General features: G+C 46.9%; 1 long non-coding RNA gene across 2 annotated transcripts; it reads left to right on the top strand.

Moving 5' to 3' along the window:
• Positions 1 to 28012: 28012 nt before the first annotated feature.
• LOC135904300 (uncharacterized) lies at positions 28013 to 101255 on the top strand. Of its 2 annotated transcripts, none has more exons than XR_010565081.2 (8): positions 28013 to 28066; positions 33638 to 33697; positions 35510 to 35607; positions 53071 to 53184; positions 88445 to 88582; positions 94504 to 94586; positions 100085 to 100165; positions 101116 to 101255. It is a non-coding gene; the product is annotated as an uncharacterized lncRNA (long non-coding RNA). The 2 variants fall into 2 exon arrangements; XR_011511735.1 differs by having other exon boundaries at positions 53071 to 53193.
• The last annotated feature ends 11150 nt before the right edge of the window (positions 101256 to 112405 follow it).

Raw genomic sequence — 112405 nt, 5'->3', positions numbered from 1 at the left:
GCCATTGCTTGGGATAGACCATCGTTTTATTTTTTTGCATTCAGCCTAATTACATAAGTAGACTAAATTAATGAGTCAACTTCTCAAATATTTTAATTAGATTGAAAGGGTCAAGGAGAAAATTCTAAAGCAACAAGGAAAACTCCCGCTACAGCTTTCTGTTGCTCAATACGCGCTACATAAAACAACTTTTTCGAGACGGAAAGAAGCTCACGAACACAGGCAAAGTGCCTGGAGCGGCCAGTCACGCGGCAATATTGCGTGTATTCGCGGGCTTCTCTCGCGCTCGGAAAAACGCTTTTATGTAGCACAGATTGAGCAACAGAAAGCTATGTCGGGAGTTTTTCATGACGCTCTAGAATTTCCCCATTGACACTTTTAATCTAATTAAAATATTTGAGAAGTTCACTATTAAATTAACGCTAATGTAATTAGGCGGCATGCAAAAAAAAAATAATCTGAGTTATCTCCGAGCCACGGCAAAGAACATTATTCGTTCTGTCCAGCTGCATGGCGTTTACATATTTTTAAATCTTGGAGTGATAGTTAAGAGTATATATATACTCACCAGCTGCAATAAATCAATTGTTGAATTAGCGCTCGTCCTGTGTTCTGCTTGTCCCTGTGTAATTTTTTGCGCTATGTATCCCAGTCTGAATGCATCCCACCAACACGCCCAAACTTTTTCCCTGCTAAAACACCCGGTATAGTTTCAGGTCATACCGACATGGCCTCTGCTCAAGTAAAAATGCCTCGAAATTTTAGAGCGCAGCTCCAAGGCGCCTCTTGCTGCGGCAAGCGTGGCCGTCGACGTCGGCGTAACCGAGCGAACGAGCACAGCGAAAGATAAAAGCGAGTGCGAAGCACAGCGGGCAGATGAAAAACACGAGGAGGAAAGCGGAGGAGGGTATGGCGAAAAGGCTGAGCAGGAAAGCGGAGTTCCGGCATGATCAGGTATGCGGCAAGCGCGTAAACAAAGCGCTGGCGTAGGATTCGGACCCGCTGCGCATGCGCTACTTCGCCTGCGGCGCCGCCACCACTATAGAAAATGCACTGCCCACGAGCCACGCGTTCCCGTCTTAACGCTTTCTTTCTGAACAATGAGCAACGCAACCGGAGGAAATGCTTCCTCTGCAGTTGCTTCTAAACGCGCTGCGCGAACAGAGGCTCAGCGCCACGCCCCGAGAGCACCTTGTCCTCCAGATCAGGTTCTTTCCCATAATATATCGCGAATTGAAAATAAGTGCTGCGCTCAAAATTCGCATTAGGCTATATTGTAAACGTCGGTGATTTTTTTTTTATTTTTTAGAATTGCTTAATATTAACCCCGAAATGATAGCTCCTCGTACCGTGAGTGGGCGTGTAGTGTAACCTTCGCAGCCATCTTCAACGATATGCACGTTTGCGGCAGCATGGCAAGAGGTTTAGAACCTCGTTTTGTTTTTAAATACACAAGCATTTTTATGCCTGGCCAACGAGTATTCCCATCTGTCCGTCCGTCACGTAAGGCGAACGTCTTCAAGATAGGGCCCGCAGCGGCGAACGAATTCTTGCTGCCTCTTGCTTCAACGTGAACTAAGCGGCCAGAACCCAGGGGTGAATCTCGGCATGGCTGCCATTGGCTGTTTTTAAGCAAACCTCTTTCGACGTTCGCGTCAAATTACGGCTCTAGCAGGAGGGCGATACCTTGGAAAAATGGCGGCGCACACGATTGTTTACCTTGTCATTGCAGCAGAACAGCAGCCGCGCTGCACCGCCTCACTCTAGCTAAAGCCTTGACTCCAGCGATCTTTGTTTTTTCTTTTTGTTTTTATTATGACCACCCTCTCCGCTCCCTCTACATCCTTCCGCTTCCCTTGCGCACCTTTACTTTTGCTTTTTTTTGTCTGTCCGCGGCTCGTCCTTTTTTTTTTTTTTGCACGCGCGCGCTACCCCAGGCATTGTTTGTGAATGGCGGGTGGTGCGCCATGGATACTTTATGCGTTAGGACGCATGCCGTCTTGTCCATACTTTGAGTATTCCAGCATATGCCAGAGCATTTATAATTTCCACTGCCAACACAACATATCTTTGGCCTCGTTTTATGGACTTCCGTTCCGAAAACAAATATTTTCGCATAACTTGGTATAATACACGCTCAGAAGATGAACAGAAGTGAGAAATGCATCATGACATTTACATAACTACTAAACTACACAAAACATCACAAGCAGTGAAATAACAAAAAAAAACAACTTAAGAAAACGCGAAAGCTGTTTCATGTGCAATCGCGGACAAAATATTACGGACCATGAAATCTAAGAAAAAGCTGAGTATCTCTGCAACCTCACAACGCAATCTGGTATTTGTATTTTGGACCTCGACTAGAATATGCTAACAACGTTGTCGTGGGCAGTTTTACTGGTTACTGCTACAGGCTGCTCGGGAATTGAACGTTTTCGGAGATCCCGTGGTCCATTTCATTCTGTCCGCGACTGTACACACATATAAAAGATTTTTATTAAATGTCCTAGAGATGAAAGTGTAGAAGAGCTTGTGGTATGCGCACTGAGATATTGCACAAACCTGGACGACGTGTATGACAGTCATGACAACTAAAGAAAAGGAAAATTCACTGGTAATGGTAAAAACAATGACATGCGAAATAACTAAGAAGATAGAATAAAATGCCAAGATTTCTTTTCTTGACAGCTATGCAAAAAAAAAGAGCTTGCTTATAAACCTGCACATAAGTAGATGAAATACGTGACACGTTCATTACTATTGAACAAAACGAAAAAGACATGGGAGAACAAGAATAACATTGTACTAAAAACGGAAATACAGATTATCACATTATTTTGCACTTGGCCACAACATGAGTAACGGTGGCAAGGGGACCTGAAAGTAGTCAGCTTTTGCAGCAGCACATAGAAAACATTCGCAGAAATACCCATTCGTCAATCAAAGACCTGGTGAAATAAGCCAACAACACGACTCTTCTTTCACCATGAATGCAATGCGCTTAGCAGTAAAATTACGCAACTTAAGGCACTAAGTCATACCTACTGGGCACTCCTTTGTGTAATAAACACGAACTGCATAAATCTGCATATAGGACACTTGCAATGCTGATGCTTTCCAGAAAACAAAAAGCGTATCATGCCTACACATGAAGGTTGTTCGCGCGGTTTTCCCGTCGGCAGTTGCTGAGATAATACATAAACACGAACATAAATTTTTCACCTGTCAGTGTGCTTGTAGAGCGGTGACACACAGAAAAAGCACTGAGGGCGGAATGGAAAGCTGGGCGAGTTACTGAACTTGCAGAATGACACTAGGCACAGAAAAACACAATTCACAGACCGGGTGACAATCAGGAGGAACATCTGTTTGTCAGCTTTCTCTACTGGTGAGAAAGAAGTGTAGCACAATCAAGGTGCAAGGACGTCCGGAGACTCATCGAGCACACACATGCACAGGGCCGTTTTCGTGTACAGTACATGCGCCTTCTGATGTCCTTGGGTCTGCGAGCTCACCTGTTGTCTTTAGGCACCAGGAACAACCTTGCAGGGCTCGTTTTCGAGGTATTCGTGCACCGTTGTACGATGCCCGAGCGGTGCGAGTCGTGAAACGGGTGAAACATGGCAGAGCACAAGCACGCTGCTATCGAGGACCACGAATCTGACGAAACTGCCTACGCCGATCAACGAACAGCAGCGCACGCTTACCGATAACAGCAGACAACCAAGCATGAAACTTCATGCAGCGGGCTAAGCTGGCGCCGGGCCGGCGGGCGCACGCGGAGACAGTCGAAGGTGAGGGAGTTGTGAGGGAGGAAAAAGGGAGAGCAGCTGAGAGAAGGGAACACAGCCTCCATCCCAGCCACGGCGGCCGCATTTCGACGGGCGCTAAATGCGAAAACAGCCGTGTACTTAGGTTTGGGTGCGCGTTGAAGAACCCCAGGTGGTCCAAATTTTCGGAGTTCCCCATTACGGCGTGCCTCATAATCAGATAGTGATTTTCGCAGCTAAAACCCCATAATTTATACCCCAGAAATTTCACGACAGCCGCGTCAGCAGAAAGAAATAAGTGGGCTGCCAGCCAGTCGGCTAGCCCAAGAGCGTGCTTCTAAGAACAGAAAGAGAAGTCGCAGTTTTGCCCTCAATGCGGAACAACAATTTTGATAGCAAATTAGCAGACAGCCATACGAAGTAACGATAGTACTATTATCGGCCGTATCAATCTTTAAACATTCGCTTGCTAACTAAATTAACAAGCATGGTGTCAGCGCGCACAGCAAACATAGCACATCACACTCGATGACCGCGCACACTCCTGTCAAAACGCTCGCGTGAGGAAACGCGGCAACAGCAGGGAGCGAAGTGACCTTCGTCCCGTCTATCACTCCAACGCGAACTAGATTTGCGGGCGAGAATCGACTCACGCGTGTGGCGCGGCGTTCTCGGGAGCATTCATGCGCTACATGTAAACGGCGTCGCATCGCCTTTCTGAAATGCGCTTCGAAATTTGATGCGCCAGTGTCCCATTCATGTGAACGCGGCTATTGGCTAGGAATGACATTACACGTGCCGCGTTACAGGGGTATAACAACAGGCTTCCGAGAGCGATTGTGACTTGGCCTCACGGTGATACCCTCTCCCCTCACGCACCACCTGGCGCGACAGCATTGCAGCAGGCGTTCCCTATCGCCCACTCTGCCTGATCTAGGCACGCAGGTGGTGTGGCGTCGCAGCCAATCACAATATAAATGCCGTTTCGCTGCTACAGACGCCGTCTTTATAGACCAATGGGCCATTTGATGCTCTTACATCAATAGAATTCGACGATGGAGATCGCGGGAAGCACAAGAAGAAAATTCATCGCATGTGCCGAAGGTACTGTGTATCGGATACCGCTATCGTGTGGCAGAACGAACGCAGACCTGACGAACGGAGCGATACCGAAACGAGCGGTCAAAGGAGCACAGCAGGAACGTGATGAAGGGTGGACAGGGACACTGCCGTGACTCTGGCTCTGCTGCGTATCTTGACATTGCAGTCTTGTTGAGACACAAAGATTGCTGCACCCCCGACCCTTAATAAGCTGCTGTAATGAATGGTGATGCTTGTTAGTGCGTCAGCTTGCCATCTCTTTCATTTTCTGGCAAAGAAATAAGTTTTCTGGAGGGAAGCTGGTAACAAGTGCTTAGTAACGCGAACGTGTTTGAACAATTAGGTGATTAGTCATGTTCCTTCTTTTCCTTTATCTGTTTTGCTGTTTATGTTCAGAACATCTGACACTGAAGGTTATTCGGAAGTTAGCGCCTGTTCTGTTCGTACCTGCGTGTGTTATTTCTGTACATTCTGTGATAAAGCACTAATAACTTTAAAAATTTTGTTTCTGGAACTTTCACTAAATTTATGTTCTTTATGTGAGAACGGCAACTAGTTCGCATTTCCGCTATCTTCAGTTAGAAACTGCTGGCAGGTTTCGTTGCCTATTGCTCTACGTAAATGCGAAGTAGATGAAGATATCATTTACTTAATGTAAATGTCATAAGGTGCTGGAACATTCTCTATCGTGAACTTCGACTCATGGTCACTTAAAAGATTTAATTGCTGTTTCGAAGAACCACACTTACTCATGTTGAAATTGCTCTTTTATAGCTACACAATGTCGACTAGGCACAGGCGTCCAATTTATGTCGCCGAAATTGCCTTCACGGTATGCCTTTTACGTGTTTTTCCATCAATGAGGTCGTTTAAAGGAGAGAAGCCACACTTTGTATTGCCTAAAATACCACAGAGATGAAATTATAAAATATAATTAAACAATTCACTCGGATGATCGAAGTGCCGACCTTTCGACGCTATACAGTATATTGAGGAAACGCGCCATACGCTCCTTTTTGAAATCAATTACAATAGCATTACATTTTGCTGAATTAGCATTAGGCATGCGTAGCCCAACTCATTTGTCACGCTGGACTGTCAGCTTCCTGATCAAAGTAAGCGGATGATGGGCCCCGTATGATGAAATGCCACGTGCATAAAGAAATGTGCGTAAAACGAACAAGCCTGGATATTGTTAGCAGTAAAGCAGCAGCAACACCAGTAGGACTGCGGGAGTCCTATATAATCGTAACCTTTAATCCGAAGTTGAAGCCCACTGCGACAACGGTAAGTACCGAGGCACTGACCTTTCGAATGAAGACGCCGTTAAAGCAATCCCGCAAGGTGAACTTAATGGTAGCTGAGTAAAGATGAGGAGCTAGCTTCAGCCTGATGCACCCGTTCTCCTATTTTAACACGAATCGCCTTTCGCCGGGCTCTACCAAAAATCTCGCTCATACAGGCGTGTCGAGCTGTGATCACGCAAATCATCAATGTGGCAATACTTGGCCAGCGTATGCCTAGCAAATGATTAGGAAAGTAGGCATAGAAAGGATAGGAAGGTCTGTTTTAATATCGGACTTGTGCTCTTGATGACATGTATTTGTTGCAGTTAGGTTGTATCTTTGATTCGGTGTATAGCGAACAGGCCCAGCTGCCTGCGCAGATATAAGGTTAGTAAACAGGACATGGTTTGGAAGTGTCTTGAGGTACAACTCAGTCGGCTCAACCGGTGACCGCTTCACAAGCACTTTTATTGCGAAAGCAATCGGACACTGGGTGAAGTTTCGGCGGCGTCGTCACCATGACGTTCCTTATATTTCGATGTATAAGTATGCTATATTTTATTATGTGTCGTATATGCGAAGTAGATGCTATATCACGCAGCCACAAAGTTACTGCGACCAGGTCTATGTTATGATTGAAATATTGCTTACAATTTTTTCAAATTGCCACACGCAAACCAAAGTTGCGAAAGCATTCATTCATACCGTATGCCTTTTATTCTAAATCTGACTATTAAAAAGCGAAAAAGAAATCAATTGCACTCGTACTCTGAAAATTATTTTATTTCATTGGCACTGCCCTTTATGGACAGCGCAGTGGCAACTGTGCGATGAGATTGCAGGCCATACATGGCGTGTTGAAGTATTTATAGATTTGAAGCTAGGTATCAAATTACAAATAAAAGATTCCAAGCGCAACGACAGACCTTGCTGTTGCTGTCAGTGTTTCGCCCTTCGGGAGAATCAGGCAATTATTTTTTCTCCGGTGATCCGTGTTATAATTATAATAATAATAATAATAATAATAATAATAATAATAATAATAATAACAAACTTGCTCGCATCACGCGTGTACATGATGATGGAGGGCTGCAGAAAAAGCTGCCGTATAGGCAGCTTGACAAGGCCGCAGGCCCCCGCACTGCAACTTCACGTAGCTATCAGCAAATCATGCAAAATGTAACATATAAATGCACAAGCATTGAAATTTCTGCATACGAAAGAAAAATGATAATTCGAACATTTATGGCATCTTGTTTCAACGCCCAGAAGTACAAACCGCATAAATTCAATTTTCACGACAACACACATCTAAAAAAGTTTTGAAATTCACAATCAACAAAGAGAAGTTACTGCATACACCTAACAAAGTCTAAAATAAAAATAAAAAAACAGAAGTTACTACATTAACAAAAATAAATCCACACAGACGCTTGGCTAAAAACAGAGAGCGTAACTCACATAATAGATTACAGCGGGAATTATGCACCAAAACATTGTAAAGAATGTAAAACAAGTAGAACAATAGCGATGTGATTTCGTGCTTTGTTTTTTGTTGTTTTTAACGTAGTCGCGAAGTTTCTTGCAAGTAATCTTCTCATCTGTCACCGCTCGGAGAGGCCGCGGCAGCCTACGTGGTGGGGTGACTGCGGAGCCACACGATACGCAGCCACATGAACGTGCTCAAGACAGCGATTCATAGGGCGCAGCACATTGTTCCAGATCACTTTCGGAAGAGGCGTTGGTGATTAGGATTGAGGAACGATTATTCTCAACTTGCGCAAAAAGAGTCAATCAGCGATCGAAAAATCTGATCCCGATCAGGTTCGATCGCCATTAAGTGACAGCCATATAAAACTTTGATCACGTCCATGTTATGGCAGCGTTGGGTATCAAATTTTTCGCCACATCAGCCATCAAGCACCTCGTCCCGAGTTTATTCTTATGGTGCTTCAGGTTTGCTGATCAAAGTGCAGGCCGAGGCTCAGGCAGGCCACCAGAGTTGCATTATTGATAGGCTTTATCGCTTCTTTGCGACACGGAACCGGAAGGGACTCTCGGCGTCATTATCGCTGCGGCGTGGCTCATAATGAAATTGTGGTTTCGGCACATAAAACCTCAGAATTCAATTCAACTCGCGCCATCTCAGCACAATTCCGAATTGACTCGCACCGGAAGTTTACAGCCGGCCACGTGGCGATGGCACAGAGGTGCCACTTCGGTTGCGCACGCTCAAAGTGGCGCTCAAAATGAACCACGGCCTGACAGGCGCGCTGCCTGCGCTTCTCCCCTCTCTAGCTAGATGCGTACGACAACTGCGCACGCCCTCGCAGACGCGTGACGCGTAGCCAACCGCATACGATTAGCCACGTGTGGTTTGACCTTTAGGCATCCTCCTTGCCACAGGTGCCTCAAGGACACGTCTCGTAAGAAGTATCTACGTAGAAACAAACGCATTGGGACTCTATCTGCAGAGGTGTTACTTCAGCGTCGCATACCTTCTTAAAGCAAATGCCGAACTCTAAAGATGTTTGCTATTTAACAATAAACGATATGACCAGTGCCACATTATTTTATAATCGACTTCACTATGTGTTTGTGAAGAAACTCGGCGAGGAAATACGTTTCTTACTTTTTGAACCTCGTGTAACGGCTCTGGAGAACTCTTGCCACCGTGGCAATGTGAGCTCGTTGAAAGTGAGTCATCAGTTGTGGAAATAATTAAATACGCTGCAGAGTTAGGTGTCCGAATGTGCTTCCTAGATATGCAGTTAAGTTATTCTTGTCGCGAATTTTATATCGATGCATGAAAGTCACATGCCGGCATATATTATGCAGCTGTCAGTCCAATGTTTTGGAAATCAGTCGTCGTGTATCCGGAAACAAGTATAGTCACTCAGTGTGTGGAATATAACCAACCCTTATATATAGCTTTCATTTATTACGATAAAGCGTTTGATTCTGTCGAAACCTCAGCAGTCGTGGAGGCATTACGGAATCAGGGTGCACACGAGTGGTATGTAAAAATACTGAAAGATATCTATAGCGGCTCCACAGCCACCGTAGTCCTCCATAAAGAAAGCAACAAAATCCAAATCAAGAGGCAGGGAGATACGATCGCTCCAATGTTATTCACAGTGTGTTTAAAGGAAGTATTCAGAGACCTGAATTGGGCAGAATTGTGGATAAAAGTTAATGGAGAATAACTTAGTAACTTGTGATTCGCTAATGATATTGCCTGGGTCTAAAAAGAGTGGGTCTAAAAATTAATCTGCAGAAAACTAAAGTAATGTTTAACAGTCTCGGAAGAGAACAGCAGTTTATAATAGGTAGCGAGGCACTCGAAGTGGTAAGGGAATACATGCACATAGGGCAGGTAGTGACGGCGGATCCGGATCATGAGACGCAAATAACCAGAAGAATAATAATGGGCTGGGGTGCGTTTGGCAGGCATTCTCAGATCATGAACAGCAGGTTTCTATTAAACCTCAAGAGAAAAGTGTATAATAGCGGTGTCTTACCAGTACTCACCTATGGGGCAGAAACCTGGAGGCTTACGAAAAGGGTTCTACTTACATTGAGGACGACGCAACGAGCTATGGAAAGAAGAATGATGGGTGTAACGTTAAGGGATAAGAAAAGAACAGATTGGGTGAGGGAACAAACGCGAGTTAATGACATCTTAGTTGAAATCAAGAAAAAAAATGGGTATGGGCAGGACATGTAATGAGGAGGGAAGATAACCGATGGTCATTAAGGGTTACGGACTGGATTCCAGGGAAGGGAAGCGTAGGAGGGGGCGGCAGAAAGTTAGGTGGGCGGATGAGATTAAGAAGTTTGCAGGGACGAGATGGCCACAATTAGTACGTGGCCGGGATTGTTGGAGTAGTATAAGAGAGGCCTTTCCCTGCAGTGGGCGTAACCAGGCTAATGATGATGATGATCATGATGATGATGATGATGATGAAGAAGTGTCCTCTAAGGAGACGGCGCGTGTCCACCGTAGTTAGAGGATACACGCGTTCCCCAAACGTATTCTCAGTGTTTACGAGCTAGCTAATTCTCACTAATCTGCATCCACATCATTTCAGGAAATGAAGTGTGTTTACGGCGTCGGCGAGGTATATTTTTTTAACAGATCCTATGGCGTCCCATTGTGTTTAAATAGTAATTTATTGCACTAAGTTTACTCCTGTCTAGGCTTTCTAAAACAAGGCCACTTTTGCTGCCCGCAATTTTGATGCTTTAGGTTTTCAATAAATGGAACATAATTTAAGGGGTATTGCTCAATTATGTTTTCATTTCGCCTATAAGACAGCGATGCCTATTTGAACTGCAGTGAGTCCTGTAGGAAAAGGAATGCACAAGACTAATTTGTCATTTCGAGCCGTTGCTCTCTTCGGCTCCACTGCCGCTTTCCCCTCAGAAAGGTGTGCAGGAACTCCTCTGGAGTTGTCTAAGTATGCACAAACACACCCCCAAATTTCAGTTGGCCCAACCCTAAAGTGCAAGTTGGTGTACCCAAAATTTAAAGTTTGCGCACCCCCAAACTTTATTTGGCGCAGACACATTTAATGTTGGCTTATCCTCAGTGTTCAAGTTCAAGTTGGCCCACCCCCAAATTTGAGTTGGCCGATCCATAATTTCCATATTGGTGCTCCCCCAAATTTAGATTGGCCCACCCTTGAATTTCATTTTTTTCCAATAGTTCCTTATCCCTTATAAAGCTACCAATCATGCGTGTTTACAATATTTTAACGAGTAAATGTCCTAACCTCCCAAATTACGAAGTTTTGTGCAGATGACAGTGACAGTGACAAGAACTTTATTGGAGTGTCCAGAGGAACTTGATTAGGGGGCAACCGAAGGCTCCCCGATCAAGTTGGTGGCTCCACCCACGACGGGACAGGGAGATGGTGACTCTCCGCGACGTCGCGGGCCCTCTGGACGGCCTGTAGTTGGCTTGTGAAATCCGAGCTCTTCAGCAAGGCGTCCCACTTGGACTCGTTATGAAAGTCGGAGCCCGCGTTGTACGGGCACAGCCAGAGCATGTGGTCGAAGGAGCAGCACGTGTGACCGCATTTGGAGCACGATTGCGGAAAGTTCGGGTCTATCCAACTAAGCGCTCTCGGGGTGAGGTACGATCTCGTCTGTAAAAGCCTGAAAGTAACAGCCTGAGCCCTGTTCAGTTTCGGACTGGGGGGAGGGAATTTTCTCCTGCTGTGTCTGTAATGTGACGTAATTTCGTGAAAGGTTGTAAGTTTATCTTTGAAGGGGCAATCCTGCGGGAGAGCCGGACTGCTAGCTCTGGCGCGGTTCGTGAATTCACGCGCCAGGCAGTTGGCCCGCTCGTTAGGGTTGCAACCCGATCGGTTAGTTGCATCGTCCATGTGTGCTGGGAACCATGCTATGTTGATATGACCTGCAGTTTCTTCTCGCGTATTAATACGAAAGCATCTGTTAACGATGTTGGCTGCGTGTTTACAAACTAGAGCGGACGAGAAAGCCCTGACCGCCGTGCGCGAGTCAGAGAAAATGGACGCCGGGCCTTTTGCGGCTTGAAGAGCCAAGGCTATCGCGGTTTCCTCCGCCTCGTTCGCGTGTTTGGCGTAGATTGATGCGGCACTGATAAGCGTTCCATGCGCGTCAACGACCGTGATTGCAAACTTGTCTTCGCTGCCATATTTGGCGGCGTCAACGAAGAATGCATCTGCCCCGTAAGGATCTATTCGTAGAAGGATGGCTCTAGCCCGCGCTCTTCTGCGACCTTCGTTATATATTGGGTGGATGTTCCTCGGCACGGGCTCGACCTTTATACCTTCACGGGCTAATTTAGACAGGGGGTGTCGGTTGAGCGGTGCCTGTATAGGGAGTTGACCAGCTTCATCAAGAATTTTGATACCCGGCTTAGTTGACGAAAGCCTGGAGATCTGTGCAATAAACTGTGCTTCAATTAAATCGTCTGTGGTATTGTGAATTCCGAGTTCAAGTAGTTTTAGTGTGCTAGCGGATTGTGGAATACCGAGTATTCTTTTGACGCCGGACCTGATGAGTGTGTCGAGTTTGTTCTTTTCAGTTTTGCTCCACTTGAGGTACGGTGCCGTGTAAGTAATGTGGCTGATAAAGAAAGCTTGGAAGACCCTGAGTAGGTTGTCCTCCTTGAGTCCCCCCCTTTTGCTTGCGATTCTAGTTATGAGTCTTAGTATGTTTTTCGCCTGCGCGCTCAGCTTGTTTAGAGCTTCTGCATTACAGCCTTTGGCGTTGATTAGAAGTCCTAAAATTTTGATGGAGTTCACCCTCGGAATGGGGTGCCCTTCTCGTGTTGTAATTTCGACTGGCAGCGTTTCCAGAGGCTCGAGGTTCCTAACGCCCTGCCTCGACTGTCTGTAGAGGAGGAGTTCGGATTTGGTCGGTGACAGCTTGAGACCCGTGCATGTAAGAAATTCTTCCGTTACATCTAAGGCCGCCTGGAGAGATTGCTCTAGATCGGCCAAAGATCCCCCCGGGGACCAGATTGTGATATCGTCTGCATAGATTACGTGGCCTATTTTTGGAAGTGCGGCCAGCCTTTCAGAGAGTTTATGCATGGCGATATTAAATAGTAGCGGGGATAGGACCGAGCCCTGAGGGGTTCCGCAGTTGCCCAGTTCATACGGACCGCCCGAGATCGTGCCCAGTCGAAGGAACGCTTTCCTTTCCGATAGGAACGAGAGAGTGAAATTAAAGAATTTCCGCCCTAGGTTGAGATGGGAAATTTCGTTCAAGATGTGTTCGTGAGCCACCTTGTCAAAGGCCTTAGCGAGGTCGAGTGCAATGATACCTCGTACGTCCCGCGTCTCGTTATCGAATATAGATCTTTTCAGGAGGAGCATTGCGTCCTGTGTGGAGAGTCCCTTTCTAAAACCTATTAGATTATGCCTAAACAGTTCGTGGTTTTCGACGTGTTCGACGATTCGATTGTGTACTGCATGTTCTGCCACTTTGCAAATGCACGATGTTAGAGAGATGGGACGCAGGTTATTTATGTGCGGAGGTTTCCCTGGTTTGGGGATGAGCACCACTTTGGCGGTGCGCCATTCCGACGGGACCTGCCCCGAGCTCCACACCTCGTTTATCTCTGCCGTTAGGATTTCGATGGCCTTGTCATCCAGGTTCCGGAGGAGCTTGTTGGTGACCCCATCTGGCCCTGGGGCCGATCTTCCATTTAGGTTGAAGAGTACGTCTCTGATTTCTGGAACCGTAAAAGGTTCGTCTAATTCTGGCCTGTCTAGCCCCGTGTAAGCCGCTCTCACGCTTATGCCTTGCGAATCTCCTTCCTTGACGCGTAGGTAAGTTCGCGCCAGGTCATTGACAATTACATCGTTTGTGAGGCCCGAGGTGACCTGCTTATGTATGAGCCTATCGACGGCGAGATTTAGCGTATTCCGGGACTGTTTATCGTTTAGGAGGCTTTTAGGCAGATTCCACTTACTACCTCTTCTCATGCGACCGTCCGTGTCGTTGTACGTTTCGTCCCACTGTTGCAGGGCCAGTTGCTTGGAATAGCACTCTATTTCCTTGTTTATTGACGTTAGTTTTGCTCGTAGTCGGCGATTTAATTTCTGTATTTTCCACCTCTCTCCAAGAGCGTGTTTAGCCTCCAGGAGATGCGCTAACCGAGAGTCCATTTTGGGGACTTCAAGCTTTGTGCTGATTTCTTTGGTCACGCTTTTGACGGCCTGTTTAAGATTGGTAATTAGTTCTTTGAAGGATTCACTAGAGGGGGCGGATTCGGCTCGAATTTTTCGGAAAAGATCCCAATCGACGTATTCGTATTTGACCGGAGGTTTGGGTTTGACCTGCACCGCGATTTCGAGAACGTAGTGGTCACTACCCAAGTCCTCCTGAAGATTATTCCACGTGCCCTCGATATTTCGGAAGAATGTGAGGTCAGGCGTTGTGTCTCGACTGACCGAATTACCCCTTCTAGTGGGAAACCTAGGATCTGTAACAAGCGTGAGGTTGAAATCGGATGCACATCCGGCTAAGTTTGTGCCCTTCTTGCTGTTAAAGCCGTATCCCCATTCCGTGTTCGGAGCGTTGAAGTCCCCCGCAATTAAGAGGGGCGCGTTTCTGGCTGCCCTGATTGCGGAACTGAATAGTGCATTAAAGTCTCTGTTCCTATCTGCAGGCGAACTGTAGACGTTAAGAATAAAGACATTCGAGTTGCTCGATCTACTGGGCACGAGCTCGATCAGTTGTGCTTCTAGTCCGCTACGATGTTTTGGAACGGTGTGCTCCACAAAAGAGACACTCTTTTTAACTAAGACGGCGATGCCTCTCCCCGCTTCGCCTTTGTACGCTACTGCGCGATACCCCGACAGAGTAATTTCCTTCTCCGAGAGCGTTTCCTGCAGTAATATCACTTGTGGCTTGTCTGTCACCGATCTGACGAGCTGACCTAACGGAGCCTTGCGCCTCTGGAAGCTAGCGCAGTTCCACTGCCAAATTTTAACGGTATTGTTATTTGTGTTAGCCATCTTGTTTACTGTGAAATTTTAGAGACCTGTGGCGCCCCCGTCGGGATTTGATCCTGTCGGGAGCGGTTCAGTACGTGTTGTTTGTCTACTTTTGGACTGAGCCTTAGGTCTTTCTAATAGCGTTAGTCTCAACTCTATGGCGGAGAGCATTTCCATAATCCTACTCAGGGTCTTTTCCAGTTTACCCTCGTTTTTGACGGGGGAAGCCGAGGCGGGGGACGGGGTCTCGTTGGCCTCGGTTATGTCACCCTCTTCTTCCTCCTCTGTGTCACTAAAAGGTTCCGGGTTGAGCGCCTTGCGTTTCGACTGCCCGGCTAACGGGCCTGGTTTACTGTTGCTAACCTCATGCCGGTTTATGAGTTTTCCTTTCATGTTGTTAAAGGATTCCTTAAGCTCTGCGAGCTCGCGTCTAAGTTCTCTATTTTCCGCTTCGAGCGCTTGGATACGGGGATCGATCCTATGCTCTGGCTGTGCCTCACCTGTCGTTTCTTTGCTTGATGTGTTCATCTTTCCAGACGTCTGTGTCGCTCCCTTGACCTTGTCGGCCCACGTGGCCCGCTTGACGGACTGGGAGCGAGACCGGGATCTCGATCTGGAGGAGCCTTCTCCTTGCCTCGGTTTGGATTCTCTCCTTCTCGAGCGTGAGCGCCCTCCGGATAGAGGTCGGGTACCCAGGATGGAACCGCTCCGCGCAGCAATCAACCAAGCAATCTGTTTCTTATTTGTTAAGTCAGGGCTATTATAATAACAGTTTATTCCTTCGACAACATAACTACAGGCATGGGTACGTCTGTGTTACGTAAAAAAAAGAACTCTCGTGCCTTTTAGCATTAAATGCACCTAAAATACAAACAGGTCCCTTAAATTATAAAGGCCTCTAGAATTGTGGCAGAGAAAGGAGATAACAAATCTAGGTTTTTAATGAGCAAGCATTTTATGGCGAGTACCCCAGCAAAATCAATTTTGTGCAGATAAAATTGATTTTGCTGGGGTACTCGCCATAAAATGCTTGCTCATTAAAAACCTAGATTTGTTATCTCCTTTCTCTGCCACAATTCTAGAGGCCTTTATAATTTAAGGGACCTGTTTGTATTTTAGGTGCATTTCATGCTAAAAGGCACGAGAGTTCTTTTTTTTTACGTAACACAGACGTACCCATGCCTGTAGTTATGTTGTCGAAGGAATAAACTGTGATTATAATAGCCCTGACTTAACAAATAAGAAACAGATTGCTTGGTTCTAGGAAGTAAAAATAGAAAATATAATATCTGAAGAGCACTTCTTGAAAAACGAAAGCCAAATCTTGAGTTTTGTTGTTTCGGCCATCTCTGAAACTCTGGAACTAAGTCCTCCGTGGCGCAAAAAAACATGATTCCACAGAGCACACTACCGAACCACTACCAGCATGACGCGAAACGACAGGCGGAAGCGAATAAACCGATGTCATTATTAAGCAGAGCAAGCTGAGTATAGCAGGAAACACTTTTTGGAGACCGTGTTGATTTTTATTAGAAAATTTCGAACATACTATAAATTTACGTACGTGAGAATATTGAACCTGTTCCGTTATTTTAGAGCAGACACATGCGATACATGTAGTTCGGTAATTTTTGGACGAGGTTGCCGTACGCTTCGTTGGGATTGGAATGGGACAGGGTCAAAGCTCTTATGGTTTCAGTACTCTTCAATACTTTGGCATTGATACCAGCATTGTTAGCAGTTTTGGTATTGGTGCCGAGCTTGATTTTACGCATTATTAGGTTGATTCACATGAAACGCAAGAGGTAGTTCCTTATCGGGTTCTACAGCAAAAAGTGAACAAAAAAAGTCTTGTTTAGTCTTTGCTCGACACAACATGGCGGGATTAAAGCATAGTCTTCGTCTAGCAGCACAATGTTCGATGAAGGTGTGTAGGATTAGGGGTTGATAGTTTTCCAGAATTGTTTGGGGTTATTGCATAACATGCCGGGTAAAATAATTGAGTAGACAGAGCGCTTGGCTACAGCAGCAATCTAATAGAATAAACGTTGATTGTTGGGGTCTGCATCCCAAGCGCATTTAGTATTAATTGACGGAATTCACCCTTCTTTATGTTTTTAAGTCGTTTCAGCGCAGCGTTCAACTACGGGGAGGCTGATTGAATGCAGATTGCGATGGTGGGGACATAGCTTCGAATTTGTTGCTGCAGCTTAGTTTTGTAGCGGCGACAGTTCCTAAAGGGCGGAGGGCAAAATAGGTGAGAAACCATTCATGACAAACTGATCGTTAAATACTTACGGCAGCGCAGTTACCTCTATCATATAGTGTTGCTGTTTTCTTTACATTTTTAAGTGCTAGGTAGGTAGCTCTTGAATGCAACGTGAAGAGCGTTTTGATCGCTTATATCAGATAAACTTATAATATCAGAGAAGCTATCCCGATGAGTTGTCAGTAAAAGTTTGAGAATGTTAGAAGAATGATCTGTTTGTTGCGTCGGCTCAGAAGTTAGCTGCAACAAACCAAATGGTAGGTAAGGATTGTGGATGTCACTGAGTATCATGTTTTGATGTTGTTTTTGCTAGATCAGACCATGTTGTGGTTGGAAAATTAAAGTGACCAGGTAAGAGTGCCGGAGTGTTTTGACATGCTGTCGTAACGGAATGAAGGGCGTCACCGAAATGGCTAATAAAATTCGCATCGGCGTCCGGCGGGCGGTATGGTATGGTATGAAGAGAGAGAGAGAGAGAAATAACGTTTATTTGCACCCGCAAAAAGAGCCCCGAGGAGGCAAGAGTCTTCCTGTCTCCTCGGCTTACTCCTCCCCGTTCAGCTGGCTGATGCTCCTTGGAGCTCAGCGGTGTCTAGGGCCATGCGGATGACTTCTCTTTGGTCATCTTCCTTTGAGCTGGTCATTAAAGTCTCCCAGGATTGTCTATCCCTGTCTGGTTTATTGTATCGAGGACATGTCCATAGTATGTGGATCATGTCCGCCTTTGCCCCGCAGTGTTTGCAACTCATGGCCTCAATGCTATCGTGCCATCTCTTCAGAATGTAGGGGTTGCAGATCACCCCCGCTTGGAGTTGCCTCCATGTTATCTCTTCTTGCTTACTTAGTTTCTTATGCGCCTCTGGCAGTGTTTTCCTTCCCATTCTATAATAATCGAGAATTTCGCTGTAAGTGTTTACACCTTCCTCTTTTTGTAGGGGCTCCCTGGCTGTAGAGGCTGCATTGGTGGACCGGTAAATAAGCTCTCGGGCCAATGCATGCGCTTTCTCATTGCCGGGCAAGCCTTCGTGGGCAGGAGTCCATATAAGGTTCACTAATTCTTCATGGTATGAAGAACTTTATTTTGGTCCTGAGGGATCAGTATAGGACTGATGCGGGCCGTTCCCACGTCGGTACAGAGAGTCCGAGCCCCTCTGCCATCACATGGGCCCTCTGGGCAGCACTGAGTTGGTCCGCCAGCACTTCACTGTGCAGCATCCGCTGCGACCACTGTTCACCTCGAGAACCATCGCCGCCCAACGCCAAGCAGCGCGACAGCATGTGTTGTAAATCGAGCAAACCCCCACACTTACTACAATAGACTGAATCCCCACAGTCCGGATTAATTTTATTCATGATGACCGGGTTAGGGTACGTTCGTGTCTGCAGAAGCCTTAATGTAACCGCCTGCGGCCTATTTAATTTAGGATGTGGCAGCGGGAATGCCCTGCGCCCTAAATAATAGTGCTTGGTGATTTTATTGTAAGTTAACAGTTGGTCGCTGTACTCAGGAGCGGGAGATCCAGCCCCTTCAGGGAGTACACGGCACACTAATCCTGGTGCCTCCCTGTGCGCCACCTCCTTGAGGTTACGCGGGGCTCCCTCCACTGTCCCCATGTGCGCCGGGAACCAAGTAACTGTATGCGAAGTGATATCCCTACGCTGTAGCAGTCTGTTAGCCCGTTTCGCAACAAGTCCTCTCGAGAAGGCTGTAATCGCAGATCGCGAGTCGCTGAACACCAAAACTCTTCTTGAATCAATTAGTGCTAGAGCAATAGCCACCTATTCAGCAACCCCCGGATCTTTGGTATAAATGGAAGCAGCATTTCTAACGCTCCCTTTGCCATCTACCACCACCACCACAGAATAAGCATTTTTACCATTATTCCATGCGGTGTCAACAAGCGAAGACTGCTCCTCCTGATCTTTTGTATCTCGCAACAAAGCCCTAGCTCTCGCGACCCGCCTCCCTACATTGTGCACGGGGTGCACATTACGCGGCAACGGACGAACCATGATATTTGCCCTAAGGTTCCCGTTCAACTCGTGTAGGGACGCCCTATCGTGCGACACAGCCACCGATTCTTCATTTGACTCTAAAATATACCTACCCGCTGGTGTACCTAGCAACCGCTCCCTCTGTGCGGTAGGTTGAGCCTCAGCAATTTCATCTAAAGTATTATGCAAACCCAGTCGCAACAACATATCGTTTAACGTAGTCATAGGCAGACCAAGCGCAGCCTTGATGGCTTTTCTGAGTAATGCTTCCAATTTATTTTTCTCCCCCCTATTCCAATTTAGCATAGCTGCCCCATACGTGAAATGACACATAATAAATGCGTGAACTAAGCGCATCGCACCTTCTTCTCCTAAACCCCTATGCCTATTAGAGATCCTTCTTATAAGTCTTATGGCCTCCTCCGTTTTCTTGGTAACACGCTGAATGGTTCTAATGTTCGATCTGTTTGCTTCAAGTACAAAACCCAGGAGCCTGATTGCTTCAACTTTGGGTATCACCGACCCTTCCCTAGTATGAATTCTAATGCATGGCTCAACTTCCGGTACCCAATCCCTCCCCCTACGACCTAGCTTCTTAGATGTGAAGATCAACAACTCCGACTTTTTAGTGGAGCATTTGAGCCCCATGAGACCCAGATACTCCTCCGTAAGCGTTACCACCTGCTGCAGCCTAGCCTCAAGCTCTCCATCACAACTACCGACACTCCATATAGTAATGTCCTCCGCGTAGATAGAATAGCCAATATCCTGGACAGTGTCCACTCTATTAGCCAACTTCGACATCGCCAGATTGAATAACATAGGCGAGACGGATCTTTGCGGAGTACCACCGCAACCCAATTTAACGACTTCCGACTTTATCTCCCCAAACCTGAGACATGTCCTTCTATCCGTAAGGAAAGCCTTGACAAAATGGAAAAGCCGCTGCCCCATATTCATGTCCGATAGCACCCGTAGAATGAAAGAATGTCAGATTTTATCGAAAGCTTTTTCCACATCAAGTCCAATTAGTGCGTTAGTATCCCTTGTTTGCCGGTCAACGATCTGATGCTTAATCCTGATCATAGCATCCTGAGTCGAGAGGCCGGGACGAAATGCTATCATCGAGTGCGGAAAGACCCCATTGCCCTCAACATAACGCGTTAGCCTATTTAAAATGGCATGCTCAGCGACTTTCCGCAAACACGACGTCAGGGAAATGGGTCTGAGATTTTCAAGCCCTATGGCCTTCCCCGGTTTGGGTATCAGAACAGTAGTTCCAAGGTTCCACTCTTCCGGGAAAGAGCCTTCCTTCCATAGGCAATTGATCTGCCGCGTAAGGAACTCAATTTACCCATCATCTAAATTCCGTAGCATTTTATTCGTAATGCCATCCGGCCCTGATGTCGATCGACCATTAAGGTTCTGCAGCGCCATCCTTATATCACTTTCAGTAAATTCCGCGTCCATAGCTGCATTTTCGTCCCCACTATATTCCAAAACCACATCAGGTGTATCGTGCCAGGTCTCCAACGGAAGGTATCTCTCAGCCAAATCCTTCAGCAACTCCTGCTCCGTGGAGTCCCGACACGCCCGATGGACCAGCTTACCTATCACAGTCCTCTGATTAGACTTGGTGTTTTTCTCATCTAGTAAATGTCTGAGCAAACTCCAGGCGCCTCCCCTCTTAATGCGACCATCAATAGAATTGCACACTTCATCCCATTGCTGCTTGCACAGAACCCGACAATGGTCTTCAATTTCCTCATTAACCACTCTTATACGCTTTCTAAGCCTTCTATTCAATCTCTGACCCTTCCATCTCGCTAACATCGACTGCTTTGCTTCCAACAAATGTGCCAGGCGACTATCCATGTGTTCCGTGTCAATATCGGTCTGAACCTCTTTACTGGACACCTCAACGTCACTTTTAAGCTGACTAGTCCACTGTTCCAAGGTCAACTCATTTCCCTCATCTTCGATTCTCTGCGCTCTTCGTTTCCTAAATGCATCCAAGTCAACCATCCTGAATGTGCGCTACTTTTTATTAGCCACTACCAAAGTAATCATAACTATGTAATGATCACTACCAAAATCTATATTAGAATTGGACCAGGACGAATCCACCACCCCCCGAACAAAAGTGAGATCAGGTGTCGAATCTCTACATGTCGACGTGCCACATCTGGTGGGACACGAGGGGTCTGTAATCAGAGTTAAATTCAAGTCTAGTGCCTGCTGCCATAGTCTCTCCCCCTTAATGGTGCTATAAACATACTTCCACACATGATATGGTGAATTGAAGTCCTCACCAATAAGCAACGGTGCATCCTTAGCCAGATTGGTTGCCTTGGTCAAGAGAGATTTGAAACTTTGCTTCGTGTCCCGGGGGCTACTGTACAGGTTAAGCAGGTAAACGCTCGTCTGACATGACTTTTGCCGACATAAGATTACTTCCACCATAATATATTCAATCTTGTAATCTGCCATGTGAAGATCTTGTCTAATATACGCCAACCTCCTATTAATGAGAGTAGCGAGTCTGCCCTGTTCATTATCCATAACTTCCGCTGTGAAATTCGTTAAGGTCACGTTAGACCCCAGTGTTTCCTGTAACATGACAACTTGAGGCTTGACACCATGCGTTCTAACAAACTGCTACAGAGACGCCTTCTTATGATTGAACCCCCTACAATTCCACTGCCAAATACTAAATGAACTATTTAATAGAGCCATCTTGACCACGGAAATTTGGTGAACTAGTTTTGAGCTCAAGTCCACTCGGCGACTTGCTCTGCTGGGCTAGCGGCCGAGTGCACTCCCGCTCCATAACAGGGACCACTGTCTCGTTTAGATATATTTCAATTTTGCCTAATCTCTTATCCGTGATATTTTCCCGTTCTTCTATCCGCTCCAGTCTACTAATGATCTGATTTACACTTTCTTGCAATGTCGCCATCATTGCTTTGAGCTCGGAACCGACTTTGCCCTGAATCCGTACGGTCGAGGATAAGGCCCTCTTTTCGGAGCAGGCGTCGCTTCATCCGCCATGTTCTGTTCTGCGACCTCCACAGACCTTGGTACCTCAGCCGAGTCATCATGTTTCCTAGCCTGTCTTAAGCTATCGCTGTTACCGGAAGGTAAGCCGTTCCTAAGTTCAGCTATCTCTTTGATAAGCCCGTCAATGGCTGCTTTTAAGCTACGATTCTCGCTCTCCAATTGCGCAATCCTACCCCTATCCTTATTACCATCCACATGCTCCTGGCGGTGCTCGCGCGCTCGGCCGGCGCTGATGCCACCCTTGACTTGGTTAGCCCAGGTGGTCTGGCTCCCAGCTGGGCAGCCACCGCCACCAGCTGCAGGAAAGCGCACCCGCACCTCCATAGAAACGGATCGGCTCCTGGTCGTAGGAGTCCCAGAAGATGGCCGCTGCCTCGACCTGGAGCGGCTCCTAGAGCGCGAGCCTCCCATAGAGCGTTGGCGGGCGCTCACCAGCTGCACCATCTCGGCTGCCTCCTGTTCCACCGTTAGGTCCACCCTGGCTTTCTCCTGTCGTCGAACACGCACGACGTAGGGAAGCTGGTATCGTTGTTTGCATTGTTTATCCGCGGTCAGGTGTCGTCCGCCAAAAAGCTTGCAACAAGGCACACAGTTGTGATCCTCTTCAGGGTTCCGAGCCCCACATCCTCGGCATTCAAAACAATCGGGCGCTGGGCAGACATCCGCTCGATGTCCAAGCTTGCCACACACATAACATACATCCAACTGATTTCGATACAGGAAGCACCGTACCAGAGTTTGCCCATATCTGACGAAATTGGGCACTTTTAACCCGTCGAAAACAATGATGACTGATCCTGTGTTTTTGATTCGTTTGGCCGCCATAGCCAGCGGATTGCGATCGTTAACAATGTTCCGCTCAAGTGTCGCGGGGCCATCCATAATGTCTACATTGCGAATGACCCCCTTCCACGTAGTGTGTGGGGCCGTCTCGTACGCATTGACTTCAAAATCCTTGTCTGCCACTCTGATTGACCTGAGTCTCACATATCGTTCAGCGTTGCTCCTTTCTGGCGTACTAGCCACCAAGATATTTTGCATAAAGTTCGGGCAAATAACATCTTCCCGAATCTGTTCAATACCGAGGCCTGCCGCCTCTACGACTGCCTTGCCCACCGCTGTAGAGCTAACTTTCTCCAAATTCAGTCCACCCCGTGGGCGAATGACTATTTTGATGTGTTCATGTGGCATCGGTGGCATGCGCGACGCCTTCACAATGCGATTCTTGATTGCCGAGCCTCCGCGCCGTTCACCTGCGCCCCGTCGTTGAGGCATCTCACTTGGCGAACCGCCATCACCCGATCCATGCCTCGCCGTAGTTCTAGATTTTCGGCTGGACACTGTCCGCCAACCCAGGTCTTCTGTAAAGTCCTCCGCCGGGAGCACTTCCCCTTCAACGTGCATTGCTGCCATGCCGCGCTAGGTCTACCAGACGCTAGCTCTCGGCCAGCGTGGCGTGAGCACAGAAGTTCCGATGGAGTCCAAAAAAGGGGTGGCCCACCTCAAAATCAGGTATCCGCTGAATCTTCTCTGCTTCACGGATCCGATGATATCACATTTGCACCACTAAGTGACCAAAAAAGGCTCGGAAGCTTCCAAAAAGACGGACCCATAAAAGCCCACAAGCCTCCTTCCCCGGCGGGCGGTAACCCAGGCCAAATAAAATTGGTGGCGTAGGCGCGGGACAGCATAAGAATAACATTTCTAAGCGGGAGGCAACCTTGGCAGTAGGACTCAGATGGGTTGTGAGCGGCTTTCACCACACGACCGCCACGTTCGTTTTGCTGGTCACGACCGAGAACATTAAAATCAGGAAACCAAGCCAAATAAGTATCGCGTATTGACGAATGCCGTCAAGCTTCGGTGTAAACGTTAAGGCTACAATCGGTTATTTTGGCTATACGTGAAAGTGTATTGTGCTTTGGAAAGATACATCCGATGTCTGTACACATCAGCGATAATGCAGTATAAGTAACGTTTCTTTGAGTAAAAGCGTCAGGCGATAGATACGGTGGCTGTACAACAATTTTCTGTTTAATTGGATCCAAAAAGTAAGTTACATTTCTAATTGTTTCTTTGTTATAACGAAGCTTGAATGGTTCTTGCTGTTATTTCCTGAATTGGACGTGTTTTTTGCATTCAAGGCTGCTCTTTGGCGAGAAATGTGCTGTGATACTTTGGTCAGAGCCCTTCAGTTGCGCATTTATGAGAAGATGTTCGCTTTTTGTTCCAAATGGTCAAACCGCATGTTGATTGGTCCATTTTTCTTTGTTTGGAAGCGGGGAGTGCTTTGGGCTCACTCCATGTCGCTTGGCTCCAACGAAGTGCTAAGCTTTGGACTGTAAACAACGAGGAGTAGTTTTTTTCACATTATTGCCATGTTTTACGTGCACTGATCCTCAAATCGAAAAAGGCAAGATTTGAGCATCTAGGTCTATTTTCGGAGTCATCCATTCTCGTGGCCAAATCTGTGATTTGCTTAGTGCTCTGCTGAGGTACAGCTTCTACTTCGCCTACTTGGTTCCACTTGGAATGTACTGCACCAGACAGGGTGCCCTTGCCAGTCAATATATTGCGAAATGAAAGCATGTATTGAGTTGCCCTGAGCTATCGCTTTAGGGAGTATTGTAACTGTCGGTGATTTTTTTTTTACCTGCACCAAATTTTGCGAAATTGCCTTTGGGTAGGTAGGTAGGTAGGTAGGTAGAACTTTACACGGCAAACCTTGAGATAAATTACTCATTTAGGCGGCGATTACGCCTGCGACAAATCAAGATGCTCCATTCAATAAACACCATAAGCAATCTAATTATTTCCTAAATAAATATCTTGCTGCATACATTCCAATTTCGCACTTGTAGCAGTAAGAAGAAGTAGTTTAATGATTAGAAAATGTAGAGAGGTCGGCCGTAAAATGGAGCATCTGGCCTGCTACTCTCGGTAAGGGAAAGCGAAGAGGGGAAGAAAGAGGGTCAGAATAGGGGATGATAATGGGAGGAACAAGGTGAAGGACGCATTGTATAAATGTTATCACAAGCGTGAGTCTAGGCCCGCGTCGCCTAAGAAACGTGAAAGAGCACGCATTGTCTCTGTCGTCTGCCAACTATGTGGCCTTGCGCCTAGCAAGAGGTCCTCCGACAATGGTCGCAGCATATCCACTTGGATCATATGGCCAGGATTGGGCTATTTCGAGATAGTATTTTTCAAAGTGTCCGACGAAATGCATTGCCGTTCCAGTTAATTTATTGCTTCAATGGATGAAAGGGCGTCTTTTTTAAAATCTGGAACCACAGTCAATTATGCTGCAAGGTTGAAGGCGCACAGATGGAAACCAGTGCCATCCTCAAAATTATTTCCAAGTCAATATGCCTTGCAAAGCCACAAGCTACAAACTCGTAAGTTGAGCATATGCCGTAAAGAATTTATCTATGAAGACAAGTAGTGCAATTAAATTACTCATTTATTTAAATATGTTGATTTTTTGTAAAAGAAATGTTTCTTTCATTGAGTGATATACCTCAAGAGATAGAATTGTCACATTTGCCACAGCTATTTCTAATAAAATTTGGTGCAGCAAAAAAAAGAAGCCTTTATTTCGGAGAGGCTCGGCATATGCTGTAAGGGCGACAGCGTCATCGGAAGTAATACGATTGGGCAATACACTGTGGTAACAAGTATAACAGCACTCGAGGCGCGTTCACGCTATTGACGCCGCCGCCACCGTCGCCGTCATGCCTCTGTATCGCAAGCACGTGCCTGCCGTAACCGGTGGTCACACATTCTCTGCTTTCTTACGTGTTCTTCTGAACAATGTTTTTTTTGGGGGTGCATAAATTGTAGAAATGCTCTACTAAATATTTCGGCCAATTCTATAGGAGCACACAATCGTTAATAGTTTTTTTTTTCTGGCAATGAGGTTGTGTTTTTCATGCGATGATATGTGTTTGGTAATATGCACCCGTAGTCCTGCAGGCAAAGTGCTGTCCATCAACAACGCCAGTAGTTCAAGCAAACTGTATTATCAGGCCATTACAACCACTCAATATATTTTCTACGCTACGCACAATCGATCAGCAAATAAGTGCAAGCAGCCGGGACGAGTAACACTACTTTCATCGTGTTTACGACGGCTGAGGCCAGTCTATTTAGCAGCACTTCTGATTGAATGGTCCCGTATGTTTGTGTTTAGTGTAATAAGTGATACTTGCGCATTTTGTCACTGCTTCTCTAACTGCAAAATACTGCCAAGAATTAACTGCGCACGGCTTATCCTTGGCAGCAGACTTTTCACTGATACCATTGTTTCTCAGATATTGTAACATGAACAACACTGACACCACTGTCTTGTCTTTTGACCTTTGATTTGCCATAATTTCTCCAGTGCCACGTCTCGTGCATTGTTACCTGCCACTAAATGTTTATAAAATGCACTAGGAGCCTCAGCGTTCTTTCAAGAAATCAATAAATGTAGAAAATGAACTATAGGGTCTTATGTGCCACAAGCACCATTAGACTATGAGGCACGCCGTAGTTGGGAATGCCGGAATAATTTTGACAGCTTCGGATTGTTTAACGTTGACAGATTGCACGATACACTGGTGTTACTACATTCCGCCTCCAACACAACATCAAAGCCACTGCGCCCCCATGGCGGGTGAAGTAAATGTAGAAAACAATAATTTATTACCTCAATTTCGGTCTAGCTCATTTTTGAGCCATTATTATAGGTTATTGCAGCCAGCTTTTGTCTTTTTTTGCAATAGCTAAAGACAGCTAAGGGTTGCTTTCCTTAGCATTTCACTGCAGCCCCAAAGCAGGCAACCATTATTTTATAATACAGTAGAATCTCGATAAACGGAAATCGGTTAAAAGGAATCAACGCTTGAACGGAACAAACGCCTCGCAGTTGGTTGATTTTGCATTAAGGCAATGTAAAAAAAAATCCTGTTAATCCGAAGTCGATTTTTCAGACCACCGTATAAACGGAACCGAAAATAGACTCGAAACCGCAACTTGACGTTCAGGCAGGGTCCGATCGCGGTACGCATCACTGTCTCCCCTTCTTTCTCGCACACTGTAACCGCATCGCTGGCTTTCTGTCATGGTGCGCTTGCTGTTGTTAGGCTTAAGCCTTACATCCGCTGTTTAGCGTCCTCTGCGACATTTCGTCGCGAAGTCAGCACCTGATGGCAGCGCAGAAGTGACCTCACAATGCCCTTACGTTGGAAAGGAAGATGGAGATAATCAACGACTTCGAGAGTGGTCGCTTCACAAAAATAGCGCTTGCGACGAAGCACGCCGTCCCCAAGAGCAGCCTCACGAGGATACTTCAGGCCAAGGATAAGCTGCGGCAGGCTTTCGAGACGTCACGCTTTGGCCCTGAAAGAAAATGACTGCGGGTGGCCAACCACGAAGATCTGGAGAAGTGCCTGGTGGTTTGTCTGCGGAGAGCCCGCAGCGAAAACATTCCGATCAGTGCTCCGCTAGTTCGCGCGAAAGCAGAAGAACTTGTTTTGCAGCTCGGCATCGACGGTTTCTCGTGCAGCGAAGGATGGTTGACGAGATTTAAAGATCGCAGACAATCTGCTGTCGCAAAAGGTCGCAGAAAGTCTTTAAATCTTTAAAGAGATTTAAAGATTTTAGTAGTGCTCTGAAAAAAAGTTCATTGCTTACCGCTTTTGTGCAATAAAGTGTGTGCCCATAGCGTACCGTCCTCTTTAATGCCTAGATTTTGCATCTGAGATCCGCTTCAGCGGAGACTGCCAATTGCGCGCACGCCTGCCTCGCCGGGACCAAGCAGTCTGGAACGGATTGCGAAATCCTGAACCTTCTCTCTCTAAACGAAACTCCTGATAAACGGAACATATTTTCCCGGTCCCTTGAGGTTCCGTTTAACGAGAGTCCACTGTAATTATAAATTACAACCGCGTTGTTTGGACTAGAAATTAGAAAGGTTTCTTTTGCGTATTTGTTTTCCTGTACTCACAAATTGCAGTGTTTAGACCTGAGGCTGACCTGCTCTGAGCTCTACGCCAAGATAAGGAGCATCTGCCGTTTCCGTCCACCTACTCTAAAGTTGCAAAGGTAGGTTAAGTAGTCAAAAGAGATCTTACCACCGTCAAAATGCTGTATTCACAACATTGTCGTCTTCCCTTGACCGCTGTCATCATTACATCGTCACTGCTCACAACTAGTTCTCGTAAACATGTACGCTCGCATCAGACCAAATTAGACATCGAAGCAATTTTCACCACAGAGCTTTCGTTTGATTGCGATAAACATTTATGGGTGAGGTATCGAGATATCCCTGTGGCATTACTGCTCCCTATGTTAAGCGGTCTGTTTTTTAAGAGTACCGAAAGGCCAACTCGGTGGTCAAGAACCCAACAACGAGTTCGAGCACGACCGGAAATATCGTGTCTAACGTTGGACTGATTGTGCTTCGCCAGCGTTCGTCGTATTCGCTGCGATTACCCTCGGGAACGAAAAGAAGGTTATGCTGCTGACCTAACAGCTTGCGATAATGAGTGTTTCGTTGAATGTCTTGAGGCCCTAGGTGTTGGCAATGTTTCCCAAGACGGCGCAGTGGGATCGATGGCGAAGCTTACGGGAGACGTTCGCAGTAAAGCGGGGTAGGGTCTTTGATACATAAGCTAGGAGATACATAAGCTAGGAGATACAGAAGCTAGGAGCATTGGAAAGGAATGACAGCCACACAAGCGCGCCAGGAAGGAAAGGGCCACTCAGGTGTTGACACTGATGCTCCTCTGGCACTGACGGTTAGTGGGACCCCAAAGAGCCTTGCGTGTAACAACGAGAATAAGAGACCTCTCTAGACCATACGAAGCGGTAATCTCAAGACGGCGAAGCATGTCGCTGATTTGCTCTTTCATATTAAGACGCTCTGTCGCAGATATGCGATTTGGGTGTTGTCACAGTGGCAGGTGTTAGGCAATGTTTACGTTAAGGGTGACTGTTGATGAGCGGCCCAGAAAAAGTGGTCGGACATCAAAAAAACTCAATTCTTCTGAGATGCATAGAAGCTGGGAACGCTTAACCGGTGTAACATCTTTGGTGATGGAGGGAGCGAACTCAACTGAGGACAACGTGTCAGCTGCAGATGGAACACTCAGCGCAGGGTAGCTGGCGCAAGAATTTCCATTCGGCTACTACATGATTTGCATGTGGTCTCTGGCGTTCACATCACCAGGGCAACACATTCGAAGTAGCGTAACAATTACGTAAAGAGGTTAGAAAGACTGTGGTGTTGGATGAAGACGGTGGTGAGGCTCAAAAGTTATCAGAATAGCCTTCACGATGAGGAACAGGTCGAGATTGTGAGAACGGTGCATTTGCGTTGGAGAAACTGCTCAAGCACAAGGGCACAAACGGTAAGCCGTTGGGAGGAATGTTGATATCTTATTTACCGAGAATTTTACAGAAAATGCGGGTGACAATGGCGAATATCACGCTTGACATTGGCAAATTTTGCATCAGTACGTGCATAGTAGATGACGGAATTATTGTACCAGAAGAAACCCCAATCCTGTAGAATGTCATCACAGCCATGAAGAAATCACACAGGCACGATGGTCTACAGGGGGTCCTCAATGACAACGCGCACCGGATACACCATTAAAGGGCAAGATGCTGAGCGTTGGCTGTGTGGAAGAACAACAACGAAATTTGCCTCCTGTCTTTCCCGCGCAGGCGAGAGTTTCGCTTCAATTACAACGTTGGCCCCTCCAATATGCGCTAGAGCGAAGGCGTGCAGCCCTTCAACAAGAGCTTCAATGACATAGAATGGGCGACGATGCTGACTTTTATTTCAGCAGTGCCGCAGCCCTTGCCTCGTGGATGGCGAAAAACACTGCTCAATTTGTGGAACTACAGCGCGAAGTCACATAGATGATGATGAGCGGCAACGTCGGTAACGTGAACAACGGTTAATGGACATTGGGCTCATGGAACCGAAGGCGTGTCTTAAGAGAGGGGAAGCGAACGTAGCGCAACTGCAAGACTTGTCGCGGGTGATGCTGCGACAAAAGGTTGAGCGTGTCGATAATAGCTGGCGGTAAGGAAGACGTAGTCACCCCCGAAGCATATAGGCACGTTGTCGGACGCATCAGCTTAAACAATGGGACAGCGTCTTGTGGTCGGTACCATCTTAAGAGTTGGCGATAACGGAGACCTAGTGCTGGATGGAACGGTCCGAGCCTGTGATTGCATCGACGTACCTCAGTGACGCTGCTGCGGGGAGCTGCTCGTGATGTTCAGGCATTACCACGCCTCTTTATTACTCAATTCGATGACAGAGTACGAAATGCAGTGCAGGCAACTGGGGCTGCTGCGGCTGAGCAAATGGCACTTAGGAGAGCTGGCGGGCACCTTCGTCGCACACAAATGCCTCCATATACGCGAGCAGCGTTGACTGATTGGAAGGGGCTGCCAATCCACCCAATTGTTTATCTTGTAGAAGGGTCACATGTCAAGGGTGACTGCTTGTTCCATTATTTGTAGTTTTCTCGTGATGTAGTGTTTTTGACAACACTGTGCGGGATCTTCACAAGCTGCCTATAAAAACGTTGTCTTGTATTCTCTTCAGAAAAGTCTTGCTTTTGTACAATTCGACATAGGCATGTTGACTGTCTTGCGCTGGTCGAGAATGTACTCGATGTGGTTCGTGAATCATTCGCCCGGTGGCTGTACTTGTTTGCGCAAATACTGATCTGCGCGCTGCTTGCGAAGAGCCAGTCGGCGAAATGCTCCTAGAACCAGGTTTTGAATGGTGGCAACGTCGTAATACAAGTCCCTTAATTCTTCAGTATTCTGGATCCTCCGACCGTTTGTGCGCGATTATCCTCTCGTTCGTCACTAAGACTAGTCCTCCACGCTATTTTAATCCATGCCGCTGAAGTCGGCATCGTCGATTTGGATAAGGGTACGGCAGCAGACGAAGAATGGGGAAGGAAGAATTTGCCGGGATGCGTTCTCGGCATGATTGATGGCAGTAGAGCTAATAGTGTTTTCATGGTACCCTGCACCTGCCCCAATTCTTCAGCTATTTAATAAAGGAAGTGTTAAACGGCTTCAAAGGAACAACGCAACAAGCCCAATCATTAGTGGTAATCTCCTGCATCGCGCTGGATAATGATCCTTCGTCAGCGTTTACTGTCTTCGCTACACTTGTAACTCCACAGTTAGTTGTATAGCACCGGCCCCTGAGAAATTGCAGCTCGAAGACGCGGAAGCTACGGTAAAGTGTTTTGATGAATTTGTTTTATAGAGACAGAAGTGCAATAGAAAGGGGGTTAACCAAGGGGTCCAATTTTATTAGTGATATCATAAGAAGCCAACAAACATTGACACCAAAGAGAACATAGGGGACATTGCTTGTGGTCAATAAATGAAATAAGGAGACGATAAATTATTGGAAATGAAAGTGGATGATAAAACAACTTAACGCAGGTGTGGAACTTACTCACAACGTTCCCATTACGTGTGTGTTGCTCTGCCAATTGAGTTACGCGGCGAAGTTTGCACATCGACTTTCTTGGGTATTTGCTTCCTAGTTTCCTCGGAATGTTAGCCAGCGCCACCGTTCAGAAACCTTGGCGGTGGATGTGGAACATCCTTTCTGCGGCAGGCGTCACGGGAACGTGATCGTTTTGGGGGAAGGTAACCAAGCCAATAAACCCACACATGCTACCTGAAGGCATCAATGGTGCCAGATCCAAACCCTTGCTACTTTATAAACGAGAAGAAAGGCGGTTAACCGAGGGGCCCAATTTTTCACCCTTGAAGAATTGGTGGGACTTTTGTTGCCAGGACGGGGTATTTTCAAGCCCAGGAAGCGTTTATTTTCTAGAGAAGTAAATACGTGACCATAAAAAAGACAAAAAGAACGCAGGCAACCACTTACGCGGACGCATCCCCTTCATGGGACGAACCATGTATCTATTCGTCGCAGTATCTCGGGATATGTGTTCCAATAAACTCGTCTGTCGTTGGGGTGCTTTCTCAACATTTGCTCGGTTTCGCACTTTTCTCATTAGTGCGCGCTTTTCAAGAATAAAACGCAGGCACAATATTGTGTCTATCCATACGAAGCCAGAGCTATTTCCAGCATCTGCGCAAATGTTTCTTCCTAAGAAGGACTTAGTTATTTCACCCACTTTCTCCTTCGGTTTTAAGAACGCACATGTTCACCTGACAAGTTAGATCCAAAACGTTTTCCGCCATGTACTTTTGGCAACGACGACGCCATTACGCCACTCAATACTGACGACTTCACCTAGGCAAGCCTTTTCTGACGATGTTTGCGACACGGCGCACAGGGCTGTCTCCTTGCTTGCACATTTCTCTTTCCACTCAAACCCCTTACTATATTTAACGTGTTTGGCGACACGCTATCGCAGCAGTGCCACATTGTTCCACCGAATGATTTCCCGCATTATCGCTTCGTCTGGTAGGGCACCATTTTCACGCTTGCGCATGACATTGGTCTTAATACAAACGAGAAATAAAGCGACATTACGGTGCTTATTTGCCATTGTATGATGGAAATGCACGGTGTCTCCGGTATCACTCCTCGAGTTAAATAAAACGCATCATTGTATGCGAATATAAGACCTATACTGCCTCATTGTGCTGATAACAGTGTGCACGGGGGCGCAGGCGACATAGCCTTATCGTGAACTGCACAAACAGGTCTTTCTTCGCCTGGAAGGCAGAAGAGCGCCACATAACGCAGCAATGAAATACTCGGCGGGAAAAATACGTGACCGTGCTAAGCAAATCTCGTCACATTTCTCTAGCTCACTTATCTGAGCGAGATTCCATGAGAGCGGCGGCACAAAACTGTCCATAAAATATAAACCCGTCGAGCCCTACGAGTTTCTTCCGCGTCCGAAGCTATAGCTCCGCCCCACCTGTGCATCACTCAGGCTAACGGTGTATCCGGGTTCCATGTAGCAATGGCACGCCGATCAGAAATCCCGTGGGCATCACTGCTTCACTTATTATGGAAGAAGACGGCTAGCTGGCCACCCCGCAGGTGCCATCAACGCCAGCACTATTCCCGAGTGTGTCTTTCGTATACGAGACTTTGCCTTCCATCATGTGGCTATCACGTGTTCTTCATGTTTGATCTTGTCAAGGTCTAATCGCAAATGCCTTACAACTGGGACAACGTCCCAAATAATGGGATCATGTACTTCGCTTTGTTCGAGTAGGAAAAGGGCACAAAAACCTTGGAATACCTTGTCGATTAGGTCATCCGTGTCCTGAACTTGTGCTTTGTCTATCTCTGCAATACACTGGTTTTCTCTCAGGTAGCTGAAGTCCGCAAATAACTTCGCGTATTATTCGAGCTCCTCGATCGCCCAATCTCGTTCATGAACATAATGAGCACACCTGAGGCACCATCTGTCACTTTCCAAAGCTACTATGTCTCAGCAGAAGGAATACTAAATCTTTGTTTCAGCGCATCTCGGCCGTAGGAGATTACCCTGAGGTAATCATAAAGGATTTCCGTCGTTTCCTCGACCTTTGAACATGTAGGTTCACATGTAAGTAATCTGGCTCCAAAAGTGCAGAGTGACATATTGTATGTAGATCGCGTTATTTGATCAGTGTACATGCATTGCTTTTCAGCTCTACAACGGAGAAATATTGCTCATCTGCCGAACCAAACCATACGCTCGGATCCAGCAGGTATGCTCCTAAGTCATCGTTTTAAGTTGCTTAGTGGTTATGGTGTTGGGCTGACAAGCACAAGGTCGAAGGATCTAATCCCGGCCAGAGCGGCCGCATTTCGATGGGGACGAAATGCGGAAACACATTTTCAACTAGTTTTAGGTGCACGTTCAGGAAACTCTGCTGGTCAAAATTATGCTGGAGTCCCTCACCTAGGCGTGCCTCATAACTAGATCGTGGTTCTGGCCCGCAAAACGACATACAATTATATTATTTTGGATTTTACATTATGTACTCTCATATACATGTAGACCACTTAATATGATCCCTCAATGTACGTCGGTCGATTTTTACAATGTTCATTGGGAGTAACGCGCGTAGGGGAAGAGGACACCTATGAAGAGAAATAATGACAGGGGTGCAGCATTAGTCATTATGGTTTCATTCCAACTTGCCCAACTTGCAATAATTCTACATTACAACCGATTGTGCTTTCTACCATACCTTGACTTGTGGTTTCACTGGTGAATTCACCGCGTAGGGCGGAGGAAGCCCGTTGTGCTTCATATTTGACGCCAATGCGTACTTGTGGAAGAACCTATACATGTGCTATGCCTAGTATCCCAGAGGGGATGTGTCAAGCGCTAAGCGATTCCACATTGTTTATTGGGTGCTCTACAGGAGCTCTACGCCCTAAGTGGGATCGAAGTTGGTATCGAAAATGGTCTGAACTCCGCAGGAAAAAAAACGGTCTGCATTCGTGCAAAATGCTTTCCGCTAAAAAAACCTGATGATACGCTAGGGCTAAAAGCACTCCAAAGAGCAAACAAAGTGTCAACCATGAGTCCTGTCGACTGCCGCCGATTACCTACGCCCAGCTCAGGCTTACGAAAAGCGTTGACGTGGCCTTTTGGCGTGAGCGTCTTTTAAAATTCGCTGTGGGTGGCTACTAGATTTTAAAAAATGGCATTAAATCATGTCATGCCGCTTTTTTGCCCCGCAGGTTACGAGCGGAGTAGAATGGTATGTTGCTCTATTGGTGCCCCACAGCGAAGCACCTATTAAGGACTGGAGAACTTCATATGCCTTATCGCCTTTTACAAACCAGCGTATAATCTAATTGTTTCTTACACTGCATAGTATTGCACTTGGCTCACTCACTGAACGCAGCACACTACTACATGCACGCTTTGTCCGTTGTTTTGGTACTGTTCGTGTCCTGGTGAAGCAGATAGGACAAAATTTCAGCTGTATCTCATCCATAACATGTATAGAGAGACTCTCTGCGTCAGCGATAGTGAGGCAGCATGGCGGCGACGGCTCCAAGAGCGTGAATGCAACCGGAACGCCCGCACAATTGACATCGCATTAATAAATGTTTTGCCGTCACTTACACTTTGAAAACACTGTATTATAAACAGTATATTATCCGAAGTGACATACTGTTTTGCATGTGATCCAGCTTATGTGCGACATAACTGTGCGCTTATGAAACTTATAGCCTAGAAGATTCATAACTATGCGCTTATGAGCCTTTGGGCAATTCTTTCTTGGCATTTCACCTTCACCTTTCACATGTTACGATGCTCAAATCAACTTTGTTTTCTCCGCAAGCCCATGAAAAGTCCGGCGCGACTCCCGAAAAGCAGTCTACGCGGAATTCCGCGGATTGTGCAGAATTTCAGGCATCGCGGAAGTCTAACATAGATATCCGCAATAGGTGAAAGCTCTGTACTTTTTCCTTTTGAAGAAATTCATGTTTTTATATCTACGTGAATGTGCTTTCTGTTTTGGCATTAGTCTTGTGATTTTTCTTTATCTCTTTTCTAGAAATTCACACACCTGGTTCTGACACTACAGAATGAAGGTCCCGCTTTACAGAGCATTTTTTTTCATCGCGTGGGCGCACTTCGCCTCTTGCAAAACACGTAAGTGGCCATTTTTGAAACATCTCACTCCGCTCATCAAGCTACCATTTCGCGTCATATATACTTTTACAGCAAAAGCTGTATATGACTAACCTTCCATAGTTTTTTCGGCGTCCGTCAAGAGAAAAATTATCATTGGGCCGATGTTGGTGATAGTGCAGAATGGCTCCAAGCTCAATGGCACACACCCCTGTGGGCTGGGTAACACGCCCTGCGAAATCTTCGGCATGGGCCACGTTTGAGGAGTGTTTAATGCCTGCTTCACTTTTGCCGAGTGTCGGCCCGGCATTGCACCACCTTCGGGATCGGCCCACGTACGCAGGGTGCTCAACGCCTGCTTTACCTCCGCCGCGGGTCGGCCTGATATTGCACTATCTAACACTAACACTAACACTAACACGACGGAGGGGAGGCACATTTCTTTTCATTCGAGAGCTTTGAATGCCGTCCGCCTTCGCTGCCATTTTATCTTCACAGAGTGGAATGGTTGTCAGTTTTTCTATGTGGTGTATAATTCTGTTCATGATTTGTCTTGAGCACGCTTCCTGCAATACAGTAGATTTGAATGTAAGCCTAACTAATGAATCTTTGTTCGCACTTTACCAATGTTCCCGAACACCGTCAGCGGATGAAGAGGAGCACGTTAAACGTTATATTTGATGTAGGTTAGCTTGTAATCTCTGTCAAACAGGATGCGCACCGATGACACCTAAGCACCGGATAAATCTGATTGATTAAATAATTTGACGATAACACGAGCAGAAGAACAACCGCGAATTAGCTCAAGCCAGAAACCAGAGCAGCTTTCATCTTCTGACACACTACTACTCTGTAAGCAATTTTGGGACGAAGTTCAAATTTTAAGTGACATAGTTCGGATGAAGTGCCCTTTACCGTGGATATTTCGACCGTATTATTATTGCTGCTTTGACCCAAGAGTAATTTTGTTCACCGTTCCATGTTATTAGCTCATTGGTGTGATTTTATGTCAACTCGTTTCCGGTGCTGCCATTAAACTAAGGCGCATGATAGTCTTTTTTTGTATGCTTCAGTGAATTATCCCACTGAAAATCCTACTGGCACGGGAGCTCCTGTTTTTAGGTGCTGTGTTGACGCCCATTATGGCCAATGCTTTCTTTAGATAGTGGGACGTTCAAAGGTCAATTCAGCTTCCTAGTACCACCCCACTTCCGCCCATGCGGGACGAAACGCCGCGATAGATGTTTACCACCCTAAGTATTGCAGCCATCTCATCACTGAGTACTTATCGCATTATCGTGATAGCTGTGCGTCCTTAACGTTCAAAAGCTTCAAGTGTCTTGATTGAATTGGCAATGTGTTTGCACATTACATGAGGTCAATACTGACGCGCGACAACTTAATGGCAGACACGGGAGAGGGTGTCGACACGTTGGGTGGCAGGCTGGGTGTAGGTGTTAGACTGGCCGATGAACGACAACTGGTTTTGACCCCTCATTACGCCGACTGGAATCTGCACGGCAAGAATTACCGTTCATGACCGGACTTACCCTGCCACCTTCGACATCCTCCAACAGTGTTCATGAGACATCATTCTCGGCATGGACTTCCTGAACCAACATGGCGCAATCATCGACCTGAAGTTGAAATCGAAAACGCTGTGGGAAAATCAAGTGATACCTCCGGAGAGCTCTCGTAGTCACCACACCTTGAGAGCGCTCGAGGATCAAGTGAGCATCCTGCCGCACTCCAGCATTGTTATTTCCGTCGGCACCGGAACACGCGCTAACGCAGAGGGAGTCATCGAGGGCGACCAACATCTACTGCTCGACAGTGAAATTCGCGTCGCCAGAGGGATCGCTCGACTTCTCGGAGGGACAGCGGAAGTGATGCTAATCCACTTCAGCCAAGAGTTCAAGCACATCAGCAAGGACATAACAATCGCGTACATCGAGGAAATTGTGGAAACGAGTAATGCCTTCGTCTTCAAAGATTCTGCCGCCTCTACCCCGCGGACCATAGTCCCCGAACCAGACTTCGACGTAAATCCAAGTCTCCAAATGAGGAAGCAGCAACAGCTCAGAAGTCTTCTCTGACGATACAAGGACTGCTTTTCGCAGTCATCGAGGATTTGACAAACACCAGCTGCAAAGCATCCCACAATAACCGAAGAGTGGGCTCAACCACTCCGCCGGAGCCCTTACCGAGTTTCGACGCGAGTACGTGAAGCTATTAGGCAACAACTCGACGAACTGCTCCGCGACATCATCCAGCCGTCGAATAGCCCGTAGGCATCTCCTGTTGCCATGGTGAAGAAAAAGGAGGGAACCCTACGTTTCTGCGTCCATTATCGTCGACTGAACAAGATCACGAAGCAAGACGTATACCCCCTTCCACGGATAGACGACGAATTGGATCGGCTCTGCAACGCTAAATACTTCTCGTCGATGGACCTCAAGTCTCATCATCATCATCATCATCATCATCATCATCATCATCATCAGCCTAATTACGCCCACTGCAGGGCAAAGGCCTCTCCCATATTTCCCCAACAACCCCGGTCATGTACTAATTGTGGCCATGCCGTCCCTGCAAACTTCTTAATCTCATCCGCCCACCTAACTTTCTGCCGCCCCCTGCTGCGCTTCCCTTCCCTTGGAATCCAGTCCGTAACCCTTATTGACCATCGGTTATCTTCCCTCCTCATTACATGTCCTGCCCATGCCCATTTCTTCTTCTTGATTTCAACTAAGATATCATTAACTCGCGTTTGTTCCCTCACCCAATCTGCTCTTTTCTTATCCCTTAACGTTACACCTATCATTCTTCTCACCTATCATTCTTCTCTCACCTATCATTCTTCTCACTACCCAGACCTCAAGTCTGGGTAGTGGCAAATAGAAGTCGACGAGAAAGATTGCGAAAAGGCCGCCTTCATTACGCCATACGGCCTCTACGAGTTCAAGGTCATGCCATTCGGACTGTGCTCGGCGACTGCAACGTTCCAGCGCGTCATGGACACGGTGTTAGCAGAATTGAAGTGGCAAACGTGTCTTGTTTATTTGCACGACGTCATCGTCTTCACAGGAAATTTCGACGACCACCTTAGGCGGCTTGCGACGGTACTCGAGGCCATCAAATCATCAAGGCTCCATCTGAAGCCGGAAAAGTCCCTCTTTGCTCACGGTGAGCTTCTGTTCCTAGGCTACGTCATCAGCAAATCTGGAGTCCACCCCGACCAGCAGAAGACAGCTGCCATTGCGAAGTTCCCGCAGCCCATCGACAAGAAGGCAGTGCGTAGATTCCTTGGCATGTGGGCCTACTACAGGCGTTTTGTCAAGGACTTTTCACGCATCGCTGAGCCGCTAACGCATCTAATCGAATCTGATGTCGAATTCAAGTGGCAAACGCCGCAGGCCGACGCATTTCAAGAACAAAAATGACGCATGCAATCGCCACCGGTATTTGCACATTTCGACGAAGACGCCGATACCGAAATCCACGCTGATGCCAGTAGCCTAGGCCTCGGTGCCCTCCTAGTCCAGAAAAAGACGGCCATGAATGGGTGATATCTTATGCTAGCCGGCCGCTGTCAAAAGCGGAAGGCAATTATTATATGACTGAAAAGCAATGCCTCGCAATCATTTGGGCTACAGCAATATTCCGCCCTTACCTATAAGACCAGCCATTCAAAGTCGTCAGTGACCATCACGCGTTGCGTTGGCTAGCTAACTTAAACGACCCTTCAGGACGGCTGGCGAGGTGGAGCCTCACACTGCAAGAATATGACGTCACAGTAATCTAAAAGTCCGGACGAAAACACTCCGACGCCGTCTGCATATCCCGCGCCCCCATCGATCCCCCGCCGCAAGACGACGAAGACGACGACGCCTTCTTCGGAATAATAAGCGCGGAAGACTTCACTAAACAGCAACGGGCAGACGCGGAGCTAAAAGGCCTCGTCGAATATTTGGAAGGGCACACCGACGTTGTCCCCAGGGCATTTAAGCGCGGATTATCTTCATTCACGCTTCAAAACAATCTACTCGTGAAGAAGAACTTTTCAGCAGTCCGCGCCAACTACCTTCTTGTTGTCCCGTCAGGACTTCGTCCAGAAGTATTGCACGCCCTCCATGACGATCCGACCGCTGGACACCTAGGATTTTCCCGGACACTATCGAGGATACAAGAAAAATATTATTGGCCCCACCTGACCGCCGACGTCGCCCGTTATGTCAGAACATGCCAAGACTCTCAGCGACGCAAGACACCGCCGACAAGGCCAGCCGGATTACTACAGCCAATCGAGCCTCCTTGCCGACCATTCCAGCAGATCGGGATGGACTTGCTGGAACCCTTTCCGACGTCAACAACCGGAAATAAGTGGATCGTCGTGGCGACGGACTACCTCACCCGCTTCGCTGAAACTAAAGCACAGCTGAATGGTAGCGCAGCCGAAGTGGCGAAATTCTTTGTCGAAAACATCCTGCTGCGACATGGCGCCCCAGAAGTCCTCATCACCCACTGAGGAACGGCCTTTACAGCGGAGCTCACTCAAGCTATTCTGAACTACAGTCAGACAAGGCACAAGAGGACAACGGCCTACCACCCGCAGACGAATGGTCTTACGGAACGGCTGAATAAGACCCTCGCCGACATGCTAGCGATGTACGTCGACGTCGAACACAAGACGTGGGATGCCGTCCTGCCGAACGTAACATTCGCTTACAACACGGCGGTGCAAGAAACAACACAGATCATGCCGTTCAAGTTGGTTTACGGCAGGAACCCGACGACGACGCTTGACGCCATGCTGCCGCGCATCACTGACGAAGAGAATCTTGACGTCGCTACCTATCTCCAGTGCGCCGAAGAAGCCCGACAGCGCGCTCGACTACGGATCAAGAACCAGCAGCGTACCGACAGCCAACACTACAAGCTCCGACGACACTTCGTCGAGTACAAGCCCGGCGACCGTGTTTGGGGTTGGACCCCGATACGCCTGCGAGGATTGAGTGAGAAACTATTGCAATGCTATTTCGGACCCTACAAGGTGATCCGACGCATTGGCGCACTGGACTATGAAGTCATGCCAGACAGTATTTCGCATTCACAGCGGCGCCGCGCGCGACCTGAAGTGGTCCACGACGTGCGCCTTGAACCATTTTACGGACGCTGACAAACTTCCTTATTTTGTTGTAATCTTTGCTACGAGTGTTTTTCTTTATTACTTTCGTTTGCAGCATCGGGTGGGTGTTATTTAAGAGGAGGGTATTGACACGTGTACTTGTCTTTATCGGGCGACACGTTTCACCGCCTAACAAATGTTATCGCTCAGCGCAGGACGCGTCTACATGTATCGGAAGTTTCTAGAATGTTATCGATGCTTCTATCCGCTGTCTGCTGTCGCCGAACCTTGTCTAATTTAATTTCATGTATGCGCGACGCGAATGGTGTAGAATTTGTGGAAGGCACGCGGATCCGAGCGATTACTGTTGAACATTCGACGACGGATCTTTAAAAGCCGATGCGGTTGACCCGCTGATCAGATTTTCGACAATCGCCGACTGTATTCGCCCCTATCGTTGCGCTATAAGTGTAGCCTGTTTTTTTGAGCACAGGTTCACCCAAGAAAATTTAGTTTTTTCTTTCACAGTATTGCTACTGTGTTCTTCAACGTCAGCACCACGGGGCAGTATGCTGGCCTGGTGAAATATATTTATTTGTTGCGTCCATGACAAGGCTATGGCGACTGCTCCTCTGTGCACACCAAATAGCGGAGCAATGAAGCAGTATTGGTGTTATATTCGCGTAGAATGGTCCATGTACATTTGTTAACTCGAGGCATCATGTCTGAGGCTCCCTGTAAGTGCATCATACAGCTTCGAAGCACGGGAAAGTTCCTTTAGTGGCCGTTATTGAGACCATTGTGGTGCGCAGCTGTGCAAGCGATGCCTCACCGGACGCAGTGGTAACGCGGCGAATCGTTCGGGAGAATTATCTGGCACTCATGGGAATAGCTTATCGCCCGACTCCTTGAAGAACTGTAAGCGGTCTGCGTGGAAAGAGAATTGTGAAAGTAAGGAGAGAGCTCTGTGCCGGTTGTCGCAAGGATAATGGGAACAGAATTGCATACGGGAAGTCATGAGCATTGAGTCGCAGTGATCGCGTAGATGGCGTCGACTTTGTGAAGAGTATATAACGGAAGAATTGTCGGATCGAGCCTCTCAGGAGATCTGCGTTTTTGGTAGCAAACGGCAAAGCGGGCCAAATCGCCAAGTCCTTGTGACGAAGAAGCATTAGTAGCATTAGTGCGAGTGCTTGAAAATGCTTCAGCTTCGTAGGGCTCGATAAAATATTTTACTTGCGCTCTGTTCTCGAGAATTATGCACCAAGGAGAGTAGCGCGAAACCCAGCACGATTTGAGAAGAGACCCCAGCGAGAAACGAGATTTCCAAGCAAATAAACATAGGTGCTACGACCAATAGGTACACGGTCCATCCCTTGAAAGCGGCGAGTAAGTGCGAGTGGTTGCTAGCGTATTTATTTAGCAGTCACGCCGTACACTCCCCTACAAAATGAACGCCTCCAGGGCTTGAGAATACCGTATAATGGCAGCGATGTTCGCACCTATTATTTAAGCTTGAATGTAATGCGCTGGCAGTTGAAGACGAAATTGACGGTGGGCTGACGTAATATACGTACGGAAAAGAAAGCTACAGTACTCATTTAACACAACTTAGCAAGTCCCGAAGCACGAAGAAAGAGAACCAAGGCGACACGGCAAGTTAAAATTCTCACACTGAGGTCATTCCTGTGCATTACAAGCATCATTCCAAGCATTTTTCTGCTCTGATGTTGCATGAAAATCGGGCGACTGACCTGAAATTGTTACATTGTAGGGAAAATAAAAAGTGATATACGAGTACACATTGATAAGTTGGGATCGTTTATATAGTGCCGGTGTAGGCATCGTCAAGACCCTACCCCGCTGCCAAACACTTTTTCTAACAACATGCTCAAGAATTCTTTCTGTCAGCGTATTCTTCAGTCAAATAATCTACCTTCTGAGGCATCTCATGCAGATGATTTTCAGCAAGCTTTGCTCTGTAATCATATCACCAGATCGTACACCAATTTGTGTTTGTTTATCACTTTCTTACCTTCTTAGTTTTTACAGCGCAGCTTTTAGGCGCGCACTCCAGGGTTGAGCGTCGGCGTCCGATGGCGTAACCGCGAGAACGCGCTCGTGCCACTGCTCACGCGTTCGTCGTCGTCTTCTTCAACAGCTGGTTCCAATGACGTTAATCATGCTAGCGTTCCCATACTGCACTTCCCTATGCAAAGGCGCCGACGGCACTTGCGTGAAGCATTTTAGTGAAGCAGTTGGCTACTCTACAAGTAATTCCTGTGCGTGCACAAGTTTCACTTGCATCGTTTCGAGCGTGTAAACGAATTTATTATGCATATTTATCCATCCCACAGTCGACAACTTTATTTTCATGCACTTTATTACGTTTGTGCATTTCGTAAGGTATGCCTATAATCCAGCGCTATACTAGGCGGATGTGCAGTGCGACACACATACGTAGCGATGCCACAAGGAGAAGCGCGACGTATGAAGCATGTCGAGCGAGGAGTGGTGATGACGAAGGAACGTGTCCAGGAACAACAATTAAGCATTTTCTACCTGATGTGTTTTAGAAATATTCATTAAGGAAAATTGGCCGAGAACGGGTACACCACCGTGGCATATACGCACTGCCTAAACCAAACAAAATAAAGTTAATCAAAGAGGCCATCAAATACAATTCGATATTATTTTATTTAGAGGTATTCGTGAGCCGACATTATACATGTGGGTTTTATGGGCGAATCATAGTGGACATGCATACTCACGATGATTCGCCAAGAATGCACACGTACATAGTGGCATATATTGAGTGCCCAAATCAAAGAAAGTAAAGTACATCCAAGAATATGGGAAATATATTTCACCACTCCGTACACATACTGGTCTACTGAAGAGATACCTTCCAGCCGACATTACACGTGTATTCTTTATGAATGAACATGAAAATTTTCACTTGAACATGTTCACTTGAATGAACATGTTAATTCCTTATGAATGCAGGTAGTTCTTTGCTTTTACGGGCCACAGAAGTGCGCATGCATGAGACCTCATAACGTAGAACTATTCAAAACTGCTTTTATTCGAATTTTGCAATCGGCTGTCGCCAATTGGTGAGACACTTTTCAGGACACTTCCACTACATCGTTCTTTCATGCGACATCACGAAAATCGGGAGAACTGCCCTTCGCAACCTATAATATGACGCATACAGACTGATTATGCATGATTAGACCGTACAAAAAAGAACTATGTATTTATGATTCGACACCTTTTTCCCATCAGCCCTCTGGAGTTGGTCAAAAGTGTGGCGCTGTAGTGACTGTACTTATCTGGGACGCAACGTCACAAAAACACGAAGGGTGACCGCGTCAAAGTGACCTGTACGCAATAAAGATGCAATAACATGCCGAATATAAGTTCATATTTTCTTCAGTAGGTGGAGACGCTCCGTTCCGAGAGGAATAGAAGATGACTCCCGCCAATCACTTTTGTAGTGGCTACAAGGAGCTTCAGGGCAGCATAGATTTTTTTGCGTGGAATAACATTTTCGTGTGTCAGTATAAAGTTATGAAGTCCTTTCTCGCCGAATAGGCCATTGCTCCGCCAACGCTTCCTCCTGATTATCCGTTTTAGCAGCACTTTGAACTTTCTTTGTAGGCGACCGCCATTTTCAACCAGTGACTGGCAGCTAAAAAGGAGGAAATGGATCAATTGAAGACGCCAGAACCTCCCCCCCCCCCCCCCCCTCCGCATCCGGTTATCCACCCGCACTGAGGTGACTCAGGCCCACCAAAACCTTCTCCACGAAAGCGTTGTCGTAGCCTTTTGTTAGCCTATTTGATAAGAAAAACCACTCAATATAGACAATGCTCTTCGCTTTCTAACAAAGGTCCCTCCTAAAAATGAGCAAAGCGTTTCATTGGCTTCTTCACCAATGATGCGGGTTAACGCGTATTGCTTCCGTCTCTGGTTACGTACTTTTTCGTCAACAGATTGGAATAATAACAGTTTGTAATAGTTTTACATTATAGGACCCTTGCTGAGCATACGCGCACCATATAAGCGTGTTCTCTGTCACTATCCTAACCTTTCTGTATATTACCAAAATATATATTCGTTAATTCACCAACCGACCCAACAGCAACCAAGGAGTCATGAAAAATCCGGAACTCTAGGCGAAGAAAGCTTCGCCTTGAAATCCTCGTTATTGCAGACCAGTAGGAAAAGTATGCATGGCCTTAGCTGATCTGGCGAACTTGCCCACATTCCAGTGAATGCACTATCTTTCAATGAACCCCGATATATCAGTTCAACTGCTGCCTGTGTGATGATTTGTCACACGGTATATCAGTATATTTCTAAAGCAGGATTTCAACATTACTTCTACAGCAAAGCTATGAGGTCTAGTTAATGGAGGATTGTGACCATGTGTACACACAAAACTATCATCCTCAGGATTGTCTCCAGCGTGCTGTTCTTCTTCCATAGCTACGCCGTTGGTACCCCTTGGTGCTACCGCGCGAACGCGCCCCTGCCACTGCTGCTGCGTTCGTCATCGTCATTAACAAATAAATTATTTATTAAGTATGTAATTAAGAAACACAAAGACGTAACCAATTTTACAGCGACACAGTCAATGGCTAGTTTCCCCAGGATCATGTCTATGAGTAGACACAAAACATGGGCCGATCAAGAAGATCGCACAATGCCGGGCCGACCCATGGCGCAGGTGAAGCAGGCGTTAAGTACTCCCCAAACGTGGGCCTATCCCGAAGATAGTGCAATTTTGGGCCGACCCACTGCGGATATTGTCACGTGGTAGTGACGGTGAAGAAAGAAGCAGTACGGTGGAATACAAAACTAGTTTTTATTGGGCGAACCTGTGCCCACAAAACAGGCTACACTTATAGCACAACGAAAGCGGCGAACACGCTCGGCGATCGTCGAAAATCTGATCAGCGGGTCAAGCGCGTCGGCTTTTATAGAGCAGTCGTCGAATGTTCCAGACTAATCGTTGGGACCCGCATGCCTTCTACAATGTTCTACACCATTCGCGTCAAGCGATGAAATCAGATAACACAAGGTTCGGCGACAACAGACAGCGGATAGAAGCATCGACAACTTTCCAGAAACTTCGGATAAATGCAGGCGCGTCCCGCGCTGTGCGATAACATTTGCTAGGCGGCAAAACGTGTGGCTCGATAAAGATAAGTACACGCGTCATTACCCCCCTCTTAAAAGCATCGACCCGATGCTGCAAACCAACAAAAGTAATAAACAAAAGCACTCGCAGCAAAGAAAAGAACAAAAATGACGAAGTTCGTCAGCGTCCGTAAAACGGTTTAAGGCGCACCACGTGGACCACTTCAGATCGTGCGCGGCGCCGCTGTGAATGCGAAATGCCGTCTGGCACGACCTCATAGTCCAGAGCGCCAATACGTCGGATGACCTTGTAGGGTCCGAAATAGCGTCGGAGTAGTTTCTCACTGAGTCCTCGTCGGCGTATCGGGGTCCATACCCAAACACGGTCGCCAGGCTGGTACTCGACGAAGCGTCGTCGGAGGTTGTAGTGTCGGCTGTCGGTCCTCTGCTGGCTCTTGATCCGCAGGCGGGCGAGCTGTCGGGCTTCTTCGGCGCGCTGGAGATAGCTAGCGACGTCAGCGTTCTCTTCGTCAGTTACGTGCGGCAGCATGGCGTCAAGCGTCGTCGTCGGGTTCCTGCCATAAACCAGCTTAAACGGCGTGATCTGTGTTGTTTCTTGCACCGCCGTGTTGTACGCGAAGGTGACATACGGCAGGACCGCGTCCCACGTCTTGTGTTCGACGTCGACGTACATCGCTAGCATGTCGGCGAGGGTCTTATTCAGCCGCTCCGTAAGACCATTCGTCTGCGGGTGGTAAGCCGTTGTCCTCCTGTGCCTTGTCTGACTGTATTTCAGAATGGCTTGGGTGAGCTCCGCTGTAAAGGCCGTTCCTCGGTCGGTGATGAGGACCTCTGGGGCGCCATGTCGCAGCAGGATGTTTTCGACAAAGAATTTCGCGACTTCGGCTGCGCTACATTTCAGCAGTGCTTTTGTTTCAGCGAAGCGGGTGAGGTAGTCCGTCGCCACGACGATCCACTTATTTCCGGTTATTGACGTCGGAAAGGGTCCCAGCAAGTCCATCCCTATCTGCTGGAATGGTCGGCGAGGAGGCTCGATTGGCTGTAGTAATCCGGCTGGCCTTGTCGGTGGTGTCTTGCGTCGCTGACAGTCTCGGCATGTTCTGACATAACGGGTGACGTCGGCGGTCAGGCGCGGCCAATAATACTTTTCTTGTATCCTCGATAGTGTCCGGGAAAATCCGAGGTGTCCAGCGGTCGGATCGTCATGTAGGGCGTGCTATACTTCTGGACGAAGTCCTGACGGGACAACAAGAAGGTAATTGGCGCGGACTGGTGAGAAGTTCTTCTTCACGAGTAGACTGTCTTGAAGCGCGAAGGAAGATAATCCGCGCTTAAATGCCCTGGGGACAACGTCGGTGTGCCCTTCCAAATAATCGACGAGGCCTTTAAGTTCCGGGTCCGCTCGTTGTTGTTCGGCGAAGTCTTCCGCGCTTATTATACCAAGGAAGGCGTCGTCATCCTCGTCATCTTGCGGCGGCGGGTCAATGGGGGCGCGTGATAGGCAATCGGCGTCTGAGTGTTTTCGTCCGGACTTGTATGTTACAGTGATGTCGTATTCTTGTAGTATGAGGCTCCACCGTGCTAGCCGTCCTGAGGGATCCTTTAAATTCGCTAGCCAACACAAGGCGTGATGGTCGCTGACGACTTTGAATGGCCTGCCATATAGGTAAGGGCGAAATTTCGCTGTAGCCCAAACGATGGCGAGGCATTCCTTTTCGGTTGTAGAATAATTGCCTTCCGCTTTTGACAACGACCGGCTAGCGTAAGCTATCACGTGTTCATGTCCATCTTTTCTCTGGACCAGGACGGCGCCGAGGCCTAGGCTACTGGCGTCAGTGTGGATTTCGGTATCGGCGTTCTCGTCGAAGTGCGCAAGTACGGGCGGCGACTGCATGCGTCGTTTGAGTTCTTGAAATGCCTCGGCCTGCGGCGTTTCCCACTTGAACTCGACGTCACATTTAGTTAGCTGCGTCAGCGGCTCAGCGATGCGTGAAAAGTTCTTGACAAATCGCCTGTAGTAGGCGCACATGCCAAGAAATCTACGCACTGCCTTCTTGTCGATGGGCTCTGGGAACTTTGCTATGGCAGCTGGCTTCTACGGGTCGGGGCGGACTCCAGATTTGCTGATGACGTGGCCTAAAAATAGAAGCTCCTCGTAAGCGAAGCGGCACTTTTCCGGCTTCAGAGTAAGTCCTGATGTCCTGATGGCCTCTAGTACTGTTGCCAGCCGCCTAAGGTGAACGTCGAAATTTTCGGCGAAGACGACGACGTCATCCAAGTATACGAGACAGGTCTGCCACTTCAATCCTGCTAAAACCGTGTCCATTACGCGCTGGAACGTTGCAGGCGCCGAGCACAGTCCGAATGGCATAACCTTGAACTCGTAGAGGCCGTCTGGGGTGATGAAGGCGGTCTTTTCGCGATCTCTTTCGTCGACTTCTATTTGCCAATAGCCAGACTTGAGATCCATGGACGAGAAGTATTTAGCGTTGCAGAGCCGATCCAATGCGTCCTCTATCCGTGGGAGGGGGTATACGTCCTTCTTCGTGATCTTGTTCAGACGCCGATAATCGACGCAGAAACGTAGGGTTCCGTCCTTTTTCTTTACCAGAACAACAGGGGATGCCCACGGGCTTTTCGATGGCTGGATGATGTCGTCGCGCAGCATTTCGTCGACTTGTTCTCTTATAGCTTCACGTTCTCGCGCCGAAACTCGGTAAGGGCTCTGACGGAGTGGTCGAGCGCATTCCTCGGTGATTATGCGATGCTTGGCGACTGGTGTTTGTCGAATCCTCGATGACGTCGAAAAGCAGCCTTTGTATCGTCGGAGCAGACTTCTGAGCTGCTGTTGTTTAATCATAGGGAGATTTGGATTAATGTCGTAGTCTGGTTCGGGAACCATGGTCGTCGGGGTAGATGCGGCGGAATCCGAGAGGACAAACGCATTACTTGTTTCCAGAATTTCCTCGATGTACGCGATCGTCGTGCCCTTGTTGATGTGCTTGAACTCCTGGCTGAAGTTTGTCAGCAACACTTCAGTTTTCCCTCCATGCAGTCGAGCGATCCCTCTTGCGACGCAAATTTCACGGTCTAGCAGTAGACGTTGGTCGCCTTCGATGACACCTTCTACGTCAGCGGGTGTTTCGGTGCTGACCGAAATAACAATGCTGCTGTGAGGCGGGATGCTCACTTGATCTTCAAGCACACTCAAGGCGTGGTGACTACGAGGGCTTTCCGGCGGCATTGCTTTATCTTCCGACAGCGGTACTGACTTCGACTTGAGGTTGATGATTGCGCCGTGTTGGTCGAGGAAGTCCATACCGACAATGACGTCTCGTGAACACTGTTGGAGGATAACGAAGGTGGCAGGGTAAGTCCGGTCATGAATTGTTATTCTTGCCGTGCAGATCCCAGTCGGCGTGATGAGGTGTCCTCCAGCGGTGCGAATCTGAGGGCCTTCCCATGCGGTCTTCACTTTCTTCAACTGGGCGGCGATGTGTCCACTCATTACGGAGTAATCGGCCCCTGTGTCGACTAAGGCAGTGACTGCGTGGCCGTCGAGAAGCACGTCGAGGTCGGTTGTTCTTTGTCTGGCATTGCAGTTAGGTCTTGGCGTTGGATCACGGCTGCGTCGTGTTGAAATGAAGTTGGAACGTCGCGTCGTCAAGTCGTCTTTCGTCGGTGTAGTTTTGGCTTCCAGACTTCGTCGGGATGGCGGCGTGTCGTCATTAGGTCGTCGAGATGGTTTCTTCGTCGTCTTCGTCGGCGGCGGAGGATCTTCGTCAGTTCGACGAACAGCAACCGCACCTCCATCGGTTGCTGCTTTCAGTTTTCCGGGTATGGGCTCGCTGACCGGCCCCGGGCTGGGCCAGTATATGGTCGGCGCTGCGGCGACAGGTAGCGGCCTGGTGATGGCGAACGGGACGGCCGTCGAGGGCTCCACTGAGTAGCGGCGAGGTAATCGGCGATGTCACGTGGGCGCTCGCGAAGCTGTGGACGCGGCGCGTTGACGGCGAAACCTCGCAGTCCCATCTCCCGGTACGGACATCGTCGGTAGACGTGACCCGCTTCTCCGCAGTGGTAGCAGAGCGGGCGGTGGTCAGGAGCACGCCAGATGTCCGTCTTCCTCGCGTAGGTGCGCTGGGCGACGGGTGGTCGTGCTGGCGGCGGCGGCGGCGGACGACGAAACTGTGGCGTGAGAGGGCCCTGGCGCGGTCGCGGAGGGGGTCCTTGACGGCGTGCGACGGCGGCGTAGGTCATCGCTTGCGGCTCACGCTGCGGCGATTCAGGGGCTACTCCAAGTTGTTGTTGGAGCTCCTCACGCACGGCGTCGGCAATCGAAGCCACTTGAGGCTGTGATGATGGGAACAGCTTTTGTAGCTCCTCCCGCACGACAGCTCGGATAGTCTCGCGTAGGTCGTCGGCGGCGAGTGACTGAACTCCGGCGTAGTGGGTAGAGCTTGTACGGCGGTTGAATTGCCGGTTCCGCATTTCGAGTGTCTTCTCGATGCTGGTGGCCTCGCGAAGGAACTCTTCTACGGTCTTCGGTGGGCTTCGTATCATTGCGCCGAAAAGTTCTTCCTTCACACCACGCATGAGAAGGCGGACTTTCTTCTCCTCAGGCATATCCGGGTCGGCATGGCGGAACAGACGTTTCATTTCTTCCGTGAAGATGGCGACGTTCTCGTTAGGTAGCTGCACTCGGGCGTCCAGCATGGCTTCAGCCCTTTCCTTGCGCACGATGCTCGTAAAGGTGCGCAGGAAGCCGGTACGGAAGAGGTCCCATGTCGTCAAGGTCGACTCCCGGTTCTCAAACCACGTTCTGGCGGCATCTTCTAAGGCAAAGTATACATGCCGCAGCTTGTCGTCGGAGTCCCAGTTGTTAAAAGTCGCGATTCGTTCGTAGGTCTCCAACCAGGATTCTGGGTCTTCAGTCGCTGCTCCATGGAAGGTCGGTGGGTCCCGAGGTTGTTGTAGGATAACGGGGGACGCTGGGGCAGCCATTGGGGTTGTTTTGACCACGATCTTCTTTGTAGACTCAGGTAGAAGTCCGTGCTCTGGGGGCAGTCCTTGCAGTCTGCGGCTAGCACGCTGGTCTTCGGCGATGTTAGTTTTGTCCTCGGGCTTTGGGCTTGGATCGCGGCTTTGCGGGGGCGTTCGGTACATGAACGCACCAGCACCTCCACCAGATGTCACGTGGTAGTGACGGTGAAGAAAGAAGCAGTACGGTGGAATACAAAACTAGTTTTTATTGGGCGAACCTGTGCCCACAAAACAGGCTACACTTATAGCACAACGAAAGCGGCAAACACGCTCGGCGATCGTCGAAAATCTGATCAGCGGGTCAAGCGCGTCGGCTTTTATAGAGCAGTCGTCGAATGTTCCAGACTAATCGTTGGGACCCGCATGCCTTCTACAATGTTCTACACCATTCGCGTCAAGCGATGAAATCAGATAACACAAGGTTCGGCGACAACAGACAGCGGATAGAAGCATCGACAACTTTCCAGAAACTTCGGATAAATGCAGGCGCGTCCCGCGCTGTGCGATAACATTTGCTAGGCGGCAAAACGTGTCGCTTGATAAAGATAAGTACACGCGTCAATAGAGAGTTTTAGCAGAGCGTTTACGGTCCGCACCGCTCAGACCGGCCTATCACAACAATTGGCACGCAGGCGCTCAACAAAACGCTACCGGGAACCCTGATGCGCGTGCGCACAGCACACATAGCTGCAGCGGAACGTGGGACGCTGACCACGTTCCGCTAGGAACCTGATTTAGCGGTGCGTCAGGGGGCGTGTAGATGCTTTCGTAATCGTTTTACCGCCAAGCTGAGAGCACGTCAGTGGGGTCCCTGGGAGACGCGCTTGTTAGATAAGCGAAATCAATGCATTCTATGCAGCCACCGGTGCGCGTGAAACGTGTGCGGAGCAGAGCGCAAGCAAACGCTCTGCTAAAACTGTCTAATATGATGCAGGCGTTAAGCACTCCCCATACGATGGCCCATCCGCAATATAGTGCAATACCGGGCCGACCCGCGGAAGAAGTGCAGCAGCCGTTAAGCACTCCCCACATATGCGCGAATCCCGAAGACGGTGCAATGCTGGGCTAACCCGCGGCGGTTAAGCAGTTAGCCATTAAGGGGCCAACATCCGCAGTTTAGCTGGTCATCGTTCGTCACAAAGTGGAAAGGCACTGAGCTTTTATGCGAAGCATACTAGCCGCACAACCACGCTCTTCCTTGCTGCGCCACGCGCGGCCGCGTAGCTACCATATATATGACGCCATAACAGCTGCAAAAGCGGAGGCTCAACTCGGGCGCTCGCTTGCGGCCGCGTAGCTACATAGCCGGGTCTCAGCTCGTGCGCTCGCCTGCGGTCGCACAGATGGTACTGCGGCCTAACTCCCGCTCCTCCCGCTAGGGCACTGACGTCACAACAGCTGCAAGCCGGGCTCAACTCTTGCGCTCGCCTGCGGTCGCACAGCCGGTGCTGCGGCCTAACTCCCATTCCTCCCGCTAGGGCACTGGCGTCATAACAGTTGTATAAAAGAGCGGCGCGCTCTCGTCGAGGCCAGCATATTTATTGGTTTGAAAATAAAGGAATAAGCAGAGTAGCGCATGAGTTGTTTCTTCGTCTAGCCGAACCAAATATAGCCAAGCAACAGCAGTTCACCGGGCTAAACAGTGGTTCAACAGCTAAAACAAAGGCTAGTATGCTTCGCATCCTGGGCTTAACCTTAGCTAAGCCACAGCCATTTTTTTATCCCTACGTGCCTATACCACGTAACAAGCTTCTTGGCGCTAGGCCGGACTACGGTTAAGAAAGCCAAATAATATGGAAGGATCAAAGTTTTAGGAGGGTATTTGCATACCCATAAAATAGGTCAGAACCCTTGTTGCAGGAGCTCCCAAATAATGAGAAACTATGCATTGCATAGTTCTCTTAATCTGTAGTGTCTTGAAGCATAAAATTGGTTACAGGGAAAGCGAAATGCAGTCATGGGCGACTCGTGTGATGGGTCCTGGGAATTCATAGGTAAATAAACGAGTCATCTAAACCCAGACACACAATTATTGCATGGAAGAAGCCTTCATCTTGCAACGGTCATCATAACAGTTACCATACAATTAAGAGAGAGGCTAGGCAAAGAAGACGCAGCAATTTATTTGTTATTGTTTCTTGCAGCGTGCAAGAATTCCTGCCTACGGGAGTGGTGCCCAGCGCTTAGGGATACAGCAACCAACGAAGCAATTAGTGCTGCCGCTGTTGATCCGGAGATTCTGGCGGTTTTTGAGGAGAGTAAGAAAAGCAAGTAATACCTATGTTCATATTAACGACATGCATTATGACGCTCGGTAGCAGACGGCTGACAGAAATCTTTCGTTTATGAGTAAAATCTGGAAACAGGTATGCTCGATAGCTGTGGACGCCTGTCCGGCTTCTAACTGTTGCATAGGACTTCAACCACTCGAGGCCGCCACCTGTCAGTCTAAAAGCGAGGTACAGGCTTAGGAGATTATTGCAATATGCCCCTTCGCATGACATGCCAGTCACATAACAAAAGTAATATTTACACAAAAAAAGCTCAAGATTGGCCTTTACTTGAATGCCGCCATGCACTGTTATAACTGTTGTGCCTCTGGAAAAGAAGTTCATGAAAACATTTTGCCATGGTGTCCGAGTCCTTGAACGGAACTTTAATACTAGCGGGTGTTTTACAATTAACCGTGAAGTTACAAGTTTAGCGAAGACAGCAAACGCTGACCAAGGATGATTGTCCAGCGCTAGGCTGGAGATTAGCGCTAGTACTTGGACTTGGTGTCCTGCGGGTAGCTTTAGCATTTTGGAACTTGCTTTTAATAAACCGCTTAGAAATTGCTTGAGGTGCAGGGTGGCTTAAAAACACCCTCACCTGTACTACCGTCAACTATAACCAAGGACGTATCCCAGCAGTTGCTCTCTTCCCCATCATTCGTCTGCTCTGGTATGCTCATCCAGATGACCATTCTGGCTTCAGCGGCGTGGAAGAAAATGATACCAAGCACTGGCTTGCGCCTAACCAGGGTGTAGGCGTAGACTGACGGTGCGATGATGTAACGACACTGCAGAACCTTAGCATCTATCTCGCATGTATAGTGAAAGAATGAAAAGATTTTCATGCCGATGTTGTCAGCACTCAAGACGTGCTTCGTAGGAGTATTTCGCCGAATTGCTTTTCGCAAGCTGCGCGCAGAGCAGCATTCGGTGGAGCAAGCGCCGCCACTGGGTGAATGATTCGCGAGCTTCATCAAAGACATTGACAACCAGTTCAAAACAGTCCACATGTGCATGTGGCAGTGCACAAAATAAAGAATGTTGTGAAAACAATACTAGACAGCGTGTTTTACATGCTGCTTACAAAGAGCCCCCACATTGTGGTGGAAAATACTACTCTGTGTGAAAGCCACAATTAATGGTACAAGCAGCCACCCTTGATACGTAGCCCTCCTTCACACGGTAAACAATCAGCTGGATTTGTCCAGTTCCGATCAGTGAACGCTGCTGGTATAGATCGAAGCGTTTTTGTGTGACGAAGTGCCCGCCAGGGGTGCTATGCAGGATGCGCCGAGTTTCTCGTTCACCCGAGTTTTACCCGAGTTTGCTCGACGGCAGTCAGTGAACGGAGATAGCGCGGAACGCGCCGAAGGTGCAGGCAAAAAAATATGTAGACAAAAAGCCGCGTATGACAACATGAGCGCACCCTGCGCGGTACGCTGCTTCCACGTTTCAAGCGCAGAAGGCTGCACAACGAAACGCGCCAGCGCCACGTATTGTTATCAACGGATTATCGCAACTTAGCGATACCGTGACTGTCCCGCTCTCCGTCTGCACACTTGCCGTGAGCCGCTTGCCACGCCTTTCCCGGGCGCGTCAAGGGCGCGCCTTTTCTTTAGGGCGCTATCTTTCTTTCCTCCATCGAATGCGAACAGGGTACATGCGGCGCATTCTTGCACCTACACTTTCACTCAAACGAATACGTTAAAGTACAACAAATAAAATAACGAATATTTTAGAGCGCAGCTCTTTGGCGTCCGTTCCTGGGTTTCGCGTCGTCGTCGGCGTTGTCGTCGGCCTCGTAACCAGCTCCGCCCCCCTTTCATCCCCCCAGCGCTAGCAGCGACCGACTGATACCGCTGGATGCCGCTGACGCCGCTAGAGAGTCAAGATAACGTGACTGCATAGAACACCGTCGCCGCCATGCAGTAAGAGGAGGAAAGGGTCCCCCCCCCCTGTTCTTGTGTGGCGGATAGGGTGCTCTTCAGTTGCCGACGCGCCGGTTATTTCACGTAGGCCCCGGCACGTCGACGAATACGTGACCACCTTCCCACGGCTAGACCTGGTTCTTAGCGCTGCGGAAGCGAGGGTATCATATTGTTTGTGTCGGCATCGGCGGCGTTGTCCCTGAAACCAACTCCGCAGCTGGGGTTGACTCACTATCGGCGTCAGCGGCATCAGTCAGTCGCTGCTATCTCTTCCCTCCTCCCTATATCGTGTTGTCCGCTTGCTGCGCGCGCTTCTGCCCCCATCGTTTGCCGCTGGGTGTACACGCCGCCCCCCTCCCCCCTCTTTCTGCGAGTCTCCGGTTGTCAAAAGCGCCGGCTCGAACTTAATTCCTTTCTTCGCTCCTCCTCCAATGCAACCCCTGTGCGGTGGCAATCAGAGAGCCAGATCGGTGGCGGCGGATCTGTATATGTGCACCGCCCGAGCCGAAATTGCCGCTGCCGTTCGCCCTGTGCGGTGGCAATCAGAGAGCCAGATCGGTGGCGGCGGATCTGTATATGTGCACCGCCCGAGCCGAAATTTCCGCTGCCGTTCGCCACTGCGAAATTATCTGCCAGTTCTTTCTGAGCCATGAGCGAGACGACCGATGGAAGTCCTCCGTCTGCTGCTGCTGCTGCTGCTGCTGCTAAACGAGCTGCCAGAGCAGAGGCCCAGCGCCGTCGCCGTCAGAATCCAGAGGTGCGTGCCGCCGAAGCAGAAGCTTACCGTCGCCGCCGTCGAGATGATCCAGGAGTACGCGTCGCCGAAGCAGAGGCTAAGCGCCGCCGCCGAGAAGACCCTGCCGTTCGCGCCGCCGAAGCGGAGGCTCATCGCCGCCGTCGAGAGCAACCAGCAGTAAGCGAGGCTGAAGCAGAAGCTCATCGCCGCCGCCGAGAAGACCCTGCCGTTCGCACCGCCGAAGCGGAGGCTCATCGCCGCCGTCGAGAGCAACCAGCAGTAAGCGAGGCTGAAGCAGAAGCTCATCGCCGTCGCAGAGAAGACTCTACCGTTCGCGCGGCCGAGGCCGAGGCCAAACGCAAACAAAGGCTCGCAAACAGTCAGGGTGCAACAAATGCTTTCCGGCGACAGTTTACAGACAATCCGTTTGGAAGTGTGTGTTCAGTGTGTGTTCAGTGTGTGATCGGCTCTGGTTCCAAAATGACGTGAAACCGCTTCCGGATACGTGCCGTGGAGAATATTTCTCCGACCACAAAGCTTCCTTCATGACTGTGAAGAACTGTTAGTGGAGTCTTTGTTAAAGGAATACGTGTGAAAAATAAAAAAAAAATTCTGTGATAGCGCATACATGTGTTGCTCGATTTCTTTGCCTCAATCTATCGAAAAGGTGAAACAGCTTATTTGCTGCGCTCAAATTTCGCATTAGGAAGTAACGTAATCGTCGGTAATTTTTTTATTTCTCTAAGTATCTGTTTTTCGTTTTCAACGCTAGAAATTTGTGATGACAAACGCAGATCGAGCAAATTATTAAATTTTGCACTTCTTGCCGCGAGTGGCGACAGTGAGGCGAAAGCTTAGAAGCGGTACATTGAAGCGGGTCGCGCGCACGAGGGCGTTCATACGGTGATAAGTCGCCTAGGGGGCGCTGCAGAGCTATTCTCAATAATGTCGGTCATGATCCATGGAGGGTCATGGCCACTCTTTCTCTATTAGGGGAATAGAAACGCAGCGCCGCGGTACGTCTGTTCATCGCAGGCGCTTCACTAGGCCATTAAGGCTCCCGGTTTACCTGCTAAAAACGACACAACGGCTGTCGCTGCGAAATGGCGGTATGTTTTTGAAGAGTGCGTAGTGATGCAGTTCAGTGAAAATGTACCAGTTTATCTTTGTGCGCGAAGCCTCTGCGATACATTGCGAAAAGTGCGTGCTTCCCCAGCGTCACAATTCATCGCTTGCCCAGTGAAGGTGCCTCTGAGCGCATGTACGCAGTATATGAGTGTGTTGTGCAGTCGAAGGTGCCTGCAGATTACCTCTGCTGGAGCCAGCAGCGATCGCAGATGGATATCGTAACGACACCGTAGCACTCGCATTTTGGCAGGTGAGGGCTCTTGTGTGCAGTTATGAAATCAGATTTCGAACGGAGAGAGGTGTTGGAACTGTTGAGTGCGCAGTGCTTGTGATGAAATGCCATTGCACTGGGTCTAGAAGAGCTAGCGATTCTCAGACACTGATCGTGTTTACGACGCTGTGGCTCCGTTTCATCACCGATGACAGAGCAGCCATCTCAAACGACTGCTGCAATACGCACTCCTCAGCATCGTCGTCCCCCTCGCCGCATCGACGCCTTGTAAGCAGCTACAGTGACGTGCCGATAATTATTTACTTTGCACTAGGCGCCACAATGCAGGCCATGAAACCGTGTTGTGCGGCCATCTCAGCCCGAGAAGATGTATGCATAAGCCAGCGACAGTCAACGCTTTGTTTTCGATAGTGGTGCTCAGTACATCACCGATGACAGTGCATTGTGCGCGTTTTATGTCGGCGGTCAAGATTGTTGATGCCTCTCAGCTCGACACCGCGTCGCTGTTGCCGGAAGATAAGTTGGGCGTGGCCCAATTGTAGTGGGTGCGCGCACAAGAGTTACATGCCTAGCGCGGGCCGTGACCTCTGGATTTCATTGACAGGCGAACTCGTGCTAAACTCGTACATCGCGAAACCCCCTCCGAGTTCAACTCGGGAACATGGCGGCGGCAGCAGCAGCCTGTTTCATTGCATCCAGCGGCAGCAAGCGTCAGTATGAGCGTCTGGACCCGTTCACCTACATGACCGACGGGGAGTTTCAGCGTCATTTTCGCCTGTCGAAGACATCAGTGCACTGGTTGTGCGACGCCACGCTGTCTGCGGAGACAGCGTGGCGGGCTTCATTCGCTCACCGTCGTAGAGCAAGTCATCTGTGCGCTCCGTTTCTACGAGTCTGGGAGTTTTGAGAGAAGTGTCGGCGCCGAGCGTTACATTGGATGCCATCAAACTACTGTTAGCCACTGTGTCAGAGATGTGTCTGACGCGCTTATCGATGCGGCAGTGCGTAAGCGGTGCCTAGCTTTCCAGAATACTGCGGCTGAGCGGGCATATATAAAAGAACGCTTCCTACTTCGTGGGAACATTACGAACGTAGTCGGTTGGTCGATGGAACGTACGTAGGAATTAAGGCGCCTTCAATGTCAGCGTTACTGTGATTAACATTGAAGCAATGTTTAGACACGCCATATTGCCAAATTCGTCACTTCTGTGTAGCCGACTTAAATTTTGTGTTAGCGACATCTCACATGCGGCTGCTAATGATACTGACTTTTTCGCTGGTTGATGACTTTTTGCCGATTGTTCTACTTGTCTGTCAGGGTGCCTTCCAAATGGCTCACTTTCTTGGGAAAGAGGTTAATTAAGTATAAATAGATAAATGGATATCACAAATTGTGTGAAGTAACCTATGAATTCTAATCTCATAAAGAACTTGGGGTTCTTCATTGGTGAAGTTACTTAGTATGCACAATGCTGAATTTTGATCATGCGTAATCTATCGACCGCACTATGAAACAGCGAGGCATTGCACAATTTGTTGCAGCGCGAGATGTGGATGTTGCGCCAAGCCGCTTGTGCCTATGCATTTGTGGCGAAATGAAAATGCATTGAGAATCTTAGTGTGTTGGCTTGCATGAAGAAAATACTTCAGATTGTTTGCTCTGTTCACCGTCGATGCATGTGCAAGAGGTTCAGTGTATGTTCTTATCTTGGGGGGGCGGCGTTATGCTGGATGGATAAATTGTATATTTTCGTCTCATGATGGGGCTCTAATTCTTAAGCAGTAGAATACTGCACATCCAATGCTCTGCAGAACTCTCTGTACATGAAGATGTCATGAACCACCAAGGCAAAATTAGACATCGGGAGAAATGTGGTGCAGATGCCAATGAAAAGTGGGTCTTTAACCCACCATGATAAAAATAAAAATTGCAGAGCAAATAGACCATTTGTGCAGCTTTAGAGCAATGATTGCACAAAACGTGATATGCTCAAACGAGTAAACGCTTGCTGCAATGCCAAAGTAGGCTGAGCGACATGCAGCGTATATTGGCATTGAACATGTCTCGTAACCATTATTTTTATTGTAAGCCCTCGCTGTCACACCTTTCCCTCCGGCACTCCCTTTACTTAAACGTGGCACTGTATTTCCTTTGGTGTCAGGAATCAAAGGGGCAAGCATTAACCAGCCTCACAGCAGCAAGGCTGGTTAATGCTTGCCCCTTTGATTCCTGTGAGTTTAGTGGTAAAGAATATGGCACGTGCATACATAAACCTGTACTGCAAAATTTAACATTTGCGATTTTTTGGAGAGCTAATTTGTGTTGGGAAATTTCAAATATGTGCACCATTGTGGCCTAATAACTAGAGCATTGGTGATGTTGAAGACTGGGTGTATTGGTATAGTAGCTTGAAGTTTAATTGCACAACAATTCGACGGGACACAAAGAAGAGAAATACACACAGCAGAATGCTTTGCTGTGTGTGTTACTCTTCTTTTTGTGCCGTTGAATTGTTGTGCGATCTAACTTCAAATAGAGCATTGGGCTTCCTTGGTGCAGGACCGAGGAAGTGTGAGCTATTCGACAACATGCCATTGCGTTGCCACACAATTATGGAAGTCGGAAGGTTTGCAAACAAAGCTTTGCTTTCAAATCCACCTGCTCATGTTATACAAGCACTGATTGAAAGAACCATCATACAAAAATAATGGTGAAATCAATGGCCTGTGAAAAGTGTAATTTGTTTATAGACACTGTTGACATAATAGGTGCCATACTGGCCTCAAAATTGTACTGGACAGAGCAGTTTGTTTCCTATGTGAAGCACAACCTCCCATTACAAGCTGTGCAGACAACCAAGCCCGGTTTGTTTTGACGGGCTACACAACATTCACTGTAATCTGTTTTTGATTCTAAAGACGTGCCAAACACCATCTGTTTTTCAAGGACGTCATGGGAATGTTTGGCGAGACCTTTTGCAGCCCCTCATAATGGAAGTGTGGCCAGCCAGCTTTGCTTGGGTGCCTTTATAGATATCTGCTCCTGATCATTGTGTGCTATCAAGTTGCAGAAGTCTATGCAACTGGTGCAAGGCATTACTTGTTTTTATAGTCGGATACAACTTTAGGAGGCTGCGGAATCTGCACTTTAAGGCAGGTGAACACAAGCCTGCACCGATGGGCATGCACTCTAGACTGACATCGTGCCGCCAGACAGACTAATACCTGGTCGTTGGAGAGGGACTATTTCTTTAGACGTGGAGGCAATCGGCTGCATCGTTTTGGTCATCTGGGCGGGGACTCTCCTGTCTTCTGAAGTTTTTTCCGACTGTAAAGGATGCTGCTTTTTATACAACACAAAAGGACAAAGTGTACAATTATTTGTCCTATGAAATGGATACATCAGAAGTGTGCTACGCAAGGGCTTAAGATGTGTGAAATATAGTACATGCAGTTATAAGACAATGTTAAAGAATATGTGGTATCGAACATGCATGTAATGGCACATTTTAATCGGGGTGTGTTGCAGTCATATGCAGAGTCTGTAGGTGATAGCATTATTATGCTCCTGCAGTTTCCTGTCTTCATTGTGAATTACACACACCGTTCATCTTGTGGCTAATCAACACGCAATGTATTCTTGCGCATAGAAAGAACAAACAGGACAATGACGTGTATGCTGCATTAGTGTATTTTTTATTTACGTGGTCCAAGAGTGGCACAGGTTGTCTTATGTTTTTGCCTATTTTGAAGGGACACCAATGCATGTTACAAGTCTCCTAATATGCACAGCACAATGTTTACTGCAATAATTTTATTCATGTTCTTGAATAATAAACAAAATATTAAACTGAAAGCTCCTTTATAAGGTGCCTTCTGTGGGCTCGACAGGAGAGCAGTGAGGGCACCGATACTACTCTTGCAGAGCAGCCCTGTGGACCTCTGGCACACTCTCAACAGCACGTGCCTGGTGCTCGCCTACTGCCACCAGGCGGTTGAGTGCCTCCAGCAGCAGAATGTTTTGCTGCAAAAAAGTGCATTGGAATGAATCAGCCACATACAAACAATTATTTACAAAGAAAAATGTTCGTTGCACTATTAGTATTAAGTTCCCCCAACTGTGGACACCTCTAGTGTAGTATGCATAATAAAACAATGCGTTGGGACAACGTTGCTTTATTTTTCATAACTGGGGTTTTCTTTTTCAGAGCCAATTGTCATGTTGATCAGTGTGCCAGCAGGTAAGGTGGCCCTGCACCTTCACGAGTCTCTACTGTCAGCACCACAAACCTATTTTTGTTCGCTGCAAAACAAATGCCTCACCCTACAGTCCCATCTTATGCGAGCTGATTGCATCCTATGCCTACAAATATCATATTTTTGTCCCATTACGCAATTTCCTACCACCATCGACTGTAGTTCTCTCTCCTTGACCTCCATTCTGTCACGCTTATGTAATCACTTGTTATGAATTGGCAACAAGTGATCGATTACGTGCATGGCCTACCTGCTGATTCCTTTTTTTTCTTAATCTCAACTAGCATATCAGTTGCCACGGTTTACTACACCACTGTCTTCCTGCCTTAATGCTATCTCCAACAATTTTTGTTACTTCGCTTTCTGCACAGTCATTGACATCTCAAGTTTCTTTGTTGACCTCCAGGTTTATGTCCCATATTGCATAACCGGTAGAATGCAATGATTCTAAACTTTTTTCAAGGATATCGGTAACGTGGCGATCACGATTCGGTAATGCCTTCCATGTGCTGTTCAACCCGTGAAATTTTCGTATAAGTTTCCTGCTTTATATCAGTACCTGCTATTGATATTTCACCTGGATGAAGATACTCTTCCATAAATTTTGCCGGCTTAATGTCACTCATGAATTTCTGTTATCTCAACAAGTTAGTGAAGGTTACCTTCATCTTTTCCATATTTTCGCGGGCCCATTTGCATGTAGAAGCACGAACACTCATTGGTTCTCACTGCCTTCTTTAAACTGCTGGACATTCAGTTCGTTACTACGAAAGCGACTTAATCCGTGCACTCTTATTATGCTAAATATCAAACAGTAGAAATATACTTATCTGCAGTTTGTCGATGTCTCCTTCACTGTGTTGGTAGCGAGATCCATCGCCGGTACCACCTCCTTGTCGCATCGTAGCTATATAAGATGTAATGTAACACTATGTAATGTTCGTGACGCTCGCAGAAGCAGCACCGGACAAGTTGTTTCTTCAGCACTGCGCCGTGAACAGTAGGTGCGCGTTGCGATCTGTAAAATCGCCGAAGCTATTGGCAGTCTTTCGGGGTGCACGGAAAGATTGCTCACGGAGGAACAGAACTATCCATGAAATAGTGGTCATCGTCGAGCCTTATCACTACGTCGCGCACTGCAAGCTCGTTGTACGAGTTTTTTCACACTGGGCGCCTCCGATGCTTAGCCGCCATGCTCGCCCGGTGAATGGATGTGATGATGCCACCACCGCGTTCCCTCGTGGTATAATGCGAAACGTACTAAATTACAAATTAGTCTAATGCACACTCAGTGTACATGTTGTAAGCTTTAAAATGCTTCTAAACCACGTTAAACTAACTAATAATATTGTACTAAATGCGTTTGTTTCATAACTCGCTTGTGCATGTGATGCACTCGGTGGAACGACAAGCAAGTGAAAGAAGGCACGACCATGCACCGACGGTATGATCACGTGAGCCCCAGTTTGTCGACCGCCCAGAAGGCAACGCCCAAGGAATGATAGCCAGCCAGAGTGAATCTAGATAAACCAATGAAATTGGAGGCTTGTCGAAAGATAAACTGTGTCTCGGTACCATTCGTGCTTTCATCTTGGGGTGTCGCCAGAGCTCGTGAAGATCCCGAGTTTCGCCAAACTCGGCGCATCCTGCATAGCACCCAAGATCTCGTTACTGTCATTCGCTCAGCCGCAGCAGACACACCAGCCGGCTCTGCATCTCGTACTCACTCTCCATCAGCCAAATGAGCATAAAGAGGCATGGTTTTGCCTGAACATTGCGAGGGGCTCCCCGTAGTGGCGTCTCTCAGTTCTGTCGATGCAATCACAGGCTGGGACCATTCTATGCAGCGCTATCTCTCAGTTACCGCGAAATTATAAGTCGGTACCGACACAACACCTTTCCCATTGTTTTACCAGATGCCTTCGACGGAAGGCCTCTATGCTTTGCGGTTCACTACATCGGTCATACCACCAGTTATTACAGTCAATCTGTATGCATCTACCGTCCAAGGAAATTTTCGTGTCGTTGGCATGGTAAGCAATAAACTACCATACGGGGGCCGACACGCGGCCGGAGGTGAAGCAGACGTTAAGCACTCTCCATATGTTGACTGATCTCGAAGATAGTCGAGTGCTGGGCCGACCCGCGGTGGAGGTGAAGCAGGCGTTAGCGCTCCTCATACGTGGGCCAATGCCGAAGATAGTGCAACACCGGCCCGACCCGCGGCGGATGTGCAATTCACCAATAAGGGGTCCCCATACGCGGCTTCGCTGGTCATCGTTCTGCATAGAGTGGAACGGCACCGAGTTTTATCGGCACGGTCAATCTCCCGTCGCAGCATCACTCACCAGAAGAATTGATACATTTGCGCTGCGTCCATTTTATCGCTTTCGATACCCGCCTTCAATGCCCTGAGCAGCAAATATTCGCTTAAAGTCCATTAACCGGTGTACACGTTTCCAACGTCACCCATCACCATCACCGATGTGACATCGTTTTGCAGCTAAAAGGAGTAAGGAAAAGTGGATGTTGCATTCCACGATGAAAGTGCTGCGGCGCGTTGAAATGCATTGCACTATTGTCGCCCCACTTCAAACTCATCGCCACCCGGTATTTAAAAAGAAAGTAAAAGAAAGTTGGGGGGGGGGGGTCAAACGCGCTCTTGCTTGAAGCAATAACGGTCATGAAAGCCAAACAAAAATCAACGAAAAGGGGTGTGAAACGACCCAGAGCAGTAATTTAGTAGAGCAACCCAATTGGAAAAACAACAGTTTGACAGGGTAACTACTGGCGTCCTAAAGGCCTGGTCGGGGAGCACAGCACTCTAAAAACTAAGAGAGTGCCGGGCACTCCCTTTGAGGGAGTAGCGGCTTGTCCCATATTTCACTCTCTTTTCGAGAGTAGATCGACCCTCTTTGAGAGAGAGTAGGTCAACTCCTGTTGACAGAGTTTTGTTACTCCGCCGCAAGGGATTGCTAGTACTCTTCTGCAGAGTGATAATACTCTTCCCACAGGGAGTGCTAGTACTCTTCCGCAGAGTGGTAATACTCTCACCGTAGGGGTAATGGCACTCCACCAGACCGAGTACTTCTACTCCCCCAAACAGAGTGCAACTACTCTTCCCAATACCTTCTTAGCGAAGTCCTGGCCACGCATGCAGGCAGGAAATCAGATCAAATTAGGGTCGCTGATACACCGTTCTCTAGGCGGCTCCTCAGACTCAGTGGCCCAATTCCAAGCGGCCTTCAGAATAGGCGTGAGCAATGTTATGCAGGATTTTAAAGTCATTTTTCCTGGCTATTTGCTGCCTACCATGAGTCGTGACGGCTCGTAATCGGCCTATGCGTATGTGTCCCGAACGCCACTGCGGAGAAAAAAAAGCTAATTCACATTTAATCCGCAAATATTTCGCATATTTCACAATCAGGAGACACATAATCTAATTAGAACACAATAGTCGACGGAATCACACACTTATGGAGAACCACATTGCTCTATACATCACGTGGATTCGAACCCACGTACACTCGCATCTATACAATTCAAAGCACACATCCTAACCATTATACCACAAAGCCACCACGCTCAGACGTGTTGTTTTAGAGCTTATATACATAACAAATGTATTTGAGGAATCGGCTGCGGTGGTTGGAGTTTCTCTGCAGTGTGCTGTGCTGTTGTGTACTGGAATACGTTTGCGTTTGCATCATTTCCATTCCTTGCTACGACTAACGGAGGAATACAACGTAGACGACGACGTGAGAACTATTCACGGCTTGTCGTCACCCCAGGAAAATAACAAATGTGCCGTTCAGCTCACGATCGAGTGCTTTTCCAGTCCATGCATTATATGTTCTCCGAAATTACGCGGATACAAAGTATCGTGCCAACCATCCACGTATGTGAATTTAAGTCGCGCGTATACTGGTGAGCATTTCTGTTTATTTTTTCCGCCAGTTCCATTCGTATGTGGTCAACTGCGATGCCAGTACCAGGCATTTCGACGTGCCTCACGCTGCCGTGTAGGCGTTCTTTTCAGGTGCATTAGTTTAGAGTTTGGTTCAGTCCGCTGTGAGCTGTTGTCCTGCATTAGCAGCGGATCGTTAGCGTTTTGAAGAGCACGCATTCCAGCATTTGGAGACTGCTTATGCTGATAGCCGCGTCACATGCATTGGCACGCATGTTTAAATGAGTAATGTGTCCACTTGTTACGCGTGCACTGCTCGTATCCTGTGGCAGTGCTCGTTCTAAAAGCTTCGAAGACCATCTACATTCATACGTGTGTTCAATATATACGCACAGGATAGACTTGCCGGCTAGTTGGTTGAGCATTTTAGAAGAAACAGCGCAACACAAGGACGACGCAAAAACATGGACAACACCACGAAGCGCTGGTGTGGTCGATGCTTTTTTTCGTCCTGGTGTTAGCGCTGTTTCTTCTTCCACGATACACGCACACCACAGGTACGCGAAAGTTTAGGAGTATAGGGCGTTAACTTTGTTTTCCCCGTTTCCTCTCAGTGTCAATGGCACAATGCGTTGCCCGAAATAGCGCACGCTTACCCCCATATTCAGAAATGCATCATAACTTGAAGCCCATGCTTGACTTGATCTAAATGACGCAAGTCGTGAACGCACCAAAAGAAAGGCAGTGAGCGTCTGGGGGACGTTCGCACCAGGCGTCGTTTATATAAAGTCAAGCATGGGCTTTGTATTAATATACATTTCTGAATACGGGGGTTAGTCATCTACTTCTCACAGAAAATGTCGAAGAAACGCCCACCAAAACCAGGCACATTCGTAAACCTAACTAGGCAATACGAAGCTCCATAGAAAAAGAGTGGTATTAAAAGCTTTCAGTATTTTTCTTTACTCCAAAATGGTTGCGCTCTCGTGGTTTCAATGTACAGAGATGATGCAGCGTTAGCTAAAAAGCATGAATTTCCGAACTCCATGCCAAAATAAGCTTGTAAAATTATTTAGGTGCTAGAAACCAGGGTTTGTAGCGATCCTTGAAAACCCTTTATTTCTAAAATGCCATTTTCAAGGCATTGAAAAGCCTGGAATGTTTAGAAGTACTGGAAAGTCCTTAAATTTGTACACTTGGCTAGACATAGCAGACATTGCCAAGTGTTTTTTTTTCCCTTCTGTGACATTCTTCGCATGTCACAGAGAATTGTCTGTGGAGGTAATAGAAGGAAAGCGACATCCTTAAAGTTCAAATTACAAAGGAGCTGCAGATACCAGTTTTAGGCACATGGAACCGGCGACAAATGTACTTGGAGGAGCAGAAGCAGGAAGCTCAACGGTTGAGGCATTCAAAGAAAAGCCGTGATGAGTAAATTGAGAGCTACAGACACAATAAAAGATCACCTTTCTCTGGTGCTGTGTTGTTCCGCGATCTTGAGCGCGCGCGCGCGCGGTGGAGAACTCCGAGTGAAAAAGTAGAGCGCTCGCTACGCGTTCCTTTGAACTGCGGCGGCCTGTTCTCTTAGAAGCAAAACGATGTGTTCTTTGCTCAGCGTGCATGAATGATACATTGCCATGTTCGGGGCCAGCCACCTACAGTTGAAGCAGAAGATCACGCTACGTTTTGTTCTCTATTGCCGCAAGAGTAGAACTACTCTCTCTCTCTCTGAAGGGGGAGAGTGAAAAGCACATTTCACTCTCTCCTTGGTGAGAGAGTGAACAATACATTTCACTCTCCTCGACATTTTGCGAGAGTAAAACGACGCTTTGAAGAGTGAACCGGCCGCTTCACTCCTGCGATACCCTTCCTAGTTTTTAGAGTGAGAAAGCACTCGAGCAGATCGTTTATTTATGACAACAGTTGATAAAAGAATAAGGGGGTGAGTGACAAATGACCGAGACTGGAAATGCTCGATCCTAGGGAGAAGGCCTCTGGGTGAAGGTTGACAGGAGCAGGTTGAGGTGACAGGTATGGAGGCAAGCCGGAGTCTGTAAACGGGGATGTGAAATGAGGTAAAAATAATTACAAAGGCAAAGCGATGACCGCCAGGTGCGGAAACAAAGGCCAATCGGGTAGTCATCGCAGAAGCACCCGAGCCCACACGTACACCCAACCTGCCGGCGGAACCAATAAGGCTCAACATAAAGCAGGATTATCAAAAAAAAGAAAAAGAATTGTAGGGTATATCAGAAATCAAAGTACGCACTTCTCATTCCAGTCATGTAGTAAATGGTGAGAGAAGAGTAGAGGTGATGTGAAAGAAAAGTATGCAAAAAGACAAGAAAAGTGAAAAGGAAATAAAAGGGATGATGAGAAAAAGGAAAAGAAAAGAGAGAAACAACAGTAAGAAAGAAAGAAAGAGAGTGAGGAAAAGGAACAAAAAACGAAAAAAGACAATTATCTAAATGTAAATATGTCAACCTCGGTTAACCGGTCACCCGTGGCAAACAGGACTAAAAGCACATGATCAGGTTTATAAAAGTCCGCGCAGGGTCTATGGAAAGGAATGGAGAAGGTGAAAGCAACGGCTAAAAAATTATGTGGCAAGCGCCACGACATCGGCCATGCAGTGACTATCGCAATACAGGAGGAAAGGGCTATGCGCGGTTGAAATACATTTGACCATCGTCGCCCATCCAATATCATTAAAACTCTCGCTGAAGGTGCTCGCGAATTCGCTCTCGTGCATATTTCAGGGACCATGCTTGTAATGGAAGCAAACCATTGTGTCTTGTCTGGGAAAGGCTAGACGCAACCTTTCATTGTTCTTTCGCACACTAAGCGCTCAGCATGGCGACCCTTCAGTTGTGTTTACGGCGCGTGTTATCATTGACGATGTACTATACATCTTCGTGCTTATTGTGATTTTTTCATGACTCTGATGACATTTTACACGATTGGGATTTTCTGCCGCGCCTAAATGCCAACATCCCCTGTGCAGGTAATGACGCGAGATCTGCCAATCTCAGACGTCGGCGTTACCCACATTTTCTGTAAAATTCTCGCTAGAAAGATAGCAACATTTGTGCCAACACCTGAGCGCTTCTGCGTTTCTGCTGGAGCAGCTTCTACAACGCAAATGCACTATTTTCACCATCTCGACCTCCTCCTCACTGTGAAGGCTGTTCTGCTAGCTTTCGCGTCCGAGCACTGTTTTCATGATACAGCACAGTGTGGAGGAGCTAACTGTGCTAACGGAGCTAACCGGCTTCCGTACTTGTTACGCTCCTTCGAGTCAAGTGCCCTATTGATGTGGAAGCCACTAACGACATGGAAACCATAGACTAGCCGAATGAAAATCTGCCCGCCAGCAACTCTAAGCTGACTGTTATATCTACAAATAATACGGTGTCTACAGATGAGTTTGGTCCCTCTATCACTGAAGCTTTCAATCAATCAATCAATCAATCAATCAATCAATCAATCAATCAATCAATCAATCAATCAATCAATCAATCAATCAATCAATCAATCAACCAATCAATCAATCAATCAATCAATCAATCAATCTTTATTTCTCGACATAAATACAATATAGTAGGTATGTCCGCGAGGCGTGGGAAAAGGAAACACGTATGTTTCCTGCCAGGGCCTTCGCCTCGGGAGTACACATCAGACAGCATATGCACTAAATTAAATACAGTGCAATCATATGATACCATATAAGTAGAACAATAAATGTTAAAATACATAGGGAACACAAGCAAATATACACTTGAGATAAGTTAATTGTGTCACTACATAAATATGAATATAAAGGGATGAACGCACTACATGTATACATTACATACAACGCTGAACTTCATTACCTATTACACACAGGTCAAGCACCAAATAAAATCAGATAGGATCGGGTATTTTGAACAATAGTAGTTTTATTTTCTTTTATTATTGCCATATAGTTTTACTGTTGAGTGCGTGATTAATTATAGAAGGATGTCTGTTACAAAGGGATATTATGTGATTATGTATTGTTTGGGTACCATAGTTGGTCCTGGGTCTATCTCCAACTAAAATATTCGTACGCAAATTATGGAAGAAACTGTAAAGCTCGATGTAAGCTGATGTTTTTAGAATCTGGAATACACAGCTGTCTGGTACAGATATTGAACAACATACTAAACGCAAAGCTCTTTTTTGGAGTGCGAAGAGCCGGTCCGAGTCAGTCTTGTTGCCTAATCCCCAAACTAAATGACAGTTTCCCAAGGTGTGAATGAATTAGTGAAAAATACAATTGCTTCTTCAAACGCATCGGTATAATATGTTTCAGCCGCTACATCAAGCCTATGGACCAAGGTACCTTCAAACGTACATGGTTGACATGGTCGGACCACCTTAAATCTTATTTGAAGCAAACCCCAAGGAATCGACAGCCATTTGTTAACATGATTCCCGAATTGTTGATGCGTACTTTCAGATTATGGTCTATAGGTTTATTTTTTGGAGTAAAAATAATATATTTTGTTTTGTTTACATTAGGTGTTATTTCACTATTATTGAGCTACACACACAACTCGCTAAGTCAAGCATTAGCTTGTGATTCCAGCAAGGCAAGATCAGGTCCGGAAACGAGCGCATTTGTACCATCTGCGTAAATAACGATATCTGGTGTTAATGGCATATTTACAATCTCATATATGTAGATAATAAAGAGCAAAGGACCAAGAATTGGTCCCTGAGGAACACCATATTTTATATTGCCGGTCTCAGACCAAGTTTCGTGAAATTGTGTGTACTGTTTTCTTCAACCAAGTAATTTTCTACAAGTTTACCAGAGAGTCCCCGAATACCGTATATTTCTAGTTTTTTTAGTAGTATGTCATGTTTAATGGAATCAAACGCTTTTCGAACATCAATAAAAATACCAACAGTATACAGCTTGTTTTCAAAGTTTGAAAGTATGTTATCCATAATATCTAATAGAGCTGTTTTAATTGATTTTCCCATTTGACATCCATAGTACTGTTTAGAAATTACGTTCTTATCCTTTAAAAAGCACTCGCTTCTTTTGTAAATTACTCTCTCAGCAATTTTAGAAAAAAAGTGGCAATAGAGAAATTGGTTTATAATTGTTAAAATCGCTTTGTTACCACTTTTAAAAATCACTGAAACACGGGCAAGTGACAATCTGTCGGCAAATATGCCTGTAAGAAGCATTCTGTTACATAAATAGGTAAGTGGACTGACGATAAAATCAATAGCGGCTTTGACCGGAATGGGACTGATGCCGTCATCTCCAGGCGAACAATCGCTTTTAGCGCTTTTATTAGATCTGTAATTTCTTCTTCAGTTGTAGGCGTTAGAAACAACGGATCACTGTAAGTTGGAAAAATATACCAGTGTATAGACTTTGATGACTGTACACATTCAGAGTTAGTGATAGCGCCGGCATCCAACAAGTGCTTGTTAAACTGGTTGGCAAGAAATTAGCCTGAGCTAACAGTTCGATTTATGATTAACTCAGAAGGCAAAGATGCTTTTCTTCTGGATACAAGTTTATTAAATTCTTGCCAAACCAATTTGGGGTTGTGCATTACAATTGAAAACTTGTTTTCTTAATAATCAGACCTTGCTTTCTTGAGGTCGATATTGAGCCTGTTGCGAAATTTCTTAAATTCTACGCGATGATCAAGTTTTTTTGTTTTTAAAAACCGAGAGAATAATCAATTTTTTTTATTAATACGCTTATACAAATCTTTGGTAATCCATGCCTTTTCCGCTCTTTTGTGCTTTTTGAGAAAAACGTGTGGAAATGCCTGGTCATAATTATGGAGGAATTTTTCTAAGAACACATCATACGCCTTAGACGGATTCGTTTCTCTGTACACCTCAGCCCAGTTAGTCTCAGCTATTAAAGAACAAAATCTGGCCACGTTGAACTCATTCACGATTGGTCACTTATAATTGCTTTCACTCAAATGTTCTTAGTGGAAATTGTGCAAAAAATGGAAAATAAATACCTCGGATAAGATGTTGTCTGAGGGAAAACTTGTAAAACACCAGTTGATTTACGTTTCAGAATGCTCTGTAACTCGCGTGGGACAATCAATAACATTTTCACAACCAAATGAGAGTGTTAATTCAAGAAAATTCACCTGCTTAGAGTTATTTGGTATGAGATCAATATTTAGGTTACCAAAGATTATTGTTTTCCATTGATTAATGCTTGCGCGTTCAAGAAAAGACTGTATGAATTCAAAAACTACGTCGGTTATGCTACTAGGGGGACGGTATATTAGAAGTATGGCGACATTGTGGTGTAATATGGCGACAGCCTCAAGATGTTCCTGCAAGACAGTGTAATCAAACAAAACATCATGGGACAGGCTTGCTTGACATATAAAGCAACTGCACCACGTTTATCTTCTCTGCACACAGAAATGTTCTCATAGCCCGGAAACCGGTAAACATCGGCATCAGTGGAGTAATAAGTTTTGGAAGAACCAATAATGTTAAATTTGCAACTTCTTTTCTGAAGATCGGCTTCAATTTCATGTACTTTATTTCATAGACTTTGTGCATTGAGGTGATATAGAAGAAGTGCTTGTTCAGAAAGATAGTTATTACTGCTTATCAAGTTATTAACTGAATTCAGTGTAAAATAGGACCCCATGATAGTGACAGGTTGCAAACAAGTGTCCAAGCGGTGCGTCTACACTGACCCAACCATTTTTTCAAGATCACTTTCACAAGCAATCCGTATGGCTCGAGTGCCTTGCTCTTTCTCTGCGAAAACCTTTCCCTGGGAACACCACACAAAAGTGTAGTTCAATTCGCGTTCCTTTGCCTTAGCAAGCCACAGAAGGCTCTTATTCATCGCAATAAGGTTATCGAAAAAATGTAAAGCGCTTGCGCACTCCTACAGTTTATCCCGTTTTGCCAGCCAAGCTGCTTTCACCGTTCGCCTGGCAAATTGAATTAGCGTGATCGGTAGCTCGTTCTGGCGCGGCGGGAGGCGATGCACACTGATAACGTCACTATCTGACAAGGGCGGGAGATCGACCTTTTGCGCAAGGTTGTTAATTTTGTCCAACAGGTTTTCTTTTTCTGTGAATGGTAAGCCATGATTTTCCATGTTCTCGCGCCTAGTGTACTGTTGAAGATCGTTCAGTTCTTGAGTTAGTTTTTCAGCAGTTATTTGGTCTTGGCTGTTTTGAAGAGTCTCGACTCTTTCGCGAAGCTTTTCGATTTCGCTCTCATGTTTGGATGACGTCTGCAGTAGTCCGTCAAACTTGTCCGACATGTGCTGAACAGAGCCCTCTACGGCAGTTACTGTGTCTCTTAAGCTTCCCAATTCTGAGACTTTCGTGGTAAGGATAGCGAAACCACTACTTATTTGTACTAGTTGCTTATCTATGTCAATGGGTAAAGCAGAGGGCATTTGATGTGACCCTTGAGCATTACGAGAAAGCCGACATGTAGGGCATCTTATATTTTTTTAGCTTCCTCATCTTTGGTTTTGAAAACGCGTTCGCTCATGCCAGTGCATTTGCCCAGGTGGTAGCATTGAGCGCACTCAGAACATGTCAGAACCTCTTCACCATTGACGAAATTTTCGTAACACGAGAGGCTGGAATCGGTTACCTCGGAGGCCAATTCTAACACTCTGTGTGAGAGAACAAACAACCAAACAACCAGCAGCTATATATATATATATATATATATATATATATATATATATATATATATATATATATATATATATATATATATATATATGGCAGCAGAGGCTGCGGCAACAAAGCAAAATAACAACGTTAACACGCGGCCGGAGGGACACGCTGCTGCCACTGCTGCCCGCGATGTGCCTTCGGAGTTGTTAGACCTATTCAGATGTCCCTTCTTCTATGCATCTCAGAAGAATTGAGTTCTTTTGATGTCACGCAACTTTCTCTGCACCACACATCAACTGTTGCACACAGCGAAAACAGTGCTTAATACCTGCCACTGAGGCAAGGCCAGTATCGCATATCTGCCATAGCGCGCCACAACGAGCAAGTCAGCTGCAAATTTTTCCGTTATGTTAGTTCACCTTAGTGTAGTCCGTGGATGTCTCTTGTTGTCCTTTTTACACCCATGCTTGTCTCAGCTCCAACTATATATGAGCGAAAAAGGAGCATAGTTGTCGACTGCACCTGAGTGGCCCTTTTTTCCTTGGCGCGATTATGTGGCTGTCAGTCGTTACCAACGCGATTGATCTCTGTTACAAAGTACTCCCCATGCATGAACGTGTTTACTGCATCGTACTGCGATCACCTCCCACAAAATATGCCTGCGGACTACGAACCACTCATTCTCCTTTTTATTCCTCAGGGTAATCGTAGCGAAGGCGGCGAGCACTGGTGAAGCACAATAAATTCAACGTTGGGCACATCATTTCCGGTCGTGCTCGAACTCGGTGGTCGGTTCGTGTCCACCGAGTTGGCCTTTAGGTAATCCAATAAGATAGACCGCTTAACACAAGGAACAGTCCTGCTACAGGGAGATTCCGATACCTAGCCTATAAATGCTTATCGCCGTCAAGCGATGAATCCGAGGGAAAACTGCTTAGATGTCTAATTGGGCCTCATGCGAGCGTACATGCTTACGTCAAGAAGATGTGAGCTCTGACGCTGGAATGACAAAAGCGGTCACACAAGGAGGACGATGGTTTGAATACAGCGTTTTGAAGACAGTAAGACCTCATTCGGCTGCTTAAGCTCCCTTTACATCATTAGAGTAGGTGAGTCAAACGGCAGATGCTCCTTGCGTTTACGTGCATAATACGACGGAGCAAGTGTACGTGAAGCTCACTGTAACTGCGCACTCTAAAACTGAAATTGGTCACTACAAGGAAACAAATACTTAAAATAAAGGTTTCTACGATGTTGCCTAAACAACCTTAAAGTTTCACCCACTGCGTTAGTGTGGGCCACATAAGGGCTTGTTCTGAAGATTTAGTAATCCTAAGCACCTCTGCATTGCCAAGGGCTTCAACCATCTGTGGGCCAAGAGCGGCGAAAATATGTTACGTCAAACTAGCGTCACAAGCGAACCACTACTGATGTCTTTACGTCGAATGCAAATTTGATGATTGTAATAAACCAAAGCCGAGGATACATAATATTGTAACAAAGTTATGAAAATGTGAACAAAATACCTGAAGCCCTCACAACAAGCATGAACATCATTTAGTTCACTGCAGCTCCTAACAGTTGTATTTTGTTTTGAATGACCCCCAAGACAGCCTGAAATAAATCTTCTATATTCATTGAAAGTCAGAACACCTGTCATATTGTAACCAGTTAACGGATCGTTCCACTCAAGCACATTGGAATATCTTATGAAATCGACTAAACTATGCTTCTAGCAAAGCATATTTCCTCTATGTACCTACAAGGAGTATGTGGTGTATACGTCTTAACAATGGAAAACACGGATAGAGCGCCATTCTCCGAGTCACTGACGGGTTTCGATAATTTCGCATGAAGCCTTTTACACAGAGATATGCCCTTGGGGCTTTGCCTGGTTGACGCTCGCTTTGGCTAGTAGGAAGTTCTTAGCTAATGCTCGCGTTGCTTCCTCACTAAACGCGTGGGAGGAAATCACAACAGACAGACAGACAATGAACTTTATTTGATCCTGAGGAGCTTCAGCGGAGGCCCCTATCAGGGACCCGCGGAAGCCGCTGGCGGCGTCTAAGTCAGGGCAGGAATACCGTGATGTTCCGCCCTTTCTCGAGCCCTCTGGATTGCCTCTAGTTGTGTCTGTAGCGATGGGCTCCGGAGTGCCTCTTCCCAGTCGGCTTCGCTGGAGAGAGGGCCGCTAGGTAACGCGGGGCATTGCCAGTGCATGTGCGCTAAGGAACAATAGATCTCATTACAGTGCGGACAGCTCGAATCGACGTCTGTGTAGATACGGCTGAGAAAGCCCAGCGAAGGGAATCAGCCCATCTGGGGCATTCTAAGTAAAACTGACTGAGACCTGTCTAACTTCGGATGAGGAAGAGGATAGGCCCTTCTGCTAAGCCGATAGTGAGATGTTATCTCTTGAAAAGTAAGGAGCGGATCGTTCTGTTGGATTTCATCCTGTCCCCATAAGGCATCCATGCCGCCGCGGCGTGTTATATCTCGCGCAAGGTCATGGGCAAAGCCGTTGAGGTTAGGTATGTTCTGATGAACGTCCGCACCCATATGGGCGGGAAACCAAGAGATGAATTGAGTGCAAGGGTTTGTTCTCTTTTCCAGAATGGAGGCAGCCTCGTGGGCTAGGTTACCCGAATCGAAAGCTTTAATGGCCGCTCGTGAGTCGGTGAAAACGTTGGTGCGCGAGGGGTCGGTCATTGCCAGAGCTGTGGCGGCCTGTTCCGCGACTCCACTTGAAGCAAACCTAACCGACACCGAGGAGCGTAATTCCCCTTTGCCGTCAATGATTGCCAACGCGAACGTGCTAGAGTTGCCATGCTGAGCCGCGTCGACAAAGACAGTCGAAGCTTGATTCTCGCTGGCCGTCTGTAAAATCACCCGTGCTCGGGCTTTTCGCCTCCCTACATTGTATTGCGGGTGCATATTCCGAGGGAATGGGCTGACCACAAAGGTTGCCCGTGCCTCTCTGGATAAGGTGATTTTCCGTTCATTGAGTATTCTTGGAGCCATGCTGGCCTCGTCTAGGATGCATCTCCCTGCCTTGGTTGACGAGAACCTGACTGCCTGAGCGGTGACCTGCGCTTCAATCACTTCATCATTGTCGTTGTGCATACCGAGTTTGCTTAACCTGTCCGAGCAGGTGGTTACTGGTAACCCCAGTACCTTTTTGATGCTCTTGCGCATGAGAATGTTAAGCTTATTCTTGTCGGTTTCGGTCCAGTTGAGGGCCGAGGCTGCATAGTTGATGTGGCTTATTAGGAAAGCGTCATGGATCCTGAGGACGTTGCCTTCACCTAGTCGCTTCTTTCGTCCGGATACTCTAGCAACTAGTCTCAGCATGCTCTCGGTTTTCGCCGTGATGCGCGTGAGCGTTTTGGCGTTAGATCCACGTGCGTCAATCAGTAATCCTAGGATTCGGATAGATTCGACTTGAGGAATGGGCTGCCCGTTTCTTGCAAAGAGGGATATGGGAAGTTGGTTTATGGGGTGAGCCCCCGAACATCTTGCCTCGCCGGCCTGTAAAGTAACAATTCAGATTTGTTTGGGGATAGTTGGAGGCCTGTGTCTTCTAGGTAGGACTCCGTTGCGTCTAGGGCTGATTGTAGCGAGTGCTCTACCTCTTTGAGTGATCCTCCGGGGCACCAGATCATGATGTCGTCTGCGTAGAGCGAGTGGCTTATATTAGGAAGGGATCTTAGCCTTTCTGACGAGCCCTTCATGACTATGTTCAACAGTAAAGGGGAGATGACTGCTCTTTGGGGAGTGCCTCTGGCCCCTAGTGCGAACTCATCTGGCTTGAGTAGTGCAATCCTGATGGTGGCTGTTCTGTTCATGAGGAATGATCTAACAAAAGCCTGAGACCTTGCTCCCAGACCTAGGCTGGCCGTGGCCTGCAGGACGAATAGAAGACATACAGTGTCAAATGCCTTGGTCAGGTCTAGGGCTAAGATGCCCCTAACATCCCTAGTGCTGCTATCGAAAATGTGCTTCTTAAGGAGTAGCATTACATCCTGTGTGGAAAGGCTGGGCCTGAAGCCGACCGTGTTGTGCGGGAACAGTTCGTTGCGTTCTATGTAATCCGATATCCTGTGCAGGATCGCATGCTCCGCTACCTTGCCTACGCAAGAGGTTAGACATATCGGCCTCAGGTTGTCAAGGTTTAGGGGCTTACCCGGTTTCGAGATATGCACAACCGAGGCCGATTTCGCTCGTCCGGGAAGCACCCGTTCTCCCAAGTTTTGTAGACCTCTTTCGTTAGCAACTCAATTGATCTATCATCCAGGTTCCTTAGCAGTCTGTTTGAGATGCCGTCCGGACCTGAGGCCGACCTGCTATTTAGGTTGTGAAGTACTGCTCTGATTTCGGACTCCGTGAAGGGGTCATCGAATTCCTTTACCGTGTCACATTCGATCTTGGGATATTCCTCTGAGTGTGCTGCGCCTAGCGGGAGATATCTATTGGCTACCTCGTGTAAGAGCGTTTGTTCGGTTCCTCCTTCTTGGTTGTGCCTGTGAATGAGGTGGCACAATGTGCGTCTTTGATTGCTTTTGGTTTGCGTGTCATCTAGCATGTGCTTAAGGAGATTTCATTTTGCGCCTGTGCGCATGCGCCCATTGACTGATGAACAGATTTCATCCCATTGTAGTCTAGCTAACTCGGTGCAGTACTGTTCAATCTCCCTGTTAATGGCGGCAACCCTCTTTCGCAACCTCCGGTTGAGCCTTTGTGTTTTCCATCGCCTCAAAATAGAGGCTTTAGCTTCCAAGAGATGTGCGAGGTGCGGGTCCATCCTGGAAAACTCGAGCTCGGTTTGAATAGTTTTTGTACTCTTTTCAAAGTCTGCTCTGAGTGTCTCGACGAGTTCGCTGAAGCTGGCGTATTCGCCAGTGTCCTCCTTTCTGAGCTTACGGAAAGCATCCCAGTCCGTGACCTTAAATTCCCTGGCCTGGGGGGCTCTGACCTGAAGGGTAACACTAATGATGAAGTGATCGCTGCCCAGGTTTTCTTGTTTTCCCATGTTGTTTGCTCTACATTTCTGATAAGGGCAAGATCGGGGGTTGTTTCTCTAGCCACCGACGTGCCCAGTCTCGTGGGGAAACGGGGATCGGTGATGACTGTTAGCGCTAGGTCATCGGCGGCCCGCGCTAGATTTGTGCCCTTAGCTGTCTGCCTGATGTACACCCATGCGTTGCGTGGGGCGTTGAAGTCTCCCGCGATTACTAACGGTGACTCTCTAGCGAGCGAAGCCGCCTTCATAAACAGGGAGTGGAAAGACTGTCTCTGATCGGATGGTGGGCTGTAAACATTGGGGATGAACACGCTTTGTTTAAGCCAGCTGTTGGGGATAACCGCAACCAGAAGCGCCTCCTTCCTGCCGCGACCTGGCTGAATGTCATGTTCAACGTATGCGAGCTTTTTGCTCACTAGCGTAGCTATACCTCTCTTGGACTCCCCCCTTGCCGCCACCGATTTGTAGCCTGTGAGGGTGGGTGTAACACACAGTGTCTCCTGTAGCAAAATTACTTGCTGCCTTTTGGCCTCAGCTGTAATGTACTGTTGCAGCGAAGTCTTGCGCCTTTGAAAGCTGGCACATTTCCACTGCCAAATTACTAGATCCTTTTGAGTGCCCGCCATTTTGCTAGTTTAGATTTTGATGACCCCTCGGGGCCGTCCCAGTACCGTCATTAGCTGCAGCTTGCCTACGAACCTTTGAATTGGCCTTTATCGCCATCGTATTTTCAACCACTACTACTTTATTCTCTATAGCTCCTACTTTACCTTCAAGTGCTCCCATGCGCTGCGCAAGCTGGTTAATGCTTGGCTGATTTTCTTTGGAAATACTAAGTAACCCTTGGAGCATATTGTTCTGCGAGCTTTCCGCACCGGACAACACAACAAAACAACTTTTTTTATCCGCTTATAGAGGTTCGTTGTGTTGTCGTTAGACGTATGCGAGCATTTCTCGAATCAAATCCTTAGGGTGGAGATGTGTACGCTGAATATTCCTCAAAAGGCTTCGTAAAAGTGGCAGCTTTGGTAGACATTATTCTGCCGTTGATCACACCCACCATGAGGGCCGGTATTTCATGCGCCAGAGTACTTTGTCGAAAAACAGTTATGCAGTACTTAGGTACGTGATTGTCAATATAAGCCAATATCCCGAAGAAGAAGCAAACGAAAGAAGGAGACAGAGCGACCCAATTAACGTTTCCCGTGCTGACTCCGGCATCGCGACCACCGACCGACCACGAAAACGGCCACAAAAGCTGAAATTCGCTATTCGCTTTAGAGTACCTTGCGCCTTTGTTGAGCGCGGCAAAAATATGTTCATATTGGGCAACATCGTCCGGCTCAGGAAACTTGGAAGCAGCTGTGTAGTCGTGGTTCGGAGTGGGTGGGCACAGCAGGTACGTCTCTCTGGCTGTCGGATTTTCGTGTACGAAGATACTTCACATGAAACGACATGCCACAAACACCGCCGGCCAACATACCCTCCTCCGCCTACATGTGAAAGCTGCCTTGCCTGATCTCGTTTCCCGTTGATATAAAAGGGTCGTCTGCATTCAAAAGACCCCAACCAAATATATCGCCGCACCGGTCACCCACTTGGAGCTTCCAGCCTGCTCTCGTAAACTACTACTTTTATTGTGTTTTATTCCCTTCTATCCCAGTTTCGAACGAACTTCCTTAGGTTACAATTACCATCATCAGTCTATTATTGTTTATTTGAAATATTGTGAGCACTACCCACGACTAGCTCTTCTTCATGTCTACACAACATCATCTCTTGTACAAGATCTCTACATGTAGTTATCATCTTCAGCCTCACAGCTTCTTCTCCATCGTAGCTCAAGCTCTGCTGGATTAAAACGGTCCCTTATAAGTGGTGGAGGTGCTTATCGTTCCCCGCGAACTCTCGCCCTTCTCACTGGAGCTCCACTCGGGTCGCCTCATGCCACCTATTGCCATGCTTGCTCAAGACAATTCGAGCACGTCCGTTACTACCTCCCCAGCACAGCCTTCGCCATCCGTCGTGGCCATCCACAACCGCCACCGTGGCACGCCAGTCTTCGCTGGGCTGCGGGGAGATGACGTCGAGGAAAGGTTCCAAAACTCCAACCTGGGAAGTTACTGCAATGAGTGGGATACCTCACAGAAGTTGCAGAATGTCCCCTTCTACATCACGGATGTCGCGAAAACCTGGTTTTGCTACCATCAGCCTGATCTCCCCGGCTGGAAAGCATTCACGCAGCAACTTCGACAGATCTTCGGCGCCTTCGCTGTCGGCACTGAGGTCACGAAGAAGAGGCTCGGTGAGCGTGTTCAGTGTCTCGCGGAATCGTACACATCCTACATTAAGCATGTGCTAGCATTGTGCAAACGTGTCCACGCCACCGTGTTCCAGACAGACCGCATACGGCATGTTATATAGGGCATGAAAACCGTCGCCTTTAGCGCACTCGCCACACAAAAGCCTGCCACCATCCAAGATGTAATAGCCATTTGCTTGCGCCTAGCAGAACTTTAATCTCTGCGGCTATGCACGGCTAATGCAGACTTTCGTTTGCCTTCAGCAGTAGAATTGCGCACGATCATACGTGATATTGTTCGGGAGGAACTTCACGGGTGGTGTCCTTACTGTGTGCCAGAACGTGGCGTCACACCTTCTCCGACCGGCTTACGCGAGGTAATGAAACAAGAGATCGCCACTGCGTCACGTCTAACGTGCCCCGACGGCCCCTGCGCTAGACAGGTGCCAGGATACACCGTCGTCGCGGCGCTACCCTCTGGTCACCGCGGCCCCTCTACAGACAGGACCACTACGTCCCTGTGGCTTCACTGTCGCCACCAGTGCGTGTACAGCCTTACCGCTCCGCTCCGCTTCCCACTCGACCCATTTGCTACTACAGTGGCTACTGCGGGCATATCTCCCGGTTCTGTCGAGGGCGTCAACAGGATGAGCAACGTGGTTACACACCCGAAGAGCGAACAGGTGTCGGTCGAGCAACGGGCTACCAGCGAAGCTCGTACCGCTTTTCATTTCAACGATCCCCTTCTCAGCCGTACACAACCAACGCGCCTCTGAATTCTCGAGAATCTCGACACAGGTCGCCTTATCCACGTCGTCGTTCCGTATCACCTCTCCTGCCTACTTCTCACGTCTCCAACGCTCACTCGCAACACTCTCCGATGCAGTTTTAGGAGGGGAAACTACATCCACCGGACAGCCCATGACTCCTCCAGAGTGACCGTCGAACTTGTTGCCAGTGGTTGTGGAAGGTGTGTCCGTCGAAGCTCTGATTGACAAAGGTGCCGCCATTTCGATTATTCGGGCAGATATGTTCGCGCCTCCTGGAAGTGATGACGCCGTACTGCAGCCCATCTCTGAGTGCAGCGACCAACGCTGTTCTTCGACCCATCGAGCGATGTACAGTTCGGGTATTCATTGACGGAATACGTGGTCACAGTGTTTTTTCTGTGTTCCCCGAGTGTTCCCATGAAGGTATTTTAGGACGGGATTTCTTGGTTTTGGCGTCCACTGATATCTCTTGTCGTGAGCGACTTGTACACCTGAATGCTACCGGTTACTCTCTTCCTGATTATGAAGAACGGATTCGCTTCGTCACCTTCTGCAATTATATTTCTTGGATATCAAGAGAAGAAATATGTAAGTGTGAGTTCCAGCGACATTCGGGATGCCGACGTTCTAGTTCTTCCCTACAGTCATACGCAATCTAAGTAATTCTTCTCTCATGGCTCTGTATTCCTCACCATGGTAAAGCAAACAACAGAACCTCGACTACTATCCTGTACATCAAGTGTCAGTTGCACTGTTAATACACAGCCTAATGCAGTTGTTGCCCTTTAGACTGTGCTACCAGAGTAAACGTCGTCGCCACTCACTGCCTCTTCCATACCGCTGTCGGCAAACATAAGCCCTGACCTGACCTCTGCCCAGAGTCGCGATTAGAAAAATACCGTACTTTCTTCGACATCTATTCGCCGTCCTCAGTATGACGACTGCTGCGAGTCATCGCATACACATTGACGGCTATCCTCATTGTTCACTGGCGGCCATATGGCGTGTCTCACGAGTTGCGAGAAATCATCAAGAAAAATGTACTGGACATGCTTCGATGGAATATAATGCGACCTTCCTCGAGCCCCTGGTCCAATACAGTTGTTCTAGCGCAGAAGAAAGACGGTTCAGTGCGTTTTTATGTTGATTACCGTTTCCTGAAGAAAATCACGCGCAAGGATGTTTACCCTTTCCCACGTGTCGACGATGTACTAGGTTTTTTTACTGGGTGCCGATTATTTATTTAGTGTTGATCTGAGATAGGGCTACTGGCAAACACTGGTGTCAGAGACCAACAAAGAGAAAACCGCTTTTGCATTCCCATATGGGCTATATGGCTGAGGAGTTCTATAGAGATTTATACAGTACCAGGGGCACCCACGACAATAATGGAAGAGAATATAGTCTAGAGAAATTTGACATACCACAAGTAACGCCGGAAGAAGTAAAGAAAGCTTTGGGAGCTATGCAAAAGGGGAAAGCAGCTTGGGAGGAACAGGTAACAGGAAAATTATTGAAGGATGGTGGGCTGATTGTTTTAGAAAAACTGGCCACCCTGTTTACGCAATGCCTCATGACCTCTAGGGTACCGAATCTCAGAGGAACGCCAACAGAATCACAATCCACAAGAAAGGAGACGCCAAAGACTTGAAAAATTATAGACCGATCAGCTTACTGTCCGTTGCCTACAAAGTATTTACTAAGGTAATCGCAAATAGAATCAGGAACGCATTAGACTTTGTCAACCAAGAGATCAGGCAGGATTTCGTAAAGGCAACTCAACAATAGACCATATTCACAATATGAATCAAGTGATAGAGAATGTGGCGAATATAAATAACCCTTATATATATCTTTCATTGATTACGGGAAAGTGTTTGATTCACTCGAAACCTCAGCAGTCATGCAGGCGTTACAGAATCAGGGTGTTGACGAGCCGTATGTAAAAATACCCAAAGATATCGACAGTGGCTCCACAGCCACAGTAGTCCTCCCTAAAGAAAGCAACAAAACACCAATAAAGAAAGGTGTCATGCAGTTAGACACGATCTCTCCAATGCTATTCACAGCGTGTTTACAGGAGGTATTCAGAGATTGGATTGGGATGAATTGGGGATAACAGATAATGCAGAATAACTTAGTAACTTGCCATTCGCTGATATTGCCTTACTTAGTAACTCAGGAGACCAGTTGCAATGCACGCTCACTGATCTGGAGAGGCAAAGCAGAAGGGTGGGTCTAAAAATTAATCTGCAGAAAACTAAAGTAATGTTTAAGAGTCTGGAAAGAGAACAGCAGTTTACAATAGGTAGCGAGGGACTGGAAGTGGAAAGGGAATACATCTTCTTAGGACAGGTAGTGACCACGGACCCGGATCATGAGTCTGAAATAATCAAAGAATAAGAATGGGCTGGGGTGCGTTTGGCAGGTATTCTGAAATCATGAACAGCAGGTTGCCACTATCCCTCAAGAGAAAAGTGTATAACAGCTGTATATTACCAGTACTCACGTATGGGGCAGAATCCTGGAGGCTGACGAAAAGGGTTCTGTTTAAATTTAGGACAACGCAACGAGCTATGCAAAGAAGAATAATGGATGTAACGTTAAGGGATAAGAAAAGGGCGGATTGGTTAGGGAACGAAGGCGGGTTAATGCCATCTTAGTTGAAATCAAGAAAACGAAATGGGCATGGGCAGGACATGTAGTGAGGAGGGAACATGCGCGATGGTCAATAAGGGTTACGGAGTGGATTCCAAGGGAAGGGAAGCGTAACAGGGGGCAGTAGAAAGTTAGGTGGGCGGATGAGATTAAGAAGTTTGCAGGAACAACGTGGCCACAATTAGTACATGACCGGGTTAGTTGGATGAGCATGGGAGAGGCCTTTGCCCTGCAGTGGGCGTAACCAGGATGATGACGATAAATATGATGATGATGATGATGTGCTATACGAGTTTAATATGATGCCCTTTGGGTTCTGCAATGCACCTGCCACCTTGGAATGCGTGATATATAATGTCCTGCGCTGTTTAAGATGATAGCCTGTCTTTGCTATCTCGACGAAATTGTATTATTTTCACCCACGTTCCCAGAACACATGCAGCGTCTTGAACAACTGCTGACCTGTCTCGCAAACGCAGGCCTACAGCTCAACGCAAAAAAATTACTTTCGCAGGATAGACTCTCACAGTTCTGGGTCATTATTCAGCAAAAATGGCACTCGAACAGCCAAGCTTTCCGCCATCCTTGTGTTTCCTCGTCCTCTGCGTCCAAAAGGCGTGCGCAGTTTTCTCGGACTGGCTTCGTACTTCATGCGCTTCATATGCAACTTCGCTGCGCTTACGTCTGCGCTCGATCACCTCCTCTCACAAAACGTGCCCTTCGTTTGGGCTGCCGATTGTGAAAGCGCATTTTGGTCGCTCAAGCAGGCCCTGACGTCCGACCTGGTGCTGTTCCACTCTGACCAAAGTGCAACTACTATCATTCACACTGACGCCAGCATCATTGTCTCGTCGCTTTTCTCCTGCAACGTGACACCACCTTGCATGAATGAGTCGTTGCTTACGCCAGTCGGACGGTGGCGCTGCTGAGAAAAATTACACCGTCACCGAACAAGAGTGCCATGCTGTTGTTTGGGTAGTGCAAAAGTTTCGACCTCGCCTCCATAGCCGTCACATTACAGTTGTCACCGACCATAACGCACTGTGCTAGCTAAGGTCGCTAAAGAAGCTATCGGGTCACCTTGGTCGCTAGGTGATCCGTTTTTAGGAGTATAATTTCGATGCTACCTACAGGTCTGCCAAGAGTCACCAAGACGCAGATTCTCTATCTCATTGCCCTTTGCAGAGCAATAATGACTCACCATCGCCTAGTCATACAGCTGCAAAGCCCTACCCCACTTCATCATCCCTCTCCGTCTAAACGCTTGACTGGCTGAAACCTAATCACAAATCTGTCCTTGTTTCCCACAAACGTGCCCACCCATAATGCCGAACCATTCTCGACCGCATGCAAGGCTCTGCTTCACCTCCTACCATCCCAACTCTATCGACAATTTAACCAATTCAAACTTGACGATGGCGCTTTGCATCGCTACATTTATCACGGCGATGGCAACAAGTGGATACCCATCATGCCACGTTCTCTGCAACGTGAGGTTCTTAAATCCTTTCATGATGATCCGATGGCAGGTCAGCTCGGATACCACTAGACATACGATAGAATACGAAGTCGGTGCTTCTGGCCTGGCCTCTCTTCTGTGGTAGCCAGGTACGTCGCATCATGCGCTCTTTGTCAACGCCGCAAACGACCTACTACTCCTCCTTCTAGTCTTTGGCAACCTCTTGCTTTTCCCGCTTGGCGTTTCAAGGTCGTTGGAATAGACTTGTACGGTCCCCCTCTCAAGTCTTCCTATGGCAATCACTGGATTGTTACGGCCGTAGAACATCTGACACGTCACGCCGACACAGCCTGTATATAATGTCCGAGCGCCGCTGAAGCCGCCCATTTCTTTCTACGCAACATCATCTTACGTCAAGGAGCTCTGCGTGTTCTCCTCGGCGACCGCGGCAAAGCCTTCAACTCGTCTCTTCTTACCGAAGTTCTGCGCGCCACAAACACCATTCGCAAGACCAGTTCGGGTTACTACCCGAGACCAACGGGTTTACATAGTGTTTTCATCGTACACTGTCCGATATTATTGCACTGTGCATCAGCCCCGACCACACCAACTGGGATGTAATTGTGCCGTTTGTGACATTTGCTTACAATACGGCTCTACAAAACACCACCGGCTTTTCTCCCTTTTTCCTCGTTTGTGGCGGCTCACCTACTTTCTCCGTATGGCTCCCGTGTCCTCAGTAAAGCCCTTCTCAGAAAACTTTTTTTGTCTCGCCTCGAAGGCTGCCGTCATCGAGCCCGAATTAACGCCGGTATAGCTGAGAATGCGCTGAAGCATCGCTGCGACTCAACTCAACGTGTTGTCATTTTTTTAAAGCGAAAAGGCAACACCGCGCTTGGCGCGAGCCGGCGTATGTCGGAATTGGCTCGGTAAGCGTGTTCGGAGTCGGAATTGGCTAAGCGCGTTCGGAGTAGGCGCAGGTGGTCACGGCCGCGCGCTATGCGCCATCGTTTGAAGTTCGCCGCAAACGCGTGTTTATCGCGGAGGCCGACTATATAACCGCTTGTCAGAAAATAGGCGTGCGCATCCAACATGGAAGGAGAAGAGAGCGATACTACCGATACAGAGAGCAGTGTTTATACCTGTACAGAAATCGCATGCATTGAGGAATCAGGGTGTACATGAGCCAGATGTAAAACTACTGAAAGATATTTATAGCGGCTTCACAGCCACCGTAGTCCTCCATAAAGAAAGCAACAAAATCCCAATGAAGAAAGGCGTCAGACAGGGAAATACTATCGCTTCAATGCTATTCACCGCGTGTTTACAGGAGGTATTTAGAGACTTGGAGTGGGAAGAATTCGGGATACAAACTGATGGAGAATACCTTAGCAACTTGAGATTCGCTGATGATATTGCCTTGCTTAGTAACTCAGGAGACCAATTACAATGCACGCTCACTGACCTGGAGAGGCAAAGCAGAAGGGTGGGTCTGAAAATTAATCTGCAGAAAACTGAACTAATGTTTAACAGTCTGGAAAGAGAACAGCAGTTTATGATAGGTAGCGAGGCACTGGAAGTGGAAAGGGAATACATCTTCTTAGGGCAGGTAGTGACCACGGATCCGGATCATGAGTCTGAAATAACCAGAAGGATAAGAATGGGCTGGGGTGCGTTTAGCAGGTATTCTGAAATCATGAACAGAGGGTTGCCATTATCCCTCAAGAGAAAAGTGTATAATAGCTGTGTCTTACCAGTACTCACCTACGGGGCAGAAACCTGGAGGCTTACGAAAAGGGTTCTACTCAAATTGAGGCGACGCAACGAGCTATGCAAAGAAGAATAATGGGTGTAACGTTAAGGGATAAGAAAAGGGCGGATTGGGTGAGGGAACGAAGGCGGGTTAATGACATCTTAGTTGAAATCAAGAAAATAAAATGGGCATGGGCAGGACATGTAATGCGGAGGGAAGATAACCAATGGTTATTAAGGGTTACGGACTGGATTCGAAGGGAAGGGAAGCGTAGCAGGGGGTGGCAGAAAGTTAGGTGGGCGGATAACATTAAGAAGTTTGCAGGGACAACATGTCCACAATTAGTGCATGACCGGAGTAGTTGGAGAAGTATGGGAGAGGCCTTTGCCCTGCAGTGGGCGTAACCAGGCTGATGATGATGATAACTACGCAAGGTATACGTCTAGCGTAACCGTAAGCTAACCAAAACATATCCATAAGTGAAACCGTAAGCATAACCATTGGCTAAATCATAAAACATAACCATAGACTGAACCATAAGGATATCCATAGCTTAAACCATAAGCATATCCATAAGTTAAACTGTAACCATATCCATAGGCTAAATCATAAAGCATAACCATAAGCTAAACTGTAAGCATAACCATAGGCTAAATCATAAAGCGTAACCATAAGCTAAACCATAAGCATCACCCAACCTCTTCGCTTCAAGATATCCAGGCTTAACCTTAGCTAAGCCCCGGCCAATTTCTTTACCCTGGCAACAAAGTTCTATGGACTCCTATGTGCGTTCCCGGTTTATGTTAAAAATTCGTCAGACGCTTTATTAGAGCCTACACGGTCATTGACCAGACATCTCCGGTTATTACCGCGTCTCGCCCCTTGGAATTTCTTCCAACCACCGTTGGCATGGTACAGAAATTATGCCTGTATCGCGCTTGAAACCGTACACTCGCCGCGTTTCATCATAATGCCATGCGACCAGGAGGCTGCTTCCACCGCGAGAGGCAATTGGTGTGAGTGCGACCCATGACTGATTCTTCTTCATCACTGACATCATCACTTGTACAAATTCATCATCTGTAATTATGATCATCAGCCGCACCGCTGCCTCTTCGTCGTCGTAGCAAGAGCTCGACTGGATTAAAATGGTTCCTTATAATTTATCTAGGGAACTTTCCAAGTGACAGTACGTGGTAATAAGCTTGCATTGTCTGTACGTTTCCACCCCTTCTAAACAAACCCATGTGGCGTCTTTAAGGAAGTCAAAATAGAATGAGTCGTATTCACGCAACACAATGCGAATCTTCCCTGATCTTTTTTCTTGGTATTTGTGCCGAATACATGCACCAGATCTTCTACCATCAGTGCTGATTAAGAATGAGCAGTGGAAGAGGAATTTCTATTTTTATTGCGCAGCTTTCCAGGAAACGTGTGCACAAGCTTGGTGCCCTGCATTCCATATTCCTTGCTGGAACAGGTGGCTTCAAGGTGCGGTTCAGGATCCAGAACTGCTAACCACTGAGGCGACCACTGAGGCTACAACGACACCCCAAGGTAAGGAAGCTTCCACTTCGCTATCCAGTAAGAATGTGGTGCAGATTGTTGGGAGAAATTAAATAAATGAAGAAGTCACCTTGAACGTGCCTATGAGGGTTAATCTGAGAACGACTATTGCGACTGCGAGTAACGAGGTGTTTTCGTCGCACTAGAAGCAATTCATCTTTCATATTGCACTTGCTTCCCGCGTCAAGAGGATTCAGTGCAACACGTTAGGGGGATATATGTGTTTTGTCCGTATTAAACTGTAACATAAAATTCATGTAAGCCCTTGTGATAGCTTTACCACACTAAGATAAAATCAAGAAATATTTTACTTACGAAAGGTTAGGTAAAAAGATGAGACATAACGTATAAAATAAAGCTACGCAATATGTACGATTTTTTTAACACAACTTATTGCTAAACTTATTAGCATAAAGGCAGGTGACCTCAAACGCAATAGTTTCATTACTTGTCAAAGCATGCCTCATGCCATATGTTTAATTTATTTCCCGGTGGCGGAATAAAAGATTATAGAAAAAGCAATTATCAGGCGCACAAATAAACCACAGTATTATCAAACGCATCAAAAAACAAATAAGACACAGCGATATGAACAGTAATCAGCGCACCGAAGGCGATTTCTTTGGCGATGGGCTTTTTTTTTGTTCTAGTAGCTATCAAGTTGGGGGTGCGGCACTTACGGATTTACCCGGTAATAATTGATGCGGTTTGCCCTAAACTTAGCATCGCCTGATACTTAAACACTTACTTCGCCTTTCCTGTGATACTGGACCTTCTTTCTCTTCATTTTTTCCACTGTGAGTCCGAATAAAAGTGCTGCTGCGCATGACTGCTAATACTGACATGACTGAGTAATATGGAAAAAAATAAATGGGCTGGAAGAGTGTTGAGGTATTTTGTACGGGAAAAATATTCACAGTCGAGTAACAGAACTAGCAAGCTTAACAGCAAGTACGCGGCCTGTAGGGTGGGCAACAAAGCACCAAGGAACTTCATGCGGAAATTCAGAGATGCTGAAATTATCTCGTGGGTGGCGGTAATGGAAAAGAAACCTGCTATGAGTAACTACTGAAGTGGAAAAAAACGAAATGAGGAAAAAACGATAGATGATAACTCAAAGGGAAGCTCATTACTTTTCGAAGGGACTCCTGGATGCCTTATTGCCGGTTGGCCACTCGTCTCACGCGTGCACACTCCGCACTGATAGTCCTGAGGTCGCCGAGCAGGCGTCCATCAGCCTTGCACTCCTAGAAGATGACAAAAGCTTGATATGCTGCGACTCAAAGAGGGCAAATCTGTCCTTCGGAACAGGGAGAATATCCCCGGCCATCAGCAGAATACTTCATACTCACCACTTCACCCCACATGGCATCAGTTGCTTCCCGGCACACATGGGACCATTGGAGGGGCCGCTCCCTAATCTCAAGGAGACGGCACACGAAGCCGCAGGAGACCTAACTCACCGTGCGAGCCCGGACTCCTTCTGGGCAGGATGGGAAAGCGAGTGCGACACGCTGATCTCTTACAACGACCTCACCCAGCATTATAAATTACTCAAGAGAACCACGCCCCTACCGTACGAAGCACTCAATAAAGCACAAGAAGTCACGTACAGGCGGCTTCAGATGGGCACCCACCAATGCCCGGCCTTCCTGCACAAAATCTTCCGGACACGCACCGTGACAAGGAGGAGGACCTTAGTATAGAAGCAATGAACGACAATCTTGTGGGCATCATTAGGGATTGTGCAATAGAAGTCGGTGGTAACTCCGTTAGACAGGATACCAGTAAGCTATCGGAGGAGACGAAAGATCTGATCAAGAGACACCGATGTATGAAAGCCTCTAACCCTACAGCAATACTGCAGCGGTGGCGTAGAGGTAGAACACCCGCCTCGCGTGCAAGAGGTCCGTGGTTCGAATCCCGGTGTCGCGCAATTTTCCTCAGGATTAAAGAAAAAGAAAAAAACAAATCCGCATGTTGATAAAATTGCATAAACAGGACTGGAGTATGGCCTGATCCCGTTGACCAGAACAGGTAACGCAGTTCCTCACCAGAGCAGGATTGGCCACCCTGGGGCAGTACTTGGCCACAACCTCCTATATGAGCACAACAAACCCCCGCCCTCAGTGCCCAGCTGCTCCGAAGCAACTGATCACGGCGGTGGTCAGTCCTGCGACGCTCCAGAGGGTGCTAAGAATCCCTGGCTCCGGACAAGCCACCATTGGAATATGAACCTGGCAGCGTTTAACGCTAGAACGTTATCTAGTGAGGCGAGTCTAGCAGTGCTATTGGAGGAATCGGAGGGCAGTAAATGGGATATAATTGGGCTCAGTGAAGTGTGGAGGAAAAAGAAGCATATACAGTGCTAAAAAGCGGGCACGTCCTGTGCTACCGGGGCTTAGCGGAGAGACGAGAACTAGGAGTCGGATTCCTGATTAATAAGAATAAGAATAAGCTGGTAACATACAGGAAATCTATAGCATTAACGAAATGGTGGCAGGCCTTGTTGTGAAACTTAAGAAGAGGTTCAAAATGAAGTTCGTACAGGTCTACGCCCCTACACCCAGTCGTGATGACCAGGAAGTCGAAAGCTTCTATGAAGACGTGAAATCGGCGATGAGTAGAGTGAAAACAAAATACACTATACTGATGGGCGACTTCAATGCCAAGGTAGGCAAGAAGCTGGCTGGAGACAAATCACTGGAGGAATATGGCATAGGCACTAGGAATAGCAGGGGAGAGTTATTAATTATTACTATTTACTAAGGTAATCGCAAATAGAATCAGGAACACCTTAGACTTCTGTCAAGCAGAGGACCAGGCAGGATCCCGTAAAGGCTACTCAACGATAGACCATATTCACACTATCAATCAGGTGATAGAGAAATGCGCACAATATAACCAACCCTTATATATAGCTTTCATTGATTACGAGAAAGCGTTTGAGTCTGTCGAAACCTCAGCAGTCATGGAGGCATTACGGAATCAAGGTGTAGACGAGGAGTATGTATGTGTAAGGCGTCAGGCAGGGAGATACGATCTCTCCAATGGTATTCACAGCGTGTTTACAGGAGGTATTCAGAGACCTGGATTGGGAAGAATTGGGGATAAAAGTTAATGGAGAATACCTTAGTAACTTGCAATTCGCGGATGATATTGCCTTGCTTAGTAACTCAGGCGACCAATTGCTATGCATGCTCACTGACCGGGAGAGGCAAAGCAGAAGAGTGGGTCTAAAAATTAATCTGCAGAATACTAAAGTAATGTTTAACAGTCTCGGAAGAGAACAGCAATTTACAATAGGTAGAGAGGCACTGGAAACGGTAAGGGAATACATCTACTTAGGACAGGCAGTGACGGCGGATGCGGATCATGAGACGGATATAATCAGAAAAATAAGTGGGCTGGGGTGCGTTTGGCGGCCATTCTCAGATCATGAACAGCAGGTTGCCATTATCCCTCAAGAGAAAAGTGTTTAATAGCTGTGTCTTACCAGTACTCACCTACGGGGCAGAAACCTGGAGGAATTACGAAAAGGGCTCTACTTAAATTGAGGACGACGCAATGAGCTATGGAAAGAAGAATGATGGGGATAACGTTAAGGGCTAAGAAAAGAGCAGATTGGGTGAGTGAACAACCGCGAGTTAATGACAACTTAGTTGAAATCAAGAAAAAGAAATGGGCATGGGCAGGACATGTAATGAGGATGGAAGATAACCGATAGTCATTAAGGGTTACGGACTGGATTCCAAGGGAAGGGAAGCGTAGCCGGGGGCGGCAGTAAGTTTGGTGCACGGATGAGATTAAGAAGTTTGCAGGGACGACATGTCCACAATTAGTACATGACCGGGGTTATTGGAGAAGTTTGGGAGAGGCCTTTGCCCTGCAGTGGGCGTAACCAGGCTGATGATGATGATGATGACCCTCACAATGCGTGTCGCTACTTTTCAGAATATAGCTAGCCTTGCTGGATGGATGGATGGATGGATGTTATAAGCGTCCCCTTTGGAACGGGGTGGTGGGTTGCGCCACCATGCTTTTGCTATTACACTGCCCAATGTCCTACCTCGGTTAAAGAATGAAAAAAGAAAAAAAAAACACTATGAACTACCACGCCTGAATTTTCTGATCACCTATTGCGCTCTGTGCTTTTGCACGTCTCCGTATTTTGTTGTTTCCCTACTTTTCTTCCGCCAATCCTCCCATCGCCTGTTATTAATGCCCATTACGGACATGTTTGTTTTACCACTGCTCCCGCTGCACCCAAGGGCTTCAAGGATCCCAGCGGTGCCTAAATCAACCGATGGGGAGACGTCTTCACATTCTAATAAAACATGCTCCGTCGTTTCACTAGCTTTACCGCAGCAAGCACATGCTTCTTCTTCCTTCTTATATCTCGCTTTATAGGTGCGTGTTCTAAGGCATCCCGATCTCGCTTCGAAAAGTAATGAACTTCTCTTTGAGTTATCATAAATGGTTTCTTTCTTGATTTCGCTTTTTCCTCTTAAGCAGTTACTCATGGCAGTTACTCATGGCGTTCATTGGACCATCAATGGACATACTGGAGGCCAAATTCTAAAAAAAAGAACCAACGAAAACGACAGGCTTTGGTGATTCTTTGGAGTGTGAGCTCATTTCCTACCAGTATTCTTCCACTGTGAATGCAACGACCTCGTTATAGCATTTCTACTTCTTCGTACGATAATGGTGCTCACACACTACGGGCAATTCGACAGCAACCCAGCAATATAGGACTGGTAGTTAGCGGTGAGGGTGGCGTTGTATAAAACTGTATTAGAAAACCAGAATGAAAACATGACATCAGTAAGAAATAATGTAACTCTATCACAGTTCACGAAGTCTTCTATGAATTAGAAAACAGTTCTCAGCTTTTTTTGTGATACATGAAACTTCCTTTTCTTATGAAATAGTAGTGCGCCTTCTGGAATCAGATTTTAGCACTGTGAAAATCTCCATGTTTAACTACGGTAGATTTATTTGTTTATATTCACAGCTTTTTTGTTCACAGCTGTCTGGCCAAAATCCTAAGGCGATCGTCTTTTTTACAGTCGAGATGTTTCAACTTTGTACTATTTAATCATAATTTATTCAGATGATCTTCGTGCATCATGTTTATGTACAGATTGCCTTTTATACATGCAAGTGTATATATGAACGAGAAAAAGGATGCATTGAGGACACGTTGAAGATGCTCTGGCGATCAAAACTATTGCGACGTCTCCCTCTACGGCATGCCTCATATTCAAATTGTCGTTTTGGCATGCAAAACTACTTAATTCTAGAGTTCAAGGGAAGAAAGGACACCATGTGGCGCAATTTTTATTTGTCATATCGTTAGAAGCCAACAAACAGATGAAGCCACGGCCTGGAGGCAACTCCAGGCCACCACATGTCGGCCCCTCACGCTCCTCAACGCGACGTTCCCCAACCCTTTAAACCAACTTTTGTTCTTTTGTATTTGGAGTAAGCTACCCTACACCATACCGCATCGACCTGCCGAAATATCTGTAATAGCCCCCCCCCCCCCCACTTTCTCCAAACCGAAACTCAACGCACGAGAAGTGGGAGATGGGATGGCTGACCAGCTCGGCATTGCAGCATCAGCGACAGCTCATCGCCGGAGCCGAAAGTGCACCCACTGCCATGGGGCTCTTAACTGAGCGCACGTACCGTGTTAAGAGAATAACAATATGTGGCACATTGCTTTTAAGTATGCCATACTGTCTGACTTTAAAACCCATGCTTTGTAATATCCCACAGCTAGAGCATTTGAGCTATTATTATTAGTATGAACATTGTGTTTGTAACAGCTCATGAATATACGTTAAGATAAGCACGCATCTTCTTGCCTGTCTCATCGCTCTTTTTAATGTCTTCACCATAAACAGAAACGAAAAGCCCAAAGAGAGAAGAACCAGGAAAAGAAGAAAATGAAGGACACGATGTTTCGCACGCATTAGACTATGGAAAAGTAAGTGCTTTTATAATAGTTTTTTGTCTAAATCATTTGCGTTTATCGATCCAAGAATGAGTGCCGTTAATATTCATTGTGTTTGGGGAAACTCACGGAGTAGAGGCTCATAACATAATTTCTTGCGAAAACTGGTTTAATCTGGATCAATCAGATCGCGTAATACTTTTCCCAAGTACATATTGGAATTGGGTGCTAGAGAAAAAGCTGATATAAACAGCTTGACGTGGCGCTCGCGACCCTGATGCTGCAGTAGTTTCAAGATATCGTCATTATCGTAAATATAGAAACGAACGTAAAAGCATATTATGTAGGATAACAAAAACTTTAATATCTTAATAACATAGCATAGCAATAACATAGCAATAACATAGCATGGTGAACATACAATATGGAACTTATTATGACGGTAAAGCAGACAATGATCACAAAGGTATCATTAAATACGAATGAATGCAGACGAATACGATAAGAACGGATATAGCTTTGACAAGGTACTGTGACAACACAATACTGATTGTACACAACAAGATAAGTAAAGCCAAGAAGCATCACAAACCACATTTCAGTTATATTAAGAATACTTTGGAACATAATAAAGGCAAAAGAACTTATCCCCAGCAACTTCCGAAGCGCAATGCCGAAATGTATTTTCTTAGGTGATGTAAAAATGGTTGCGCAAGAAGAGAGAAAAGTGATGAGGACGTTTTGCAGCATCACGCAAAGAATGAGGAAGAATAGCGTAGCGACAGCAGTTGTGATCTCCACAAACAGATTTTCATCCGGACAAAAACGGTCGTACTTTGCGTCCGTTTCTTTCTTCTGCGTTTGCACCTACATTCGTTTTTGCGTGCTCCCGTGAATCACGAGTGTATGTTCGAAACTGCTGTATTGCAAGTATTGAAAGTGCGGCGGCTAAAGGGACGTCGATGGGTTCCCCGCGCGAAGTACATACACAATGTCTAACTGATCACAGACGCGTTTCCAGTAGCTTAATGTAGGCATCGTATAAGCGCTGTCCAAGCATTTAGAAAGGCCGTTTTCAAGGTCACCTGTATTACGCGCGGTACAGAACCACTTTGTACTGGTCTCGACACTCGAAGGATTCTCCCGTGAGGGAAAGTTTCGGTAGATATTTCGGTATACATTTCTGTATATGCATATGCCAGCTCACCTTTCTCACACCCGATGACTCGGCCTTCAGCGGCACAAAAGACGGGGTATCCCAGTTGCGTTTATTTTTGAAAGGACTTCCCCAATGCCAAAGGCAGGCAGACGCGACAGTGCGTATCCAATTATGCCTCCTCGGGTGCCGACAGAAAAAAAAGAGGGCATCATAGCAAGTCGCGCTGTGGCCATTCTCACAGAGAAATAGCTGAGAGCCTTGAAATAACTCAAGTGTTGTAACTCAAGAATAGTTGACGCTTTTCGTGAGGAACACCACATTGGTGACGTCCCTCGGAATTCGAATCGCCAAACAAGCGAAACCGAGGACTGACTTCTTGCTGCCGCGGCATGCAATGCGCCCTTGATGACTGCGGGTCAACTGAGAAAGGTTGTAGGTGGACACTGTGAGCCATGACACGGTGCGCAGACGGCATCGAGGAGGTGGTGTGGAAAATCGAGCTGCTGCCCAGAAGACGAAAATGTCTACGGCCTCTGCTTTGAAAAGGCTGCAGTTGACCCGCGATCATCTCCGGTGGACCAATGGTGATTGGAAAGATGTAGGTTTCAAGACGACTCGTAGATTTGCATATAATGGAGCCATAAGCGTAGGGTGTACTGGCCAGGGCTTACAAGCTACTTAGAAATTTGTATTCTTAGCTTGACAGCACTGTGATGTTAAAAAAAAGAATATTAACGAAAGAAGTACAATGTGACAATCTGATCGTTGGTAACATACGTAAATATTTGACGTGTAAATGGCATCACGCAATTTTAGCTACAAGTGCATGTCTGTGTACTTACAAGACGTAAATATTATTTCTGGCAGTGTTGCGCGTGTGAGAAATCCCATGCTGTCGTTAGCGAATGAGAGGGATGTAGCTCCTTAACAGTTCTGAGCAAACTACTCAAAACGATACCATTGCGGCGCACGTAAAGTAGTTAAACGCACACCGGTGTGTCATCTCTCCTTAACCTATCCCAGCCAAGCTCCTTTTGTTCCTCTATCGCTGATAATTGCCTGTCTTTTCTCTTCTTCCCATAACTTTGTTCCCAGGATTTTATCACGGTAGTAGAATGATACGATATGACTGGCGCAATAAGGTTATATGTTATGATTGTGGGTGCATGTCGCCGCGTGGAGACACGTAGAGTTCGGCAAACCTTTGAATGTGCGTTGATGAATCCATGAAATAAAGCAAACCTATTGAATTTTCATTATTTAAACAATTACACTTTTTTCGTAACAAAAAAGCAAGTGTTTTTGACCAACTGACTAGGGCCCTGAAAAATGCATTTTACTCTTATAGGTTTGCTCCTCAGTAAAGTCTCGAGGTCGAGTAGCTGGAATAGTATTAACATCTAGGAAGTCCCAACTAAAGACGGCCTTCGCCCCCTCTGTCGGATAAAGCGCAGCTTCTGTGCTGAAGCCTACATCGAAATCATTGATAACGAACTTTTCTCTCCCCTCCATGACGGGCCCTTAAGGATGGAGTACCTATGGCAAGTGTAACAGCATGCGGTGCAAAAGAACACCTGCAAGAACGAAGTTCTTGCAGGTATTCCTCGCCCCTGGCCAACGCAGCAGATGTGAACATATTTGCAAATCTTTGTGGAATCCTTAAATGTAATCTTTCAAAAATAAGCCACGACAGTGCATCACCCGACGAATTTAGGAAAGTAGCGGAAGGCTAGAAATTCTCAGGGGTGATGCAGACCTGCTACGCGCAGTGTATGCGTCTTTGCGCCTATGCTCATCGCATGCATTGAACAATCGGGACGGCATTTCAAGCTTATTGACGTCACAGTTGCCTTTCACGAAGCCTGTTTTTGGACTGATAAGCACAGGATGTGCCAGAAAAACGTACAAAGTCGTAACCGAAACAAGTTGTAGCTTCACTTTCCAAGGCTGTACACGATAGTTTCCTAACGAACAATTTTTCTTTTGACCGCATGGTCTCTGTTGGTTGGTTTCACCTAAATTAGGTGCTAAAATTGACAGCAGTGCATGCTTTTGAGCGCAAACTGGGAATAAAAACAGATCTAAAATGTTCGTGACGTTTCTATCTGCCGTTGTAAGGATTTCAGGCGCCTTTAACAAAAAATGATGTGTTTCGTCCTCAAAGGAACAACGTGGCAGACGACGCTTTGTAAACAACGTGATTTCGGTGCTTTGTGAGCCTGCGCGCACTATTGCCGGTCTCCCACACTATCCCCGTTGTAAGGCGCTGATACTACGTGCGGTCGACGCTCGCGCGATATCGTTGAAAATGCGGGAGACGGCATTCGTTCATGTTTTAACAGAAATGGGCGATCATTGTACTGCAACCCTTTCAATTAAATCAGGTATAAAATGGCCTTTATGGGAACCTAAGTGGCTATAGGCTATAATGCGGAAGCTTCAGTTTTATTTGTGACCATGCAACATTTGTGGAGGTGTACGTTACCCGCTAATATAAACTGACGGTCACGAAAACTGGTTAGTGTTAAAAAATGAACTCTTTAGTGAGCACACATTTACCCTTGTGGGTGATCCAAAGCAAGCGAAGGCTATCTTGGTTAAATTGGTCTTTAAACTTTTTCAATAGAAATATAACGGATACTTTCCGGAAAATAAAACTCGGAAGTAGTGAATGTGATTTGACTGCTTGTCGGAGGATCAGCCGCAAATTATAATTGTGGTACTAATGCTAACCGCGTGCTACAGTACCTGCCTCGTCACTTTCAGTCGATCCTTATTCTCCTAACTTCTTCTTTATAAAGCCTTTGATCGTTCGGAACTGAAATACGGATCATCTGTATGGAGTCCGTTCATCAAAAATTTCGCTAGTCACATTGAAAATGCATAAAATACTAGCCTATGTTCCACGTTCACGTAGTGTACCCATCTTTACAGCGTCTCATTATTGCGAACTGCGTTATTAAGGCGAAAGCCCTAAGTGACTCCTGTGCCCGATTATCTTGAAAAAAGAACGTATCGTCCGGTCCAATGGCACAAAAACTGTCATCATCAGGAATGTCTCACACCCTCCTCAGCAAGTAGAAAGTGGAAGGGCTCATTCATCTCGTAATTCCGAGGCGAGCAACACTCAGCAAAGTGAAGCCTACAGTGCCTACATTCATTTAGATCACGCGTTCAACATACAGAAACGCGGCGTCTAGTCTAGTGGTAAAAAAAAAAAAACACGCGACCTTCTCAACTTACCCCCTTAAGCAATGACCCATACCCCGTGAAGTTGAGGCTACAAGAGTTATGTTAAGTCAACCTAAGAATGCATAAATTCATTGAAATCATCCATACAAAACAGAACTGTCAACGTTTCAATTCCCTCGTGAGAGGATGCGAGACGGCGCATTACCGAATGTTCAGCAGGCTTTCGCCTTCACATGTTGAGTGTAACGTTCTGGCGAGTTTTATCCCCCAACACTTTCTCCACATAGGAAGATAGCACGCCTGACCTTATCTCATAAGACTCAGTACCGCAGTGCTTAACTTAAGGAACGATTACTTTCCCCTCTTTTACTCATATCACCGACCATCGCCGGAAATAATCTGTTCCTCGTTATCCTACTATCCATCAATTTGGTTCTTTCGTTCTTCAAACGTGTAGTGACTGCAACCGTTTGCCCACTTTGTTTGTGCTTGTTACTAATGCGGTAGAAGTCACACAAACAAGGATAATGTGCCTCTTGAAGGCTGGCCAACTTTCGATATGTGGACCCAGCCTCGTCAAAGGCGGCCTCACGATTATCGGCAAGGCTGCCTTTGCGCTTTCGAATCGCTTGGAGAGAATCTTGTGACCTGATATTTGTACTTGTGTTTCTGATCTTTGATGTCTTCATTCCTTTATGTAACGCCCTACTGGCACTGAAGGTGTCCATAAGTGAACGGTTCGGGAAGAAATGCAGCTAACAGTTGAGACAAAATGAAGAAAATAAAATTAAACGAGAGGGTGCATTGAGTGAGAAGCGTTGACCTGCATAGAACGTAAGAACCAGAAGTTAAGACATTTTGAAAAACTTGAAAACTTCGCTTATCATGAATTGCCGCATATGCAGGGGGTACTTTTATTTTTTTCCACTGGACAACTCGACAAACCATAGCTTGAGAATCAGCTAGCTGACGACAGTAAAAAAATGGCAAGTTTAACCCCAGCAATTGCTTTTATGCATTCACACGGTTTAGCAACCTCAAATACAATAATTGGCTTGTCCAAGCAAGAAAGTCGCAGAAAAAACATTATTGGAGATAAAGTTATTCTCGTGCTGCTTCTTTATCTGAATTTACGAAAATTATTTGTAATAATTACAAGTTGTCTCTTGCTTTACAACAGGCGGGGTTTTATCTCGGCTGCAGAGATGCTAAAGGCAACCCTTACGCAGACGGAAAGGGTTGTGTGCTACACATCTATGGTGTAAGTCTCAATTCTATCTTTTTTGGCCTAAAACAGCTGGATTTATGAATAATTGTGTGTCTTTCCTCGCATAACCTGGGAACACCCAAGCAGAAATGGCAAACACCCCACCCCCCCACACACACGAGCGCACACACACACACACACACACACACACACACACACACACACACACACACACACACACGCGCGCGCGCGCGCGCGCGCACACGCACACGCACGCACGCACACACAAACCAAGTACGCACGCTGTGCAGTGTTGCTGCCAAAGAGTACCGTACGGTACAAGCTCGAAAGTACAAGTGCACATACAAGTCTCCATGTGTGTGCATTGTTTGACTAATTACACTCGCTCGAAGGGCGAATCACGGACAGTGCTAGCAGGCTCGCGAGGTAAATCCTGCTGCTTTCCTCCATTCGCGAGCGAGATTGAGCCTTGATTTTCAGTTCCCCTTGCCCCCTGTCGCGAAATGCGCAGTTGCTGCCGGAAGACAACTGCGCCTCCCTCTCTTCCATCACCCTACGCCTTTTCAAGCGACGGAAGACGCTTTCCTCTCTGGCGAGCGCCAGATTGAGCCGTTATCGTCGGCTCCCATCGGGTGCTTTCACTCGCACGTACAGCATGTGGAGCGCGGCGATAGTTTTATCGCCCTTCGACTTCCTACGAAACATTACGGCGACGCCAATGGCAAAAATGCACCTACAGTGTTCATGTAATTACTATCGCAATAAGGAAGTAGGAAGTCAGTGCTTGTTGTCGTCTGTACTGCCCTTGTCCCTGTGTGCGCTGTATTTCACAGTGGCATGGATATTAGAATGTGTAGCATACTTAGTACTCATCGTGGAAAGCCCTTCTTTCACTGGACGCTCCAGGCAATGTGATTTAGAGTCAGTTTGAACTGAATAAACAGCCCATACATATACTCAATATTTCAAATTTCATTTTACAGAACCGTCGCGATAAGCATACAACGCTGCTTCGTAGCTGCATAGTTGGAAAGTGCAAGAACGGAAGATGCATACATGATGGTGGCGCCAATTGCGGTATATACTAGGATACCCTGCCGAACGGCTGACAATAAAATATTTTTATAACCGAATTGATAACATTACATGCAATGCGAATATTATTCAATTATTGTCAACATCATTGCCTTTGTCCACGATGTGGGAAGACTGGTTGGTTGGTATTCCATGACCCAACTTTTTTGGATAGCGGAAATCATGGATACTAAAAAGCAAACACAGGCACAGAAGCTTGTGCTTGTCTGATTTCTGCGCGCTAAGAAAGTTTTCCACACCAACTACTCGTGGATGCGATGCTGTAAGCACACACCCAGATGTTAAGCAACCAATTTATTACGTCCATTTCTTCGCCCATCCTCAGAACACTTACCTCCAGAGTGGACAGTCCCATATACCTATAAGCGACGTGTAACGCTACTACTGCCCTTCTAGTCACTGCTGTTTGGTGTGAACGATGTGCGCATGCGCAGCAGTAGTGATCTGGCATTCGTGGAAACCGTGTTAATGGCCTCTTCTGGATTACCCTTGATGTTCTTAATTCCGGGGCTGCCTGATGCGTGTACTTTGGAGAAGCGCCTTCGTGCACTTCATTTGGGCCGAAGAGCTCATCGTAGTGACAATTTTTGTAAAGAGAATTCATTTCTTTTACGTCTATTCGTATTGTCTTAGCCATGTTATGTACGGGGGAGTGTGGAGGAACCTGCATTTGCCTTTTTTCCCACCATAAATGTGGTATAAAGAAATGTGTTTACTATACAGCGTCGTGCGAGCGCAAGAAGTGTCACAGAAGTTGTATTTTTAATTATTATTGAAGCGCTTTCTCTAACTCTTGCAACAGTGCCTTTTTCTTTCTCACTCGAAGAAAGCAGATACGATGGCCTGGTTGTTGAGCATCGCCTTTGTATGCGGGGCACGTACTGAACTCGAAACCCATTGCTGCAAAGAACCGAACAGCTGTCTGATGGGTACAGATGTCCACCCGCCTTGTGCTTCTTTAGGGGTGGAGGGGGGAGGGGCGGGGTTCGGATCTGGAAAGAAGGGCGATGTTAACGTCTAGGTGGGGCTTCTGGACGCTGCTGGTCCAACCAATGATATTCTCGATGCAGAGAATCACCTGCACCTGTTGGATGCTGGCTAGAGCTGGCAACCGGCACTTAGCTGGTAAGTAGGTACAATCTTGCTGCAGGCCTTATGATCGGCTATCACGAGACCTCAAAGCAAAAAAAGGGGTGTTTCTCAGCAACCAGAGGGCATCAACTTCCTCCTTTTTTTTCTTCGGAAAGGAAAGATATCGGCCTCCGTCTCACGCTGTCTGCTTTCTTCTAATCGAAATTTTATTTCTTGCCCCATGACAATGTGCCCAGCTTTTAGAAATTTAGTCATGAGAGATGCCGTACTACAAGTGCGATTATTGTTACACCGACAACCACATAGCGCCCCGAATGCAGCACGGCTCGACTCACTAACACATGTGTGCTCGCACATCGTCTCTGACGACACTCGCGCCTACCACTACACGCGCACATCCACAAAGTTTATACTGCCCCAAAATATGTGCAACAAAATTTCCGAATTTTGTTGGCAGAATGCACAAGACTTCAGTATTAAAAGCTCTAGCATCACTCTTAAACTAGCGGTTTCGTTGGGACGACGTTCTTATCAAACAAGTACACAGGACAATGATTGTTATTGGGTGTTGTAAGAGCTACTGGGGGTATATTTGAGGATATTGGGACTTGTCAATTTTTAGTACTCATGAGATAATGCTTCAAAAAGTAGCCTAAAATAGCCAACTAGCCTATCCGAAAGTTTTTCTGCGAGGAGCCTTCATACGCGGCCAAACTCGTGCAAAGTAGCCAAACTTTGTAACCAACTGACCGCGATGGTGATCACCGTGGGCAAGGGCCAAGGCGTCCACTTTAAACGGGGCAGTGACAAAGACACCTAGACTGCTTGAGTGGGTATGCTACACATACTTTTCAGTTTACGATTTTGTATGCATCTCCGTAATTTCTCTTTCTTTTCCTCAAAACTTCCTCAAAACTGTTCCTCAGTCCTTTTGTGGACCGTGGAATAGGGAACTCTCACGGCGCGAATTTTCGGTCGGTCCAGTCGGATGACCGTTGCACTGACGACATGTCCAAGAACAGTAATCTAACGATGACCGAAGTTACATTTCTTGGAGTTGAGCTGTAGACCAGCCTATAGTATAGCTGAAAGGCGCTGAATGGGCGTGCTGAATGAGAGCGAGAACACAATAACCTCATCTAGGTAGCAGAGCCAAGTCGAACATTGGAATCCTTGGAGTAATGAGTCCATCATATGCTCCAAGGTAGCCGGAGCGTTACATGGCCCGAAAGGGATAACCTTGAAGTGGTAAAAACCATCAGGCGGTATAAAAGCGGTTTTTGGCAGGATCTGCATCATCGACATCGATTTGCCACTATCCTGACCGTAGGTCGTTGGACGAAAATACTGCGCACCGTATAGGCAATCGAGGGCGTCATCGATACGAGGCAGTGGGTAGATGTCCTTCTTCGTAATGCGGTTGAGGTGGCGGTAGTCAACGCGTAATCTCCAGCCGTCCTTCTTTATGACCAGCACGACAGGGGACGCCTAGGGACTTGAAGATGGCTCTATGATATCGTTCGCTAGCATCTTGTCTACTTCCGTTTTGATGACCTGATGCTCCGAAGCTTAAACTCGGTAGGGTCTCCGATGGATAGGTGGATTATCGCCTGTATGTATACGATGTGTGACAAGTGACGTCTGGCTTAAGGGCTGGTTGTGCAGGTCGAATATATCCTTGTAGGAAAGTAATAGACTGCACAGCTGTTCAGTCTCCGCAGGAGTGAGATTCGGGGCGATCATTTTCCGAATGTCGTTGTCAGTGCACTTGGCAGGCAAGAAAGGCTCACACGAACCGTCGACGGCAAAAGTCTCAACGCAACTAACTTCTAAAGCAGGGGTTGTAGCCAGGGTGATATTTTTAGGCAGAATTTGCTTAGCGAGCACGAAATTCAGCACAGGGAGGTACATGCGATTGTCCGTGACCCTCGGTATGGTATGCGGGACAGTGACGCTGTGGGTGAGAACGATGGTAGTTATGGGAGCGGAGATGTAATCACCATCGGGAACCGGTGCAGAAGGCGAAACTCCGATGTATGTCAAGACCTCTGATGGGACATGGATAAAATCAGTCTGTTTTAGGCGAATTTCATGTGGTGTTCCAGGAACGTCCAGTAGAGGCCGGTCAAGACTCACAGTACATGATGAACAATCGATGGGCGCTGAATCGGCGGAGAGGAAGTCTAGGCCTAGGATGAAGTCATGGGCTCATTGGTCGAGCATAGTGAAAAGGATGGCAATATGGCGGCCAGAAATGCCCACGCGTGCAGTAGACATTGCGACCATGGTCACCGCGCTACCATCGGCGATTCGTACGAACCGAGTAACGGCAGGCGTAACAATATTCTTTAAATGGCGTCGTAGGCGGCTGGTCATATTCGATATGTGTGCTCCGGTATCTATGAGGGCTGTGACGGGTCTGGTATCAACTTGGAGGTCATGAAGGTTATCTCTCGTAAACAGCGTCAAAGGAGGATTTTGCAGCGAATCCGACAGTGTAGCCCCACCTCGAAGGGCCGCATTGCCTAGTGTTCCTGCTGGGACGGTCCTGGGTAGGTCGGCAACAGCGAGCGGTGAAGCTGGGGTGGACGTGACTGGCTACGCTGAGGCGAGGGCGAGCGAGCATAGCGACGAGTTGAGGTAGTGGCATCGCAAGCGACGGGGTAAGGAACTTCAGGGCGAATTTGAATTCCGGAACGTGTTTCGAGCAGAAGACGGCCAACGGCTCCGGCATTGACGGGAAACGTGACCTATTTGGCCGCAGCAGAAACACAGCGGCCTGTCGCCAGGTGTACGCCAGTCCGATGGATTCCTGGTAGTGGACACTGTGAGGTGGACTGCGATAGGACCGAGGCATAGGAGCAGGGCGGGTGTGCTGGCGACTCAAGGACCAATGGCTGGGAATACCAATATTAGCGATTTCCTGGCGAACCACGGACTGGATGAGCGATATCGTCTCAGCGGTGTTGTTCCACGACGTCTGTTGAGGCGAGGCAGGAAACGCTGCTTCGAGTTCCCGGCGTACAATTCGGATCGCGTTATCGCTTTGTGGTGGAGAGCTAGATTGGTTGGTGGGGTCGGTACAGGAAGAGGTCGCTGCAGTATTTGGAAGCCGTGTAAACTGATTGTATACACGGCGACTCTTCGCCTGCTCGAAGTGGCGGCATTCCTTCATGATGGCGCTGACAGTCGAAAAGTTTCTAAAGACCAGAAGGTTGAAGGCGTCATCCGTGATGCCTTTGATAATGCGTCCAACCTTTTCCACCTCTTGAATGGGCGTGTTTATTTTAGGACAGAGGGCTAGGACATCCTGAGTGTAGGAGACATGCGTCTCGGTAGCAGTTTGGGCACGCGTGGCGAGTTGTTGCTTGGCGGCTAGTGGTCGACCGGTCGGATTGCCAAAAACGTCATACGGATTTTCTTTGAACAAGTCCCAGCTGGTTAGCTCTTCCACATGTGTGTAAAACTACATTCGCAGTGTTCCGTCGAGGTAGAACACGACATTAGTTAGCATTAGGGTCGGATTCCACCTGTTGACCTTGCTGACGCGCTCACACATCTTCAATCATTCTTCAACGTCAACACCTTCGAGGCCATTGAACTTGCCGGGGTCTTGTTGCTGAGGTAGAGCAACGCACTGGGTATGCGTAGTCGGTATTGGAGCTGCAGACGCGGTGCCTTCCACTGGAAGCATGGTCCCAGGATGGGTTAGATGTCCGCTGCGGAGCTCCTTGGCGAAGACGCGTACCCCGCACCTTCACCAAAATGTCGCGGGTATAGAACAATTTACAAGATGTATTTACAAGGCATATATAAACAGCAGCCGAGAATCCCGAGAGGTTGTTGCCACTTCTTCGTCTTCACCATCGACGACCTTTTCCTCTTTTGCCACCGTAACAATATCTACCTTGTACTGCTACCTGTGCCTGTTAAGAACCCGGTTTTATCAATCTCTTCTCTCGGATTTCTTCCACAATACTCCAAGTGGCTCTTGTTTATCTTGACTGCTAGCGGGCTGATGCTTCCATCCACTTTGAATGCAAGCGCTTCTGGGAGGCCTACGGTAGCTCTAGGTCTGACTGAGTGAATAGTTTCGCGTTACATTATGATGCGCTGAATGGCCTTCGGTATTTCTCTGCAGCAGATGCATGACTCATATTGTTGCGAATGTTTGTTCGGGTATGTTTTCGTCTTTAGTCTGCGACCTCGAGCCTCAAATAACAAGGCCCTTCCCTGCATGTTATCAACAGATTTACCCTTATTATTTATTCCTTGAGGTTCTTGTAAATATATCTTATGTTTTTATTTCCCTTTCTTGTATCAACTTTATTATCTCTGCTTCCCTCCCGTTATTTTTATGACTCTTCGTGTATTTAGAGTTTCAATTACCCTGAACTTGGTCACCAAAGTTCTTCACCTCTCCCTCCATTATTTGTCCACGCTGTTGAGGCACATATCTTTGTGCGCTTTAGATGCCCATATATTTTCAGCCACGTTCCTGTGTCTTTCTCAATAAATAACATTCCTCTGCAGTTCTGTTACTTCAAATGAGGCCCAATGCATGTCACCAGTGCTGCCTCATTTATGGATTGACCAAGGACTCCCAAAACCAACCGGCTTATCGATCATTTGATTAACTTCCAACCATGACAACGTATCCGTCTTTAGGCAAAGAATAGAATTCGTTAACGCTCGTACTGGTGCCATTATTCCTTTGCAGATTCCACCCGCGGCCTAACATCTGTCTGTTTGTGCTGTCTGTCTCCTTTTGCTACATTGCTCTTGCCCTTGATATTAATATTGCTTGATAGGTGCTTGAGTAAGTCTTTCTCACCTTTATATATATGCGCAGACATTTATACTGCCTGGCTATGGCTATGTCATACTGATGAATTGATATTTCCTAATTACTCGCCTTTTTATTAAAGCTTATAATTCTCAATAGCATTACGCTAAATTTGTGGCCTAAGTTTGTCGCTCCGTTGCCCATCATATGCGCGAGTCTTTGTAGACAAATGAAAGCTTAATTTACTATTTGTCAGTCATCTTAATATACACCTAAAATAATACGCGGCTAACAACGGAGGCAGAATACATCCTTGCTTCGGTCCTCGGTGAGTGTCCACATCCTAAATGCATGTCCAGCCTTCCCATGAAATTTGTTGTCTGGTGCCCCTATAAATGATCCTAAGCAGCTCTAGCAAATCGTCATCTTTGCCTTCGCACTTGCGAACATATTATAACAATTCCCTGCGTACGATGTTGTATGCTCCTTTAATATCTAGAAATGCTACCCATAAAGGTATATTCTTCGCTATTGAAATGTCTATGCACTGATTTTGTACAACGATATTAAACTCTAAGCGTCTGCCAGGTCTGAATGCATTCGGTAGTTCTCCCTCTCATTTTTTTCTGCCCACTTCGATAGTTCTACTTTTACGGCTTGCGTTGCCATTGCCTACAGGGCGTCCCAACTATCATGCACGAAGACCTAAATATATGCATGTAACACGTAGCCCGAAAGAACCAAATAACGCTGTTTTCCGACGCTTGGAGATACTCAGATTATACTTTTCCATTATGTCGATCAATACGTGGTACATAAATGTGTTTTTGCGAGCGTGAAAGACATCCGCGAATACGCGCAAAGTGCCTCGTATGGGTCGTAACGCGGTGGTTCGCCGGCTTCTATCAGGCACGCAAAAACACTTTTATGTAGGACGTATTGAGCGACAAAAAGCTATCTCAAGAGCTTTTCATGCTGCTGTATAATTTTCTCTTTTGCAATATTAATCCAGTTGTGATATTTGGGAAGCTGAATAACAAATTAAGTCTAATTATATTGTTAGGCAGAATGCAAAAAGTTATCTAAGTATTTTACCTTGGTTCTCTCCAGCTACGTAACATTTGAATATTTTAAAATCTAGGTGCATGACAGTTCGGACACCTTGTCTATCACTGATGTTACTGTCAGGGGCCCGTGCGACTTCAGCTTATCTCCTTTCCCTCTGTATATGAGCTTCATGTTGCTTTCATGATCATCATGCTCATCATCAGTCTATTTTATGCCCACTGCAGGACAAAAGACTCTCCCCGTGATCTCCAATTACCCCTGTCCTGCGCGAGCCGATTCCAACTACCGTCCGCAAATTTACTAATTTCATCGCCCCACATAGTCTTCTGCCGTCCCATTCTGTAACTCTGATGGTCCACCTGTTATATAACTTACGCATCGCATGACTTGCCCAGCTCCATTTTGTACAGCAAAAGCTGTATATGAATACCCTTCTGTAGATTTCTTTCGACGCCTCGCAAACAGAAATAAACAGCGATTTCTAACAAACCCATGCGGGTGTAGTGTGAACAGATTAGAACGCTCGCCGTGATGTTAAGGTTATGGCAGTATATAAGCAAGAGTGGTATCGCCGCTAAAAACAGCTGCGTGATTGATGGAGTGGACACGTATAGTTCGCTCACCAGAACAACAACATGCGCACGAGGAGCGCTGGAGGGATCAGTAACGAGAATGTAAAGGGCGCGGCGCGAAACGACCACCGATGAAGAACGTTTCCGCAATGCTGAGTAAAAACGACAGTCACGAGCCCGGGCCCCTCCGAACGGGCAAAGACGTCAGACTCACGACGTAAAAAATGACACCGATTCCATTGCCAAGATCTAGTGGCAGCGAAAGAACTTTGCTTGTCGTTTGAGAGCTTGGACTGTCGTCAGTTTTCGTTGCCATTCCATCTTCATAGAGTAGAATGGCTGTAATTTTTCTCCTAATGCCAATTCGAATATCGGCTATACCCGTTTCTCTCTGATCTAAACTGCTTTTTTTCTGTCTGCTAATGATATGCCTACCATTCTTCGTTCCGTCGCTTTTTGCTCGGTCCTTGCTTTTATGCTTCTTTGTCAGGCTCTATGTTTCTGCCCTACAAGTCAGCACCAGAAAAATGCAGTGGTTGAACGCCTTCCTTTGCAATGATAATAGTAAGTATCCAGCGAAGAGCTGAAAATGTCTGCCGTATGCGATTCTACCCATTTTTATTCTTCTGTAAATCTACTTTTATTCATCAGGGATCCCTGTGATTTCACGACCTAGGAAAACGTACTTCTTCACAGACTCTAGAGATTTACTGGTGGTCCTGAACTATTGTTCCTTTGGCAGGCTATTCCTCATTATATTTTTGTCTTCTACATATTAATCTTCAACCCCACTCTTACAATTCCTCTGTTAAGGTGCTCAATCATTTGTTATAACTCGTCCAAAGTGCTGCTGAAAGGGCCAATGTGATCTGCAAACAGAAGGTTGCTGAGATATTCACCGTTGATCCTTGTTCCTGAGCCTTCCCACTTTTATAGATTGCATACATCTTCCAAGCATGCAGTGAATAACATTGGATAGATATTTGTCTCCTTATGTGACACATTTCTTTACAGTTATCTTTCTACTTTTCTTGTGCAGAATTGAGGCAGCTGTGGAATACCTGTAGATATTTTCCAAGATATTTACGTAAGCGTTCTGTACTCCTTGATTACGTATTGCCTCTATGGCTGCTCGTATCTCAACTGAATCATATGCCTTTTCGTAATCTATGAAAGCCATATAAGTAGGCTGATTGTACTCTTCGGATTTCTCGATTACCTCTTTGATGACATGGCTGTGATTCATCGTACAGTATCCCTTCTTGAAATCTGCCCCTACCCTTGGTTGACTAAAGCCCGGTGTTTCCCTTATTTTAAGGGCGATTACCTTGGTTAATATTTTATATAATATTGGAAGTAAGCTAATGGCCTATTATTTTTCAATTCTTTAACGTCTCCCTTTTTGTGGACTAGTATAATGTTGGCATTCTTCCAGTTCTCTGGGACCCTTGGAGTCGATAGACAGTTCGTATAAAGGGCCGCTGGTTTTTCAAGCATTAAGTCGCCTCCATCTTTGATTAAATCGACTGGTAGCCCATGTTCTCCGGCCGCTTTTTTCTGCTTCATGTTTTGCAAGGTCCGTCTAACGAATTCGCTGGATATAGATGGAATATCCATAGCATGTTCATTACTGCTTTGAATGGAGGTATCTTGCTCCTCTGGGTCCTGTACAGGTTAGTATAGAATTCTTCCGCTGCTTTCACAAACTCTTCGAGATTGTTTTGATATTACCCTGCTTATGTTTTAGTGCACACATTTTGCCATTTGCCAAGTTTGATTTTCGCTGATATCATGCTGCGTCTATGTCTTACGGCTTTCTCAGTCTTTCTCGAGTAATAATTTTGTATATGCCTTATTTCCTTTTTGTTGATACGTTTTGACGGTTCCGAAAAATATGTCTTATCTGTTCAGTTGGAAACTTTCATTTTTTTGTATTTTCTTTATTAGGGGTGCTATGCAGGATGCGCCGAGTTTGGCGAAACTCGGGATCTTCACGCGCTCTGGCGACACCCCAAGACCAAAGCACGAATGGTACCGAGACACAGTTTATATTTCGACAAGCCTCCAGTTTCATTGGTTTGTCTAGATTCACTCTGGCTGGCTATCATTCCTTGGGTGTTGCCTTCTGGGCGGTCGACAAACTGGGGCTCACGTGATCATACCGTCGGTGCATGATCGTGCCTTCTTTCACTTGTTTGTCGTTCCACCGAGTGCATTACATGCAGAAGCAAGTTGTAAAACAAATGCATGTAGTACAATATTATTAGTTACTTTAACGTGGTTTAGAAGCATTTTGAAGCTTACGAGATGTGCACTGAATGCGTCTTAGACTAATTTGTAATTTAGTACGCTTCGCATTATACCACGAGGGAGCGCTGTAGTGGCGTCATCACATCCATTCACCGGGCAAGCATGGCGGCTAAGTATCAGAGAGGCCCAGTGTACCCAGTGTAAACAAACCCGTACAACGAGCTTGCAGTGCGCGACGTAGTGATCAGGCTCGACGAAGGCCACTATTTCTTGGATAGTTCTGTTCCTCCGTGTGCAAAATTCCCGTGCACCCGGTAAGACTGCCAATAGCTTCGGCGATTTTACAGATCGCAACGCGCACCTACTGTTCACGGCGAAGTGCTGAAGAAACAACTTGTCCGGTGCTGCTTCTGCGAGTGCGCTGAGTTCCTCCACTCTGCGTGACTGCGAGCGTCACGAACATTACATAGTGTGGGCAAAAGGTAGACATCCTATATAGCTACGATGCGACGAGGTGGTACCGACGATAGATCTCGCTACCAACACAGCGAAGGAGACTTCGACAAACTGCAGATAGGTATATTTCTACTGTTTCATATTTAGCATAATAAGAGTGCACGGATTAAGTCACTTTCGTAGTAGCAGTTTAAAGAAGGCAGTGAGAACCAATGAGTGTTCGTGCTTTTACGTGCAAGTGGGCCCGCGAAAATATGGAATAGATGAAGGTAACCTTCACTAACTTGGTGGGGCAACAGAAATTCATGAGTGACATTAAGCTAGAAAATTTATGGAAGAGTATCTTTATCCAAGTGAAATATCAATAGCAAGTACTGATATAAAGCAGGAAACTTATACAAAAATTTCATGGGTTGAACAGCACATGCAAGGCATTACCGAATCGTGATCGCCACGTTACCGATATCCTTGAAAAAAGTCTAGAATCATTGCATTCCACCGGTTATGCAATATAGGACATAAACCTGGAGGTTAACAAAGAAACTTGAGATGTCAAGGACTGTGTAGAAAGCGAAGTAACAAAAATTGTTGCAGATAGCATTAAGGCAGGAAGACAGTGGCGTAGTAAACCGTGGCAACTGATATGCTAGTTGAGATTAAAAAAGAAAGGAATCGGCAGGCAGGCCATCCAGTTATTCGATCACTTGTTGCCAATTCATATCAGGTGATTACATAAGCATTACAGAATGAATGTCAAGGAGAGAGAACTACAGCCAAGGATGGTAGAAAATTGCGTAATGGGACAAGAATATGATGTTTGTAGGCATAGGATGCAATCAGCTCGTATAAGACGGGATTGTAGGGTGAGGAATTTCTTTTGCAGCGAACAAAAATAGGTTTGTGGTGCTGACAGTAGAGACTCGTGAAGGTGCAGGGCCACCTCAGCTGCTGGCA

Source organism: Dermacentor albipictus, chromosome 2 (assembly GCF_038994185.2).
Source record: "Dermacentor albipictus isolate Rhodes 1998 colony chromosome 2, USDA_Dalb.pri_finalv2, whole genome shotgun sequence".
In the NCBI taxonomy this organism is placed as follows: domain Eukaryota; kingdom Metazoa; phylum Arthropoda; class Arachnida; order Ixodida; family Ixodidae; genus Dermacentor; species Dermacentor albipictus.
The sequence above is the reverse complement of the archived record's forward strand: the minus strand, read 5'-3'. Positions and strand labels throughout refer to the sequence as shown.